Raw genomic sequence first — 117,873 nt, forward strand, 5'->3', positions numbered from 1 at the left:
GGTCATGGTAAAGAGCCACAAGTTTTATTTAACTTTCATGCAATTAAGGTCTTGCATTCCAGAAAGGGACAGCATTGTGCCTGCTTTTAATGCTGACACTGAAGCATTTCTAAATGATAAAAGACTGAGGTTAAGACTGAAATTAAGATGTTTTTATGCACAGCACACTGTATCAACATACACGGGCTGGGTGTTTTTAAACAAAACCTTTTTAAAACAGTTCTTATTTTCACTTAAATGTTTATACATCATGAAATCTGTCGTCTTCAAACACATGTTGGGGGAGTATTTGGGCACAAGCTCTCAAAATTTATAATCTTACAACAGCATTATGATGACTGCTTGAATAACATTTAAAATAAGAGCATTTCCATGTATTTTAACATATTATCTAATCTTATTTACCAGAAGCAAATGAAGAGTTACAAATATGTGAATAGGCGGTCTTGGTACATTTTGATGTTTGCACAATACAGTCACTGAAGGTCATTTTCTTTACCACACATGACTATTTACAGAAATCTTGACAAATAAAATAGTTGTCCCAGAAATCACTCAAATTTCTGAGCCTTCATAGTCATATAAATAGCCTTATCTAAGACTTAACTTATTTCTGGTTCTCTGACTTGGGAGGTTACCCTTGTATTTAAGTAAATTGAATAAATTGATATTGCAATAGAGAGATCACACATTGTTCCTGAACCATCTGTGGTGAATTTTGTTTTGTAGGAAGAAGCAATTTAATACATTTTGAACAAATAGATCTGGAGCCATTCTCAGTTGAAATCAGCCAATTTCTGGTTTGTTTGGTTTTGTTTTGTTTTTTTTTTTTTTTAAAAGTGTATAAACTCATGGAATTTATTTGCTTTAAGGCATTTGTTTCTAAATTTGGATCACTAGAAATTACCACTAAATTACTTTGCACATTGCTTTGCTAATGGCTTTGGACAAGTAAAATATATTGTATAGCGCTCATTTTATCCCCTTGGGAAATTAGGTCTTTTCCACTCACACACGCAATTTTACATTGAATTTTTGAATTCCAAGTAACAGCTATAATTGGTCCAAAAAATGTTGCACACTATAATGCTTTGTAACAGATGTAAAAAGCTAGTGATATATCCAAAATACAATGTCCCTTGCTTTTGGCTGGTTTTATTTTTCCAGAACAAAGACATGCCTTTCTGAAAAAAAAACAAGCTATAGGATGGAGAATACCTAGTCCTGTTACATGTGTTAGGCTTTTCCTTCAGCATTCTGCTCCTGAGCTGTTCCTGCTGTTCCTGCTCTGTATTTATCACATAATGAGGAAAACAACTGAAGTGGAGCAAATAATAAACAATGCATCTTCCTCTCATGCTCTAAGAAAGTTGATATTCAAAGGCCTTCAAGTAATACCTGCCATCCTGCTGCCTTTTTGTGTCTCTAATTGCTGAGTGTTGCTGAATAAAGTGATGCTGACAGCCAGCAGCTTGGAGCAAAGTGCTGCTTTCAGCTGTGCTATGCAGAGGGGGCTGTGATCTGTCTGTGTGCTGGGCTGAGGCAGAGCTTGGCTCATGGGCCCAGCCTTGAGCGGTGCTGGATCCATTTTAAAGGAAGCTGGAAGCAGCTGGGCCTGATATGGAGACAGCTCCTGGTGTCTTGTCACAGAGATAACCCCTGCAGCCCCCCAGCCACAGCCAACACATCACCATGTAAACAGTACAGGTTTGTACCATTATTTGGGACCTCGATGTCAGCACAGAAGGAAACAAAGTGGGAAATCAGATCCCTGTGTTAAGCCGTAAATATATTGTTCTCTCCATAGGCAAGAGTTTGCCTATTTCCTAAAAGCAACAGAGAGAACTGTTCTCAAAGACCACCACTGATAGTATCAACAAGCCTGAGACCCTCTATCTCTTTATTTGAGGCTAACATCTATATTTAAAAACTAGAAAGATTAATTAGATACGTCACTAACTTTTCTTCTGTTTGGTGCCAAGGTAAATAATGAAGAGCTGGCTCCCAGGACAGCTCTTCTTCATATCCTTTCCCTTTTTTTTTCTTCCCAGCTTTAATTTTGGAGATGCTGGAAGCTTATATGAACACGAAAATTCTGAGAACATCCTTAAGGAAAAGTAACAACTTCTCCTGAGGTAGTTCATTGCACTAATTAGTCACTGCCATGCACAGCAGCAATCAGTTCTTTAGACAATTTCTTTCTATGTCTTGTTAGTGCCTTGTCCTACCTTCATCAAACACTTTTTGTTCTTCATTGCAGTATTTGCTGGCAGGTGGCTCTAACTCCAATGTGTGCATGCAGTGTGAAAGAGTGCAAGTTGTTTTTATCATGGCTTGTTTAGTCCTGTCATGAAAGCCACAACAAACATCGTGCCTTCAGTGAGCAGGTGAGCAGTTCCCACGAACATCATTTCATTCAAATTTCTGCTGAAACTCTAAGCTCTGAGATGTCAGCATTTCCCATGAAGTAGAAATTTAAAATGTTAATCAGTTTTTTTCCCAAGAATTTGTACATATTTTACATCCCTGTATGTTTGTACAGTTTCCTGGACACAAAGGCAAGACACTGCTCTGTCCATTTCTTGCTAAAGCGAGTTTCAAAGCTTAGGAAGGGAAGGAGGCAGTGCTCTGCTCCCCCTCCAGCTCAGTGGTTTCTGTTTGAGTAGTCATGTTATGGAGCAATAATGCTTCTGACTTGCTGTGTTAGAACACAGAATTTTTAAAAATAATTGTTTAGTGGCCATTCAGCTCTTCAAAGCACTTCTAGCAAGTCACTGCAGTAATATTAAAACAACTCTCAGAAAAAAAACCCCAAATCTCAAAAAAGCAAATAATTAAAACTTCTGCTGGGGTCAAGCATCCCTGATCTGGCCAGCAAAAGAGGTGCCATGGTGATTATCCCAAGAGTCCATCTGATCCCGGTTCAATCCCCGTGGTACTGAGCAGTGAGTGTGTGGGAAGAGAGCAAGAGCAAGAGCAGCACACTGTGATCCTTCCTCCAGCACCCAGCCACGTGTAGCTTAGGAACTAAGTCAGAAAAATTAAACAGAATTCTACTGATTCTGTATTCCACAGTTTAACGTGGATGTGGAGGTTTAAAATGTTTACACCAATGTAAAGGATAAATCAAGACAGGAGGTAGACTATTTTAGCTGCTTTAGTATTCACAGTTTTTCCTGGCTGTGCTCAGGCAGCGTAGGATCTGCACAGCCTGCCACCTCTCCAGAGCACCAAATCCTCTTCAAATATTTGCTTTTTAATCAACAAGTAATTTCAACCTCACTGTTTGTTCTCTTTCTTGTTAAAAGCTCCTGTTCTGCATTTGAAAGATGAAAGCCTTCAGTTCTTTCACATTTAGGGTTGTATTTCTGAGCCACCACTTTCAGCACTTTCCACATCTCCTATCACAATTCTCAGAACTGATTATACTGCCAACCCATTTACGTTTTCCAGTTTGCAATTTGCAGTAGTGTAATAAAGAATTAAGCAACGTTTATCAGGTAACTCCTCCTGAAAAGAAGTGTGCTGACTCCTTATTACAATTTAGTATTGCACTTGTGAAATCAGTCATAGAATTAGTCATCCTCAGAAAAAAAAAGGAAAATAATGGAGATTTATGTTATTGATATTAGATAAAAATAGTGACTTTATAAGGAAAGAAAGGAAAGTAACCACTCAATAGTTGTGAAAGTTGAATAAATCTGTCTAAAATTAGCTCAAGAATTATTTAATACTTCCTCCTCTCTAAAGGTTACCTAGATGCTTGGCAGATGTTAACAACGTGTTATTGATCCAGTGTTATTGATCCAGAGAAGGTGATTTCAAAAGCAGGTCTGCTTCAGTGCTTATTCTTATCCTTTGATTTTTTTCTTAATATTTTACATAAATCTCCTTGAATTCTAATTAAAGGCATTATTTCTGGTCCTACCTTTCATCATGCATTGGCTCATTAATTACATTTTCCAGTAAATCACTATGCAGTCAGAGACATCTATAAAGAAGTCTGGACAAGGGTGATAAAATAAATGCAGTTCCCCCACAAATCACATTTTCTAAGCTTCCTTTTGGTGCTGCCTTCAGGAAGAATTACTCTTCTCTCTGTCCCACCATCACATTGGGCTGAGAGTTACATTCAATTCCTGATCAACACCAAGCAGAACAAAATGACTGCTTTCTGTGCCTTTCAGGGTACCCTTCAATTTAATTAGTTATTTATAACGTCATACTTGGGTTCCTATTTGTTGTAATTACATATTTTTCTCTGCAGCACTGCTGCCTAGACAATTAGACCCCATTTTGTACTTGTGCATTTGACGTCGTGGTTTTACAGACAGTACTTTATAATTTTTATGGGATCTCTTGTTGTTGTTTTCTCCAAGCTATTCAGTATTTTTAGTTTTGATCCTGTCATTCAGGGTGCTTGCAACTTCTTTCAACATGCTGTCAATAACAAGCTTTTATAGGCACTCTTTTTATTCCATTATTCAACTTATTGTGACTAATACTAATTAGTCCTTAGAGCAAAAACCCACTCATCTGCTTGCATTTATTCCTTCTACTTTCATAAACCTTTATTAGGAATGATTGTTTAGTTTTTCCCTAGATTATACATTCTTATGTAGGAGGGCATAAAAAGACAAATTTACTACAAAATAACACACCTATTCTGCATTTCCTCTTCATCCTTTAAACTAGCTGTCCTACCAAAGAATAAAATCAGGTTATTTGACATATACTCTTGACACATCTGTGTTGGATGCTCATGGGTATGCTGAGTGTTTATTTGTAAAGACTTCCTGGGTTAATTTAGTTTTGTCATTTTGTTATTTTTCTAGTGGCTCTCTGGATGCTGAGCTGAGCCTCATGGACTCAGCATTTCCTTGGACCTCCTGCTATCCTCTTATCTACAAAGGGTAGCTGGAGTGGAAGGATAAGCAATTTTTTTGCATTAGAACCAACACACATTCATCAGTCATTCAGGAAACCTCTTTCTTTTCCATGTAATTCAGTGATGTAATTATTGCCAATATTTCAAAAATTTATTTTTCTTTGAATATTTCTGAACAGAACAGAAAAACAGCCTAGGAACTATTTTCATTTGATACTGTACTGCATCTAAAGATACAAATGTAAAGATGTGAGATCTCTGAAAGATACAAAGGACAAAAAAAGCCACAGGATGCAAGGATAAGTTATTTAAGCACTGTTAGCTTTGTCTACAGGATGCCAATGCACATACAACAAATGTTTCCACTAGCTTTTATTTCTTTAAAAACCAGCATGCTGTTTCATCCCTAGCTTAGCTCACGAGAATACTGCAGAGATCACAGAAAAAAACCCCAAACCCTTTATACTGCAGGAGACTTTCTTTCATGTGTTTTCCTATGACCACATCCATCTGCACTTGTTCATAAAGATATGCTTTTGAAGAGGTTTAGTCTTCAGTTTTCTCCTTCCATGGCCATTAGCAAATACTGGACATGAAAGCTATGTTGAGAACAGGACAATAAAAAATGCTTAGTTTTACTTCCCCCTGTACTTTCATGTTTTTCAAACACATTCTTTCCAAAGAATGTATAATTAAGACTGAACAAGAGACTCTTTTCTAAAGTAGGTGTCTGTATGTCCGAACATATTCCACTGATACTGAAACTAGAAGCCTTGGTCTTCTCTGTCATGTTTAATCTGGTTTGGAAGTAAAGGAGAAATCAGGAGAAAATGCAGGACAGATCACAGGAGAGAAACCTACACAATATTTCAAGACACCCCCCCCCCCCCCCCGCATAAAAATAATAGCAATAATTTAGAGAACCCACACAGAAACAACAACCCCGCCCTTTGAAAATTCTGCAGTTTTGTACAAGGTGCCTTTCCTGTTTCCCAGGCAACTTCAGAGAGACAGCAAAGATCTGATGTATTTATATTTATATATATATATGTGTGTGTGTATGTGTGTATTGAGTGAAATAAAACTCAAGATCAATTCTTTATAATGAAGAAGAATTTAAAGAACCTGAAATTAGACGTTGCCATTTTTGTAACTTTGGTGGCAACATTACTGGTAAATAATGGTAACCTTGTGTCGGAAAACTGACACAAATTCACTCCAAGCAGAGGGAGAGGAAGGGGAACAGACGAACGCAGAGGGGTGTGAGGGCTCCTCTGGAGAAGGCGCTCCTCGGCGAGCTCTGTAAGTCCAGCGAAGGGCTTCCCCACAGCAGTAAGACAACAGAGAAAAGTTCTGCGCTCTTTTCAGGGACTGTTCCCACCCGCAGCGCCTGTGCCAGGCTGCCCGGCAATGCCGAGAGCCGCAGCAGCGGCAGCCCCGCTATCCCTTGCCCCCGGCGGAGGGGCCAGGGGAGGAGCACTCGCTCAGAGAGTCACAGGATCAGAAAATGGTTTGGCTTGGAAGGGACATTAAACACCATCTTGTTCTAACTACCCCGCCAGGGGCAGGGACACCTTCCACTGTCCCCGGTTGCTTCAAGCCCCGTCCAACCTGGCCTTGAACACTGCCAGGGATGGGACAGCCACAACTTCTCCGGGCAACCTGTGCCAGTGCCTCACCAACCTCACAGTTAAGAATTTCTTCCTAATACCTAACCTAAACCTACTCCCTTTCAGTTTGAAGCCATTCCCCCTTGGCCTGTCACTACGCGCTCTTGTAAATAGCCTTGCCCCATCTGTCCTGCAGGCTCCCTTCAGCTCCGGGAAGGCCGCAATTAGGTCACCCCAAAGCCTTCTCTTCTCCAGGCTGAACAGCCCCAATTCTCCCAGCCTTTCCTCCATCCCTCTGACCAACTTGGTGGCCGACTCCGGCCTCTCTCCAGCATGTCCCTGTCCTTGCTTTCCATCCCTTCTTTTCCCTTTCCCTCCCTTCCCTTCCTTTCCCTTTCCCTCCCTTCCCTTCCTTTCCCTTTCCCTCCCTTCCCTTCCCTCCCCTTCCTTTTCCTTTTCCTTTTCCTTTTCCTTTTCCTTTTCCTTTTCCTTTTCCTTTTCCTTTTCCTTTCCCTTCCCTTCCCGGCTCGGCAGGGCCTGTCCCGCTCCCGGTCCCCGCGGCGCGGGCGGGTCCGGCCTCCGGCGGGAGCCCCGCCCGGCCCGGCCCGGCCCTGCCCGCCCGGCGGAGGCGGAGCCGCGCAGGACTCGCCGCCGCCGCCGCTACCGGAACCGCCGCCGCCCGCGCCGGGGCCATGGAGGATTTTCACCCCCACAACGACGAGGTAGGGCCGCCGCCTCGCCCTGCGCGGTGCCCGGGACCCTCCGCCCGCCCGGAGGGGCTGGGCCCGCGGCTCGCCGGCCTGCCCGCGGTGCGGGGTGGATGTTCCCTCCGGGAAGGAGCCGCGGTGCGGGACGCTGCCGCGGGGCTGTCAGACCGCGGCCATTTTTCCTGGGGAAAAACCCCATTTCCTTGGGAGAACCCCAAGAAGTGCCGGGCCCGGTCAGAGCCGCGGGCTGGTCCTGCCAGTTCGAGCGGAGGAGCCGATCCCTCCCCGGCCGCCGCTTCAGGGCTCTGGCCACCAGTTTTCATATAAAAAGAAACCAAAACCCCAAACAAACATTAATGCCCTTGAGGTTTCTGCCCCTGCCCAAGTGTTTGGAATTCGTGGCTGTGAAGTGGCGGGTGGCACAAGGGAACGTGCTGTGATTCCTTTGGGAGCCAAGCCAAGTGCCCATGAGCAGGATAGAATAGAAAATAGGAGGCATTAAAACCTGCAAGCTTTTTCTGTGCTTGAGAAAGGTGTTTGGGTAAGGTAATGACTGTGCGTACCAGTCCTTTTGATATTAGGTTTGCAAAACCGTGTGTTACCCTCGGGAAGCAAGATGTAACCTGTGGGTTAGCAAGTTTGTGACTCCAGTAAAAACAAAGGTTAAGACCCAGAGGAGAAGATTTGTTATTTAATTTTTCCTGGAGAATATTCCCAAGACAAGCATAGACATGGTGGAATTTGATCTTTATGGAAAATGTAAAGTGAACCTGTTTCAAAGTTCACTGATGTCTGAGCTTTTTGGTCCCACTCAAACATACTAGAAAAGCAATACTAAATAACATATGTATGGAACTGGGGGAAAAAAGTAAGATTTAAAAATTATACTAACAGACTACTATGCAAATAACCAGGCACAAGCCTAATCATTAAGTGTTCCTCAGAGTAAAACTATTTACTTTTCTGACAAAAAATGACAATAATTAACTTCTGTTGCAGATGATCTTCAATGCTGATGAGGCCCACAACATAGTTAAAGAGGTATGTTTTAACTAACAGCTGTATTTTAAAGAAATTCTTTACCATACCTTGCCCTGTAGTGAAAGCAGTTATTTTCCTTGAGCATCCCAGATAAATATAAAATGATATAGAATTAGTATTTATATAAAGACAGTGATTAACTTGGAGCTGCTTTAAGGTTCATCTGATTGCTGTCTTCAACTGCCTAAAGAGAAGAAGGTAGATGAGAGGAGAGCCAGATTTGCATTACAGTGGAAAGAGTTGGGTGACAGTCACAAGCTGCAAGGGAAATTCACTCTAATTTGTCTTTTCCCCTATATCCAGCTAGACAGAGTCTAATCTCTGGAGAGGTTGCAGGGAGGGCTTGTGGAGTCTCCATCCTTAGAGATCTTTAAAACTTGACTGGACAAGGCTTTGAACAGTGTTATCGGACTTGGGAGTTAGCCTTGGCATGTGTGGGAGGTTGCACTCTATTAACTCCTTGTTCTAGCTTTTAGAAAACATTTTTGCAGAGAAAGAACAGGCTGGAATGAGCAGCCTGATAGTCGAAATTAAATACCTACTTGCTAGAGAGTGACTAATGAGGAGCCTGGGGCTTACAGATGCTCTCAGGTTTTGTGGAGAAGTGGTGTTTAGAGACAGGAGTTTCTAGAGGAGCTCTGCAGGTCCTCTCCCACCTGCACTTTTGAAGCTGCTCCAGTACACAACAGCAAGCTCTTGGATGTCACATAAACAACAATTCAGCCCTTTATGTAACTGTTCCTGCCTTGTAAAGCCAAATATGGTGTGACACAGTCTTCAGACACTGGGAGTAAAGCCAAGTGTTTCTGCCTCTTATTGGAAGCTTAACCAGGGCCAAGGAGCTCCAGCACTGGCTACATTTCTGGAAGGACCAAAATCCCTGAGAGGTCTTGTCCCTCTTCTGTCTTCTGTTGTGTTTTGTGAATGTTTGTTTCCACTCCTTTGGCCAGCTTTGTACAATGTGGTCAGAATTAACTGAGCTTTTCAAAATCTGGGACACAGCTCTGTTACACAGCCTGTTAGTGGGGGATTAGTGCATGGGATACATCTCACTGAATCAGAGGAGAGCACACTTTTATTTCCCTCACCTTTTCCAGGTATGTGTTTCTTAAGCGAATTCCTCAACTTTAAGAAGTATCCATCAGCACACAATTCTGAATTTCTTAGGAGCAGAGAATGCAATTTAAGAGTTACAGTTTGAGAGAAGGATTTTTGTTCAATCGTTTTAAGTTTAAGCAAGGATTGGCCAATCTGTAGCTGTGAGAGAACATCCAATTTTCAGGCAGTCCAGATGTTTCTTGTGCTGCAAGATATGATCCTTGAGTATCTCTCATATCTTTCCCATCTTTTAAGCAGGGATGTGCATTTCACTGTTGTCACTGTTGCTCTAAAGGTTTTGGAATCTTGCTGAAAGGTTGGCCAGCCCAAGCTGATTAGTGATTTGAGTAGTGCCATCCCCATTACAGCAGCTTCTGAAAGCCAAGCTGGAGCAGGCAGTCATTAGGAACAGCGTTAGGATTTTCACTGGTAAATAGATCCATTCACTTGTATCCAAATCATATGGCTGAGGCCTTTCCTGCAAGAAATGTTTAGTCAGAGCCTCATTTTTATTCCTGTGATATTGTGATAAATATGTACTAAAAATAAATTTTCAAGAAGGGCCATTTGACTTCCCATTCAGCAACTGATACTTGATGAGCTTGAGTGATTTAAAGTAACCTAATTGTCAGAAAAAAATTCCTCAGATTATGCAAAACATTTTAAGACTCTACATTTTGAAGTATGTTTACTGTAATATCTTTTCCCCTCTGTTTTAGTGCATAGAAAGTGTTTTAGGCAAGGCAGATTATAATCACAACAAAGTCAACCAATGGACTGCTGCTATAGTAGAACAGTCGCTGACACATCTGGTGAAACTTGGGAAAACCTATAAGTACATTGGTAAGTACAAGCAGCTGTACTTGTACCACAGGCAGTCACAACAAATAGTTGCCAAAAGGTTCAGGGGAACCCTATGAACAAAGCAGAGCAGGTACCTGAACTCTTCTGTTACACGGATTTTTAGTAATACCTGTGGTAAAGCTGTGGCAGTTTTACCTGGGCTGAGCATCCTGGCAACACTTAACACAGATTACATGCTACATGGTCTTTCCTGATTGTTAAGCAACCCCAAGACAATTGTATCAACCTTTTAGTATCAGTTCAGGAAAAAATTGCTACCTTAAATAAAATTTTCAGTCTGATTAAACCTCCTATAAATACAAACATCTGGAAGACTTTAGTCCTGTATGCAAGGTCATGTCCCGTTATATTTATGTGTATACCTGTGGAAGGAAAAAGGTAAATAAAAAAGTTTAAGCCACTTTGGTCCTTTTGTGGGGTGTAATAGCAAGTGTTTACACTCTGTTCTGTTTTGAAAGTCTTGGACTCAGGTTGTCAGTACTTTTGTGACCATTGCAGGTCCACCTAGAAAAGCTGCACATTACTGGGGTGTGATTTCAGAGAGGGGTCAACAAGTATTTTTGGGAAACAACTCTCATCAAGTGTGACTTCTGCTGTACCTGTGAGGACAGCACCTGCAATCCCATTCTGATGGGCACAAGCGATATCTAAGAAGTTTAAAAGATTAAAAACCATAATCCTATTAGCAAGTGTTTTGTTGAAGCTGTTGTCTTCATGTGAGTGAAAATAATGATGAAATAAGTAACAAATTCTTAAGGAAAATAGTGGGGACAAAGGGATTGTCAAAAAAGGTTTTGTCTTACCTGAATGCCACGTGCCAGCCCTTTGAAAATGTAATACTGGCTTGAGTTTGTAAATTCTGAGTGATTCACATCTTCTGCTTTAATAATTAATTCCCTGGTTTTATGACTGGATCTTGCAGTTACCTGTGCAGTGATGCAGAGGAGTGGAGCTGGTCTCCACACAGCAAGTTCATGCTTCTGGGATACCACAACTGATGGTAAGTTTCCATGTCTGAACAGAAAATCTGTGGTAAGAGAAACATTACTTCTTGCTCAGTTGTAGTAGTTGGGTTGAACATTTTCAGGAGTGGCTGTGGAAACAGTATCTTCCAGGATGAGATGCTTGTTTACAATCCCAATAGAAATGTTACCAGTCAGTGCCTGCATTAAGAGCAGTTGCTTTGTAAATTATGAGAAGTGGGGATAGGAAAGCCTTTCATTCTGGAACAAGAGTCAAAACATTTAATTCTCTCAGCTGAAGCAGCAGAAAACGTTGCTCATAGTAAATACACGTGGGTAGCCCTAAACATATCTGCCTACTGTGAGGGGACAGCTACTTTGGAGGAAAAAAGAACTTAGTGAAAAGTAGAAATAGTTTGACTTAGAGTATGTGTTTCAGCTGCTTAACTGTCAGCCAGGCTTTGGATGCATTGTATTGCTTCACAATTAGTTGTAAATAGACTTTTTCACAGGTTGAGAATATTACAGGGAAACAATATTACAATAATTTGTTGTCTGTCACAGATTCAGAATGATCTTTTTAGAAGAGGGTGCAAGGTTTAAAACAGAGAGCTTCAAAAAGTCAACCAAGCTTAAAAAAAATCATAATATGAAGTTAAGTAAACAAACACAGTTTAATCTTCATGTTTCCTTTTCTGATTTCTTGTCTGACTGTCATACCAATTTCAGTATGGGAATTTCAAGGATTTTTGCAAGTCCAGCTTTTAAAGAAAGATACTGGAATGGTGTTTTCCTGTTAACTGTCTTAAGCATTCAAGGCTCATGTTGGGTAGCAAACAATGTATAAGTTAATGAAAATGTTTGGAGGAGTTTAGTCTCTTTATAGTCAAGATGACATATTACTATTTCCCTTAAATTACAATTTAAATATTTATACTAATCTGGCATAATTTACACTGCAGTAATGTGACTGTAGTAAAGACAATGGAATTCTATTTTAACTTTGTAATAATCTCTTCCAGGAACCTGCACAGTGAGATGGGAAAACAGAACCATGAACTGCATTGTCAATGTATTTGCTGTTGCTATTATCCTGTAGCTGACTGGAAGAGAAATAGAAGCAACACCGAAGCCTTTAAAAAAAAATCATCGTAACATATGGCTAAATATTTCAAACTCTTATTTGTTTCTGTATGAAGAGCATACAGAAGTTCTCTACAGAGAGCATACAGTCTAAGCCAGTTCTCATAGATTAGTTATGTGAAAGCTAGCAAAAGAAATTTAATATATATATATGTATCTATCTAAAGAGAAAGTTTTAGTAATTTAAATATTTAGAAGTATGTTAGTGAGAAGGTGCCACAAAGATCAGTAGAATTTATGTCAAAGCTAATATCAAAGATATTTTATTCCAGAGGAACAAAACACATCAAATCAAAGGAAATATCAAAAGGCAAGCAAGACCTCTCAGGATTATGGTGCCTTTGGGAACAAATTATGAACACAATTCAGAGTGGATATACTGTAAACAATACTGGTTCTCCATGCTTGATTAAACAAAGCAGACTCTCCCTTTGAATGCTGGTGCTTGTGAAATTGCATGAGCATCACTTTTTGGTGAAGCATGAATGTTTACATGGACACTAAATCCAGGTAAGCTCTTTCCCTGGAGGCAGAGGAGAACTTTGCTGGGACAGAGGTGAAATATACCCAGTCCTAGCAGAATTCTAATTTGTCTTCAAATGAAGAGCATAATATTTGTTAGCAATTCAGGGAAACATGCTGGGGATCTGACACCAGCTCTTAATTCATCATTTATAGACCTGAAAACATTCTGAAGGTACTTAAATTTGATTTGATATTATATTGTCACAGAATTTGTGACAAGCACTTTATTGATTCCTTATGCAGTAGCCAGGAGCTAAGGCAATATGACTGCACCCACACTCCAAGTAGGATTAAAGTGATCAGTGAGAAGGCACACACATTCCTAGAGGCTCTTGTTAGCTTTGAAAGCATTTATCAAAGTAACATATCTGTTCTTTCTAAGAGTTTTTCCTACCTTCTCTAGGTCTAGAATTGGATTTTAGTCCTGTGAAATAAAACAGTTAAGTTTTGAGCACTAAGAATTCCCCTCCTTTAAAGATTTATGCAAGTTCTTAACTTTGCTCATCTGATGAGTCTTAACTTGAAGTATTCCACGTGGAAGAAAAGCATTTGCACACCTGCAAGTATTTGCTGGATTGGGGCCTACATTTTTGTTGATAAATGCACAAATTATATGATGAAGAGATGTATCAATACCAAAAATGCCTAAATGATTGCTGCCACTAAGTGGCAGCTGCATTAAGTTGTTTTCTCAGATGCTGCTTAAGGATAGAATTTTTTGTTTATACTGTATGTCTTTGAAAGAGACTGGTAACTACCTAACAGCTACTGTAGGGCTGTTTTGAATTTTAAGAAATGAATATTAAAGCACTATTACGCAGTTTTGTTTGGTTTGGGTTGTTTTTCAGATAACTGACTATTAGGGTATGAAACAAGTGTCCTGTGCAAAGAGCAAGCTAAAGAATATTTTGCTGCTTAAATTGTGTATATGTATAGCTAGTGTGACACTACAGAAGGACCCCTGTGTATGTGTAGTTTACAATACTGTTCAAAATACCTTGCTCTGCAGACAAATAAAATTCTGCTTTTACCGAAGTGCAAGTAAAATGAATACTGTAATACTGCATTTGCCCAAGGCAAGTGTTGTGTGAAGATGTATGTGTATGTTGTACTGACCTTCAAATGTAGATTAATAATTAAGCATTGTTTGGGTTAGAACAGAAATTTCTGAATTAGTTACCAGCATCCAAGAACCAAACTGTGGAACTGACAAAAATACATTAGTTTTACTGATATTTGGGATTGTGCAATGTGAAAAAAAAAATGTGGGGTAGCAACTGGAAAAGGTTTGGTCTGATCAGTATGGTTAAAGAAGTGGGTGAGTAAAAACAGTGGTGGCTGTTGTGCTCCTTTTACAGGTACTGAGGTGCAGTGATCAGAAGAAATATTCCACATAGCCACTTGTAATCTCATTTGGTATTTTTGCTTTACTTGAAAACCAGATGCACTGAGTGAGACTATCAGTTTAATGAGGCTTGGTGAAGGTCCTCCTGCAGAAGAACCCTAGAAAATACTGCTTAATTATATGACTGTTTCATTTTTCTTTCTACCAAAAAAATAAAGTTTTGCCTTAGTTGTATTTTTGCTTTGTGTTCTTGATCAATATAAAAAGTAACTGAGAAAAATATTCCTCTTATTTCCCCTCACTTGTATATAACAGTGAGAACTTGGGAAATACACTGAAGCTGCATTTTAGAGACAAGATCTTGTCAAAGCCTTGTTCCCAGGCTTGCCCTAATTTCTTACACCTCTGGTCTACTTATTTCTCAGACCTCTTCCCCCTACTGTGAGTCTTGATTATGCAAGTTAAAGCTTTTTTACTACAGAAAAATTATTATGAAACTCTGGGAAAAGTATTTTCATTCTGCATCACATCCTAGTAAACTTAATTAGTTTTCCATCTTTCCCCCACTCTCTGCAGGTACAAAGAGCTACTTTTAACTCTCCTAACAAATGCTGAACATTATTATCTGCTTTTCCAAATAGTTAATCTCAAGGATAAAAGTTATGAATTGCAGACTATGAAAGCCCACATTTCACTGGTATTTTCTATAAATACATGTTTTCTTTGTTGTGGCAATCAGGGGTATGAGTTATGGTTAACAATGGGGGTCTTTTTAATGGGACAGAAGGGTTTGCATTAAGGTACAGCCCATGTGTATGGAGCTGTGTGTTCCCACGTATGATTTCATGATGAAAGACACCTGCTGTTCTTCCTACCCAGGTTTTGGTAATGTAAACAGAGGAAGTGTGAAAGTAAGGGAGCAGATTTGTTACTTTCCTTCCCATTGCCTGCCGGGTGTCTGCCAGTGACTCATTACCTTTCTGATGGCTGTGATGCCATTACACTCGATCTGTGCCACCAGTATGAAGTCTGATGTGTTCAACTCAGATTCATGCAATCTAAAGCACTTCACAGAAGCCACGGAAATCCCAGCCCACAGCAAGGCAATGTGGGGTTGGATGTGAATGTCAGCACACTGATATTTTAAATACAGTATAAAAGAGAACATTAGCTCCTGGTAGCCTGTATGCATCAGTACAGTGGCTGCCATATAGAGGCAGACAGGGTCTGTTCTAATTCAAGAGCAGTTCCTGTAATGAGCAATTCTTACCTGATTATTGGGCTGTGCCTTGCTGCCTCCTGTGCAGTCTGACCAGGTCATTTTGTTCCCATTTAATTTGGAGAGGTGTTTTTTAGCACAGTCATGCTGGGATACAAGTACAGAGCCAGTCTACACCCCCATCAGAATATTCTGACTCAGGAAGCTCTGCCTGTGTGCTGCAGGACATTCCCAGCTCAAAGCCAGCACCAGTTTGTCTCAGGGAGTATCTGAGCTCAGATGCAATATCCTGTAAATGTAGCAATAAACCCAGTTGTACAGTGGCTCCAAAGCTATGCAGTCACATTTATACCTGATATTGTTGCCTGTGAGCTGCTCTGCCTGCCAGGTCTATGCCAGGTGAGTGTCTGTGGACAGTGATAGTGTATGGAAAGGTTTCTTCCTCACAGAAGGTTGCAGCCAAACAAAAGGAGATTTTTTATACTTCAATGAATCTAAATCACCATTGAGTAACTGGAGGTTTTAGCTCACATGTTCCACCAAGCATCTGTTTTCAGACACGGGATACATATGCAGCAGCAGCTTTATTTGTACACTAAAGTTTTCTAAAAAGAAACAGGGTCATGAGCAGCCACGACGAACACGCAAGCACGTGATAGGAGAAGTTCTAGCAACGAAAATCACAGGAACTGTGAAATGGTACAATGTGAAAAACAACTATGGATTTAAAACATGAGATGATACAGGGGAAGATTTATTCGTTCATAGAACTGCCATTAAAAAGAATAACCCTGAAAAATATATCCCAAGCTTAGGAGATGGAAAAGTAGTAGAGTTTAAGATAGTGTGAGGAAAGAAAGGGTTACAAGCAGCAGAGGTCACTGGGCCTGGTGGTGCTTCTGTGGAAGGCAGTATATATGCTAAAAATCCTAGTCATGTTAGATAATATCCCCATTATAAGCACCCCATACAGGCTCCCTTTCCTAATCCCACCTTTCCCTTATACCCTATACCCAATATGAACCCTTTCCTAAGTTTACCCCATGCCCAATTTATCCCTAATCAGTTTTTCACCCCATGGCTTCCCTATACAATTCCCTTTCCCTACAACTCCTCTCTGATGCTGAGGGGGGAATGAAGAGAGGGAGGGAAAAATTTAATTATTGTTGTTTAGAGTTCCAACAGGTACAAATTGAAGAAACCCTCTCCTGCCTCAGTTTCCCCACAAAGCATGCTCAGAAAAAGCCATTTGGACATTTAAAGACTCAGGAGGGCGGCTTGTTTTGTTTTGAAACTGTTCTTGTTATCCCATGTTTATCCAGTTGTTTTCAATGTTAAGTTTTAAATCTCTTTTTGTTAAAAATAAACGGGTGAAATGTCGGGGTCCCTCCTCCCCCTGCCATGGGGTCCTGGGAGAGGGGCCCTGGGGGGAAAGCACGGGCTTTCCCTGCCCCTGGTCAGCCTCGTTCCCCATTGGTTGTTTTGTGTTCCCCTGCGCGGGCAAGGACCCTCGGGTCCTGTGATTGAGCAGCTCCTTGGCAGAGCCCGGCCATGTGGCTGGAGAAATAAACATCTCTGAAACATCTACCAAGAATCAGTCCATATAGATTTCCTTTCCACGGGCCTCGTTGTCTGATACACGTGTTGCAGTATCCCCATTGCATGCCAGAGGACATGCAAACACCCCGAAACTCCCATCCCACATCTAACCTAGAATGACTTGAAAAGGGGACTCAGTCACGGAAACACCTCACTGGTTATTATGGTTTGTGTCAGGCACTTACCCTCATGTAAAGGAGCAGCCAGGGTCACAGAGCACAAGTACTTGAAGCAAAAGGGAAAGGGAAATTTTGTAGTGACACCAGCATTTTAAAATTTTAAATTTTTATTATATTTTTAAATTAGTGACAGAGTTTGTAATCTATGCTTTTGAGGCTTCACAGCATTGAGACCATAGAGTTCAGAATCAAAGCCATTAAAATCCCCCATCCAGGGGGGAGGTGGTGAGATGGACTTAACTGACTCAGACACATGTTCAAACATCTTTCTAGTCAGCAGGTTCCCATAGGCCTATATTGCATATAGTTAAAATAATTTCTGAACAGCACCTCCTAGAGTATGAAACATTATCACACTATCTGCAAAACATCCATATATGCTTAACCACCTTAGGAAGAAATTAAACATGCCCTGCTCTGTGATTTTGTAGTTTACTGCAATTTTTGAGGCATCCGTTACTCAGTGTTTATTCATGACCAGCTGGGTAAAATTAGGGGTTGGGGGAAGGGTGATGAATGAAATTAAATCCTTATTTGACAAAAAGTAGTATGATCTTTCTGTAGAATTTCCATACACATACACACACACACACACACATATCTAAATATGTTCATCTCTTTTTATTTATCCATTTCCCTAAAAATTTTGAATCATAGAGACAATTTTGTTCATTTACAATTTAATCTCTTTTTGCTTATTTCCACTTCACCCATGTCTACATATCAAGACAAGGACTCCAACAGTGTTCATACAAACAAATATTCTGACCAGAGATAATAAAATTCAGCATTTAGGTATTAGCCATCAGAAGTGAGAGGGTGAGGCAACAGCAAGGCTGTGGCTGCCTCTACTGGTGCTCACAGCACTCTGCTTGAAGCAGTCATGGCTTTATCCAACCTCTGTCAATAACTTTGGGGGCTTTTTTCTTGCTGTGTGAGCTTCTACAGCAGCTGTTGAAAGTGGTCTGGCCAAATCTCACAAGAATCTGCTGCAGAGTTTCAAGTGAGGTCATTTGTTAATCTGAAATATCTTCAAGACTATGTAAGAACCTCACAGATCAATGCTGTAATAGCTGTATAGTGTTCATGCTTGAGTTAAATATTTTAGGAAATGAATCTTAAACAGTAGGCACAGTTGTAGCTGGGTGGACTGGTGATGTTGTGAGCAAATTATAGTAGCCTATTTCATAGTACTCATTGCAGGTCCTCTGAATGATAGTTGAAATGATTTTTTGTAGGGAAAAGCTTTGCAAAAGCTGGTTTTGGAAAGGAAGGAATTGAGTAGCTTTAATTTAAGGTTTATATCTGGATCAGCTGAGGCTTAGGGATCAGAGATGAGACCTTCCAAGCTCATCTCTTTGTAGCATTGCTTTGACATCATAAGCAACTTATGCAGTTGCCTTAGGGCCGCGTGTGTCTGTGCAAAGTTTTGTTTTCATTTGCGTAACAACTGGAAAACGTGTGCTTTCCAGTTTGCTCTCCATGGGTTGCTCCACATGAAGCAAACCCAGACCTCTCTGGCAGTTCTGCTGCTGCTGGTTCCAGGCACAGCTACAGCAGGAGAGCAGTGGGCTGGGGTGGCTGGTGTGGGGCTAGCCAAGGAGGAAATGCCCCAGCCAGCTGCAGGCTTAGGAGTCGTAGCTATAGCATGTAACAGAAATTTGTTGCACAACAGCCAGGGGCAGTTATGGTTGTGCCATTCCTCTTGAAACCCATATTTTCTGTGAAATTCTCACAGCCTCCAGGAAACAGGAGGCTGCCAACTGCCTGTCTTTGCTGGCTCGCAGATACCCCACAGATGCTCTTCTTTCTTCCCCGCTGGGAATTTCGGACTCAGGGCCACAGCTGCAGTTGTGAGCTGGGTGTGGCAGTCACCTGCCCATCTTCTGACTTGGACTGTTTTGGTATTACCTGTTGGGCCCAGTAAAAGTAAGCTTTTATACACATGCTTAACTACAGATATTACATACATTTAATAGCAGTGTTGCTGCTATTAAAAATGCCTTCCCTTTAGAAGAGACACAGGACTGACATTCATGTATTAGACCACAGTAATGATATCTATTGATACTGAAGAGAGGTTGGTGAATTAAATATAAAGTTGGTGTTACATATTGCCAACCTCCTTCATCCACCTGCTGCAGCTGGTCAAGGGGCTGTACAATCTCATAAAAACTTGTACAATGTTTTCCTCTTTATAAGCCAAACTTGAAAGTGAGAAAAGCAAAGAAGAGAAGCAGTGTGAAGGGGCATGGAAAACACCAAAAACTGAAAAAGAAACTGAAGAAAGAACTGAACTTCCAATTTACTTTCTGTTTTCCAGATTCCAGCTCAAAGAGCCAACCCTGAAATGCAGTTGAATTTACAAAATCTGGTCTCCATCTCTCACTTTTTCAGTAATCTGTTCATTCCCACAACTCCTGTCTCATTTCTTTAGGAAAATAGATTAAACAAGTAAGTCTAGCTTGGAAACTGATCTTAAGCATTGCTCAGACAGTAGCCACTGGAATGTGTGTTCCTGGTTGTCCACAATAGCAGTACCAGTAGTATTGTTCTTCTCATAGTATTATTACTGTATCATCCAGAAGCACTAAGTTTGGAACTATGTCCAGCTACACTGAATGTTGTTCAAACATAAAAGAAAATCCCAACTACAGTCTCAAAACCATTCAGTTTGACTGTGGAGAGAAAACTGAAATGGATGGGCACAGCCAGTCCTAGGAACCACAAAGAAGTAATATCAGGCACTCCAAACTCAGCAGTCCTAGAAAGGAATTTGAGCCCAGCAGTTGTCTCAAGATGAGGACAGAGATGAAGGTCTCTGAGGAAGGTCATTGCTGAGCATGTTGGTGCTGAGTGTTGGGAGCAACAACAACTGAGGGGTAGGGACTTTCCTGCTTAGAAAATTTCCTCACAGCATTGAGAGTCACACTGAAGTAGAAGTCAGAGAGAAGTAAGTTTAAGATGAAAATGGAAGAATCAACAATAGTGTAAAATACTTTTTCAGGTATGGATGGAAGAAAAGAAAATTTGGTAGTTCTATTCGCAAGAAATTTTTTCTATTAGCTTTTTAAAATATGAATGCATTCTTGAGTTGGGTGGAGAACAGGACAATGAGGTGAGAGGTTCCCTTTGTAGCTTGTGTGACATTTACAAGGTACGCAAAGTCCTGGCCAACCTTTCCCATAGACACTTTCCTTGGCAGGAGTAAATACCTATTTGGCATGTAAGGCAGCTGTTTGCCAGCTCGCCCTGCCAGTATTTTCTCTGCTGTACCATTCCTTATGTAGTTACAAAAGCAAAAGCTGTCCCTGTTAGATGGCAACGGAGAGTGTTTTCATCATTTGGTAGGGGAAGACTCAACAGCTTGAAAAAAGTAAAGGGCTGTGGACATTACCTAAATAAGGAGGGAACATCTGTTACTTCTAAAGGGGAAGTGACATCTTAGTAGCTTACAGCTTAGTCTTTGCAAATGACTTGAAAGTAACATGATGGCTTTCATAATTTTCTTGGGTTTGGGGCTGGTTTCTGCTGCTTACATAAATGCAAGTGTGCCTGGTACATTTTCCTAGTAGTCAGTTGCCTAAATCTATCACCCTCTGACTAAGTCTGAGAAATGCAGATTTTTTTATGCAGCGTGAACAGTTGGGGGATGGTGGTTTTTTTTTACCCAGTCTCACAAGCTAAGACTCATATAGTGTTTGTCATCATGTCAGCCATACCCTGGGCTGCATCTACAGCAGTGTGGGCAGCAGGTGAGGGAGGGGATTCAGCCCCTCTGCTCTGCTCAGGTGAGACCCCACCTGCAGTGCTGCATCCAGCTCTGGGGTCCCAGCACAGGAAGGACCTTGGAGAGGGTCTAGAGGAGGCCACCAAGATGATCAGGGGGATGGAGCACCTCTGCTATGAGGAAAGGCTGAGAGAATTTGGATTGTTCAGGCTGGAGAGGAGAAGGCTTTGGGGTAACCTAATTGTGGCCTTCCCATACCTGAAGGGAGCTGATAAGAAAGATGCAGCAAGACCCTTTACAAGAGCCTGGAGTGACAGAACAAGGGGGAATGGGTTCAAACTGACAGAGAGTAGGTTTAGATTGGATATTAAGAAGAAACTCTTTACTGTGAGGGTGGTAAGACACCGGGACAAGTTGTCAGAGAAGTTGTGGCTGCCCCATCCCAGGAAGCGTTCAATGCCAGGTTGGATGGGGCTCTGAGCAAACTGGGCTAGAGCAGGGTGTCCCTGTCCATGGCAGGTGGTTGGAACGAGATGATCTTCAAGGCCCCCCTCCAACCCAACCCACTCTATGATTCTGTGATAATCTCCCTCCAAGATCTGACCCCAAATCTCTAATCTGTCACTGCTACCTGTACCCTGCTTGCTCACAGTTAACCACCCCACCCCATGGAGGTTTTAGAGCATAAAGCACTTACAGAGGGCAGCAGTGCATAAAGGGCTTTAATAGGATGTTGTCTTTTTGCAGGCTGTAAACAAGGAGCAGTGGGAAATGCTGTAAATACACTGGTGTACTGGCCCTGTACTGCAGTGCTCAGGCCAACACTCACATCACTGTGGTTACCCAGGAGGACAGATTGGGGGTTCTGAGTGTTTGCTTAGGGAAAAGCTGCTGGGATGCCCCAGGCAGTGATGTGAGGCTACACAACAGACAAACCCACAGAGTCAGTTCATTTAATATGATGGCTTTTACAGTGGTACCTGCTGATCATCTGACAGATTAATGCAAATACAGGCATTGGGACATTCATTAAATTACCAACAACAATGACTAATTTGAAGCAAGATTCCCTGGCTATGTTTGCAACACAGACTCAGCTCCCTGCCTCAGAAGATGTGAAATGGGGGGGAAATGGCTCACTTCCAGGTGCAGCAACAACTATGGCAGAGACCATAATCTTTAGAGGTTTCCTACAAAATGAGTACAAGCTAGTACTGGGAAACTGAGCATCAGTTAGTCATCTGCAAGCAGAATGTCACTGCAACTCATGTTGCTGGGCTTTCCACACAATTTTATCATTATTTCCTTTGGCTTGTAGCAATAGGTCTTTGCTATCAATTCCTTAATTTATGCATGTGAGTCATGTTGCTGCCCTTTACACACAGTTTTTATCATTATTTCCTTTGGCTTGTAGTGATAGGGCTTTGCTATCAAGCCCTTAATTTATGCATGTGAGATGAACAACAGTGATGGACAATGATCCACATATTTACTTAACCATTTGCAGCCTTATTACAGTGAGAGTATTGCATGAATTTCTAACAGTTGTTGAGAAGAACTTTCATAATTTTGAGTCAGAAAATGGCTGCTCACAACCTGCAGGGTTCTTTTGCTGCTTCCTCAGGAGAACTTGTTTTAGAAAGTGTTTCTCACAGTTGGTTTGCTGGTTATTTCTTTTCTGCTGTCTGAGCAAGGGTAAGGTTTCAGAGGGCTTGAGTGAATTCACCACCTGAAAACAGGCTTGAGCTAGCACTGGTTGCCTCTGATGAAAGGGAAGTATAACAAAAAAGCAGGGAGAGTGATAAAACCTCAGCAGCAGTTGCCTTCACTGACTGTTCATGGGAAGTATCCCAGCCTTGGGTTGTCCTGCAGGGATATTTGCTTATGCCCTGGCTCCATGGCATTGCAGGATAGAAAACTCTTTGGTCTATAGAGGCGAAGAGTCTGTGACCTGAAACTGGACAATTTCTGTGCCAAAATGCCCTGCTATTTACACTGGTACTGACAGCTACATTTTGGCCTGTTAACTGCAAGGAGGTTATGGCAATGGCCTTGTTCCAGTTCTTCCCTATGTCATTTCTGCACCCAGGAAAATTCCACCTGAATTTTCTCAGTGCCCTCCATCATTCACAGAGAATCTTGCAAAGCCACAGTGCAGATCCCCAGCCTTTGCAGGGCCCAGTCTAACTCACAGGAATGTGAAAAGACAAAACTAACACAGGAAGCATCTACACTTTACTTGAAAGATGACTTGGCTGAATATGTCTCTGCAATTTTGTTTGTTGCAAAGGTCATAAAACTTACAGTGAATGGTATTTGCATATTTTTTGGTCTTAAACCCAGTTGACCTACAAGTTCCTTGCAGGACACTTTGCTTTGTAGATCACTTCCAGAATAAGCAAACATCCCTTCCAAGGAGTAGAGATTCCCCCTTCACTGGCCTTTCCTTCCTACATCACTTCCTCCCTCTATGATAATGATTTGCAAGGTGGCTCAGTATTTTGGGGGGCAGTGAGGTGATTTTTTTGGCCATGTCCCTCATTTCTGAACAGTGAAAATGAAATAAAAGTCAAATGGAAGGCTTTTTTTACAGGATAAATGTACAAAACTTGACTCACACACGCTGAAAATCTAGAATACAGCAGTTCACAAATTTCTTTCATTTTAGAATTTAACATTAAAATCATTAAGAAGAAGGAGAGCATATTATTGGAGAGGTCCAAAACAGTCTGGTTTGGCAATCCAGAGGTGGCTACTGCCCTGGTCTGTTTGTAGTGACAGGGGAGGCTGCAGCAGAACCATGTTTTGTGAGATGTGCACTGCAGTGGTTGGAGTTCGGGCTGAAGCCCTCGTGTCTCTCCCTGAACTTGCATTGAGCACAAGCACTTATAACATTGGCAAAAACATCATGAGAGCTGGAGATGTAGAGGAAATCTGCAGAGACTGGGAGAAGTAAGGAATGGGCAAGTGAAGCTGGGGCAGCAGCAACTGGTAGAAGAAATGAACAGAGAGAAATCAGCGGTAGCTCTTGGGGCGGAAAGGCACCAGTTTGCCAGGCAGAAGAGTACCAGTGGTAAGGGAGGAAAAGGGGCCAGCAGAGATGCAGAATGGGACTGGAAAACATTTGTAATCTTTCAGCAAGTCTTTCAACAATTTTCCACTCCACTGTGATTAATTTTGCTGTTAGTCTGGGCTGGTTTGTGTGTGTGGTGAATGTAAATGAGATCAGTAGGTTGTTAACATCTGTATCGAATGCAAAAGTGAATGTCTGGTTTGTGACAAGTAAATACTGTTGCTTGTCTGTGCAACTGATGCTGTTTTACAGAGTCAGGCATGAGGATCTTGATCCTGCCAATGCTTACAACTGTAGCATCTTAATGTATGCTCCTAAATTCCTTTGAGCATATATAACTTTGTGTTCGGACACTTGGCTCTGAATTCTACAAAGAACTCATTGAAAGATGAAAAAATATAAGCAGTCAACATTAACTTGCTAAGAGTACTCCAAAGAAGAGCACGATCCTCAGAAAAAGTGCCATAATGAGACCCTAATATTATTTCATTTTGTTCAAAAACACGTTGTGTTTCATAGGCAGCTTTTTGTTGGGCTTTTTTTTCCTGTTTTTAATTTGGTTTAACCCACCATGTGAGAACTGAAAGGCAGAAAATCCCCACCTAGCAGGGAAGGTCTTACAAGACTTCAAAGAGGAAGGTCTCTTTTTCAAATGGGGTGGTGTCCCACCAAGCACAGTAGCACTTTTATTGTAGGTTAAAACTTAGGAAAACTTGGATTTCATTTGCCCATATTAACACTTTGCAAGTAGGGAGCAGAGAGAAGTGGGGCTAGGTGAGACCCAGACATATCAAGTTCTTGCTTGAATACATTATCAGAGTATGGCCCAGTTCCATGTCCTCTCCAAAACCCCCTTCCAGTTTCCATTGCCATTGGGAGCCAGAGCTGCCCAGCACCCTAGAGGGTCACAGTCTTTAAATGTAAGACTAACTACAGTGGATTGGAGAGAGGATATCGATGAATTAATTAACTGCTTATTTCATATGACTACATATGGGAAGACAGAGAAAAATTTTATAAGGGAAGGAAAACATCCCAGGCTGAGGCCGTAAGTGACACCAACTTTTCTATCCCGTTACTTTGAATTGAACCCCTAATTGCTTCCATTAGCTGAAACAGTTATTTTAATAATCCAACAACTGGCTTTTCTTTCCCTCAGCAGAAAAAAGAAAAATTTGTCATTTGAGTAGCCAATTTTTTGGAACTGAAGCAGAGATCAGACTTCAATCCACTTTGTAAACTCAGGTAGAGTGTAAGTTCAGCAGTGTGTGAAAGCTTGCTGCCAGAGCAAGCACATTATCTCATTTACTTTGGCTCCCAGCAAATAGGGAGCTTAGTAAAGAGGGAAGGAAGAATTTTGTGGTGGCAATTGACCCTCTTCAATGAAATATGGAGCTCCCTCAAGACCTGCTCTCAACCATCCAGTGCCACCCCTCTTGTGCTGCTTCTCTCAGTGGTTCACACAGCAAGTCTGAGACAGCCCTGACTTTCAGAAAACCTTGCTGGTGTTACTGCAGCAGGGTTCTGGTGCCTGATAGCCTTGACAAAACTGCTGAGTACCATGTGTAATGCCTCAAACAAAGGTGAGAGGCCACTCCTTATTTCCAGGGCAGCCCTTTGGAATCAGCAACTTGACAGCAAAAGCACCAGTTTATTGTGAAAGTGACCCTTTCCCCATCTCTGAGAGAAAACCCCCAAATACACAGAAGCAGGAATTTTTCAGCCAGAAGCCCAGCTGATAGCAATGGTCAGATTGCAAGCAGTGGCATTTGGCCACAAAAAAGGACTGTCCTTGCAGCTCACCTGTAGCCCACTACCCTTAGGACTCAAACTAGTTTGTTTCTTATATTTGTATTTCAGTGCTGTCTGTTGTGCTCTTGTACCCTAGATTTAAGAAAATATTCATATTCAGATCATGACTGATTGTGCATGGCTTGCTATTTTAGCAGGATTTAATATAACAAACTTGAAAAAAACTGAGAAACTTTCACTTATTCTTTCATATGTTTTAGGAAGACAATGATTTATGAATAAACACAGAATTACATTCTCTGAGTTCAAGGTGATAAGCCCTGGTACAAGTTTGCAGCTGGTCAGAGAATGTCACTACAACTGACTAATGCAAGATCCCTGTTGTTTTAAGAATAAACATGGCAGTATTTAGAAAATTAATGGTGAATTAAAATACACTCCTCCAACACTCTTCTTATGATAAACATGCCGTCTCCATGTGACCTCTTGCAATTCCTCTTTGCCCACTTTCTACGATTATAAAAGCCTGATCTCATTTCCATTAAAATCAAGGGCAAATATTTCAGTGCTCTTTGCACGGGATGAGACCCTTATTATATTTCAGTAGCGATATTTTTCACTCCACAGAAGTTTTTTTGACTATACACATGTTCCATTCTGATTTAATAGGTGTGTTTCAGACAGAATTACTTGGATTTGAATATGGCCATTCTGAGGGAAAGAACTGTAAAATTCCCACCAAGAGTTGATCTTTGCCAATATTCGTCGATAACTGATATTAATAAATAGGAACTGGTAGGCTTTCTGAAGTAGCATTCAGAGCCTGGATAACATTTTAAAATGCTCTAAAGGGAGAACACATCCTGTCTGGCAAGCTGAGGTGTAAAATATGCTGCATGCAACCAGATGGCTGCACAAGCTTGCCTGAAATTGCAGAAGGAAAATCAACCTTTCTTCTGTGGCTGCAAAAACCTGCCAAGAATGTCTTGTGCTGTGCAGGAGCTAATGCAGGGCTTGGCTGTGGAGTTTAAAAGTCACTAAGCAGGCAGCTGGGACAAACAGGAGACGTGGTATGCTAAACTGTGGCTTTTTCAAGGCTTTTTGCACTTGCATTTTCAATTTTTTCCCTATGCTGCTGGTTTTAATACTTTTTTCCCCCCTCTTGCCAGTATTAAAAGTTTCTGTTCCCTTTTTCTGTTTGTTTTTGAGAACCTGCTACCTGTAGTGTACACACAGAAGCACTGTGCTGTGTATGGGAGTCTGATGCACATGAGAAACTTTACTCACAGCTGTTCCGTAACTGTGAATAAATTGACGATTGCTTTCTCAGAGCCTGTTTCAGCTTCAAAGAGGAGCAGCTGAGCAATAGGGCCAAAGGCACTGCTTGCATTTACAAGTGCTTCAGAAAATACCCGTTAAATCATTCAGCAACAGCTTGTTTCAGCCTTGAAAGTAAGAAATGGCAATCTTGAAAACACAAAACCTCTTCTTGTATGGATCCCTGCTCCACCGTGAGCCTGAAGATGTGAAACCGAGGGTGTTCGAAGCAGCCGAGCAATGACTCACACGCCAGGTGCGGGTCTTGGATTGAATCCGTCCTTGTCATCCCTGTGCAGCTGAGGTGGCTCTCAGACGTGGTGGTTCCTTTTCAGTTCTGCACTTTCCCGAGGAGAAGCAACTTCTTCTCAGCTGCATGTTGCAGCTCTCTCTTGGAGAGGACGTTTGAGGCTTATGTTGGAAGCCTGGAAGGTGCTGGTGCGCAAAGGAGTTTTCCTCTTGTAAGGAACTAACTTTCCCAGTCACCCTTTTCCAACTTCCCTTGTTCCAGGGGCTGGCTGCAGCCAGGATAAGCTGTCTCCTAATAGCAAGCTTTATGCTAGAATGCTTTATTGTTTAATAGCACTAAGCTTCATGAGTGTGAATTGGCTCCCAAAAGCACACGGCAGCCTCCACTCTTCAGCAGCCATGGTGAATAATAGGAGGATAAAGGCAGATAATTGAGGGGAAATCCCCTCACACAGACAAACAAAACAGAATTCTACTAAATAGCCAGCACACAAAGGGCAGTGAAAACTTCCCTAAGGTAAAACTTGACTCTTTTACTCTACCACAGAGCTAAAATAATTCCCAAGAAGCAAAGGGACTTGCGTTAAGTGTAGCTGGGCTGTCCTTCCCAGGCTCCAAACAGACAAACAGAGTCAGTCCTTAGACCTTGCATTTAACGACTCCCATGTGCTTGGGAGCTAGAAATTTTCTTTGTTAAAAATGAAGTGTACTCCTCGTGGGTCAGCTTCTGAGTTGCTGATGCTCTGCTTGTTGAGTGTGTCAGCCAGGCCCTCAGGGCCACAGAGAAAAACACCTATTCTGGAGCTGTTAAGAAAATGAAAATAGGGTCAGAAACTAGGCATGGAGCAGCTGGATATTCTCCATGTAAATAATTTTTATGTTCTATAGATGAAACCTTTTTTCACAATTACGGGAACTGAAGTAGAACTGGATGTCTATCCCTTAAAACTTATAACCCCTTAAAACTTATTGCTGCTTCTAAAATAAATGCTGGGCTAAATCTCAGCCTAAGTCAGTGAAGACAAGTTTATTGACCCCCACTGAATCAAAGAAATAGAGCTTCAAACAGCTTATGGCACAAATTCTTGAGAGGAGCTGTTCTGGCTTTTTCCTACAAATTTTGGGTGGTTAGCTAAAGGTCATCCATATTCAGATTTGGTTTTTAGAGGTAAAAAGTGGTTTTTGGTATTCCTATCTACTTCAGCTGGAAGGTTAGGGTTAGTTTTTTCTAAATCTTCTGCTAGTAATTAGACACTCCAAGAAGTAGATTGTGAAAAAGGAACGATTTTTTAAAAAATTGTAGGTCAAAACAATTTGGTCAAGATCATAGATCACGTCCATGGCCAAAAAAAGAATAGAAGATACCTGGAGGTAGGTAGAAAAAAAAATGCTCCTCAAATTTTATCAGCTAAAGGAACAAGATTATGCTGTACAGCCATTAAATACAGGAAGTCCACAGACACTATAAATTTGCACAGCTTTACCCAGGATGCTTCCCTGCAATCGTTTTGAACTCGTTCTCCCAGTTAGGTCTTCCATACAAGGTTTTCTGTTTCAGTCCTGTAATCACATCCTTCTCTTCTTCATGATGCACTACGAAGTGAGTGGCCTGTGGGAAAAGAAGCACAAAGGACAGTTAAATACAGCAGCATTGTGTTCTTGTTAAAAAATAATAATGAGGTCAATACTCATTAAATTGTTTCCCTGATGAGATTGTGGAATTTACGGTGTTTTGCAAGGAAAGCTAAGATTGATAAAATCCTGACTATCAGTGTCTACCCCTTCCTTCTCCCCACACTGGGTGGCCTCAAGAGTTAAAGCTACGAAACATTGAACACAGCAATTAATTGTGGGAGTTTTTTGCAATGAACTGGTTTAGTCTAAGAACTCTAAAATAGGGCTGCAAATTAAGAAAACCTTTCCCTTCAGATACAATAACGCTACTTCCTTGACCATAATTAAGTCCTGCCAGTTTGCTCTCTGGGAGGTTTGATCCACATCAGGAGGTCTTGCCTGTTTAACTTCCAGGTAGATCAGCTAAGTTAAGTAAAGCCAGAAAGAGAAGATGTGGTTAAAGGCAAAAATTCAGGCCTTGCAGAGTTCTGCAGCCCTTTTACATGAGACAAAAAAACGTTACAGGTAACTTTACCCCTAAGGAAAAATTGTGGGACTTTTCTTCTTTGCTTTCTGCTTTTTTGATATTGCATATGTGATAACTTCCTTGCTGCTCCCCCTCCCTGTCCCTAGCTGTGCTACAGCACTTTGGGCACATGGTGAATTTTGCAATGGTGAGAGAAAAGTGGTATAAAACATCACTAGAAGTAACAGAGTGAGAGCCTTTCCTGACTCAATCACACATTTTCAAGTGTCTGCTCCTCTGCACCCCCACAGCAACCTGCCAGCACAGGACCAGACAGAGAACTCATGAGTCCTGAAACAAATATGCTGCTATTGTTCAAACTTTGTGCATTGGCTTCCCTGCTCCCTAAAGCTCTTAATTACATGCTTTAGACAGCACCAACTGCTTTAGAGACGTGCATGGGCAGCTGAGACTGCTCCTGTGAACAGAGCCTGCTTCCCACAGAGCACAGCCAGAGTAAAGCAGAAAGGAAGTCAGTGCACATGAACAGCTGATCCCATGTAACTTCTGATGGATAACACCTGTCTGCATTCAAGACCTCTGAGACCCACATGGATGCCCAGGACAAAAGATCATTTGAATAGTTATGAAAACAGATTTGCTAACGTTAACTCCAGTTTTATGGCAGTGATATCCTGCACCGTGTGGTTACCTGAGTTTCATCCCAGCCTGTAAGGTAGATGTTATAGCTCAGAAAGTCTGCATTATTCCTCTCCTGCATTTGAGCCTCCAGAGATTGCAAGAGATCAGCAAACCATTCAAAGGCATGAGTGTCCCTGCAAAGCCAGTAAAAATAAATCTGGAAGAGACAAGAATAAACTGTCAGGGGACACAGGCACTTATGTTTCCTGGGTTTATGTATGCTGACAGAGTGAGGATTATAGAGTTCTTGTAGAAAATGTCCTGAACACTTCAGTAGATGGATAGGATGGTATTGAAGCTATTCAGGAATTTTGATGCTGGGAGGGCTATAAAGCTGAATGACTGACTGCAAGAACAAGGAACTATCTTTCTATTTCTCTTCCACATTTTTAGTTCGCAACATTTCCCCACTTATCTCCTTGTAAAACAGTTTGTTAGGACATAAATAAATGATCTAGAGGTGAACTCTCTTTCTGTCTGCTGGCAGGCAAGATAAAGTAGGTAACAAAACCAGTTCTGTTCCCTGAATATGACCATAACTGCAAAGTGTGACCCAATGTCTCTGCACAGGGAGTTTCCAGGGGCAGGAGGGGAGAGGAGGATGCTTCCATTGCTCTGAGAAGCCTTTCTCTCTGTGCTGGCAGAAGGAATGCAATATTTGCCCAGGCTGTACTAGCTCCTTGAACTTTGTGTTTCTCAAGTAGATGAACACTATTTCCAGTGCAACTGGAAATCCCCAGGGCCACAGTCAGGATTAGCATGTGTAATTTGGCTTGTAGGCTATTTCTCCTTTCGTTATGTTTTTGCTTTAGATCCTCCTGCTTTCCTCCTGCTAACCTTGAGAGGCAACTGGACTCTTCTTTCTTTTAGGACTCATGCATGCCTGGAGCCAGATCACCTTTGCAATACCTGCTTTGATTTAGGCCCTTGGCCCTTGAACAGCTGCAGGGGTTCTGGGAAAGAGGACACAATACCTTCTTGAGCTTTAGGTTGGTGGCATCATGGCAGTATTTGTACCAGACAGACTTGAGAACAGATGCAAAGGGGGTGACCCCTATTCCAGCTCCAACCAGCATCACAGTTTCATAACTGAACACGTCCTCACTTGCTGTTCCAAAGGGGCCATCCACAGCTATCCTGGAATTGAAAGTATGCTTATTAAATCAATAGTGAATATTTGTTAACCCCATGTAAAATACCAGTAAAAAAGGGATTTGTCTGCTGCAATGCATATTTGGACTGAATACTAGTCAGCAAAAGGAGAGGTGGAGTTGATAGAAAAAGCTGTAAAGAGGCATCTAAGACCCAAATCTGTGTCACCATTTAAGGTTTGTATCACTGGTGCCATCAAATTGGTCGAGCAAAATTTAAACTGTCATAGGTGTTTGTTGACTTTACTATGGAGACTCTTTGTACCTACTTGGGCAACTTCCATGCCTCCTGGAATTCTTGTTTATCACACCCACAGGCATTGAACAATCCCTCTGTCCAGTCTCCTACGATACGGACATGAATGCTGAAGTAATCCTCTTCTGGAGCAGAAGTCAATGTAAATGGATGCCATTCCAGTTTAGACACTGCTGGACATTTGACAAAAATGTATTGTCCAACCTCCATCTTGAAGCCCTTTTTCATCATCTGGAGCTCAATTGTCTTGAAGGGATGAATGACCACCTACAGTGAGAAAGGCAAGGGGGAAAAAAGGGAAAAGAAAATGTCTGTTTTCACTAATCACTGGTGTATCTCACTGATGTATCTATATCCACCATCACTAACATCATCCTCTGCTATGAGAGCAAGGAAAGCTGGTGAAACTTTCTTCCCAGCAGAACTGAGAGGGAGGAACAGCACCTGACAGGCAGATGAAAGCCTGAAGAGAATGCTGATGTTTTGGCTGAAGTATTTTTTCACACCACACTTGCAGTCACTCCAAAGGGAACAGGCCAGGCTGGCACATCTTGTAACACATCACCAGATCCATGTGTGCACACTGTTAATTCCAGCTGGACCTTACACATGGCACAGAGCACAGTGTTAATGGACCTGACTGTAAACATAGGGGCAAAAACGTAGGGCTATCCCACAGGTAGGCACAGAGATAGGTAGTACCACTGAAGAGATGTTTTCTGGTTATAGTTGGGTGGGACCTTGGCTATTCTTTAGCCAAGAATAAATAGAAACAATATTATAGAAGCAAGACCAGTAATTCTGTCACTGTAATTTTTAATCCTAAAGTTTTCTGCCAAAATTATTTTCATTTTTCAAAAGAGATTTGCAAGAGGGAGAATCAAGTCTCTCTGTCTGATAATTTAGGTATTAATAGTGGTGTTTAGGATTTTGAAGGAAATTTTCTGCCAACAGGGCACTAAATAGACACCATAGAAATATAGTGTAGAATATCACAGGATATTTTGGTAAAATTACCAAAAGCACACTAATATTTAGGAGCCTTCCAATGTGTCAGCACCATTACAGAGCATGGTAGAGACATCTGATATCCTCCAAACACTGCCATGGTTTGTCCAAGGATGGGGCACAGTGCCATGTGAGGAAATTATACTGGGAAAGGCCAGGATAGTTTTCGTATGTCTGAACTTAGTGCTGTGCTAATTCGGCTGTCAGAATTTCAGAACACACCATGGAGAATGGAAGCTCCATGTTACATTTGGATGAGTAAAATAAACATCCTCTAACTCATTTTCAGGGGTCATTGGTTCTGTGCCTTAAACTAGTCTCAGGTCTGTGAAATTTCTGCATTGTGGAATTTTTCACCCAATACAAAGAAAATTCATTTCTTTCCTAAGATTCAGTCCTGTGCCTTAGCTAACTTCCTCCTCTTGCTCATTTTGAGAGGCTACTTTTGGATGTCAGAACATTCCTTTCACTGATAACTTTGTTGTGTAGGAACCTCTGGCTTGGCTGCACCCTTTGGAAAAGAAGGTGATGCTTTGCCTGGTATTAAGCGTAGCATCAGCACTTACCTTTGTGATAACAACCTTCTGCTGTGACCTCCAAAACCGCACCAGCCGCTCACACAGGTACAGAAACATGGGACCTACCACCCACTTCCATGTCTGTAAGCAGAAGGGAATAAGTCAGATGATGAAGATCATAGAATCATGGAAAGGTTTGGGTTGGAAGGTATCTCAAAGATCATCTAGTTCCAACCCCCCCTGCTGTGGCCAGGGACACCTTCTGCTAGACGACATGGCAACTTAGATCAAATCAAACCCTGGAAAATCTATAAGCAGAGGTGAAGCTCAAGTAATCCATGTTCTTTATTAATCAGATTAGGGAATCCTTAAGATACATGACACCTTCAAAATTCTGGTCAGAGAGGGAATTTCTTTCTCCATTGAGAGTTGCAGCTGGATTTTTAGTTTCTACTAGAGTTACAGCAAGGTATTGTCCTGTAAACAATTTTGTCTCTGTCTAAAAAAGAATGTAAATAAGTGAAATGTGGAGTAAAATTCTTAATGTATTATTGACTCAGGTCTGTATTACTGCAGGAAAAGATGTGGTTTTTGTTAACAGATCAGTCTGAAATGTGAAAGAAAAACCAGCCTAGTTAGTCAATAAAAGCTGAAGCTTCAATTTCACATTTCCGGGGCGTTATTTTCTGTTAATGATCATTAGTCCATTAATAATGTTAAACTACTTATTATGAGAATTATAGAACTTTTAGATATCCCCAGAAGCAGTTTACTTTTTGGATAAACATTTCTCAGATACCAATTGCTCTTTTGCTTTATCGGTTAATTGTGTTTATTTTACAGCACACTGAAAGTGTGTTGTCCGTCTGGAGTCCATTTCTGGTTATAATCCATTGTGTCAAAATCTATTGCTACATGTAAAGAAAGCTGCCATTGAAGAGTGCTGAGGGTTACATGGCTGTTTTTCTCTGCAATTGCATGTATTATTTAAGAAAAAGAAGAGCAAACTGTAAACATTTTCAATTGGATTTACACTCAAGACAACTGTTTTCTTACCATAGGAGGATTCCCTGAAAACTGGGGGATTGGGCAAGCCCCATTCTTCCCCCAGTGACTGAAGTTCTTGTAGCAAATCTCTGGGTTATGTTCAGCCAGACTTTCAGCTGTCTGTCCCCGTACAATACGACTGGAAAAAAAGTAAAGATCATGAAGGCAATGAAATTAAAATGAAAGTATCTGATCCTTATTGTTATTCTATTTATGTACTACTCTGTTTATATGGAGTTGTCAGCTTCTGCAGTGCTACAGCTTTCATGCAGCTTTACTGCTTTAATCCACCCACAAAGTTACCCTGAAAGAAATAAAAATGGGGAGGGAAGTTTGTGGGATAAAATCCTCATTTCAAGATTAGGCGAGGAACTGAGAGTTACATCCATTACCACTTTCAGGATGTGGTCACAATTAGAAAGCTTCAATCTTTTCTGAATTATCCTGCTTTTTTCTTCAAATAAAAAACAAAATAAAAAAAAAAAGACCAAAAGAAAAAAAACAAATAAAACCACCAAAAACCAAAATCTGGAATGGACAAGTAATCAATTTCCTATTGACCACTGAAAAGATTTTTTCTGCTGTTTATTTCAGAAATTTGGAGATCCCTTTCCAACATACATTCTTCCTTTGGCCCTTCCTCTAATGCTGTGGAGCAGCTTTTCAGGTAGTATGAATGAACACAGATGCTTTTGACACAAAGCAGCTATTGCAGCTATACCAGCTTGCATCAGCTGATTACCTGGCCTCTATATTCTTACTTGGTTGGGGTTTTTTGGTTGGATTTTTTTTTTTGGTTGTTGTTGTTTGTTTTCTTATAAAGAATCCTGACTGATCCAATACAGATTTATTTCCAGTGGTAGAACTGGTGTCGAGAGGTAGTTTCAGTTTCAAGGGTCTTGTTCACTATTTCCTGCCTCTATCTGGAGTTCTGCCAACCTCAGGATCTTAGTAGAAGAATTCAGGTTATGATCTGCTGAATTTTCCCTAGAAACAGTCTGCTTCTTATCAGGCTGTTCAGTTTCATGCCAATATGGTTCTGTGATATCTTCACCCCACGACTTCTCTTTCTGCTTTTCTAGCTCAGTTTCTGTGGACTAGAGTACATTTCTGATATTTCAAAAAACCCCCGATGGTATCTAAGCCATATGCATACCTAGCTCCATGAGATGGATTTTTCAGATGATTATTAGAAAACCTCTGCATAGTGTTGAGAGATAAGATATTGCTCATAAATATTACTAATGAACCTCTTCTTCATTAAATGTTTGATTAATATCCTGTCTGAAAAATAAAGGGAAGCAGTGAGACTGTCCCAGGAGCATCACGAGTTGCAATTTGCAGGAACGTCAGCAGTTACAGTTCACTTCCCCACTAATGACAAGGGGTTCAGCTGGGCTGCCTCTGGGATGAGTTATGGGAACAGAAGGAGTCCATTTCCTCCACTGCCCACCCCATTGCTTAAGGGAAAGGGGCCCTGGGGTTTTTTTGCCTTGCCCTATGCTCTGTTCAAAGTTTGACAATGTCAGTACCCTGTACAAGAGAAAGGAAAAGCTTATTTCCCCTTATTAGTCAGTGTAGATGCTCTTTCTAGTACTGTAATTAAGCTCTCAGCAGTGTAACCTTATAATTACTTCTTTTTTGGCTGAAAGTTTTTCTTTAACTTAAAAACAGAGTGAACTGCACCTCGGTACTCTCTCCTCTTTACATTTACTACGATGGGAAATTTGGGACATTTGTCTGTGACACACAGCTCATGCACAAAAAACATCAGTATTACGAAAGTGCTGTAACAGCTTGTAACAGACAAGAATTATTGTACAGGCAAAATATCAAATCAAATCAAAGATTGGCTTTGGTTGGAAGGGACCTTAAAGATCATCCAGTTCCAGCCCCCCCTGCCGTGGGCAGGTACACCTTCCACTGGACTGGGATGCTCAGAGCCCCATGAACCTGGCCTAGAGCACTTCCAGGGATCCACAACTTCACTGGGCAACCTGTGCCAGTGCCTCATCACCCTCACAGTAAAGAATTTCTTCCGAATATCTGATCTAAACCTACTCTCAGTTTGAAGCCATTCCCCCTTGCCCCCTTGTAAATAGTCCCTCTCTATCTTTCTTGAATCTGCCCCTTTGATGCTATCAATAACCTTTGGCTCAGCTTTCTGTGTATACACAGATGTGTGTTTGTATAGATACGTATGTGTGAGAGCCTTCTCTCCCCTGAGACAAACCTGCATTTATGCCTCTTCCTAACATGTTACTTTGAGACTGTCAGGTCATACTCATTCCATGACACCCATCTTTGCACACTTGAGATGCCTTCCATGAGTGTAACAAGTTCATCTCATATTTCTCAGTGTATTTTCTCTGAACACAAAATGTCATTATTGCCTTTAAGGCCAAATAAGTGAGGTCACTGAGTTCACAGCCAGAAAGCATCCTTCCCTCTACAGATGAGAATATTCCTATGTTTATCTGCTTCCAAAGGATAGCTGAACTTCACTGACAACCACTGCTGCTCAAACTCTTGCCTTTTCATTCCAGTATAATTAAAATGGTGGGAGTACAGTGAACATCTAAGTAAATAAAGTCAACTTTTATGAAATACATGCTCTTCACTGACCTCTAGGAAGAGCAATACTTGCTTTCTGATAGCATTGTGCAGTAACTACTGGCAAGTTTGGACATTGTGTCAGTGACTATACAATATTTGCTGCAGAAAACATGAACCTCTTGTTCTTCTCCTTCCACAGGTTTTGCTCAAACCCTCTCGTTGTTACGAAAATTGGAATGGACAAATATGCTGGGGGTGATTCCGATCTGCCTTCTATTTTTGTTCTTCCTGTTTTATTCTCATTTCTGTCTTTTTTATGGCACTAATGGACTGAAAGGAAGTGGTTTTGAATAGCCATTTTTGCTAGGCATTTTTAAAGTACACTTTCTATTGCATGAAGAATTTCCTTTAAAATGGACCATGTAGTGTAATTATGAACTATTCCAATGTAGCTTGGATACTTGAGTCTTTTTCCTTTATTCATCTGTTCTTCGGTTTTATGAAGTGGATCTAAAGTTCACTTTTCTAAGTGATAAAATTGTGTTTGTAGAGCTAAAACTGTTTCATTAGCCTTTTCAGCTCTTTCAGAAGAAGATACAGAATGAGGCAACAGCAGAAAAATTTGTTTGGCACTTGAAAGTTAGAAAACCTTACAAATGCCTATATCTAAGTGGAAACAGCTAAAAATCTATTCTTAAATGCTGCTGATACCAGAATTTCATCCAAACCTGAAACATAAATCTGTATTACTATAGTTTTCTAGACTCCATGTAGTTTTTATACTGAGATTCCCTTACACGCATGTGTGTGATGTAATTCCTTTTAGGAGAGAAAGGTAAAGAAACAATTAGAAACAGAAACCTTGGTAAAGAGCAATTAAGATATCAGAAGAAGTTGAGTGCCAGAGAGCTTAAGTATGTCAAAGTCACATAAAACCTCCTGTATGTGGACAGCCTGTTGCACATATCAGTGAAAGCCTCTTGACTCTCAGAGCCTGTATTGGCCCATCACTCCCAGCAAAAACAACCACTGCTCAGTGACAGAAGTCCCTACACTCATATGTGCAGGGGGGCTTTAAATAAAGATTCAGTAGTTATCAGATATTTCGTGATACATGCAAATACTTACCCAGCACCGTGGATGACGAGGCCAATGAAGAAGATGACAAAGAGATGGTGGGTGTACCAAAAGACTTCAAAATATGACCTCCGGATGGTTTTGGTGGATGAGGTGATGATGAGGATGAGAGCCAGTGTGATGACAACCCCAGTGATGCCAGCCAAGTATGTGAAAGCCACATATAGGCCCCCAATGGGGTTCTGTGAAATAATTGCACACGTTGGTCTAAGGAAGTAGTTGCACCAAAGCAGAGCCAGTTGAACCACCACTCACCAAACCCTTTACCTTGTTATAAGTCTTTAAGTCATCTGATGCCAAAATCCCACTTCATTTTTGTTGCACTGCTGATTTACCTTTACTAAGGTAATTGGAAGTATAGAGAAAGGGCTTCTCATGAATTAACACACCAAACATGGTTTCTTACTCTGCCATGGCTCAGCAGGACAGGTTTGGGGAAGGTGAATACATTTGCACAGCTCTGGTGTTAAAAACTGGAGTCCTACATTCATACTTTGGGAGCAAAATGAAAACTCTCCATTTTTTCTGGTGTTGCACAGCAGTGGGACTCATGCAGAGTTTGGATGCCCAGTGCTCTTTGGAGGAGTAAGGAAGTCCCTTGTTTTCTTTTTCCCCACTGACCAGAGCTTAAGCTGCCCAGCTTCAAAACTTTAGTCTTGATTTCTGTGCACCTTTCTGAGTGCCATGTCTGTCTAAGTCAGAACACTGTTTTACAGGGTATGTTTTTATATAATGTTTTAAAACTACTTTGCAATCCTCAGGTGAAAAAGTTTAAAGTACTACTTTCAGCAACTATGTGACTGGCAAATATAGAAGAATGGATTCTACAAGGTTTTTCTGCAAGATGCCCCAAACCCACCTGTTAGACACCAGAAAGGGGCACTCTGCTCAAATGGTCTAATATGACTCTTCAGAGTCTGATGTCACTTACCCCAATAGTTTGTCTAAAAAAGTTGACATAGCTTTCATTTGGTTTGTCTCCAAGGCCAGAAAGCACAGCTGCCAGAGTGCCTTTCTCTTCCACACGGGCTTGCACACTCCACTCGACATTGAATAAGTGTGCAATGGTGTGAATTGCTAGGAGGGACAGGAAAGGAATAATCAGCATTGACCACAAGTACTTGGTGGTTTTGGGTAACATTTGAAACTTTGTCACATTTGTCAACTGCAGCTTAAGAGCATTGCTGCTCTTGCCCTCTTCATCACAATTTCAAATCACTGATGTGTTTTACTATTAAAGTTTTGACACCTGACTTTTACAGTGTTTGGATGGTGGAGGGAAAGAAGTAAAGGGAAATTTCCAGCATATTTTTGTTCAACAAAGGCTTTCAACAACTCCAGTAGTAGTACCCCAACAAATGGGAAATTGAAGCATGGAACGGCTTGAATTACTTGTCATGATCATTCTCATCCAGGACTGCTGTAGAAGAGCCGAGAAATGAATCTGGATTTCTTTGGGGTCACATTTGTTAGTGCTGCTTTGTTTTGCAGGTTTGCTAACAATCATTAGTAATATTCTTGCTGGGCTGCATGCATCCAAAAATCTAAACCAGCTGATGGGTTCACACTAATTCCACTACAAGTTTTTGCAGGGTAAAGCTGTACAGTGCTTTTCAAAATTTGAACCACCTTCTGTAAGCAGATACTTATTCACCTTCAAAACAGGTCCAAGTTTTTTATATCCTTTTTTAAAAATAACTTCTATTATTTGTTTCAGACATGCCAGATAAGAAATAAGTCTAAACAAGAATTAAATCCAGGGTATCTGGTTCTCAGGGCACTGCTAAACACCCTTTATTAAACTGTCATAAATGGTACTGATGGTTCAAAATAAAAGTATTTTTTCTTGTTTATCTTTTGCTCTCTGCCAGTTGGCACATGTTTGGGAGCTGATTTAAGCCTTGGCACATGCTGACTCCTTTAATGAAATCAGGCTTCTTCCCATATCCTTAATAACTTGAATCCTACCTGGATTCCATGTAAATACCAAAGAAAGCAATAAACAAAGAAACATTAGAGTACCAACCAGTGTGAAGGGCAATCATCCAGGCCACCATTTTGTGAAAGGTGAGGTTTCTGTCCAGCTGTCGTCTGATACGAGTGGAGCAGCACTTTGGGTTTGAAGAAAAAAGATATCTGAAGACTATTTGTGTTGTCTATACACACTTTTTAAATGCAGGGACAAAAACAAAGGCACTGAGCACAAACTAGCTGGCATTGCTAGGAAAGATCTAGAATTCCTAAATATAGACATATAGGTATGGCTGTCTCCTATCTTTCAGAAAACAGGAATTACATATGATGTTTTAATGTGTCCCACTTAAACAAAGTATTTGATAATGAGAAAAAATTTAACATCCAGTAGACAAAGGAATGCATTTTATCTGTTTTAAATTGCACATTACATACAGAAGGAGGGATCACAGTCTGACATGTCAGAGTGACTGCTTTGGTAGCATCAGGGTCCTATTGTGATTCACAATCTAGAAACAGGCTGAAAAGTTTGGGTGTAACTGCCTCAGGGAGCTCTCACCCCAAATGTGTTAGTCACCTATGGCAGTGATATGAAGGCATTCCTTCCCCAAATTACAGGGTATATTTCCCAGGCATTCACTTACAACTTGGTTTTGGTGTTACCCAAAAAGAAACAGAAAAAATCTCTGCAGATACAAAGCAAAGAAATTGGTTCTCAAGAAAAACAGAATGAGATTTTCATTACTAATGATGACCAGTTCCTAACAGGCCCCATCTGAATTGTGCTGCCATCACTGGGAGTTTTCCTAGGACTTTAAGTTCCTGTAAAGCTGCCGTTTGCTGTCTCCACACAGTAGAAGGCATGATTGTCATGTGTTGTATGTTTGCATTGCGTTTCCTGAGTGGATAAGGGAAGAAAACACAGTGCAAACTACCACAAATATTTCCTCAGAAGAGGCAAACACTCTGGGGCTGTCACAATGACTTCAGACCACAACAACAACCAGGAGAAATTTGGCCTTTTTGTATCACATCTATTGAGAGACAATAAAAAAAGATTGTAGAATAAAATGTAGCACAGTGAGGCAGTGCTTGGCTCCCTGGCAAAAGCCACCTTGATCTGTCTAAGAAGCAGAGGCGAAGCAATGGCAGAGGGCTCCTGCTGCCTTCAGTCGTGAGGCTCATTAACAACAGTGATAAATACAGCAATGATGGGCACACAAAGACAACACAGCTATTCTTTCAATTAAAACCAAATAACTTTGTAACATATGATTTCTGGGTGGCAGGATGGAGAGGGCAAGAGTTTTCAGTACATTCCTGTTGAACACTGTGTTTGAACAATTCTTTCCTCTTCTTGACCCCAATGACATTGCTGTTGGGAAGGTCACCACTCTTCCAATAAGTTATTTGACATTTAAATGATTTTTCTTATAGACCCTCACAGCTGTTACCTTCAGAACACAGCTAGTTAGAGACAACAGCACAACAAGCATAAGCACCTGTGCCCCTGTGCTAAGGCCACCACCATGCTACCACTGCCAGTGGCTCACTGGACTGTGTGTGTTTTGCTTAAGACCTAAAATTACATCCTTCCTGAGGTGTAGCTTTACTGCAGAAAAGCAACTGAAGCTAAACAAACACCAGAGTCCTGTTCCAAGCTACTCCCTGCCCTCCTTGTTCACCCTCAGAGCCCTTTGCTTCCTCATTCCCAGCTCTCAGCAGGAGAGTGTGCTGCCAGCAGGCAGCAGGAGTGGAACTGTATCTCCCTGTCTGGGACTCGCTCTGATGCTGGGTGTAGCCTGAGTGACTCTACCACTGTGCCCAAAGCAGAAGACTGACTCTGTAGCTTGAATACCAAGAGGGACAGCTTCCCCAAGGTCTGGGTTAGAAAAGTTAAACTATAGATGTTAGGAGAGAAGCAATCTACAAGTAGCATAAAGTCCCAGCTAGAGTACAATTCTCAACACCTCAAAACCAGGTTTTAGCCTTCCAGTAATGTCTCCATATGTATCTTGAGCTCTTTCACCGCTTTGACTTCAGAAGACCCTGTGAAATCTCAAAAATGCCTTGTATGATCAAGAACTCATAATTATTTTCCGGTTGCATTCATCCATAGCAACATTGATTCTTTCTAAATTTATGTTCGTTATTGACTTCTGCAGCCAGAGGAGTCAGCTCTGAATTTTGGCTGATACTAGCTGCAGTATTCCTTAGGGCAGGGGAATAACAACTTTAACCCTACAGCTTTATTTACTATCCTTTTTCCTTTTATGTACATGGAGGGTTTGGTTGTCTGCTTTTGTAGCATCCCAGGATCTGAAGGAGTATAGGAAAAGACTGAAAGCCTGACATGTAGTTCCAGCTTTATATTTCTAAGTGTCATTCCTTAGAAAGCCTAGAGCACTGGCTTTGCTCCAAAAATGTAATTTAAGAGTTTAATATGGCAGGCACATCTCATTTATTCAGCCACACTCATTGTGAGGATGTATGTACTAGATGGAAGTGCAGCCTCTTTTGTCTCTGGTTATTTTCTTATTGCTTCATATCCCACTTTCTTCCCTTATGAAGGACACTTGAAACACTGCATCTATTTTATCACTTCCTCTTCTGCTCTGCTTTTTCAGCCCCCACAGGCTGTCTCATTTGCATTAAAGAGTTTATACTGGGTTTAGAGATGAAAAGCAACTTCTGGGAACTGGTTTTGTTGATCGTGTTTATGTTAAAGTGTCCCAAAAGAAAGGAGGAATCATTATACATTTGGAAAGGCAATTCATGAACTTGAGGAGAATATTGCTTTTTCACTGGACCATGGCCTGCATTGTCTGCATTATATCTGCTGTAATAGCCAGAAATTTAGATTTTGGCAGTGTGATACAATCAGTACTATCATAGGAAGCCTCTCCAGCTGTCACTTAGAAACAGTTGTCCTTTTCTTAATGTCAGTTCCTCGGTGCTGTGTATACACATCTGCATTTGGGAGCTAGAAAAAGTCAAAAGGCCTGTGAACTATTTCATCCTAGATAGAAGTGCAATTCAGACAAGAAAGAATGTAATTTATGAGCCAACTGAAAAAATGTCCCATTTTGAAAGTCTATAAAAGGCTACATTTACCTTAAGACCTGAGCATTCACAGACAGCAGACAGGTGTGGTGGCCAGTGAACAGACATTACAAGGGACAGAGAGTTCTCAGTTAGACAAGTCCCCAGTACCACAAGAACCACTTCATGTTAGGGTGACCAAAAAGGCTTCTCCCAGGATGCATTGTTCTGTTATGTTAATCTATCCCAGTTTGGATTCCCCGGTTGCCTGTCAGCCTCTACCCCCTTGTCACTCCCCCAGAGTTCCCCATTGGTCCCTGTTCCCTGGTCCAGCCTTTTCCTCACCCCCAGATAAAACTCTGAATTTTGGGATCATGTTTGTATTTGCCTCTGCAACCTTGGACAGTGTAGCAACAATAAATGCTCCTGGCAGAATGCACCCAAATGCCCTTCTGGACTCTTTGCTACCGACTGTAGCACTGAACCCACCCGTGCGTCTGTGGGACACGTGGGACACCACGGAGCCAGGCAGGGACACTATTTGACAGGGGCTAATATTTCCCTAAGTGGGTGTAGCATCAGTGACAAACAGGGTGGATGTGGGTGAGCACCAACAGCTGCTGCCAGCCAAAAGACAGACTTTGCATCCAGGGCAGGACCATGCCCAGGAGGCAGCAGAAAAGGGAGGACTCAAAGGAGACTAATTCAAAGCTGAACACTCAACAAAGCTCTAGATACCCCATGGGCATTAGACTCCCATCTTGCTCACAGCTCCAGGCTTATCTGCTCCTTATAAGAGGACATCCTCAAAATATGGTATATTTGGGGAAGTTGGACAAAGTTTCTCGGTATACTTGCAAGGCTGTTTAGGTTATTATCTTTCTAAATTTTGAAATTCTTTCTTCATCTTACCGCACTTGATCCTCTGAGGAAGGAGAGCAGGTTTCGACATACTGGCAGCAGAATCAGCATGCAATTGAAATTCAGGCAGGCTGCAGGGGCCCTTGCAAGAGCCAGAGCACGCTGTAATTAGAGAGATGCTGTTATTAAATGCATCACCTAAGACATTATCCAGGGTGTGGATGGGCACAGACTTCATTTATGTATTATATTGCAACTTGTAAAGAGTGTGAGATCTAGAGTTCACATTAACACCGTGAGCGTTCAATGGAACCATGCTCTGATCTAGTCAGAAACACACGTGCAGGCAGAACACATTCCTGCAGACAGACAGACACCTTCTGTTTTCGGTTTTGAAGTAATATGGTTGTATAAAAAGCTCCCACTCACGTCTGGCAATCAACAGTCAAACACAGGTGCAAATCTAAGCCATTAGTAGAGTTTTGTGTCCCAAGGCTGTAAAGAAAGTCTGTGGTTTCAGTTTGGTGGGGTTATGGTAGATGGACAGCTTATAAGGGAAGTGGGTTAAGTTCTCTGTCGGTAAAGGAGTCTACAAAAATTCGTTGCTTCAGCTTTCAGGAATCTGTTTCCTTAATATTGGTCTGTACACCCTGAATTATTTAAGATTTTTGAACTGTTTGAAATGAAGGAATAATGACCATATTAATCCAAAAGCAATGAAGAGAAAGAAAAATAATGTTTGCTCTCCTTGCATGGAGACCCTTTTAGGTTTTAGACCACAACTGTTTGGGGTCTACTTATCCAAGCACAAGTCTCTGTGACTTCAAAGGCAACTGCACCATGATTGCAAAGGACAGGATTTGATCCACAGACCAGAAGCCATATGTAGAATGGGATTTCATGCTTTGTAGGATAAAACCACAGCTTTGCAAATCTTTGGCAAAATGCTGTGCTCTGTAATCTGAAGCTTAGGCTGATTTTTATGTCTGTGATCAGGATTTTAAAATATGTGAACAAGTTAATTTTCCCTGTCATTTGGTCATGACCCGTGGTAGCTTTGGAAGCAAGTTTGTAGTGGGACACATAATGCTGCATTAACCAGTTGGATTATATGGAGTAGCCCAGGATCCAGGATCACTTCACTACTTGACTACCACTCACATGCTTGATGAATATATGAATGATGATTACTTTTCAGAGCCAATATCTTTATAAATTATTCATGCTCTGAAAAATAATTGTAAGGGAAAATGATTGCACGACAGTTCAATGGCAATATTTTATTCATATTTTGCTTAATAAAGCAGCCACAATTAATGCTTACTTTAATTACCAGGAGCATAATAGTTAAGTGAAAACATCTTTAGAATGAGATCTCTCTATTTTGTGCACCAGCTTTATGTTCAGAAACACTGGACATCTGTCTGCATTCAGTTTGCATGTGGCTTCTAACTCCTACATGAGTCTGCTGCTCCAGCCACTAGATCCAGTTTTGAGCAACTAAAACTATTCAAAACTGCTGTGTGTTCTGTCTATGACAAAATAATAATGTACTTACACCAAGGAGCACTCTGGTGTAGAAGAATTTTGGTGGGACATCATACACAAGATAGTACCACCAAAAGAGGAAGACATTCAAGCCCAGCCACACAAGCTGAAAGAGAATTAAACAGGAAGCTTACAGTTTGTTGTTAGAAATAATCCATCTGAATTTACACAGTTCAGGTAAGAGTCAGTAGTTCCCTGTGCTGCTGTTTGCACAGAGAGCTGTACTGCAGGATATAAAGTTTTCAGCAGGGGTGATAGAAATCTTTTGGGTGTAAATGGGCTCTGATGTGTGAGCACAGGGTACAGGAGTGGCAATAGAGCAAAATACAGCAATGTGCAGCTGAAACATTTTCATAGGTCAAGGAGTTTAGACATGGTGGTGTCAGGACTGTCATATTACAAATGTTTAATTCTGTGAGTCCAATTAAACCTCCAAATACCACTGAATGTTAGGGACTCTTCCAAATGGCAGCTTCACAGGCACATTAACCTATGTGAGAGGAAGACTTGGAAGCTGTGACAAAGGACAAAGAAGCTTGAGATCTAAATTTAGATGGGCTAAATTACACATAGGGCTGAATTCAAGAAGATAATTTTCTCACATTTAACACATCCTGTGGTGCAGGTTTTTTTAGGCAAAGACAGTTTATTAACTCTTAGGCAGCTACAAGTCCATCTGGCCAAAAAGATCATAGTGAATCTGGATATTTGCCCTCCTGGAGCTGGTTGGCTGATTTCACATCCCATTTTGAAACAACTCTGTGTCACTGCACACTCAGTCTAAGTATACTAAGTGGTGCATGAAAACAGAGATAAAGTCTGAGAACAGGGAGATACCCCAGGAAATGTGACATTACAGTCACTTGACCCTCCTAACCCATACATTTTGCTAGTTCTTTAGCACAAATGACACTGGAAAAAAAACTTGGGATTATTTCAGAACTTTAAAATGTAACTAAATACTGGGAAATGAAGGGATTTCCATCAGGGTAAGGCAGTATTCAGGAAATCCCCCAGTCCTCATTAAAACACCAAGCTCATCTCAGGATTAAGTGCTTAGGATATTTATTAAAAGTGACAGCGGCACACTCTGGCAGCATGTTTCTGTTTTGTTGAGGTACATCAGTAGAAATGGTGTCTTCCTGTTTCTGCCAAGCACTGGACAGCTCTGTGCCTGCTCAGTGTGCAGTAAAGATGTAGAGGCCAAAGCAGAACCCTTGGGTAAGGTTTCCAGTGATCTCTCCTTTTATCTGGTTTCTTTACTGGTATCTCAGTTAGTTTCCTTCCCTATTGCCTGACCTTGTTATAGCTTTGAGGTTCAAAACCCAAATTCCTTATTTGAACAAAATAAAGGCCTCTTACTTAATTCTTTTAATATTTCAGTTCTGGTGGGAAAAGAAAAAAAAAAAAAAAAAAAAAGAAAAAGCCAGAATTCACCTCTTGGTTGTTTCAACTTCCTCAAGTCACTGAAGGTGACAGCAAACACTGTCACTCCCTTTCAAAGCACTGAAGTGCCACAGCTATGGGGTTATGTTCCTAAATTACAAGTTAATACACAAGTACACAGCAGCAGGAATAGTTATTGGAATAAAGATGCTCACATTTCAGTCACCACAAGCATGCAAATTCTATGCCTTCTTTTTCTTCCTCTTAATATTTACATCTACTAACAACACACAGCCACAATACATGAACTGCTCTTACATTTTGGTGTTGTGTATGTTTTCAATACATATATGTATGTGCATATATGTATATAGGTATACCTATAGCCCTTGTATCACACTGTGAAGTGATAAAAAGAAAATACTAGAACATAAACTTAGTTTTCTCCAAGGAGGACTGCCCTGCTTACTCTGTAGCACTTGTAAATGCACCTGGGATTTTCCACACTTTTAAATCTTGCTCAGAATTAATCTAACCTATTTTCACAGCCCCTCTATGCAAGCTGTAAACAAATTCCATTCAAATACTAGTTGTCTTAATGAAGGATTCATGAATCTCTGCTCTAAATTCTTGAACCTGACATTAATAAATATTTTATACCGTCAAGACACTTTGCTTTCAGTTACACACACTTTTGTCCATAAAAGTGCAAGAAGGGGTTTTAACTGCTTTCTCTGTTGAAGTGCACATAGTTAAGTGAGTTTTAAAGTTATTTCTTTCCTTTAACTAAAATATTTCTAACAAAGCAAAGTTAACATATGATCATTTCTCAGTTAACAATGAAGCCTACAGCAACTGAAATACCAGAGAGCTCCTTAAAAATTATTCCCTTGAAGCATTTCCCTGCACTTGCTGCCCTAGTTTCAGCATAATCAGGTGCATCTCTCAGTGGCACAGTGAGAACTGCTTAGCACAGCTTTCTGCAGAACTTTTTACTATACACAAATCACAATAAAAATTGTACTTACAATGACAAAGATGGACAGTCCTTCGTTCTCCACCCAGTTCCCCATGGCTGCCTGAGATGTGTGTGCACAACAGCCCCACTCTCTCTGGGACAGCCTCTACGTCTTCTCTCATGAGGAAGTGAGAGCAAAAGGCTGCAGCACCGTTTCCTTTCTCATTCATTTAGGAAATAAGTTAACCATTTAATCATGACCCCAGTTCTGTTTCAAATATGTTTCTACCATCTTCACATATAACATTTCATAACTCAAATACATATAAATTGTTGAAATCGATTTCTTCTTTGTGATACAAAGTATAGAAAAAATTATACAACCAGTCAGGTTTTCTGCTAAAAAATGTATTGCCACTTTATATAACTTTTAATGCTGAAGTGTAATGTAGAAAGCACAGAAGAGTTACCTCTGCCCAGACCTGTCTTTTTTTTAATCATCTCAGGACTGAGATGCAGTTCATGCTGATCTTTGTTGATAAATAATCACTAGTATTATTTGTCTTCCAGTAATTCAATGTCCATGGAAACTTCAAAGAGAAATCTAACATTCCTCTTTGTCTGGTACATTCAAACCTTGTTAATTCCTTTCTGCTCTGGCCAAAACTGAGAACGTGTCACTGGATAACCTATTTTTTCATGGTTTTGACTCTTGCAGAATCCCCTTTGGTTTCCATCCCAAACAGATCACAGAATTATAGAATGATAGAATGTTTTGGGTTGGAAAGGACTTTAAAAATCATCTAATTCCAACCCCTGCCATGGGCAGGAAGGCCACCTGCTAGCTCAGGTTGCTCAGGGCCCCATCCAACCTGACCTTGGATGCTTTCAGGGATGGGGTAACATTTCCAGGGATGCTGGATATCACCAGAGGGTCTGGCCCCCAAATTTTTTGTTTGTGGAGGTAGCCTCTGGAAGTTAAATAGTTGGAATGGCTGGGGAAGGAAAGGAGGGGGGCAGTTCTGATTCGTGGATGTCCATTCTTGCAGTGAAGACCAATCCACTCTCCCTGCCAAGGACTGGCAGGGTTCTCACTGCCTTTTTCTTCTCCCTAGCTCAGGATAAGCAACTTGTGCCTTCTCTGGGGTGAGCCAGTGCAGCTCTGCCTTGTCTGGAAGCTCCTCAGGCACCATAGCCCCTGAAACATGAATTTGTTGGATCAGGAGGTTTCTGGCAGACCACAAATCCAGCAGGGGCTGATCTTGGATCGACAATTGCAAAGTCTGATGTCCTTTTAAGAGCCTAAACACAGACCATGAAACAGAGTATATTTCAGCTGCCCTCAGCCTAGCAATTACCAAATGCAGTAGCTGATCTCCCTGCCTGAACTGAAAAGAAAGGGCAGAGGTGCTGGGCCCTTCCACAGCTGTTGAATTCTGGTGCTCCCTGATGCTTGTGAGTTTTCTGTTAACTCCGAAAGTGACGTGACAAGCAGAGGAAACTTTGCCTGTTGCTGCAAGTGACAAATTTGAGTAGAAATGGTACCAAAACCACCCATGCATCACCCCTGATTTAATTCTGGTGGTTCCACCTTCTAAATGAATGAAACATCTTTGCTGTTACAAAAACCCGAATATTCTATACTTTGTACTAATTTGGAAAATGCATCCTGTACAAGCAAAAACAATGTTGGCAGCTGAGTGTTAATTATGTAGGAGTGTAAAACTGAAGTATGCAAAAACTTAAATACTATCTCACTCTGTTTATAAAATTTACTTCTAGCTAGTTGATTACATACAGCATTTTTCATCCTTCTTTGTGCTGAAAGGTTCAGGAACACTGATCCTTCTGCAGCATGACAATATTCCAAAAGTATTCATGTCTCAGGGTTCTTCCTTTCCTCGCAGTAATTTTACCCCATTGCTTAGGAATTAATTTAGTTCCTGTCCTGCTCTGTGCAATAATGGTCTGTGTATTGCTGCACAATTTAATGCCAGGTGCTTTCAATAGGCCTAGGGGTTTCACACAGGTCCCTAAAAGGGACAATGAAAAATTCTGCAAGTAAAAACCCCAAAAAAGAGAGTGATGTGAAGAACAGAGTGAGAGATCCAGCTCCTCCTTCCTATTAGCAGGAGGAAAGCCAAGTAGAGACCTTGATTAACTTCTTTTTATTTTGTAGCCTGAAGTCTTTATTTTGAATGCTGTGCAATCACTGTTTACCAACCTTCCCTTCATTCTACACCAAAGAGGAAGAAGCAAACAAGGGACTTGTCAATCTGTCTTCGCTGAAAGGACTCTTCACAAGCAGCCTGAGTCTGTCCCTGTGTGCACTTGTCTTCACTCCAGGGAATGACATAGTCTGAAACTTCTGCCCTTTCTGTTTTGTTTACAAAATAAATGATTCCATGCTGAGATGAGGGCAGAAAAGGGGATAGATAGGAGCCGGGAAAAACATATCAATGAGACTCCAATAAGGACTGGCAGCTGCTTCTAGGTCTTTGCTGTACATGCAACTCTCAATGCAGTTCCCTGCTCCAGTGCTTCCTCACTCTTTTGCAATGATCATGAGAGACCCACATGCTGTATTAAAAAAAATCCGTGTGTGATCCAGACTCTGTTTGCCACAACAGTCTTGGCTTGAAGTCAAGCAGCACCACCACAAAACAGGCTAGAATGGCTGCACACTGCTGAGTTAGTGGAAGGAAGAGCCACCACCAGCAACGTGCCCTAAGTACAGACAGAAATTCCATTTCATTAAGCAGGCAACGGTTTCCAGGAAGAGCTGGAGTAAAGCTGGGACAGCATAACCTCCCATGCATAAAGGCAGAGGTAAAAATAACCTGGCTTTGCAGGGGACTGAGGGACAGGGAGCCCAGATGGCAGCCCATGGGCAGGCTACCAGCTTTATGGTCTGCTAATGCAGCTCTGGAACACAGCTCTCATCTATTTGCGAGGCTTCTCTTCCCAGGGCTGCAGACCCACTTCGTTTACTCGTGCTGGTGACAGCCCGGGGTAACTCTTCTCTGCCAGGAGAGACGGACTCCACCGGCGATTCCCAAACACCTGGGAAGATGTGAGAAGAGAGAGGGCAGTCTCTCCTGTGCCCGTCTCGCCCGGGTCGGCGGCTCAGCAGCCCCGCGGTGCCACCCGCCGGCAGCGCCGGCCCCGCACCGCTCAGGGGGAAGGAGCTGGAATCCTGCTCAGTCCGGCCCGGACCTTCCCTCCGTCTGCACCTGCCCTCGTGTCTCCTTTCCTGTTGCACGCCTGTTCAAAACCACTTTCCTGCTTTTCCCTCTCTCTTTCAGCGCTGGGCTGTCAAATCCCATTTCTAATCAGCAGCTCACGATCACTGTCTGGGAAAGGACCTCCAGAGATCATTAGCCCATTTCCATTCTTCCAGATAGCATCTGCTGAAGCTGCATTACTCCTGACACACGTTTGCATCCCTACTTCCACAACCAGAAATAAAGGAGGTGCCTCCCAGCCTGCTAGAGCTGTGCTGTGGTAGCTCATGATCGTGGTATCTGTATAACTACACATCTATAGAAGTATTCCAGCGTCCCCCTTCACACCCAGGAACAGCCCCCAGGTGTGAACACCCCAGTGCCCGAACCCTGCAACACAGGGTAACATTACAGGTCTTTACAATGCTGCAGTTTGTCCTGTAAAATACAAAGGAGTGCTGTGATACCTTTTTTGTTGATTTTTCTCTCTCCCAGTCCTCAGTGTGGAGGTGTGGGGGTGACCCTGCTCAGTTAGATGACTGTCCACAACCAGACACCTGACAGACACAGTCCTCAGCCCTGGTTTTATGTTCATTTTCAGTTATATATTAGGGAAAACACTGAGGAATGATGTCATGTTTAATGGACACGTCTAAGCAAGATAACATGATACAATAAATTATGGCACCAAGGAAGAAGCTTTTGCTTTAAAATTATCCTTCAGCTAGATTACTAAAAGAGGGTTCATCCCTGTGCCAAGATTCAGCATGAAGCCTATATGCTGCTAAATCATATCTAAACTGCCTCTTATTATAGAATTACACAGCTCCAGCCACACAATCACTGGATTTATATGTTTCCATTCACTCATCTGTCTTGATAACACTTTTTTACTTCTGGATTTTCCCTGATAACTTGGACACTTGCCTGAGAATATCTCACAAAGCCCTATCTGGCTTAATTTACACTCAAGAGAAGTTTGGAAGCAACCATCCATCTCTTTGGGAAACTCAGTGAAGACACAAGTGTCACATAACTTGAGCTTTGAACTGAGATGAATTTCTTCCAGGTTAAATTACCACTGGATTAGTAGTTATTGAATCCTCCTATTGCAAGACAGTTTACAGCAGTTTATTCATACACAAAACCCCCCTCCCTCCTGTCACCCATTTTTAGCACTTCCAGAGAAATCACTTTGAAAAACAAAATTTCAATGGGTGGGTTAGATTAGGGACTACAGTTTCCCACAATATTATTTATTCATTTGCTTTCTTGTATTTATGACATCTTAGTTTAACTTTTGATGGTTTAATCATATTCTGCTATTTTCACTGCTCAGGCTTTCATGGGAGCAGCAATAGCTGGAGATACCTCATTTCTCTCTCAGCTGGATTTAGAGATCCTTCTCTCACATAGTTTTCGACCAAAGCTCAAGGAGCTGTGTCCACCTTGATCAAAATCAGAGCTGTTGACTGCTAATTACAGTGACCTATGACACTTGCATTAAGGGACACAATGCCATCTCACTGAGACTTTTGCTACCTGGCAGGGACTGTCTGCCAAATCATACTCCAATCCTTTGTCAGTATTTTTCCCCCATATAAATACACTCCTACACATGCTAAAATTGCATTTAGTTTTCTATTATACTGCAATTTCTTTTGAATGAGTGATACATTTAAGACCATAAACAGTTTGTTGTTAATTTTAGACCTCCCACTAGTAAAACTTCCCTTTCCCTAGTGATTTTTTTTTCTTTTCTTGCTTGAAGAGACAACTGCTCACTTGCTGTTGTGCCCTGGAAAGAACAGTGATGTATAGATTATTAAGATAGCACCTTAAACACATAAGCCCTTGTCTGCTAAAGGACACTGTAGGGCAAGTGATTGATAGTTGATGGCTAATAGATTCCTGCTTGGTGTCCTTGGGGGTTTCCACTGCATTTTGTGCCAATCTCTCACTGGCATTTGAGTTGTCTGATGAGTTAATGCTACAGCATTCTGCAGCCTTCCCTGAATTTGCCTTACCATCAATCCTCATGGCACAACACCAGCATCCTTACTGAGGCCTGTATTTCATGGCAAGGCAGAAGTAATTTTTCACTTATTACATTCCTTGCCTGCTCCCACCTGATAACCTGTCTTCCCTGCAAAGTTTCTCCTTTCCCTTTCTTCTGAATCTGAGGAATCTTGGTTCATTTCTGATCCACACAGCCAAATCACCGTGAACAAGGCTTAGCACGTGCAGCATCCCAGGTTTCTTCAACCTATAATCCTTTATCTTCCTGTAAAGGGCAGTTTTTTTCAGCACATCACATCTTGTCAGCTGATGAAGAAAACAAGACCAAAGCAGGAACCATCCAGCTACCATGTTGTTTAAAAATCTACCTGATATATTACATGGCCCATTGTTTTCCTTTCTTCCCATGCATAATGGAATTGTGTAAGCAAACTGCACATAAGATGACAGTGGTAACATTTCTGTTCTGACCATTAGCATGGAAGTTGCCTGTCTGTGCTCAGATGCAGAATCAGCACTAATGTGTGTACTACAATACATATAATACATAAAATATACATATAATTACATATTTCTATATTTATATGTATTACATATATACAAAGACATATACATATAATTAAGACTGCTGGTATTAAAGTAGTCAAACAACAAAGATAGATAATGATTTTTTTTAACATGATGCTATGTCCTAGATCAGGATGACCTTCACAGTTTCTGCCTCACTGTACCTGGATTCCTTTCTGGGATCTGCACTATGCCCCTCCAAGAGCATCAGTGGAGAAATCTAGGCTTACTCTCAATGCAACGTGCTTGTGAGTTGCCACAAACATTTCCATAGGTTTGCGGTGACTTTTTTTTTTCGTATAATATTTCTCTTTCTTCTGTTTGGTATTTTTTCTTCTTGTTTCTTAAAAAAATAAGAAGAAGGGCAGGGAAGACCACAATAAACACAATGAAAAAAAAGTTTAAGAAACACCTAATTACTGTGCTTTTGTAGGGCTCTCTTACTTTCCTTGTAGCTCCAAAGTGGAATTTACTTCTTTTAGAAAATTCACTTTCCCCTTTAATTTTTTTTTTTTAAATGACACCTGGATGCTTTTGAGGTACTGCACTGCCCACCATTATTAAAATATTTAAAATCGCAATGAAGAATTCATGCATTCCATGAGTTCAGCCCTTTTCATTGCCAGGCATCTTTGGCTCTAGAAGAGCAGCCCTACTGAAAAATCCAGCTGAGCATTTCACTGTGCCTTGTTTCTCCATTTCTATTTAAAATGTCCTCCATGAAGTAGCAGAGAGGGAGGAGGATAGCCAGGACACACATTCTGAAGAATATAACTGGTGCTATGAGGGCCAGCAGCTGCAGAACTGAAGCAATCACAAACATCTCTCTTCTGTTTGCTGCTGAGTCCAGCACGCAACTTACCCAGTTACAAAAAGTGCAAATCCATGCATGAGCACAAGAGAATGCAATGCTGGCACCTCGTCTGTAAGGTGCTGTGCTATTGGTTTTGACATTTACTTCCCCCTCTAGAAGGCAGATGTGAATTAATCTTTCACCTTGACTTACCCCTGGCATTGCTCTTCATCTAAATCTGTTCCCGATCATTTTCCAGAAAGTGTCTGTGGCTGATTAAAGCTCTGTACTGACAGGGCACATTAATCCAATGAAACAAGTAGCTGATGAGAGACATTTCAGAAGTTAAAAAATGTAACATTTATCTGCTGTCATTTTGTTTGCTCTGTCAAAATAGGAACTTAAGCAATTATGAACATGAAGGCACATACCCAATTTAAGGCATTAGTTCATTTAGTTCATTAAATCAATCAGGTCTCACCTTCAGGGCCAAAAAGTTACAACTGTAATGTTACTCCAGAAGGATCTCAGTAAGCAACATCCAACATTCAGCATCCACTCTCTGCTTAGGTGTGTTTCCCCATTAATGGTAGAATTCTGTGATTAGAAACCTTTACACACAGATGCATTCACATCTGAATTTCACATCTGAAAGGCAAAATTTTCATACCTGAATACAGACATTTATCATTTCCATAAACTTTATTTCAGTGGCAAGAGATTTTCCTTGTAACTGCATGTAATTTTAAAAAAGAGGAGACAACTGTTTTTTCGTCCAGGATGTGAAGTTGTTCATTAAGGGCAGAGATTCAGTAAGCTTTCATATTGTCATTTTGAAGCACTTACCTTTCATTTTTAGTCTAATTTTAGGGTGGCCCGAAGACCTAACAGTTTTATTATACATTGTGTTCTCGGTCAGTAGGAAATTACATAATCCTTAATACATCTTACTTTTCAAGTCTTCTGTCTCTGATAAATCAAACTTACCAGCTCTGCCATATTACTTTATATTCATGTTTCTGTGATGATTCCTGAGTGACTTGAGGCACTCACCACAACTTCATTTTAAAATACAAGATTATAAGTACTATGATGTCTGGCTTGCAAATATCTGAGTTCAAACCCCCATTTTCTTTGGTATAAGCCCTTCAAATAGGTAGAAGGAGATAGAAAATGGTTCATTGTTGTAGGCTACATATTATCAGCTACTATGGGGAAAAAATAAAGGAACTACTTGTAAATTAAAAAAAAAAAAATTAAATTAAAAATTACAGTTTACCAGTCCCAAGTATCCACCAATTCTGTGTTATAGGCAGTGCAGCTCTTACTAGCAGACAGTAGTGTCAATCACCACCAGGACTTCTAGAATCTTTTCTCAATGTTCATGTAAGTGATGTACACACATTACAACTTGTTGCAATGTATCTATTTACACCCATATTTTAAAAATACGTGTCTATTTTATCTATTTAAATTTAGAAACACTTACATGTTGCAAAGTTTTGTGCATTCCTATCCCTCCACAAGAATCCTCAGCATTGATTTTGCTGGATATTCCCAGGCTCAGATATAAGTACATGGTAAATCCAGATGAGTGTGAAACAAGTGTGCAGAAAATAAGTTAAAATATTCTTTATAAGGCAACAATTTCCTCCCAATTCCCGATGTAAACCAGTAAATATTCTCATACTGACAATGAATAACCTATACTAATTTTGTTCCATACAACACTCATCTCTTAAGCTGCCCCCCTCTTACAAAATTTTCTGCTAAACAGCAATGGAAGCTTGGAGACAAAGAGCTCCTAAATCAATCACAGATTAATTCTTCTGTCAGGTCTTCTTGAAAACATTTCTGCTGCTGCATGGTGGCGGATGACAGCATGCTTTGTAACCTTTACTTTGGATTTCTTGCAAGCAGCACACTAAGAACTGATACCAACACAACTTGTGGCATAGTTTCAACATAATTTAATTTGTGTTGTTTTACAAGTATAAAAGAAAGCCCACGTGTCAGACCTTGCATACTCTTATACACACAAATAACCCTTGCTGAGACATCTTTTGTGTGATTCAAGACTACTCAAGAATACAGTTTTCAGCAGTAGCCCTAAACCCTTCCATGGAAAACACAGGCCCCTCTAACATTCATAGAGGAGAGTAAAACCACAGTGAACTTGCAGCAAGAGATCACTCATTCATACACAGACAGACTTTGTAGCTCATACTGTCCTCTCTGTGCAGCCACTGGGTGCACTGATAGCAACACCCTCCAGACTGTCATTATCTTGAGAAAAACTGCCTCTCCCAGCTTTACAGCACACTTCCGAAAAATCAGCTGGTCCCTTAAAACCTTGATCTAATACAGTATTGGCGTCTCTATGCCTCCCTCCCTGACCTTTCTAGCAGCAGTGGCAGCAGAGCTGGATAAACCCCTCAGAGCGGCTGGCTGGGCTCCACCACGGGCCATGGTGACACGAGGCACTGCACAGGCAACAGCCCCTCGTGCTGGTGGAGGGTTTGAACTGTGTTTGGTTATTCTGCACAACTAAGGCAAAACCATAGGACAGTAATAGAACCCATATAAATATATTTTTTTTCCTCTCATAGCAGTGATTTAAATATTCAGCTCCCTATGCATGCACTTCAGGAGACTGGTATAAAAATAAGAAGTAATATGGCACACACTCTAAATATGCATATACAGTACTCTGTGAGGTTTAATGGTACTCACTGTGTATTCATTCTGGGCTCCTGGCTGTGTAACTCCCCTACATTTGACTTCACTGCAGCACCAACATTTCACTGTAGCACCAACCTACCTGAGGTTTGTGAAGCTTTCACTGTTTCCAAATGGCACAATCACAACTGCACCTCCACTTACAGTGACCAAAGTCTGCTTTAAGCTCTCTTGTTAGATATGAACTACTTCTACATATGAAGTCACTTTTAAAATTTTCCCCCAAAGACTAACATTTCAAACCCGGCTACACCTGTAGACAGGCAACCACTGTAATTCCCTGATTATTGATATTGATGACTGTCCAGCTATGAAGACAGATACTCAGTTTTGGCTAAGAACACAAGAAAATTTGAGCCCGTGGGCTGAACTCCACAGGTTTGGAATAAAGAGTTACATTTTCCCTTGCTCCCTAAACTCACTACTGAAAAAAAAAAGAAAGTCTTTTACATCTAGAAAAGCACACAGAAATACTATACTGTACTTTTACACACAAAGGTACAGAGAAACACAGTCGTGTCTTCAAGGAGTCACTTCACTATTCTATTCTCCTCAGAGAAATTAGAATGGAGGTGTTTGGTGTCTTCCCCAGATATGAGGTACATTCCCATGGCAAAATCAGGCCAAAAATCCCATTACCACCCACCAATAATTTAATGACATCTACATACACATAGCATACACAGACACATATTAAGCAAAATGAAAACATTACTCCATAATAAAACTGAAATATGAAGACATTAATTTACAGTGTAGTAAAGAAAAAAATAAAAGCAGGTTTGGTCTTTGCAGCACTGCAGGTGACATATTTCATTATAAATGACCCCAGACCTGAGTTTTGAGATGCTTTTAAAACAATTATGCTGATGTCATCCTTATTAAGAGCTTCACATCCTGCATGATGACAGAATGGAAACCAAGCTTTGTACACTGGGATATGCTTTGGGTCATCAATTATTTGTTTCTATGAGCAGCTATAATGTTTAACACTCAAAAGAAATGTTAGGAAGGTGCTAAGCAAGCAAAGTGCAAAAAGCTTTCACCTAATTTGTGAAAATATATACTTTTTTTGTATTTTCACTAAATTCTTGGGTAAAGCTAAAGCTAAAACCTTTCTCAGCAACTTGCAAAATACAGAAACACCTTTATTTGTACGGATGTATTGCTGAGAACAAAAAGTCAATGACTTCCATTTTCTCTTTCAGACTTCAAGGCTGTGATACTCCTGAGGTAAAGAAGTCAGAGGGTTTTGAATTAATGATATTAAATTAATCATAACAAATCACAGCTCAAAAAGAAGGAATTGGTGACTTCTATCCCTGTATAAAAAGTCAGTGAGCTGCCTACTTGGTGCACTGCCAAACCCCTGGCAATCAGGGTAGTGCTTATCCCTCTAACTTCAGCCATCTGAAAAGGAGATGGATAGTCAGAACTAATTGTGAAGGCATCTGGTTAACACTGAGTAACAGGTCCCCAGAGAGTGATTCATATCACCCACATTTTAAGATGGGGTGAATCACTCCCTGGAGATGTGCACTGGAGAGCACCTACATGACCGGTACACACTGTCTTCCCAGCCTCTAGATATTTACATAAAGTGAACACCACCCTGACACCAGAAGGTCACAAAATATTAAATAAATGATAATGAAAAAAAAAATGAGCTATTCCAGAACATCACAATGAATGTGTTAAATTTAATTCCCTTACTAACAAGCAGTAAACATGAAGGGTGAAACAGTGCAAAGCCAAGAAGCTCTCTGTGCATCCTCAGTAACAGTCACGTTTCCGTATCAGTGCTGGCTAATTGGCTGTTTCATGGCAACCCAGACTACAGTGCATTGTGCAAGTCCAATTCTTCTACCACTGAGAGAAGTATTATCTTATTACACTGATTAGAGTGTAAAATAGTCTGCATTTTGATCAAAGCAGACCACAGCTACGGTCCATATGTAGTCCAGGTCTAAGCTCTGTTTCCATGCTAGGGTGACATGCCATGGGACATCCTATCTGAAATAAAATTCATTGCCTTCTATCCTCAGACTTCCTGAGTAAGATGAGCATCAGGCCAGTTTCTGAAGGATGTCTCCAATAATGACTTAAAATAAGCACGTGACAATAAACCTATGTGCAAAAAGGCTCTGAAATAGAAATCTACAAAAAACGATTGCTCTCCATACACAAACACACAGACACAAATACTCATACACTGTTCTCCACAAAAACAGGCTTGTCAGCCATCGTGCAGTGCTACACCTGCAAGAAAGAAATCCTACCCACAAGACACAATGTCTAAGATACACAATGTTCCCAGCAGCTGATCTGCCACCTTCCGAAGGCACCTACTTGCTTCCAGTAGTACTAGGCATTGGAAGAAACACTTTGATGAATACTCCTGTTTTGAGAATCTATTGTCTTGCTACTGCCCCGTGCTTCATCAGTATTTTCAGGAGATTTCACTGCCACCTTGCCTGTCAGTAGAGTGGATTTTTGATGCTGGCAAATAAAGTAGAGGAGCTTGAAACAGGACAGCAAAGCTTCGGTAATGCTGGAGGAGAAAAGCTTTTTGCATGGGTGGCAGAACTGGTAGAACACCAACATGAAGAAGATGCCCATGCAGTAACCTATCAGGAGCTGCAGGACCAGCATTGGGGCACAGACATACAGGTAGAAGTCTGTTCTATAAATGTACCACATCAGCAGGAGGAAGGCGTTCTCCATCAGCCGCACGATGTAGTACACAGTCATGCGGTACCAGTTCTGGGATTTGCTAATCAAGTCAGGGTCACTGAGCTCCACCTGCACTGCCGACCAGCAGAACATGTTAATGCCAGCGTACAGGAATGTGAGAAGGCACAAGACGATGGTAGTGCCCACCCTGCTCAGTTCCTTCTCTATGTTCTCAGGAAATGGGGACTTGCTAAGCCAGAAGAGAACCCATGGGTAGAAGCAGAAACCTAAGAAATTCAGCAGCACGACGAGGAAAACCCAGATCTGAAGGACTGAACCGAAGAGCACCAACACTGTGACCCGCGTGGCGATCTCAAAGCTTCTCCACAGGAATATGCAGAGGTAGGCAGCAGGTTTCACACGGACATCGTAATCGTCGTACTTTATCCTGATAGCCAGGATGTTGCAGCGTAAGGCCCCATAAACAATCGACAGGAGAGAAAGGACCATAAAAATACCTACAAAGACAAAAGACAAATTAGGCCCTTCAGCTTAGCAGCAGACATTGCATCAGAGGAGTGCAGGTGCAGTCATCTTCACTGCGCTCCTGGGGATTCCCAGGAGGGTGTAATGCCACAGGAGCCATTCCTAGCCTACATTCGTGAGAAGAAAATTAACTCTACCCCAGTCAAACCCAGCACATTATTCTAATCCTACCTCCTGTTTTGGTCCCTGTTTGATACTTATCTAAGTAGCCAGTAAGAAAAAGAAGGCACTTAGCAGTAATAAGTGTCTCTCCCTCCTCGCCCTGCTGAGGGCTGTTCATACATATTCTGTCCTTGGTAATTTCACAGCTCAGTCATAAGAGTATCCAACTTGCTCCCAAACTCCTACAAGGCACAGGGGTGCTACTCCCTTTCCATACAGATGAAAAACTGGAAAACAGAAGCTGAAACTTTGGAGTAACTTGGGCATACAGATAACTCACTGCTTGTGAAGTTCTATGTTAAAGCAAATCACAAAAAAGGTATGTGATACAGCTCAAAATTGAAAGCCAAAGGAATTTAAACCAGCACTGTCCACATTGTCTCTGACTGTGTAGAGAGATATTTACTCACCTGCCTGCACTGTGTTTTCCTGTACAACAATTTTCTTTATACACCCATCTGTATCATGCATTTAAAAAAACACTCCTATTAAAAATGTCTTTAAATTCAGATCAACTGTCAGTATCTCCCAACTTTCTAAAATCCCTGAAAGGAAGGTTTCACATTCTGCAGAAAGTGAAGGCAGAGACCAGATGTTACCTGGCATGGCACGAGGCCATCCCATCTTGCCATATTAAGTGGGTACAAACATACATGAACACTGGACACAGAGAATAAACAAAGTGCTAACTGCCCACAGGTATTTTAGTATTTGCACACACAATTATATAAATATTTATTCACAAGTTTTACCAACATGCTGAATAGCTGATATTGCATCAGATAAAATAATCAGAGTTGGGAATTCTTAATGATGTCAATTACATTTGCAATGCTTAGCAACCAGTGTTTTCTGCGGCCTTCAATTACTTTGTGTGCCAATATCCTACAAATAAACTGGATTCCCTGTTTTACTATAGCTATATGGCCAAAATTATCAGGGTTTGGGTTTTTTTCCTAATTAAAATCATTAATTTCTAAGCAATCCTTTGGGAGAAACAAGTGTATTTTAAGATCTCTAACACCCAAGAGAATTTTCTGTATCACTTCAGCTAACGACTCTTCCATTCTGATCCACAAACACCTCTGAATTACTTTGGAAAATAATCAAGTCTTTATATCTAATTTTCCAAGGCACTCAGTAAGGTGAAAAGCATTTACCATTTTACATGGTAATTTTGTACATGCCAGTTTGGTGGTGCATATATTCTCTGAAAATGTTTATGTTCAAATTGTTAGTAGATGTTTTTAAACATCTTTCTTACAGCACTGTATTTAAGCTGAGAATTTTTAAATGTTATATCTTGGAAAAACATTGGCTGAAAGCAGAAGAGCAGGTGAATTAGTAAAGAATATTGCTTGATGTCCTCTGGTTTTTTACAAAATCTTTCCTGTAGTTTTGAGCTGTGAAAGAACATCACTTCCAGCAGATAATGAAGCAAAAGAATATTCTCAGAGTTAAAGGAACATTAAGACCTACGTACCAGGGACTGAGTACTGCTGTCCTGGAACTCTGCTTGCTTTCTGCTTTGACAAGCTGAAACATTGATCTTATTCCCCAATTTCACTTTAGGGAATCTATATTAATCTCAAACCTATCATACAAACTCAGGTCTTCAAAAGAGACATTTCTCCATTGATAGAAAATAGGTCATGCTGACTCCATTAGTCTAACAGACTAATCCAGTCCTGCTCCTTTCCTAAAAGCTCATTACTGTCACCAAACCTTCAGTTCAAACATCACTTTTAACTCTGTGAAAAAGAGTTTGAAGCAACCACAAAGGGAAATGTGGGAGGGTGACACTGTTGCTTTTACTCATCCTGAGCAGGCAAAGAAATGTAAATTTAAAAGGCAAAGTGTCTTCCACTGGAACAGGTCCAAATCCTCCTACAGTCCTTATAAAGGTGGCATTTCTCTTCCTTCCTCCTCCAAAAAGGCTGTATTTTTCTTACAAATTGGAGGTGGACACTCACAGAATCATCCAGGGAAGCACTGTTTTGCTTTGTTTTTTTTATTACATCTGAAGTCCTTTCAAGACCTGGTCCTTCCCACTTCAGAAATTGCTAAGACAGTGAATTCTGCTCTAGATGAGCTACCTCACAAATACCACTGAAATCTATTATAGATACTATAGTTATATGTATACAAAATAGAACTAGGAATCAGATTAGGCTAATACATGTGGGTTTCCAATGTTGTATTACATCCAACATTTTTACACTTTTCATGATAAACAGTCACCAAAGCTTTATGTCACTCATCGCTAACCTTGAGAGTTGGTCCTGCTTTTGCAGCTCTCTGGTTATCTTGGTCTTACATTCTTGGCAAATTGTGAAATGATAGTTTTGAGGAATGCCAGACACTGGCAAGACCCCAATAATCCAGAAGAAAACATCCAGAGAAATTAATGAATGCCATGAAATACACAAGAAATACACAGCATGGCTCTGGCTGACAAAAGGCTAGGCAAGGATGCATGCTCTTTTCAGAAGTGTTCAAGCCAATACTGGAAGCAATAAGAAGTTTCAAACAGATTTGAAAAGGACAAGCCATACCCCCAGCATGGTGGTAAACAGCTTTTGATTCTCAGGTGATACAGACCTCATTACTTCTGATCAAACCTCATAACCCCTGAACAAGCAGAATTTACACAGAATGATGGGCTATGTAGGAATCCAGAAAAATAACAGATTGATGAGGAGACAAGACAAAATATGTGGGAGTCAAAATACAAAGTGATAATTTATAACAGATGCAAACGGAAGAGAGCCTGAAGTTTGGAGGGCCAGTGTCAAAGAACAGGGAAGCTGAAGACATCTGAAGTTTGGAATAAGAACTGGACTGGCTGGATAAAGAAATTGTAGAAAGTTTCAGTATTTCAATAGCTGAGATACACACAACAAGAATATGATTAGGACTCTTGTTTTTCTGATGAATGAGCTCTAACAGACATTGACACTGTTCCTACCACTTTTTTTTCTTTACATTTCTGTCTTTTAGAATTACATCTGCATGGAGATGCTCCTGGGAAGCATGAGATTGCTGCATTTGCAAGTGGGTTCATCAGACTCTCTGGTGAGCCACTTTATCTCTGTTCATTTCACCCAAGGAAGGTCACTTACAGTTTGTGATTACAACTTATCTCAGCAGTGACTGAAAAAGCTAGAAGCAATAGAGCATTACAAATGATTATTAAATATGTAATTCTCTGACCATCTGGAACACAGGACTTCTCCTTGGCAATCATAACCAGTAAAGTCAAAACCAGTAATAAAGGAAATACAGTACAAAAGGAACCTTTCTCAAGTAAATGCCATCTACAGCAAAGTGACTGGAGATTTTGCTAATTGCACCGTTCAGCAAAGGATTCAATTGCTTTGTGCTCATCCCACATTACAAATGCCACTGTTATTTGAAGAATCTACCTTAGTTATGAAGAACTCAGGAACTTAGGAGAAATGTCTTCCGAGAAGCTACTGCTATGATGTTCTGATTTTGGCTGGGGTAGAGTTAATTTTCTTTCTCATAGCTGATACAGTGCTGAGTTTGGATTCAGTGTGAGAATAATGTTGCTCAGCAGTGCTTACTCTAAATCAAGGACTTTTCAGTTTCCCATGCTCTGCCAGTGAAGAAGTATACAAGAAGCTGTGAGAAGCACAGCCAAAATAGCTGATCCAAACTATCCAGAGGGATACTCCCTACCACAGAACATCATGCTCAGTGTATGAACTGCAGGGAGTTGTGTGGGAGGGGCCAATTGGTGCTGGGGGATGGCTTGTGCATCACTTGTCTTTCTTGGGCTTTATTCTTCTCCCTCTCCCTCCTTCTGCCCCTCTCACCCCTCTCCATCCCCTTCATTACTATTATTATTATTATTATTATTATTATTATTATTATATTTTACTTTATTTCAATTATTAACTTGTCACCTTAGCCTCAGCTTCCCTACCTGTGAAGCTGGTAAAGATCCCTAGCCTCTCAGGACCTTAGAGATACAACAAGAGCTGTTTTGTATTTCAGTGGAAATGCACCTTCAAGTTCACCCAGGTGCCAGTCCTTTCTTACACTGAAAAGCTGTTTGTCCTGTGACCAGCTGGAGGCAGTTCTTCATTTAGCAGCAAGCTAGCAAATCAAGAGCACATCATGGAGCAAGATGCAGAGTCCCACAGTAAGAGACATGAGTCCTGGTAAGTCCATGTGGTGCAGCACTGCTTGGTGAAGGCTTAACAGCCTGGCTCCAGAGATGAGATGGTTACAGTTCCATAGCAGCTTATTGAGTCCTGCCTTTTGATTCCAAAATCAGAGTCTGGCACAAGTGAAGATAGTTCATGTCCTCAGTCCATATTTAAAACTGCATTCCTGAACGTACACCTTCCCTAAGGCAGCATGACAAAACATGCTCTGCAGTGTACCCCAAGGAATTTTCCAGAAAGTTTTGCTCAAAAACCAAAATGGAACAGAGGTAATTTTTTACTTCTTCAGGAAGACAGCTTCGTCCCTCCAGCTGCCTCCCTCTCATGCCATAATGGTCACTTGATCAAATCCGTGTTTTTATAGCAATGCAAGTATCCTACAGAAGGTGTCATAGTCTAAAACATAATATAAACTTGGAAACAACATCACCATCTGTCATGGAGATGAAACCCATTGCAAAATGCTTGGTTGTTCTCCAGGGCAGATAGACTTGACTGCCCTCCCACCCAAATACCTCAAAGGTCATAACAACAGCTCTACCTACTTCTGGCAACCGTGACCTCCTGCTGAAGGACACAGATGTAGAGTTGGAGCGTGAGCTGGGGTGCTGAGCCGAGGAACGCCTGGATCACGGAGGCCCTGCTGAACGCAGACCTGTGTGTGCACAGCTTGCCTTCAGCCTGTCCCACTTCCTTCTCAATTTCTTCTGAGTACCCATCCTTGGGTATCTGCCTCTTCTTTGTGATGCTGACATAGGGCTCTTCAACTCTGCCAGCATGGAAGTAAATATAAAAGGCCTCCACACACCTACAAGCAAACAAGTAAATAGAATGACATGGCGAAATGAAAGAATGAAAGGTCTCCCCACTTCCTGGTATTTTAAGCAAACACATACTAAGTCCTAAGCCATTTGTTCATAGAGCAAAGCCTGTAGGTTTTCTCCTCCTGGTAAACTTGGAATATGACAGATTGCACTCTTTAAAACATGAACTACATGTTACTACAGGGCAAGAATCTGACAGTGCCCTTTGGGCTGCTTGTGGTACTCAGACTTGGGCAGAAGTTTAGTTGCTTCCTGTGAGCTGCTCTTGCTCTCTGGTGTCCCATTAAAGCCCTTAAACTGTTCATCTACTACTAGGCTGCCAAATCCAGGACCCAAGCTGGAAGTGTGTTTCTTCAGAGTCTCATGTCTTTTTCTTCTTGTTATCCATACATCTGTGACATGTTAATGGGACATGGCAATAAACCCACTTTTCATACCTTTGCCTTAAAATATCTGAAGAGAGAAGCTCAGGGTGCAAGCACATGCACACCCCTCAAAACTTTACCAAGCAATGGTTCAAAACACCAGTAACATGCCAGAGCAGTGAAAAGGAGCAGTTTTGAGCCTCGCAAACCTTGAAATAAACATTTTTTTAAACAAGACACAAGAATAGGGGCTTTAGTTCTTAAGTTGCTTATGTTTATTGCACTGTCAAAGAAATATTACATATAATCTTGCAAAAAGATTCTAAGTAAGAAGATGCAGTGTTTCCAGTTGCTGCAGCTCTTCTTACTTTGAACACAGTGGGAGCCAAACCCTCTTGTTTATGCAGGTCTAACTTATGGCTGACTGACTTCCAAGGAACAAACTGGTACCAGCACATACACTTCTGTTAATAAATTACATATTGTTGTACAATTTGCTGCCTTTATCCATGCACAGAGACTAATCCTTACATTTGGGAGGGAGTAGAAAAGGCTGTCTGCAGAAAATGCTGTAGCAACAAGGACAACCTGGCTCCTGGAGTATTAAAGAACATAACAGCCCCAGACACATATCTGCAAGGAAAGAACAGCTTCTGCAACTTCCTTACAATGACTGTTTTTCAATTGTCAAAAACTTTAGAAACCTAAGCACTACTTGAGTATGAAGGTGTCAAGGGCAGGCTTGGGCATCAATCAGGACCCAAAACACACAGGGAAATAATCACCCTTGCCTGGGAAGTAATAACAAGCAAGGAACAACAGAGGTACAGGTGAAATCACAAGATGAGGGGGAAGGGAGATGAAAGAAAAAAATGACTTCTGTTTATTTTCATAAACTTTACTTAATTTTTTCCTCTAACTGGACCACTAGCAAGTTTCAACTGCTCTAGATGAAGAGTAATTTTGGGATTGTGTAGTACTATTCTTGATTCATTAGGCTTCAGACATCGTTATCACTAAAGCTATTCAACATTCCTGCTGCTCTGGAGGCTCCATTCACAGAGGTGACTTTCTGTCTTCCCCTCATTAATCTTTTCACTCCCTGTCAATCTTGTTCCACATGAAAGAATCCATACAGCCAAAAATAAAGTGTGAAAAATTAATAAAGCACTGTGGCTTTATGAAGTCAGCATAGATTCTGAAACCAACACATTGATTTTATTCCAAAAGAAAGATCCCAGATTATTTTTGTCTCTCTTAGTATTCACAGCCATGTATTCACCCTGAGCTGAGGGCAAGCCTGAGTATATTATGGAAAATTGGATCTCAGCATCAGGCTCTGAACTCTTGCCATGTGTGATTAGAAGCAGATATAGTCTAGGGACCCATCTAAAAAATATGCAGTGATCCTATAAAAGAGATCAGATTTATGAGACTACTGACAATAGCAAACATCATAATTAACCAAACTCTGAGTTTTGGAGTAAGCATTTGATTTTTATTTATTAGTGGGGTATTAAGTAACAGAATATTGTTTGTGATGGGGATTTTTTTGTCCATATAGAAAAACAAACATAATGTGAAATGGTCTGATGAGCAAAGCTTAGAGCCAAATGGGGCTTTTACCAGTAAAATAGAGTACTAAATGTGCAAGCACTCAGATTACATTGATAATGATGCCCATTTTTCTCCCAGGCCCTGCCAGCCCCATGCAAGAGTGTTTCTAGAGGTGAAGCCTTCTGGGACAAATACACACTCAAGATTCTAGCTGGTGCCACTGCCCAAGCAACTGCTTCAAATAGGAGCAGACTGGCAGCTGACACACGAGAAAGAACAAGTACCAATCTAAAAGTTTAAGGAATAGAGTGTAGGAGGGGCACAGGCACTCAAAGGACTATCCAGGTGAGAAGGGTCTAGAACTGTGATGAAGAATCAATTCAGATCATGTACCTGTGCCAGATTATGACTTTGCCTATGAAGTACATGCTGAGAGGTTGAGCATCTTGTCTTTAAATGAACTACCTGGCTTGTTCTTTTTTTAGCATGAAACACAACAAAGAGACAACGCAAGAAGGGGATTGCTTCATGCAGCTTTCCCCCACAGTTACAAGCTCCTGCAGCATGGTGAATTCCACAGAAGCCCTTGTTGCTCGTTGCTGTTCTGCTCCAGAGGGACAGGAGTGAGAGATCCCAACTTCTGCACAATCCATCTCCTGCAATGCAGTGATGTTTAGGGCCCTTTCAAGAGCCATTACATGGTGCCAAGAGCAGAAGGCAAGCAGCTGGCTGTCTCCTTGGCATATAAGGCACTAACAACCACAGTAGAGCCGCTGAAGGAACTAAAATTGTTCTGAGGAAAAAAGTCAGATCTACTGTCTACAGTGAAATTGAAGAGGTAAGAAAAGGATGGTGCTACTTTCTCTCCTGCTGCCATATCTTGGCAGAAAGAAGAGCCATACTTTTCAGGGATCCTGATGGTGCCCACAAAGTGATTCAGCCGCAACACATTTGTCTTCTACACAGTAAGTAGGAGGAATAATCCTACCCTTATATGCTTGCTGAGAGTGAGCACCTCATTCCCTCTTTTAATCACAGATGTGTGGGATTTGAACATAGGCAAAATAATGGTGGTGTGAAGAGGGAGAAGGCAATGAAAACAGGGAACTTTCCACAGCCAACCAGCACTCCAAGAACAAATGGCTATTTGAGGCCTATCCACACATGCCATCTGCAAATGTACAAGCAGATTTCTCTAATTACTTAATTTTTACTAATTCCTTCTCTTTAAAGAAGTTTACAAAAGTCTTGTCAGTCCTGCAGATTTACTCTTAATTTTTACTTAATTTTTACTAATTACTTAATTTTTACTAATTCCTTCTCTTTAAAGAAGTCTACAAAAGTCTTGTCAGTCCTGCAGATTTACTCACCTGCACCAGGCAAAGATCTGTTCCTCACTCATTGCTCTACATTTTACCTGCACTGACTTTCTGTTCATCTCACCATGGACACCTAACATACCTGCTCAAGAATAAAGGAAAGAAAATAGCCTGAAGAGAGTCTAGACATATTCTTCCCATCTGGAAAAGAGGGAGGTGCATAAACAGTTGTAAAGTGTAGAGCTATCAGGATCTCCTACTGTGACGTCTGCTGATGAAATCCTACAAGGAAGGGAAGTTTTCAGACCTGTTCTGTTTTGAACTATTAAGCAGGTCACTAGGAAAGACAGACTCCCCCTGAGAGACAAGGCTTCTGCACAGTGTCACTGAAGCAGTATCTGCACCATTAGAGCTTATTAGATTTCAAACTGCAGAATTAGATGCCCAAAACATGAATGACTGTAAAAAAAATTGGGGTTTCTGTTACTTCCTGCAGCTCACAGAATCAAACTTTGGCCATAACAGCAGCTCCTCTGGCAATTTGATGCAAGCTTTCTCCTGCATCTGCTGTGCTGCTGTCTACATGGTACATAGAGACATGTAATTGTTTCTTCTTATGCCTTGAGAAACAAAGCCTGATTCCATAAAAAAAAAAGCACCTAATGTTTATATCCTTGTCCTATTATAACCTGAGGAAAACAGTCATTAGTGTTCTATATAGGGGGCCTGTTGTATTTGCTTGAGATGTTTTTTGCAAGTGTTTGTCCTACTGCTGACCCAGCCCTCCCCTGATTGCATCTCCTCACACAGAACAGGGCTCACACTGCACTAACAGAGCACCAGGGAACACAGTTCCAAAGACACGTGCAGTCACTCAAGCTTCGCTCTCCATGAAGGTGATACCAGAAGGAAGCACTGCCAGGTTCACACCAGTCCCTTTTGATGATGCCACTTCTGTACAGCCTTCAGTAAATCAGGTGGGAGGGAACTCCTGCATCCAGCAGACTCACGGTTCAGCACCACCAACATCTCCAGTGTGTGACTGTAAGCCCCAACTGGCCAAGTCAAATGTGTTGGAAATCTGCACTTCAGCTCCTGATCTATTCATTACTTGCAGAACTAAAAATGGCAAGCAAGTTAACAGGAGGTCCTCTAGTGCCTTTCATGAAGGGTAAGGAGAAAAGGAGGCTCAGGGGGAACTGAATCTCTCTACAATTCCCAAGGAGGTTGTAGTGAGGTGGGTCAGTCTCTTCTCCCAAGATAACAAGAGACAGAACAAGAAGAAATGGCCTCAAGTTGGTCCAGGGGAAGTTCAGGTGGATATTAGTAAACATTTTTTCACTGAAAGGGCAGTCAGGCATCAAAATAAGCTGCCCAGGGAAGTGGTGTAATCACCATGCCTAGAAATGTTCAAAAGGCATGTGGATGTGGCATTCGTGGACATGGTTTAGTGGTGAACACGGTGGTGCTGGGTTATCAGCTGAACTCAATTATCTTAGAGGCCTTTTCCAACATAAACAATTCCCTGATTCTCTGAGGGGTTATTTACACTTAGAAGAATCCTTATGTATAGAGCAGTACACCAGCAAAACTACATCCAGTAGTAGTTATTATGTGTCAGAATTGTAGCAGCACCTAAAATCTCAGGATGACCTTGGTGCTACAAGTGCCATCCAAATGAAGGGAACAAAGAGAAAGACCCTAGCAGAGGAGCAGCCTGAGCCAGAAAGCTCATCATGACCTTCCTTAGAAAAAAGACAAATGTAATAAAACTGTCATTGACACTGGCTACTGTTTTAAGTATTTTTTTCTGTTATAATTTACTTAATTTGGTAAAATAATCTCCTTTTATAAAAAAAAAACAAAAACAAACCAAACCAACACCAAACCTATCCAAATACATCTTCTAAGCATTCAGACAAATTAGTGCACTTGTAAGGAGTGGCACTGACCTGAAATGCTGCAGGAATCCCCCATGATGCCTAAAAACCTGCAGTCACTTTGTTCCAGCCAAGTCTCTGCAGAGCCTCTGGCATGCCTGTATCCTGAGGATCACAGCCAGGCCACTAAGGGAGATAGGAATTTTGCTCTACAAATTGCCTCAAATTTATAGAGAAACGCCTAGGGAGTGGGAGAAGAAGTTAAAAAAGGGTACATTAACAGTACACCAAAAGTCCTCTCTAGGAAGAGGGATGCTACCTAATTTTAGTCCTTCCAGTGGCGGCAGCAGGACAGCGAGTGCCTCCCGAACAGGTGGAGTGTGGGTGTTTGGGAAGGTGGTGGCATGCAAGAAGTTCTGTGAGAGAAAGTACTTTTTACCCATCACTCAGATGATTCAAAATAGGCTGAATCATTTGGCTTGCAAGGCTAAATACCCTCCTTCCCTGCCAAGATATTTCCAAACCATTCCCCAAAATTTAAAGGGTTTGTTTGTTTGTTTGTTTGTTTTTTGGTTTTTTTTTGTGTTTTTTTTTTTTTGTTTGTTTGTTTGTTTTTGGTTTTTTTTAAGGCAAGAAGGAAAAGGAAAAAAAAATCTAGATTTAAGATAATGAGGAAAATCTCACACAACATACTGTTGGTATGGTGTTGGTATGCTGTTGGTAAAGCAGTGCACTGATCTCTGAGTATTTGAGTCTGAACAGAAAAATCCTGACTATCCTACATCTTACCAAACCAGAGATAGTTAAAAAGTTGGTGTTAAGTTTATTTTAAAGCCAGCCAAAGCTGCCAGCTCTGTTGCAGAATGTCATCACACACAGCCTGAAGGTTCTTAAACGTTTCATTCCCATGCCACAAGCAGAGAGAGCCTGGGGAGGCTCTACTGCCTGTGTCCTATTTGACCTAATTTGACCCAGCCCTCCCTAAACAGCCCTGGGCTGTGCCAGTGAGACACAAGAGTCCCAGCAGGGAGGATGGAGTCAGGCTTCACACGACGGAGGCAGATGACTAAAAGCAGCAAGATTCTCTGGAACAAAAGTTTGCCTACAAGGATGGAGTAAAATGCCTCGAAGGACAATGGTCCTTTTCAGCTTACAAAAGTTAAAACCACAGTGCAGTGATGATACAACCAAAAAATACTTTGCCTTCTAGCTATCACCTCAGCCTTGTGTGTATGCCAATCCACACAGGGTAGAAAGCCTCCTTGCAAAGCAGGGAAAGGGAAGGTATTTTGTGTGCTGAGAACAGGACAATATTTACAGTGCAGAGCTATATCTGACAGGAAGCAATCAGTTTCCTCTTCTGACAGATACAGCAATCTTTAGTTGCAGGAAGACAAGGAAGGAAAAATCCCCCAAACCCCAAAATCCTGTCTCAGACCCCAAAAGTCTGTCTCAGATCACTTTGCCTTCCCACACTTCTGTGCTGTATCCTACAAAGTGGCACATTTCCCTAAAAGTAAAGAGAGGTTGTTTTCTATTAAACTTTTAATTTATAGAGTCCTTCCAGCCTTTAGCAGAAAATAAGTTTTTCAGGTAGCATGAATGTACTACCTTTTTTAAATTAGTAATTATAATTCCAGTTATCCTGGGTTTAGGGAGAGGTCAACATACATCACTTTGTCATGCCTAAATGATGCCATGGGGACTTTGGCACAAGTATGCTGCAGCACATCCAGAACATCCTCAAACCTTCTGGAAACGCTAAGTTTGTAAATCTTTGAGAAAGGAAGAAGTGCAGACTTGGCAAGACACTGGAGGAAAGGAGAGGGCTTCCATATGCTCACTAGTTTTACAGCAGTGATTGCAGCTGGGAGTTCACCAAGAGAGCAGGAACTGCATTCTGCACAAGATAAGATTTGTGTTGCAAACAGAAAACTTAATGTTGAGAAAGAAACAGAAAGTCAAGTCATGCATGGTGCTCAAGGTCAAAATATAAATATATGTTTCTTTCATATGATTAAAAAGAAAATCCTTCAATTTCTTCTTGTTGCTCAAATCCTTTTTCTGTTTCTTAACATATTCTAGCTTGACATTATTCTTTCCTTGTCTGACCTCAAGAAATTGATTTCAAATGACAAAAGTCATGTATTAATTTTTGATCATTTCTTTCTCTTTGGTTTCTCTCTTATTTTCCAAGAATGTGGAAGCATTTTGTTCTTAACTTGTAGAAAACCAGAGGTCTTTAAGAACTGTTAAGTCATAACTTAAACATCTTTAAAATATTAACAAAGCAAACAAAAAATCCATTCATAGTTATAGAAGAAGTCAATGATTTTGAAGTTTAAGATATTTTGTAACATCCAAACTGTTCACCTTTCTTAGTGTGAACAAATCTTTCTTTTACACACTATCCAGGAATTTCAAAAAGTTGGTGACACTTCTCCTAGCCTCTGCTACAGACACACTGCATTTAATTCCCTTTCTTTTTAAAGAGAAGATTTGAATAGAAATTTAAAATTAATGCCCTCCCCAGGAAACATTTTGTCTTGGAGTTGAACACTGCTGTTACTTTTCATCGAAACATTTTGAATTTTTTTTTTTCCTGGCGGTATTTTCAGTGAGACACTGAACTGGAGTAGAAAAAAATCTCCAAAGCAATTTTGGGCAGGAAGCTCACGTATGGAGAGGAGACAGACTAGAGCATCACTGATGTTCCAAGATGCACGGATGGGATGGGTACTATCGTTGCTCTAAACTCGCAACCGAGTGAAGAATCTCCCGTTCTCTCTCGGAAGTGATCTGAGAGCAAAGCGCTGTAGATGAGGCAGCAGCGAACAGACACAACCATCTGCAAGAAGCCACAGGGATGGAAACCCAGAGCAGAGAGGGAGGCGGAGGGGGCTCTCCCGACTCCCCGCGGCCCGGCAGGGCTGAGCCCCCTTTCCCCGGGGGTCAGCCCGCAGGTTTCTGCCCGCGGCATTCCCAAAGGATGCTGTTCCTCCCGCAGCTGCGGCAGGACGAGCTCGCGGCTCCCGGCGGCGCAGAGCGGGAGCGGCCCCGCCCGCATCGCACAAAGGCCGGGGGGCTCCGGGGGGCTCCGGGCCCGGCCCCGGGCCCGGCCCGCTGAGGGCGGCACGGACTCACCGACCTGACGAGCGGCCCGAGCTGCAGCAGGTGCAGCAGCAGCACCAGCGGGCGGTCGCGGCTCACGTCGCGGTGGATGAAGACCAGGCTGAGCTGCACCAGCGCGCAGGGCAGGAGGGCGAAGAGCAGCGTGAGCCCCTGCCACATGCGGTCCCCCGCCGCGCGGTACCCCGCGCTCAGGCACAGCGCGGCCGCCGTCTCGGACACGAAGAGGACGAGGGAGACGAGGACGGAGCCCGGGAATTTCATCGCAGCGGCCGCCCCAGCCGGGCCCGCCCAGTCTCCGCTGAGGCGCGATAGGGCCCAGTGCCCGCCAGAGGGAGCGCCGCAATCGCCGCCGGCCGCGGCCTCTGCAGGCTGGGGCTGGATCCTGGCCGGGGCTGGATCCTGGCCGGGGCTCGATCCTGGCCGGGGCTCGATCCTGGCCGGGCTTGGATCCTGGCTGGGGCTGGATCCTGGCCGGGGCTCGATCCTGGCCGGGGCTCGATCCTGGCCGGGGCTCGACCCTAGCTGGGGCTCGATCCTGGCCGGGCTTGGATCCTGGCTGGGGCTGGATCCTGGCCGGGGCTCGACCCTGGCTGGGCTGTAAGCGGAGGAAGGTTTCCCGGCGGTGCGCGGGGGGCTCCCCCCTCACCGTGTCTCCTTCGGCCTAAGATACAGAACTGCACTGAGGGGGGTTGGTGGGAAGGGGCGAGCGGGTGCCCCTCAGGACACTTCGTCAGGCTGGGGAGATCACACAGTCACAGGATCGCTTAGGCTGGAAAAAACGACCACACCGCGCCACTGAGTGTCACGTCCAGGCTTTCCTTAAACACCTCCAGGGACAGTGACTCCACCACCTCACTAGGCAGCCCCGTTCCAATGTCTAATCATCCCTTCCGTGAAGAAATTCTTCCTAATGCCCAACATAAACATCCCCTGGTGCAGCTTAAGACCCTGTCCTCTAGTCCTATCACTGGTTTCCTGGGAGAAGAGATCAACCCCCACCTGGCTACACCCTCCTGTCAGGGACTTGTGGAGAGTGATAAAATACAGATCCTGAAAGGAAGAGGCAAGGGCAAAGTCCTGAACCAGGAAGAAAATAACCCTGTGCAACAATAAAGGCTGAGAGACAGATGCTTTAATAAAGAAATAAGAAAAATAAATAAATCCCACAACTAAACCAACCAAATAAAAGGCAGAAAAAGAGTTGTGAGAGCTGTGGAGCCTCTCCTGATGCACCCAGCTCAGACCCCCTGAGCAGGGCAGTGAGCAGTGTCAGAGGTACCCTTTTAGCACTTTGCTTGCCGGACCTTTTCCTTCAATGGTTCCTCGGGCCACAGACCCGTAAGCCCTGCTGTGACACTGGCTGTTGACCTGCAGCATTTGCCCACTGTCCCTGAGCCTTTCCCCTTCACCAGCAGGATTCTTTGTCTCTTGTGCCACCAGAGCTCTGGGGTCCTTCTGGAGATGCATACTGTCACCCCGGCAGTACCACTGATGCCCGCATGGATGAGCTGCACAAGGTGACAACCTGAGGAAAAGATAAACCTTTTTAGTCTCTCCGTGAGATCCTGAACCTGAGCACCTGGCAAGAAACAAAACTGAGGTACCAAGCCAGGTTGGCAGATGGTGACTCTGTCCTGCACAGGAGTCTCCAGTCGCTTCTCTCCTCCTCTTGATGCAGGTCCTTGGTTCATGCTCAGCTGGCTCTGGTGATAGATCTTGTTTCTCCTTGCCTGTTCCCAGGTAATTGCTGATCTGCATGTGGGGGTTAGCTACAGACCTGGGACCTACAGGAGCACAAGAGGAAAGCAAGATAAGGAGTCTGAGATATTATTAATGGGGTAACACTACTGTCTACTTCTGCTTATCTGCTACTGTTTAATGCAAGTTAGGGGGTCACCAGATTTACACAAAAAATGCCAGTAAACATTTGGCCATTTCTTTAACTGCTGCACTGGCAAGTCTGAAGTGTCACTGCTCAGCTCAAGTTGAGCTCTGCTCATGATGACAAAGATGGAAACCTCATTGTGGGCAGGCCTAGGTGAATTTAATGCTTGTGTCCTGGACTGGGAATGGAGAGGTCTTTCTGCAAAGGGAAGAGGCCATGAAAACTGAGATTTAAGCAGACTGACAATAAATACCTAGAGTGGGAAACTTTAATCTACAGGTCAAAAACAACCTGTCTTGTCTTGTGGGAAACTACCATGAGGTGTTTTACCTAAGCACTGTGTGCAGCTTGGATGATTTATCTCATTCTAAAATGATTTATTTTACTTTTGATAACCACTGAAAAGCTTTTAGAGCACTGAGTCATGACTATTCTGGAAGGAAGACTTCCCAGAACTATGAAAGGTAAGTACAGAAATAAACAATCCAATGCAAAATCATACTGTTCAAGGTTGGACTTTTATTTAAGGCAAAATATAATCACAGCTTTAATATTCATAATATGGATATACACAGTTTGTTCTGCCACTATGAAGCTTAGTATTATCACTGCTTTTAAAAAGCTATAAAATCTAGTTTCTATCATATTCTACAATACAAAACTAATACAATAAACACATTCTGAAAGATCACAGTGTTTAAAATATTAGAAAAGCAGGGGTCCTGCTTTCAACCAATAAGGTGCATCTCTAAAGAATCAAATCAACCTTGATTCTACAGGCCTGTACCACATCATGGCTGTGAATGGCTGTAACACTGAGAAACCAATCTAGGGTGTGGCACATACTCAAGGAATGAACATCACAGACTGGAATATACTGAATAATCAAGTGTCACCAACACAAACTAGACAAGAAATAATGCCATTTAAGTTCCCTGTACTTTTTATTTGTATTGGTATTCATGTATATTGCAGAGATATTGAGATAAAATGTGTATAAATTGCTATCAAATAGGGCCCTGCATATGCAAACATCTGTGCTTTCCTCATACTGTACAAACAAGTCTTACTAATTCCATGGGACTCATGTGTAAAGGAAAGTTTGTAGGCTTGGGGTCTGGAATGACATAGTTTTTACCCCTGCTTCACACGTGTGGAAAGAGCTGCCTTACATGCCTGGAATCAAGTGGAGGTTCATCACTGACATCAGCAGGTGGCTTATCAGGCCCTTAAAATGAGGGCAGGAGGCCAATTCAGTGGCAAAATCAGACCACTGTTAAAGGAAATCCTTCTTCTCTCATGTGTGGTCATGGTAATGAAGACAGAAGCAGAGTTAAATTTCCAGTCAGACAGCCTTTCTCTTCTACATGAAGTAAAAATACGTTTGACTAGAATCTGTTTTCTATTCCCTATGGGATATAATTGACTTAAGGACTTCTACATAGTCCTACAATGCTGTTGCTGAATATCAGTACACTATAAAATCTCTTTTATTCAAATATCATTAAGCCACTGGGCAAAATGAGATTTTAATTGATTTTCTGCCATTCTGGTTGGTATTGCCATACTTGACCTAAATGCCTCCATCTTCTCTTTGACTCATGCAATGAACAAAATCAAGGGACACCCTTTTAAGAATTAAAAATAAATATGGTCTGTATTTTCAAGCAGATTGCTCTTTATAAATTAATTTTTTTTGAGAGCATGATGTAGAATTTCAAATATCCGGGGTATAGGACCAACGGTGACAGTAAAAATTAGTCAGAAGGTTTAATAATTCAAAGACAGATTGAAAAGTTGGTGCTTGTTGGCTTCTTGAATGTATTTCTTTAAACTGCCTCATCATGGACAGTGCACATCACTTCTGTTCCATTAACAGACAGGAGTAGGCAGTGGGTTCAGCTACAGGCAACTCCTTCACAGGCAAATGTTTTTCAACATTTGATGACTTTGCTATAATGGCAATGAAGTGCTGTTCAAGGCAGCTGAAACCTGAACAGTGCTTGTTGTACCACTACCTGTGCAATGAAACACTGCTATTCCCTTGGAAAATGCCTATTCACATCCCTAAATTGCTGTATTGTTTTGTGGGCCCTGAGCATTTTTGGCTTATGGCTTTGAAGTATGTTGTTTCCCTCATAGTGGGGTTTTTGGTCATTTTCTTATTTCTTTTCAATTTAGCTTTCTGCTGCTACTGCTTAGTTTAAGACATATTTATATAAACTGAAATGTCTTCTCAGAGCAGTCCAGGCTATGCTGCTAGCCAGCAAGTGCTATCAGTGTAGTTCCTCAGAGAAAGGTTACTCTTTGAAAATCTATAGGGCAATTTTAGTCCTGATATACTAATCTTCCTACAGATTAGAATATGCACTCATGCCAGTGAATATTCAATGTATGTAGGAGATTACTGCACCTGAGATTTACCTGGCAGACCTCAGAGATCCAAAGAACAAGGATATATTCTCAACACGCATGCATACATTAAAATAGGTCACTGTTGGCATAAAACATGCAGTATGTTGGCAGATGCTTTAACTGTATATGCAGAAAACTATGTGAGTACAAAAACTTGATTGCTTATCAAAGTTTCCATTTGCACATATTGCCCCTCTACATTTCTGAATACAGCAGAGACCTATGGTTCACTTTTTCCACAGTATTAAAAAAACCAATCAATATTCTTGTCATATTTTTTCCATATCCATATATAATCAGTCTTAGAACATCAAAGTGGCATTACTTAATTTGACAGAGTAGCAATAAAGGTGATCCCTTTACTTGCATTCACGATTGTCCTAACAGAACTGAAATACTGGAGAAGTGACCATGCTCCCTACAAAGTCTCTGTTTTATTTAATGATGTAAAACTCCAGGGACAGTTGTAACACATGATAATGATTTTTCCTTAGCAGGTGGGAAATGGCACAGTCAGTGAGAAGAGACCATCTGGGAGCATTAAACAACATAATGCAAGTTAGTCCAACACCCTGCTTAAGCAAAATGAATCAATCTTATTTTCAAGAACAAAAGACCTGGGCTGCTTCTTCAGCCTCCTCAAGTTATTCATAGGTTGGGAAACAAAGGCAGGGAAACTGAAGGCAACAATGATGCAAACAAAGCAGATATTGAAAGCAGTGGCACAAAATAAACACGTTATTATGATAAGAAGTTGTGAGTAGCAGGTAGAAATAAAGATGTATTTGTTAGAACTGTACTGTTGATAAAACTTACTGCATCTGGTTCTGTGAATCCTGAAATCAATAAATCTGAATACTACAGATCTAGTTTCCCTCAAAATTATTCCCTCACAGTAATCTATGGATGGCAGGCTAGAAGTCATGAACAGTGTGTAGCTCCTTAAACTGATGTGTAATCTACAGCTTTACTCACAAACAGCACCACGCAAACACAGGTACATCACAAATAAGCACCAATACCCACATAATGCATCCTCTTTAACAGCATAATCAGAAATTCTATTATATCACTTAAATTCCTATTGCTTACACTTTAGAAACTAAACACAACCAAGAAACTAATGTGCAAACATGACATAGTTACTGTGTTTTACACTTTGAAAGAGGCTTTTCGAGTTTCCCATAACACACTCTTTGTCACAGCACCATGGCAGAATCTGTACAGGAATACATTTTTCAGTCCATAAGGGTCCAGTTCGGGAGCAGGAGGAGACAGCATCCCACGGAGAACGTCCAGCAAAGGTTGCATGATCGATTTCTCAAAGCAGGAAGAAGGGTACACAGAGGACCTTCCTTTCTGTTACACTGAAAAGTGCTGACAGCCCTACTCAGGTTGCTTTCCTGTCAATGTCTTAAAAACAAACAAAGGTTGCAACAGCACATTTGTAACAGCATATATAGTACAGAGAAAAAAATGAGATATACAATAAAGAGGGAAAAGATGAAAAAACCTTGCTCATTTAATGAGTGGCATTTTCTGCAGAGCTCTGGGGTGTATTTGCACTGTGTTTAGGAGCTGTGACTGCAGCACATCTAGTAGCCACCTTACCCATCCAGGTCAGGTAAGAAAAGCCACAAATCTCTAAGAGTGAGCTCAAACTGCCATGTCTGATAAAAGATGAACAATTATGTTCCGAGATTTTTACCAGATGTATCCCATGAGACTGGATGTTTGTGTGCTGCCCTTGCCAGAGTCGAACTCACATAACCTGCAGAGATGTTTGGGATCTAGATTTCAAAAACTGGGTGGTTCCATGGGTTTTCTCATTGTTGAATGGACTAACTCTTATTCAAATAACTGTTTTCTTTCTCTCAGGAAGCCAAAACATGTGGCTTCATACACAGAGAATGGGGACAGAAGATCTGTTTCGCATGTACTGTTGATCACAACACAGAGCAGATCAGAGTCTCCTCTAAATGTGAATTGGAAGAAATTCTACAGAGACACACAGGAAAAACCACTAGAAAACTGACACTGAGCTCTTAATGTTTATTTCCTGGCACTTATGAAGAATCACATTTAAAAATAAATGCAAACTTGGCCACTGGAAGTTAAGTATAATAAAACAGAGTGATTTTATCTACTGCTATTATGGTAAGTTTTAATATACATGTGGTATATGTTATAGTATCAGCACTCATCATAACTTGGTCTGAATCTAAGTTACTGATTTATAATGCTTTAGATTTATTAAGATTTTGGCAATGGTTTTCATTTTCAAGACACTCCCAAGAAATAACTAAGTGGAAACATTAAATGTTGTGGCCCACTGATAATTAATGAATAGGCACTGGGGACAAAATCAAAACATCTTGATTACTACTGTGATGTGTAGATTCTGCTAAGGCTTAAGTTTGGAGTTGTTTGGGCTTCCTTTTAGGGTGTAGCTTTCAAAACATAAGACAGCTTTTGTTTATGTTTGCATCTCTAAATATAAGGGTTAGCAATAAATGAAGGGTTGCTAAAGTGTGAGTCTGTATCACAGCAGAATCTATTTCTTTGTCTTCCAGTAAGACAGAACACAATTACAGGAGCTATTTAAATGCAGTGGCACAAATATTACTACTTACATGTTTGAGCTGAGTGACATCACCCTACAATAAAAAGTGAGACTGAAAAGTGATTGACCACTGGGAAGAAATGTATAGGCCAAGTTTTACCTTCCTTAAACTTTTGTTTAAGGAGGTTCCAGTTATGAAATATATGAGCCAAATGCATTATAGGAACCAACTAGATAAAAAATCCTAATGGGTTTGGGATCTTCACTACTGACAATTGACTTTGCTCTGATCTAACAGGAGCATTTCCACAGGGCTGGGCAGAGCACACTCACATCTCCATCAATTTTTTGATTCAGCCTCATGTGTACACCCTCCCTATGGAATTCACCCTTCTGTGTGTACACATCTCACTGCTCAGAGTAACCAAGTTAGTGACATTAGTGGCTTTCTTAAAAGACCATCTAACCTTTTAACTTACGTTTTAATAAACACATAACAAATGTATATTGAATTTTAACATTTCCATTCATTAAAAGATACCTAAATTCTTGACAAACTGATACAGAATTGCACTGCTTTATTCACCAATGAAATATGGTTATTTCTATGATTAAGTAATTAATTAAAGCTGCACAGTGCAAGACAAAGTAACAGAAATCCTTATCTGCAGCTCATAATAATGCAAGCTATCTCATTAAAATAACAGTGGCAAAAACAGGAATGGGATTATTATATTAAAATGTGGAAGGATTGCAAGACCCGGCTCCAGCTTATAGCCTGATCAAAGCCCACTGAAATGAAATGGGAACTTTAATCCATTAGGCATTAAAAATAGAGAAATTGTAATCTCCTCCAGCTGAGAATGCAGGAAGAGACACTGCTTTGTTTGGCAGTACATGTACAGCAGCTTTTTCTCTCTAACTTCAATTTGTGACATATTGGTCTTCCTGATTTGTCTTTACAGATATTATTCCCATATAAATAAAGAAATAAATAGTAAATATATTTTAAATACAGATATTAATTTTCTACTTTTTAGTACAAATCTATGTTAGTGTTTTCTTTAGCTTTCAAGTACCACGTCATCATATCTATAATACATAGAAAACAGAATATAATTGCAACTTTAAGTGCTAGTGCAACTACTGTTGAGCAACCCATTTCTATCTAAATGATTTTCTAGCTAAAAATCATTTGGGCATATACATGGTTTTGTTAACTAGGAAAAGAAGCAATTTTGAGTTTTGTTATCAGTTTTTTTTCTGAGGATCAGTATGCCATCCCAGGATTGTATTCACTTTGCAGGGTTTTTAGTGAAGAATTCCTCAAGGAAAATAGGTTTTCCATCGTCTGAAATACTTAGGGTACTGTTCAGAAATGCTGCTGTAAGTAATTAAGTTTTAAAGGAAGCTTTTGTATCACTGAACAGTACTTATCTAGCAATGCTGTACCATGAAGAAAGCATCTGCCTGCTGTATCTTTGCTACAGAACTTTTCAATCCAAGTCTTCTCCATGGCTCCACCCATCTTCCCTGTGACTGGGAAAATACTAACAAGACATGACACAGTTACAGTAGATCAGAAAGGAGACCAGCTCCTTGCCACAGATTGAGCTGTAAAAGAAAGGGTCCAATTCAGTGCTCATTTACACATGTGAGACCCCACTTGCTGAGATGAACTGTGAAACTGCAGCCTGAACACATAGCTATCTACAGAACTGCCATTACATGTATCATATAAAGACCAAAGAGCTCCAAGATACAGGTATTCCTAATACATGTACTAAAACTAGCAGATGTGGTTTAGGTAAAAAAAAATCCCAGATTTTGCCTTTGTGGAGTGCAGTGACATGTCTACAACACCCTCCCCAATAAGTGCATTGCTCCACAAATGCTTTTTGCAGGACTCTTTTTAAACCTACTGGGTGCATCACTGTTTCTTTGCATGATCCTGCAATTCTAGCTTGCGTTTTTTCACCAAATTAAAGTTTGATAATGCCCCCTTCTCTCTCACTTGAATAATTAGATAAATATCTGTGATTCAGTTAGTTCCCCATGGTTTTTTTTCCCACTGACCCATTTATTTTGACCACACACTTTCCCACCCCCCAAGCCCCAGTGTATTTTCTTTTTGATCTGACTCCCAGCTACATTAAGGCTAGCATTAGTGGTACCCCGGCTCGTTTTGTAAATAGCCTGTCTGGACAAGTAAGTGAAACTGCAGGTGCCCTCTCCCATCACCACCAGGATGTGGCTCTGAAGAACATCAGTCTTTAGACAAAGACACTGAAGAGAGGAAACTCGGCTTGGTTGGGTTGCAGCAAGTCAGTCAGGAAACACACAGTTCCTGAGAAACCTTCATAGAGACTATATACACTTTCTAGTGCCCGGGAACCAGACTTAAATTCTTCTGTAAATAAGAACTCTGCAAACCTAAGAGAGAGAAAAAAGAGTTTGTTATTACTTGATGTCCCTCTCGGTCTACTTGTTGTTTGGAAGCATCATTTTAATAACATTCAGTAGTTAAAAAAACCAGAATGATCAGTATTTAACCTTTTCTGCAAATTTTACACTACCCAATTTCCACAAGAAACTGAGGTCGATTAGATCCAGAAGAGACAAACCTTTGCAATCTGTGCATGCATTATGCTTGTTTAAGAGCTATAAACTTTTTCTGATTTCTGTAAAACATATCATTAAACAAATACTTTTTGATAAGTTTTAGGATGCAAGCAATGTTTCACATCAAGACAACAAATTCTGTAGTGCTGAAATAGCTACACAAATTAAAAAATAAGCAAATGGCTGAAAATCAGTCATCCTAATTGCTATACCACTTCCCCTTGTTATTCTGTGCTGTAAGGAAAACAATAACATTGAATACTATGTTTTTAAACAGGCACAGTAAACTAGAGATACATAGTTAAAGATAATTGCAGCACCATGACAGAATTTTCACTGGACCACGTGTGCTTGCATCCAGACAAAATAGAATTAACCCCACTAGCTAAGCTAAAGGTAGGAATGATAAATTAAAAAAAAAAATAAAATAACTGCACAGCACATCCTATACTTACTTTCCACTTCTAGTAATATGGAATACTGTTAAAAAATGCTCTGAAAAAAACCTAACAAATCATGTTTTACTCTGCTCCTGGACCTAGGTACACAACTTGTCTGAGTTCTGCCATCACATCATGATGAGACCTGGATGAGCATCATTTCTCCACATCCAGCCCAGTTCCCTCTGAAGGAACGCAGGCTCTCGGGCAGGGGGGAGCCTGGGAGAACCCAATGTTCTCCCACCACAGGCAGCCTGCAGCCAGACTGCAGAGCTCCCACAGAGTGCACCCACCCCAGAACCTGGCTAGAATTGACCCTGAAGCTTAAACACTTGGGTTACATCCAAGGCTGGTGATCAGACTCTACTTCATAGATGTTCCTGAAACTTTCTGGTATTACCCTAAATCCAGAAGACAGGAATGCTAACCTTTGTGCCCTGTATATGTATTTTGAGTTCCCAGTGAGCCTATACAGCAACAGGAACACATAAGCACTACCAGCCACCCCGTGGCATATTCCAGGGCCCTTCTTCAGCAGGCCCTTCTGCCAGGTAAGCTCTCCACAGCGGATACAAGTGTCCAGATATTGAGGCTTCTTGGAAACCAGGTAAGCTTTGGCAAAAAGATACGCAATGCCTAGGAAAAGAGCAGTGAGATTGTCTTTTGTAATAGGTACACACCAAGGGTTTCACAGAACATGTAAGAAAATAAAGATTAACGCACTAAAAATCTGCAGTCTTGTGCTCTACACATGTCAACATTGCCTCTAAATGCTCCATGTGGAGGGGGGAGTATCTGCTATGCTAAAGACACGCAGCAAGATGTACTTATCCACCCCTGCAACAACACCACTCTGAATCTTTTCAAGGCATTATTGAATTTCAGGGTTTACTCTTAACATTCCCAGACTTTCATCATTTTAAAACACAGTCATGTTTTTGACTTTAAACAGTAAATTCTTAGTAGTGTCTCCTATTGGTTTCAAATCCCCATTCATCACACCTGCCATTTTTTACTACATGAGAAAAAGAAACTCCCTTTTTTTCCCCCAATGAGGTCCACACAGTTTTATTCTAGTTATATGCAGTTATGCATACTAACTTCTGTTTACAAAAAAAAAAAAAAAAAAAGTTATTTGGCTTATGTTTAGATGTGATTTAAATAAATTAATCATAATCTTCACCAGAGCACCGCACAGCTCAGTTCATGGTAACCTTATGAGAATGCACATGACAAATAACCAACTCAAGTGCCTAAGGAAATGTTTAGCTCACTTGTGGTCTGAATTTAACAAACACTGAAGTAGCTGAAGTGTTCTTGTAAGCTACATCTGTCTTATTACCCAAGAATAGTGATGGGATGAAGGTTTTACTGGGGAAGAACAACAGCAATTACTGAATTTGCACATCACTATGTTCAACTTCTTTATGTCCCTTGGGACTTTGTCACTTTGGCTGAATTTAACCTGAGATTATCTTCTACATGGAATCACCTAATGTGGAAAAGCAATGTGATCAACATCTGGCTATTCATAGTATCAGTGGGAAAAGAACCTGGAGCTCCATGGCACCAGTGTACCAGCTCGTTCTCCCGCTCGATTGTCTCCCCCAGCTCAGGGGGCCAGTTGCTGTTCTGTTCTTGGTCCATCAGGAAATCCACGCTCTGCCACACGAGCTCCTGGTCTGCTGGCTGCAGGTACTCATAATAGGAGAGCAACATCTGCAGGATTGAGGACAGCCCATGTGCTGCACCTGTAAAGAGTAGAAACAATTGAATTAGAGAGTGGGCTTAAGTCCTGTCTCCACCTCATTGCAACTTTCCCTTGGGAGAGATTTCCTTGTCAAAGGCATAGTTCCTTCATCTTCTTTATGCATATTAGAATAGTGCTTGGAATAAAATATTTCTAGGTGGATAACACCATATTTTACTACTTCTGTCATTTCTAGTTCCTCTAACTTTGCAAAAATATGTATGAATTCTTTCTGCTCTCACTCTGATATGACTGAATCTCACTGTGTGAAGTTAAACCAAACCTGAACTGCATTCTGTCTCAAGGTGTTACTCTTCTTGACTGACTGCTGAATCTGGGCCATTATCTTGAAGTCTTTGTTGAATGCAAATTGAAACTGGGCCATAAATGGGTATTTCCCAGTTACTGACTGACAGTATCAGTGACCTAACACCTCAATTTCCGTGCAAGAACTGTCTGTACCTGCCAGGGTCTGTGGAACGCACTGCTCAGTGACTGCTCTCTCTGCTCCCCTGCCGAAGAATTGTGAACCAAGCTCACACTTGCTGCAGTGATATTGTGCTTTGAGAAACCCATAAGGGAGCTGCTCTGTGGCCTTTCACCACTGCTTCAGATGAGCTCCAGCTAAGCTGCCCATGAGGGGAGCAGATGACCTCGTGCCTGAGTCGCACTGCTACGGCCAAAACCGCTCTGCCAGTCCTGGCATGGCAACAGCAGTTACAGAGAAAATCCCTGACAGTGCCTGAGTAACCTGCTCCATGCAGGCACGGACACCACACCCCTCACAGCCTCTGCTGGCAGGGCAGATTTACCAGGGAAGAAAGAAGAGGGAATGAGCTCAAGCAGCGCCAGCCCTTCCCTCCAGCTCCTCAGTCTCACTCCACAGTTTTAGGAGGTTGGATGGTCCCAACTGGCTCAGGAGAAATCCCACACTGTAGATCCACCACTCTCAGAGGTGTTGGTTGGTGTGTTTTACTCACCAAGATACTCCGTTCCATAGTAGGAATACATGAGTGGGACTGGTTTTCTCTTCTTCACTGCATACTGTTTTCCTGATTCTAGTATGGCCAGGCAAATGGATTTAATTTGTGCTGCGGTCAGCACCTAAACAGAAACATCAAACAAACATTAAGTCTGTTACAATGATTTCATTCTTTAAGACATTTTTCAGGACTCTGCTTTTTTGCCAGTGCACAGGATGAAGTACTGCCTTTAATCTTATAAATATGCTATAATGTACATCATTATTAAGAGTTCCTTACATAACACAGTTGATTTACATAATGTTTCTCAAAACCAGAGTTTCATCCTGTCTCAGGAAGTCAATGTCAAATCTTTAGCTGCACAGATGAGGTGAAAAGAGGCCCTCTAAGAGTCTTTTCTTTCCAGAGATCCTTCAGTCTGATGGAAGCTGACAACAAGCAGCAGGCAAGAGGCAGAACAGCAGCCTCCAGACTGGGGGAAGAAGCATTAGGAGAAGACAAAGGGAAAGATTAAAGAAGTAAATATTACAGGCTTTACTGGGACACACCAACCCAGACAGAGTTTTCTACAGATAAGATAAAAAAAAAAAAAAAAAAGAAGCAAGGAAGAGGGTGCTAAATTTTACTGAAAATCACTACTATATATGAGGGTTCAGAAACCTCTTAGTAAAAGAATCAGCCTTTCTTAGCACAGAAAATGCTTAGAAAAATGAAGTGCAAGACAGGCTTCTATGAAGATAGGCTAGCTATTCTTGTGGGACTTTAGCATCACAAACAGGCCAATGCTGCCTTTAATGCACTCCAAAAAAATGACTTATGCCTTACTCTTAGAGGTGTCAAAGTAAGACTGACAAATCATGTATTTCATGAGACATGAACTTTTCCATTTTAATGACCTAAAGGATTCAGTGAGAAATCAGTTTTAGATGTTTTAACTACAACTCTAATTACATGCAATTCACTGCAATCATCAGCAATCTCCTGTGTCAGCCACACCTGGACATTACTGACCAGTACCTAGGCCAATTATGTAATTTAACTGAAGTAGTGTTTTGGCTTTAGGGGAAAGCTCATATGGCAGCAGTACTTTGAAGAAATATATTTCAACTTGTGAAAACAGAACTGAGAAAGAAAAAAAGTAAAATGACACTAAAAAAAAGGAAAAGGCTGTACAAATACCCTTGACAAGATAAATGGCAATCCTAACATTAACTGGAATATCAGAATGTCTTTGAAATGCTTCTGAACACATTTGGGTTTGCTATAATTTTAATTATATAGGATTTACAATTAGTTCTTCAAGTTTAAAAAATACTGATAGCTTTAATATGGAGACAACATCTGTTATGAACTATATTCTCTCATTTGGACTGTACAAGATCCTGCAGATAATTAATTTCACTTAAAACTTGACTGAAAATTAATGGCTGAAAAATCTTGTTTGTGTGTCTCACCTCGCTCCCTGATAACAAGGGATTTTATTACAACCTTGCTCCAAATGACTCTGATATTTGTACAACCTGGAGAACAACCTACTTCTGATTTTGATTAGTGTTCTTTAATGTTACTGCAGTAGAATTAAATAAGCCATTAACATCTGGAGACCTCACTCATTTCTAGTAATTTTTAAAGTAATTGTTTTACCTTCACAGAATTTAAAGAGATGGTCTGAATCCTAAGGAAATTAGGAGAGCAAAGACACAGTGAGAAACACTGAATTCTCTCCAGAACTCTCACTTGACTGTCTTGAAATTTGGGACCTACTCTTCCAAATTCCATTACCTTGTAAAAGCATTAATAAGGTCACCTTTTAAAAATAAATGTGAAAGATAAGGTCTACTAATTGTAATTCTGAAAGGCAAAGGCATGTGGATTAGAAAAATCTTAATCAGTTCACTTTCTGTATGTAATAATTCCTTCACTTAATATTATCAACTAGCTTTCAATACAAAGCCTGTTTTGCTAAGCTTATTTTTATGTTCAGCACATTTAATTTTTAAATTGAACTAATGACTATTTTAGAATGCTGAATGTGTATTTTAAATGGATATAAACTTCTATCCAAATCCAGCCTTTCAGAGTGCTGCATAAAGAAGTATTAGCTAGAGAGGAATGCACTGTTCACTGTTTTTTAATATAAATTAAGTGTAAAAAGTCAAAACACTTAAGTATTGTGAATACTTACGTCTATACATAGTATATACCCTTTTGGCTGGCATAATGAAATATGCTAATGAATATCACCTCTTTTTCAAAATGCAAAAGCAGCCCATGTGCAAAGACAGATGAAAAATGGTATTTAAAATCATGAATGGATGGCAGAAATCAACCCACCTGATCCACTTCCACATGACCAAAGAAAATGGGAAAGAAAATGACCTGTGTATCTTGAAAACAACCTTATTTCTGGCTGCTCAGACTCACCTGTGGGCTTACATCAGGTCAGTCTGGTGCAACTAATGTGTCCTAACTAACATCTAAATAAAAAAAAACTTTATGTTGACTACAAATACCTCTTACCAAGTCCCTCAATCCACATTAATTCTAGGGCTGCTGCCTGTTTCCCAGAACACTTAAATATGAAGGATTTGCATTTGCTCCTTATTCTGGGAAATGGGTGGCTGGAACAGAAACTCTCACTTACCATCACTATTAGTGGCCTGTCAAAGGCTGAATAATCAGCAATCCCATTTAAGATCTCCATTGGTCTGACACATTTTATTTCAACCAATTTTGTGTTAAAATCTCCTTAGATTTCTGTCACCTTACAAAAAAAAAAAAAATCTGTGGCTTGTCTCTGTATGCCCCCTCACAGCACACTTTAATAAAACAGCTAAATCTTATGACCAAAACAAAAATCATAAAATACACTAATCATAACCACAGACAGCACAACTGTGGTCTTACAAACTTCATTTTCATTTCAGTGTAGTCACAATGACTCCTTGCCCCAGGGAATTACTGAAGCAATGTTTAATCAGGGACAGAAAAGAAACAGACTGATCATACTCAAGGCTTTGAAAGGATACATTGTATATTGATATAACATCCTCTGGAGCTGTCAGATGCTTTGCTGCAAATAAAGCCAATATGAGAATATGCTACCTAGACAAGAATTTCATGCCTGAGATAAGATACATATTTTGAGAAAATTCTTGAATGTCACTTAATAGGAGCATATGTAAAATTACTCTCTAGCATGTCAGTACTTGAATGGAAGACTAATGACACCAACAGATACATTGCTAGTGCTTAAAAGTTCAGCTAATTCCTTTTTGTATTTTTAAAGACATCACAACCTGTTCTACCAAAGAATTACAGAATGGCTTGTGTTGGAAGGCACCTTAAAGACCATTTAGTTCAAGTGCCCCAGCATGGGTAGGGACACATTCTTCCTACCAGACCAGGTTTCTCCAAGCCCTATCCAACCTTTGAACAACTTCCCCACAACCCATTCCAATGTCTCACCACACTCACAGCAAGGAATTTCTTCCTAATATCGAGACCAAGCTGGCCTGCTTTCAGTTTAAAGCCATTCCCCCTTGTCCTATCACTACATGCCCATGTAAAAAGCCCCTCCTAAGCTTTCAGCTATTTATCAAACACATTTATACATACATGTTCCTTTTCCACGTTAAGCCTAGGTGGCCTGCCCACTTTAGGTGAGTTTGCCTCAGTTGATGTAAGAAATGTTCATTTTGGTCTCCTCACTAGATTGAAGTTTGGAATACATGCATTCCACATACCCCCTGCAATTTCTGTATCAATTGGTCACTGGAGTTCTTTAGTTTCTGTTTTACATCATTATTCAGTGATGCTGAGTGCTGCCAAATAACTGCTCCACTCACACTGGTGACAGCTACATTCCCACATACCTGTTACTTTAAGCACAACACATCAGTAGCACTACAATACCTTCTATTTCTACCACTGTCTGTGTCTAGGAGCCTGACTTGCAGTAAAAATGCCACTGTGATTGTTCATAAAGTCTCTCAATTTTTCTCTGGTGCCACTGCAGACAACATGCCTTTTCCCATAAAGGCACTGCGCAATTTTGTGAATTATTTAAGGCAGGTCCTTTATTCACTAAATCCCTGTTAAAAGCCAGCCAGGAAGTGCTATGTCTACAGCAATCATTCTGGTTTTTGTTAGCAATCTCTCACCCTGAGATTGTTTAGTTGGAAGTCAATAATTTCACAACTCCTTTTAACCTATTAAAAGAGATTTCACAATTACCGGTTATGACAGTGCTAAGCCCCACACTTGTGTTTTGAAAACTGTAGACAGAAATCTTGACCTTGAGGATTAGGCAGAAAGCAGCAGGACAAGCTCTTCTGATTAGGGTAACATTTTCAGCACTTTTTCATTCCTCTGAATGCTCGTACAAACCCCTTGGCTCATTTTGAAAACCACTGCTACATCAAACTGCATACTGTATGGAGTGTATTAGATGACTGTAAGCTTTTAATTCTTTTAACAGATCTGTATTTATTTCCTTAGAGCTCTTTCCTGTAACAGAAGGCATTACTGAAGCCAAGTACATTATCTTTTGATAGATGCATGAGCACTTTCAGGAGGTAACAGCTACATTTACATTATTGTGGAAAAAACCTTCTATGCACATAAAACCATTTTATTATGCACCTAACACATCAAACCTTTCTCTGACACACTTCTCAAAAGCCATTTACATGAATTTGATTGTACACTTTTTCTGATGCTGTACAAACTGTCAAAATAAGCTGAAGAAAATGGGTCAGCCTGCAAACAACATAACAGGAGCTTTGCCATTGCTCTCCTATGCTGGTAGCCCAGCAGAGGGAGCTTGTGAATTAATTATAATAACCCAAAATGCTACAAAAAAGGGCGTGCATATTTGTGTTCAGCAGGACAGCAGACACTGGAGTCAACTTGGTAATTTCATGATACTTACTACAGCACATGACATTTAAGCTCATTCCTTAAGCTTGATCTTTTTCTGCCAAAGACAGGGATGGGCATTGTTTAGGAACCTTTCCATGCAATGTCACAACCAGGTTTTTGCCTTTCAGACAATGGTAACACCTGAAGCCATGGAAGAGTAGTAAGTACAAAACAGGGGTCTGCCTCCCCTTAGTGTTATTCCACTTTGATTGATGTACCTCTCCTGTGGCACAGTGGGAAACCCAGCTCCAAGTAGACAAACACAGAAGCTCACGGGTTTGCTTCCCTCATGAGCATTGTCAAGGACATCCTTCTTTTAAAGATAAAAAACATATGGTTTTAAATCTCCTGAAAACTTTGGTCAATATATTAGATTAGTTCCAGAAGTACTGTTCCTAATGCAGTCTGTTTGATGCTGTAACAGCACCATGTATTGTCTGGAGAGTGTACTTCCCTGAATTTCTCATACTAACACAACTACATGACAGTGTGTTCAGACTCAGAAAGGCTATTAATATGATTGTCAGTTCACTGGAAAATGGTACTTGACTGCAATCTCGAGTAAGTCAGACTTCCCTATAGATCCCAATGGCATTGCTTGTTTTTAACATGTAAATTTGGGGGGGTTTGGGGCTTGCTCTTTGCCTCAGCACCACGGAAACAGCGAAGCCAATCCTGTCCTGTTTTGTGGGTCACTAATCATGACTCCAGTCAGAAACTGAAAGCTGCCTTTATTCCTGATGAATCAGATTTCTGGTAGATAAGACAATACTGATATTTTGTTACATTAACAGAGTACAAAACTTCCTCAGGTGCTACTCGCCAGGACAGCATAGCACTAAACCCATCAAATTCTGCTGTTAAACCTGTCCTTCAGAAGGAGAACATGAAGTATTTGCAGAAAAGGATGGAGCACAACTCTCACTGTAGACATGTGGCTGGCTGAGAGCAGCTGGTGCTGCTACACAGTTGGTCAAGTGCAATGAGCATCTCAGTTCCTTATGTCTCCACTTAAAATGGAGAGTTTCAAAGAAAAAAACAACAACTGACCTTTTGTAATGGGTGACAACATTTGAGTCTTCATATGCATCCTCCACACACACTTCTCTCCCTTGTGATTGTCACTGATGGGCATTTTGATTTGTCCCAAGATAAGAACACCAGGTAGGAATTGGAGGAGTGCCCAGTTGGCCCAATCTCCAGCAGCATTTTACAGCCTTTTGCAGGCTGATGTGTACCAAAGTCAGTGGCAACAATCACAGCTCCACCATCCCTGGAATGCATTCAGCTCCCTGCAGGGAGGTTGTAGCAAGGTGGGGATTGGCCTATTCTTCCAGGCAACCAGCCACAGGACAAGAGGACAGTGTCTGACACAGCACGAGGGGAGATTTAGGTTGGACATTAGGAAGAATTTCTTCACAGAAAGGATGATCAGACATTGGAATGGACTGCCCAGGGAGTCACTGTCCCTGGAAATGCTTAAGGAAAGACTCATGTAGTGCCATGGTCTGGTTGACATGGTGGTGTTCAGTCACAGCTCAGACTCGATGATCCCAGAGGTCTTTTCCAGCCTCCTTTTTTATGGGATTCTGTACTTATGCAAGCAACCACATAGCTCCTCCTGAAATTTGTGCATGGTATTCTTTTTTTAGGACATTTCTCCCTAGGTGTTCTTATCTTAGGACAAATCACAATGCCCAGCAGAGACAATGGGAAGGGAGAGGGTGTGTATGGAAGGGGAGGAAGCACAAGAAGACCTGACGACCTTTTGTTGCTTGCCATACCTTTCTTCAAGCTCCCTCTATCCTGGGTCAATGAAGGGATAGGGAAACATGAGTTTCTCCTACTTACACTCAGGCTCCCAACACCTCTTACTCTGTTGCACCAGGGTGTGGCTGGATACAGGTATCCAGGTGTAATATAGTGGCTCACCTAGGTCCTGGGAAGGAAAAAACATGTCTCCATCACAATAATTACTTGAAAAAAGTATGGAAGCACAACCACCGCGCTCTCTGCTGCTAGAGAAATGAAGCAGGGAGGATGTCAAGGAACAGATCCCAGATCAGAGCAGTTCAGATAATCACCATGATTGAGGAGGTATCGGTCTGCCCTGATAGCTGAGGTCCTGATCAGCCAAAGTGTTGGAGTGAAAGCTCCTCTGGACTCAGGCCCAGAGGGAAGCCAAAGCACAGGGGTTGAATTAAAACCTTTGGATAAGCTGAGATACATGAAGCCACACCAAAGTGAAACAGAAATGTAGATTTTTTAACTTTTAGTAGAAATATATGCTAAGTACCTGAAATGTTAAAAAGCTGTAGCAGAGACCTTAAATACAGTTCTTGCTGCAGCAAGAACAATTTTCACAGAATTCTTTACTTTAGACAAAATATAGATAGAATTATAGTGTTCACATTTTTTAGACAGTGTTCACATAAACAGTAAGAACTGATAGGAACTGTACACACAAATCTGTGTAATACCTATGTAACACTGGTGCAAGACTTAGGATTGTTAGAATTAGACCAGGATAGGTTAAGAAAAGGAAAACTAGAATCATGTGTTAATCTTATTGGTCAATTAGCAAATATAATCCACACTTCTGTAAGAAAAAATATAGAGTCTAGAGTATAGAGCATATATAGAGTCTGGAGTATAGAGCATATATAGAGTATATAGAATATATGGAGCATATAGAGCATATAGGAGAAGCTGGTTTTGCCTGCTGTTGCTGTTGCTGCTTGCCTTTATCATGTAACCCCTTTTGAACTCTGCCTTCAAGAAAGCTGTGAGACTATGAAATAAAGAACTTAGCAGAGCAGCAGCCTCCTCTGCTCTGTTACCCTGCTACCAGAAGGACAGGAACCCCGTCAAAAGCCCAACACCAAAGGTGGCTGACCAGCAGCAAAGCCAGCAGGGCATTTCTCAGGAGGATAAGTCCAATCACAGGACAAATGAGGTATCCTGGGATGCACTCCTGTGTTGACGCTTTTGAACAGCAGCTGTCTGCACCCCAGCTGCATGTTCTCTGCTGCCTAGTCGAGGGTTAGAGTTACCACAGAGCACAGAGAGCCAACAATTTAATTTCAAGCATCTCTCCCTAGAATTGCACCCAAATTCAAGAGTGTGAATTGAAAAGCGTGTTTAAAAACATTTAAAAGATTTGCAAATTAAGTGAGAAACAAACCCAGCACTGCTTGGAGAGGCTTTTTCTTACATTACAGAATTTTACCCCAACGTTTTTCAAGAGGCATGTAAAATCCCTTTTTTTTCCCTTTTTCATTGTTATTATTGACTAGCCACATAATGCATGGCTGAGCAATTATGAGGACACAGACCCTGGGAACTGGCTAAAATGGATGTTTCAGAGATCACCTTTCTGCAATCCAAACCCTTGTTTGGAGCTCCTGTGTATCAACCACTCCTTCATCAGACACTGGAGCAGTTTATGAGAGCTGCAAATAAGCAGGAGATTACTGCTGCATGGATACTGCTTTCCTTCCCATTCTCCCCTCACAGGTAGGAAGAAGATTATTCATGTATAAACTTCCATCACAGTGGGAAATCCTTTGACTCTCTAGTCTCAGTCAGAAAGTAAATGAGTGAATGAGTTCTGTAATTAGCTCACGCCAAAAACACAGCACAGAGTTATCAATTCCTGATGGGAGATTTATCCTTCTGCACTCCAGATACGTGTCCCTGACAGTGCTGGCTGCTTTATGATGACAAACACCTTCCAAGCTGGGCACTTTGCACTCTTGTTGGGGTAACAGGCAGCCCAGCATGCTGTAGCTGTGCTGCCCTAGGATCCCATCCCATTTATAACACTACTAAGCAAGGAACATCTGCTCTGCCTGTGTATATTGGATCAGCTTACTTCCCCCTAACAGCAGGTCTGCTGGTTCTTTGGAAGTGATTCCATGCCTTCATCTGTTCCACAGACATTTCTTGTGGTAGCAACGCTGTGCCGGTACTTGGACTAGTTCATGAACACAATCTATGCAGAGGCATAAGAAGTACTATCCATTCTTCCAGCTCCAGAGCAGCAGGAAACAGGATTCATGAAACTGGCAAGAGACAAAATCTTTGTAACCACAAATGAGAGACCCTCCCCAAACACTGCATAAACCTGTGCCTTTAGTCTGCATTAAAAAGTGATGCAAGTCCAGTTCAACTAGGCATGACCATCTCCTACTAGGAACTTAGGCAGGCTGCTCTTGGGAAAAGGAATTTATTAGTGTTTGTTCACATCTGCAGGTCAGCATGAGATGGGCAGAACTCGATCTCGAGTCAGTCAGTAAAGGCTAACATTGGTCAAAGGGAAGCTGACCTAGGCTCAGAGTTCTACAAATGAAAATGACAACTGTATCTAGAGACCAATGAAAGCTGATGAGCCAAATGTGAGGATGACTTGAAGGTCTCCAGAAACAACTGGACACTCAGTTTCCTCATTCTTTTACTTCATCTGTAAAGGAGAACACTCAGTGATCTAATAAAAAGTAATGTATTTACTTCTGAGGAGTACAAATTTGCAAAGAGAAATGTTCATGGCTAGGACTTCTTAAGATTATGAATTGTACAGCTGCCAAGTTTATGAAGACGTAGTTAACTTTAAAGATGTCACTAAAGAGAGAAGTCAAATCAGCTACTCAAAAGCACTGTTGGCAAGGGGTAAGAGGAAATGAGGACATCTCTGGTGCACCTCCAAAATTTTAGCTCTGAGAAACTTTGTCTAGCTTTCTCTGGGAAACTGGTAATACCTGTGAAGTTCCTTTAAAATGATGTTTGGTTAAGGAAGACAAAGGGACAACAGCACTGTGTATTGCTTCGCAGTTAACAAAACTCCACTCCTGGTAGCAGTTATGTCCTTGCTGGCTGGCTGGTATTCCTTGTTTGGGTTGGGAAGGAACAGCTGGGTGACACAGGGCAAAAGGTGGCACAAAACAGAGATGTTGGCCTAATTGGCCTTGGGAAAGAGGATAGAGAGAGGGAGAGAGGTGAAAGAGCTCCTGGGCTCCATAGGCTATGTTAGCTGGCTGTGTCTGAAGAGAACAGTCTATATCCAAATTTAGTGGGTACTGGGCTGGAGAGAACAGTCAGTGGTTTGTATACAGCCTATTTGGATGAATAAATGTTCTTCTCCTGTACCCTTTGCTGAGGGATTTCTCTGACCAAACTACTGCACAGAACTTCTATGATCACACCACCTTCCTCTATTTCCAGCTTATTGTGCCATTCTCATGCTCCAATTGTAAATAACATTAAAGCTTCATTTGTTTCAACAACAGATTAGATGTTGTTCATGTGAGATCTCAAAAAAACCCAAATAAAAATAAGAGATTACACTTAAAAGCAACTATGTAATACAATAAATTAAAAGTACAGGATGAGGACAGAGGAAGATTGATTGCTAGTTCCTTGAGAATATCTGTAAGGATGCTCATCCTTCAATTCATCTTAAGTAACACCCTATCTTAATCACTCACAGTAATGGAAAAGAGCCTTTTCAGCCTCATGCAGCACTTTATTTTTCAATTTCTCAAAGTCACTTCACCTATTAGATCATTTGTATGGCTTTTAATATCAAAGTCCTCATTGACCTGAATGGGAGACTGTTACTCCTGGCAAGTATCATGTAAGAAATGCTGAAAGTTTTACAAGTTATTAGGGTTTCTATGTCTTGCAAGGAACACCATAGGGCTGCCTCATAGTTTGTTGGGACTGATAATAATTCTGTCCAAGTTAGCCCTCAAAGACTGAGATTTCAGGAACATGAATTACTTGACAGAGTGAAACGTTGACCTTGCTTGCAGAAGCTGAGTAGAGAAACCTAACAGATACAGCTGAGCAAATATCCAGCTCTTCAAGAATTGATCCTACTCTCATTTCAGTCAGTTTGGAAGGAAATGACTAGCACATGCATTCTCATTCATTGCTCTAAACCAATGTGGAGTGCATGACTTACAGACAATAAAAATACTTGGGTTTTTTTAATCACTTTTTTCCAAGGCTGTGCATACTTTATGCCTCTATTGAATAAAGCTGCATTTATAAGCAGCAGTTCTCCCTCAGATTCTCAAAGAGCTGTCAACAAATATTCTCAAGAAGACTTTCCCCTGTGATGAGCCAGGCAACACAGTCTTCTGCATCGAAATGAAACAGATTAAAAATTTCAGTTGAGGTATGAGGCACCACTCCCCTGAAGCCAGAATTCCAAATAATGGTCTATATTTTCTATCGAGGCAGAGCTTTTCACTCTTGCTGTGAATCTTCTTTGCTACTGCAAATATATTGTTTGAAGAATTAAGAAGTTTAAAAAACTAAAATAAAAGATTGCAGTTTATACACACACCAGCAAATTGTATTGGATCAAACTATATCTCATCTTGCTTGATAGTCAGTTTAACAGGAATTCACTTGCCTTTCACACTGTTATCCTAGGCATCCTAGGTTCACAGATGCAACTGAGACTGTCAGACATTTACATGTCTGTTTTCCATGGGGAATTTTTTTTTTCTCTCAGGACTACAGGATTTGGCCTGGACTACACCTGTCAAAAACATTTTACCACTTTTCAACTAATCAAATATCACAATGTAAGCAATTGTACAACCATTTACTTTTACATATAAAGTGTGTTGCTGCATGTCATAACTTATTCCTTTCTTCTCTTTTTGGCTTCCTCAGTGTTTTGCTGAGCATTGTTGACATGGTTGCAACTCACAAAATATGCCAGGGACATTTGGAACTCAGAAAACAGACACTTCATTCTATACATTATTAGGCAGCCTTACATTTTTTCCCTCTTTACATTAAATATACTGCATTCCTTATCTGTCATCATCATCTAGTCCTTTTATCTTTCTCATACAAGAATTCCCAGTCTTCTTCCAGTGCCTTTAGGCTTGTTTTGTAAGTGTTCAGACCTCCTCCCTCTGTACAAGTGAATGTGCGTCATTCACAGGCTTACCAAACTAAATAAGAAAACAGAAACGTCTCCTCAAAGCCTCGTGGCAGAAGTGTTGGAACCAAAAAAAATTGATGGAGGAGGAGGAGGAGAGGCTGCAGAAAGTAGCATTTGGAAAACTATCCATAAAAGCATTTATAGCTTGTTACTGTTAAAACTTGCAGAAATTAACAACTACTCGTTTCTTCATTCGTTTCAAAGTAAGGTTCAGAAAGAGAACGCAGTTGCTGCCAGCATCAGCAGCTCCCAACCACAATGCCTTCAATGCTGTGGGGTTTTTTTCCACATTTAAAATGAATAAAAGCAAGGACTTCCATCCTAACATGCTACCTAGGGATGCACAGAATGCCCTGATAGTGGCTGTATACCATGGGTACAGTTGTAACAGCTCAGTACATCAGAAGAGTCCCTGACCTCCACCAAACCCAACACTCACGGAGGAGAAAGGACCTAAACTATGTGTGACAGTTTGCCTAGAGCTGTGGACAGGTCAGTGAAATCCCTGCTCAGTGTATTGCAGCACTGCAGAGAGCAAACAGAAAGTGTTAGGATGCATGAGAGTAATACTGAAATGATTATTTAACAGCTACTTGAGCTGAGATTGCTTTGTTCTTTCTTCAAATAACTCTCTGGGTCTGTTCTCCCATTATCAAAATAAACAAAACAAGCAAAACAAGAAGTCAAGCAGAAACAAGTACTTAAGAGGTAATTAAGAAATTCTTCTAAGTGAAGTTAACACCTCTTTTCTGGACAGGAGATAATGTGTTAAAGGAGATAACATGGTAAAGAACAAAAAAATATTTTATCTTGCAATGGACGAACAAAATGATACCTTATGAAAAGGTCAAGTTTAAAGGCAAAATATCTCTCTGCTCCCCCAAGACTCAAGTAAGCTAGGGAAATTATTTCTGCAAAATTTAGCTGGGTCCACTTACACTGTGCAATTTTAACAAACCAAATGAACCTTCCTATAATTGAGAATTTTTAGAAAGATTTTTGTCTTAACTGCTGGAAGTGCTCCACCACTCCAACTGAATTAAATTCAAATTTTTCAGAATCCATGTTGTGTAAATAAATAATTTATCACCTTTCAATTAATCCAATATTACAATATAAGAACATTTATTCCTGACTTCGAGAGACTGGAATGTTAATGGTTAATGACTCAAACAATTGCCCATCTGTGCTTTGCTAAGGCCAGGCTTGCACCCCTTGAGGGGCAGGGAGTCGAGTTTCTGGGGATGTGGTGACCCTTCCCTGCTTGCATAAGACAGAGGAGGTGAGCACCCACCGAGGGCTACAAGCCAGGCCTTGAGCCAGATCCTGCAAGGCAGAATGGTGCTTTTTATTGGGCCACTTGTCCTCCCTCAGCTGTAAAACTCCCCCTGCTCCCCCAGGGAAAGGTCCTGAGGGTGTTCAGCCCTTCTGATGGGGCACAGGCTGACTCAACTACATTGACGTGAGAGGCAGCTCTCCAGTCTTAGAGGGTGCCATAAACCATCAAAGACCCCTGAACTACCCCCAGACGCATTTCTGAGGCTTTCCACCAAGGACTGAAAGCTCCCCCCTGCCAGGGGAAGTACCTGGGTGTTCCCACCCAGCCTGAGTGTATATTAACCCATTGGGAGGCTTCACCCACTGCTGATGGATCAAGACTGCAACCACCACTTTGCCATCACTTTGCAACAATCAAGTCTCGTCATGGGATCCATTGGTGGTGATGTCTTTCTACTCTTTCTTTTCCCTCATACATTTTCTTAAGTGTTATTTTTATGCTTTTATATTTTTATATTACTACAGATAATATTAACCAAAATGGCCACATACCTGGTCTCCTTTGCAACCAAACTCTTCCAAAAGAAACCCTAATAATTAATGTATATTCATTTAAAAACACCAATCATTCAGTGTTGTTTCACTCTAATCTGTCCAAGGGATCTATTAACAAGAACCTGGGTTACTCTCACCTTCAGGGGTGGGTCGTAACACTGACAGATGTTGCAAGGCCAAGTCATAGAATCAACTCCCAAGAACTTAGCCCATCCATTCTGAAAAAAAATAAACCCTCGTGTTTCAGAGCATAAAGCCAGTCCTTAAAAAAGCAAGTTAGGCATGTTACAGACAAAACATTTCACTTTCCACAGACATTTGTGTAGCTGAGTCACCTAGCACTGGTACAAGACATTAAACCAGATGGAGCACTGGAAACAAATCTTGAAGGAGAAACATTTGTTTATACACTAGTGCTCCTCACTGCAATCACGAGGAAGCATCCAACTGTCCATGCTGTGCTGTGTGTGAAACAGTTTGAAAACTGTTACTTAAACCTGTTGTGCAGTTACCGTGCCTCTGCCATACAGCAACAGCTTCTTCCCATGCTGTCACTTCAGGTGACAATGACACAGTTTGGGGCACTTCCCTCCAGGCCCTGCTCTGAAGAATGTTTGAGTATTAGATGGGAGTAATTTCAATCAGCACACTTGCTCTAGCCATCAGCACGCTCTGCTTAGAGGCATCAGCTTAAACTACTGCATTGTATCAGAAAAAGAAGGGAGGTGAATTTGAATTACCAGGTCTGTGATGAAATCTCAAGGTTATTGCATATAAAAAGGAAGACCCCCACTTGTACTGTAATTTGCTCAGATCCCATTTGGTCTTAAAACCTGTAAGGGTGACAACAGGTGAACACATTCTGCCCTTGCTACTGGGAAAAGACGCCAAATTTGCTTTTACTCCGCAGCAGGTCAGACCCTTGGGGCTCTGTGAGAAGAGCACTTCCAGCAAAATGGGAGGGATGAGCTAGGTGGGATGTGCTCCCCAGCTGCAGCTTTACAACCTCATTTGGAGGATGCAGAGATGAGTTATGGCAGGTGAGATGGAGTGCAAACTGCCACTACCTGTGGGAAGACTGGAAGGAGTTGCATAAACATCATGGAGAAAAGAGAGCACTATAAATCTGTACCAGAGCTCCACAGATGGTGAGTAATGTAGCTGCTGGCTTATGAATTTTGGCATGGCTTATGTGACCCACAACACAGCACTCTCAGCATCTGCACACCTATCAAAAGATGCCCAAAAGATTTCCAGGGCATAAATCAGGTGCCTTGGACATTCAAGCAAATCCAACCTTAGTCACCAGCCTGGGAAAGTTTTGACTGCAAAACTTTCTGTATCTTAGCATCCTGGGTGAGTTTCAGGCAATGGAAAGGTCTGAGGAATCCCAGAGAGTGAATACATAATATCTCTGTTGGATGGTACAGCTGTGTAGGGAGCCCAAATTTCACTGATGTTGTTGCCATGTTGATAATGAGAACTGGTTATGGCTTTTCACTGATATTAGCTGTTCATTCCCTTGGAGAACAAAAGCAAAGGAACATAAGAATTTACATTAGTGTTGAACTCTGATGTACTCAGGCCCTGTCATGTCCAGCTTACTTGAACCTCAGTTTCTTCCCAGCATACAGGATAAGTATTACAGATAAGAATAAACCTTATTTTAACTCATTTTTTACTCTCTTGAGCTGTTTTCATACTTTCCCTCTGCCTGTGCATAGTGTCTGGCACTTGCTTCAGCTTAAATGCCAAAGCAATTCTTATCCAGATATCTGCCTCCTCTGGATCATTAATGAAGATAATAAATAAGGCTGGTTGCTACATCAGTCCCTTATTAGTACTTATGATTAGCTTTGCTTGCAGTCTTTCAGCCAATTCCAAATCCACAATATCCCCATCCAAGCCAGAATGAATTAAGTTTTCAAAGAAATTATCTTTGACACTGCATCAAAAGACCTATTCAAATGTAAACAAGGTATTGGCTACTGCTCTTTCATCAGGCACTAATTTTATGATTCTGTTGTTTACAACACGTGATCTTGGTTGTCTCAGAAGAATTCTTTATTCTATGTCATGCTGCTTTATATGCACAGTTCTACTATGCAGATCTTTATGAGGCATGTGACACCTGGAAATATGTCTAAATATTTGCTGCTGAGGAACAATGTGGCTACCTGTGAAATTAGTTAAATGAGGTAAGCGACACAAAAGCATCATTCACAGGCTAACTAAGGCATAAATTAGTCACTTTAAAGAAGCACCAGCACTGCCTGAAAGCAGGGGGAGTTCTAGAGAACTCCATGCTGGCATCATGTCACTTTTACTCTGTGTGATGATCTGCAATTTGTGCCATGCCAATAAGCCACTGAATAGAAATATCAACTTAAGCTACAGGAAGAATGCTGACAGCATAATGCAGGAAAACCAGATGAAGGTGATCAAGTCCTCTGAGTCATCTGAATTTTACTCTATCCTTAGACTGTGGTAGCAGACTGATGTAGTAAAAATCCTGATGTTCTGTATGTAGCTCCCAGATACTCCAGGGCACCTCGACAAGATGGTTCTGAAGCAAAAGACAGTAACAAAAGAGTTTCCAGTGGCATACAGTGCCATTAGCATTGCCTGGAAATATGCCCACAACTCCAAATACAATCCAAGTCATATTTCAAATACAGACAGTCACTTATAATTCAATACTGCCACATTTCAAGGGCACAGTAAGAGTCATGGGATTTATTTGAAGAAGTGTGGAATACTGCCCTTTAAAACATAGCCTACTTGGTAAGTAATGGGATTACTATCTGTACTTTTCTCCGAGTTAAAAGACTGCCATTTGGTACTGTAATAAAATTAGGAAAACTTTATCAATCTTCCCTTTAGGCTGCTTATTCTCAGTTGTGACTGTGTGTAAACCAAGCTGACTTTGGGAAAGAGAGTGTCAGAACACACAGTTCAGATTACTGTGTGAGTTCTAACCTCAGACAGCAAGGAGGAAGAAAAACAGCCATGAGAAAAATCACACCACTGCTAACAGTAATAAAGAAATATTCACAGCATTTGGCCATTAGCTGCATGTAATTAACTAACAGGAATTACTATTACCTCATGTTACAGATGACACATGGTGCCCTGGGAGCACTCAATGCCATCCTTTCTTTTGCTGGATTTGTCATTTTACATGACTGTTCTCTGCAGCCCCACAGGAGGAACTGAGCAAAGTGAGACAGGAGGGCCCCACACAGCTATTTCTGGACTTACAGATCACAAACTGTGTTTTCCAAGGCAAGCTTGTTAAGTCAAAATACATGATTTAAAGCTCTTTACCATATGCCTTTCATACCCTATTTTGTGTGCTTAATATTCTGATGCCCTTGGAGTAAAGCAGCTTCACTTCAAGGGCCCAGAAGGACACTGAAGTCCTCTGATGTCTGTCATGTAGAATCTGAAAGAGATTCCATGAAAATAATGACAGGAAAGAACTTCCCTCATAGCCCTCATGCTTGAGGGGTGTCCTGGCCATCTGCAGACACTGGAAATAATGTTTTATCATTCCTTGGCATGTAACTCAGCTTTCAGAAAAAGGTTTTGTCTTTTTCTCCTGATGCATCCTTGGCTGCTCATACATCACATAGGAAAGGGAGTTCTCCTCCTCCACTGGCAAACAGCAGCCTGAGGTGCTTGATTAATACAGTCAGAAGACAATGTTCCTGCAGTGTAGGGGCATAGGCACTTTCAGGGTATTTCTTGTCTTCTTTCAATGGTGGGGACATGTTCTACCTCCTCCAACCATCCAGGCATCTTCACTAACAGACACTCAGTGCTGCAGGGCTGGAGGCCCTTGAGAAGCGTTTGAGCTGCAGCATCCACTAAACCAGCTTTGTTTTTGTAGAAAAAAGAAATCTTTACACTAAAACTTTTCAGATCCACAACCTTCCCAATTGCCTGCCAGAACCAGAACAATTTTATCAAACCTTAATGTTTAGCTGCTAAGAGAAGATTCTGCCCTTCCTTTATACAGCAAAGACTGACAAGGAGACCATGGTGCTGAGTGGGTCCTTTTGACCCTTCTAGACTTTCGGCCCTTCCATGCTTGCAACTGCAAGGAAAAAAACTTGCAATCCTTCACCCATTCAAGGTACTAGAGGAAGTCAGAGGAAGTGGAATGGCATTGTGAGCCTGCTTTTGGGGAAAGCAAACGGAGCAGGAATGACTGTGTGCTTTCTATGTACTGCATCAGGGATTGCTCAGCCCGGAGAAGAGAAGGCTCTCTGGAGATTTCATGGATGTGTATAAACACCCGATAGGGGAGAGCAGAGGAGACAGAGCCAGGATCTTCCTAGCAGTGCCCACTGACAGAAAATTCTACTTAACTGTAAAAAGAAGCTTTTTTACTGTGAGACTGCCCAAGTACAGGAACAGGTTGCCTAGGAAAGGCATGGAGTAGAGATATTCAAAACCAAGGGGACACAACCCTGGGCAACCTGTTCTGGCAGACCCTGCTCTGAACAGGGGGCTGGACCAGAACATCTCCAGAAGTCCCTTCCAACCATGGCTATGCTTTGACTCTACAACTGAGCCAAATCCAAATCTGAGCATGCTAATCCACTGTTCAGACAGATGGTGTGGATTTTACTAATTTAGAGACATTTAGATTCAAGTCCAAGTTTGACTCACATTACCTGTGTGTTATTTTTTTTTTAATTTACCTCAAAATATTTGTTTTACCAAGAGAAGCTGGCAGTCCCACAGTGCTTAGAGAATAAAATTAAAATAGGACAAGTGCATTCATATTACAACTCTGTCTACATTTTGTCTCCTGGATGTGTAGCAGTTAAATGGGCATTATTCCCAGGCATTTTTGATGCCATAATAAAAAACATATATGGATGAAAATGGCAGCCTGGCATAAGAAAGCTCATGATGGATTTAGCTCTGCAAGACCAAAACCAAACAAACCAATATTTATTTAAAGAGCCTGAACAAGTTTCTTTTTCTGTTCTACTGCTAAGACTTTTCCCCAAGTTCATATTTGACCAACTTAACTCAGATCAAATTTAAACAGCTCCATGTGGAATGTGTATCTTGTAGTCCATTGTTATTGTAACTGGAATTTTGACTACTTAATCACTGGCTGAGTCCTAGAATACTAAAACAAGTATAGCATTAGCCATTCCACAGATGGCAAGAAGAAGAGACAACCCTGAGCTTTATCTTTACATTAGCAACTAAAGTATATCACAAGAACAGACTAAATTTAACCTCCACACACTTCAGATTTCACTTACTCCTTGATTTCTAACGTGGACAAAATAATTGACTTAATACAGCCCTCTCAAATATATTGTTCCAAGGCTACTTCCACAAAAGAACTCTATCACTTCACACATGTCCCCTGGATATGTAATGGCACACCTTGTGTTACAATGCAGAATGACACATTCCCAGCTTTATTCAGGGAACAAAGGAAAAGAGATTCTCTAGTTGGCATTAATGACACAAAGCTCCTTCAGTTGAAGAAGCTTCTCATCTTGCATATCACAGCACAGTGTTCAATGATTCCCTGTCTCTACATGACCCCTACCTACTTCACTTTTTCAGAGACTTTTCCTAAAGAATACCTGTCCATGAGCTGCAGCCCATTAAAAGGGTGCTGGATAATAGCAGGTCATGAGCTGGAGGTGAGTCAGTGTCACGCTGGTGTGAGATGCAAACACCTTACTGAGCTGTATATATGGAAAAAAGGCCTGAAGGAACAGAGTTGTCACTTTGTTAAACTAGAAAGGTCTTTGCCAGAACCATGTGTCCAACTTCTGGCACTCTTCAGGAAAGGCTGGAGGGAGACTGGCAGAGTGCAGTGGGAATGACCAGAGACGTAGAAAACATGACACACATGGGAAGACTGGAAGGATTAGGATTGTTTAGAGAAGAAAAAATAAGGGTAAAAAATTGTCACAGTCTTGAAATATATAAAGAGCTTCTGCAAAGAGAAAAAAATTTTTTTGCTATTTTTCAATGGAGAGGACAAAGAAAATCAGGCTTAAAAGCAAGATTCAGATTAGTCAGTAGGCTGGACTTTCTAAAAAAGCAGTGTGTCAGAAAGCCAGGGCAGGCTGCATATCCCTCATCACTGACTGGGGGTATGAAGAGCAGGTTAGAGAGCGGCTGCTAGGAATGACAGGCACAGGTACACCTTCCTGTGTGGGCTAAATGGCAGCCTGAATTACCCCTCAAGGTCCTTGTCAGCTCTTTGTGGTAGGGATATTATCTGGTTGTCAGGACTGAGCAGACAAACTACAGAACGACACCAGTATGGAATAAGCAATCATTACCATTCTCCAATTCTGCACTCACCCCCCACCACAGGGCTGCTTTGTCCTGTGCTGCTTCTAGCCCCAGGCCCACACATTTTTAAGAGCAGCCTTCATTTCCTTGATGCTGAAATCTAAATAGGACCAGCACATCCCCAATTTATAATCCTCAATCATGCTAACATTATACCAATGAGGGATTGGAAGCATCCTGTGAAGAAAAAGATTAGCCACACAAAATAACTAAATGCCTTGGACAGATAGAAGGTGTATTTATCTGCCACATTTTTTCTTCTCCCAGATAATTCAGTGCTATCAGACATCCATTCCATCTCACTCATGATCCACTGTTTTTCAACAAGAGATACTAAACCAATAAAATGAAGAATTCAGGAATGCTGATGTACCGCAAAAATAGATTTATGGTTCTTCTCTCAGACATCAAAATATATTGAGCTGAGAAACACCAAATGACTCAGCCACAGCTTGGACTGCTATTAAGATACTTTTTGATCATGTTTGCCTAAAATGAAAGAGTTATTTCAATTATTTTGCCTTGGTACTCCAGCTCACTGTCAATTGAGAATAATCTTACAACACAGATAAGAAATAATGTTTTGACAGGGTATTGTCCCTGAGCTCTGCTGTAATGGACTGGACAGAAGGTTACACAACATCACTCGGTGCTTAATCTCATGCTTGTCAATGGTCAAAGAACTCCCTGCCATGACAGACACAGACAAAGACATATTTTGACAGATCATCTGATCAAAAATAGTGACCTGATTGCATATATTGAATTCTCATTTTTTTTAAAAAGGGGTGGAATAGAGAAGTTGGGTGACAGCAGGACCATGGGACTTGCCCATTTTGATTGGCTCCCTGATCCTCCCAACAGAGCTTCAACACTGCTCGGAGGCAAGGCTGAGGACCTGCTCTGCAATCTTTACACAGCCTGCCAATGGGGCTGTAGGCTGATTTTAAGACTGTCCAGCTGAATAAACAGAATAAAGTGGGACCTATTGATTTAACGAAGGCGAGACAAAAGAAGAGGATCTTTTCTACATTTGCACCCTGCCAGCTGTGATGCATAGCTGTCCTACTTCTTTATGTAAAAATCTTAATGGTCTAACAATGTATATTAAATGGCTACAGAGGAACTTAGAGTTTACTTTTACCCCTCCATTTCAGTGCTGTAAAGTGCTGAGGATGTTATGCTTTTACAGTGTAATTGTTGTTAGCCTGCTGCTCTTTTCTTCCTCATTCTTTCATATTCCTGCTTCTTTAGCCTGGTACCAAAGTAAAGTTTACTAACAGCATTACTGTTTAGGTTACACACTAATTTATAGTACTACATGCACGTAACAGGAAAATGCCAGTGTCAGAAGTACAGCAATTTTCATTAAAAAGCCTCTATTTGCTCCCAGACATCAGCAGTCTCAGTTATTCCTTAAAGAAAATATGGAATATAACACATAAGGCTGTGCTCTGATTTGTAAGCACTGAATGTGATGACAGCTATTTCTGTAAATGTATGAGCATATGCAAAGAGAATACAGGGACAGAAGAGTGACAAACAAAAAATAAGCAGACAAAAATAGTAATTTTCCTCAGCGAAACGTAGCTTACTCCTCTGCCTGTCCTCTTCTCCCTGTGTTTACTGTTCTGTTGAACTTTTACCTTCCTCTAAATTGCGTACATTGGCCATCAGATCTCTGCTGGTCTGCCAAAGAATCTAATTTTAGTTTTAAATCTCCCCTGCTCTGGGGTCTACGTTATTTCTTGCCTTTTCCCCTTCATCCTTGAATTCTGCTACCCTTCTGCAACTTTCCATTTTTCTATTTTTGCCAGCAACTAATTCTCTTGCTTTTAAAATAATTTTTAATTGTCTTTTTCTTTGCCTCTCTGTTCAGCCTCTGTCAAATGTCTTTTTTCCCCATGCCTGCCTGTCTCTGCCTCCACACACTCCATCACATATGCATGTTTGACATGCACACTCCTCCTTTCTGCTGTGTCATCCAGTGCTACCTGTGAGTTAGCACAGTTAACTGTGGCTTTTGGTCCTGTGTAAGCACCAGGCCAAAAATTCATGAGGGAAAACATCAATGTCAAATATTGCTGCCTGTGGAAACACAGTATTGTAATAAAGTTCTTCGGTGTACGCATAAAACACAACATACAAAAATCTGAAAACCCAAGGCAATAGATTTAAGAAACCTGTGCCACCAAAGCGACCCCACGTAATGAATGCTGTGAAAAACAGCAGCTCCCAGCCCAGCCCTGCACCTCTCTGCAGGAGAAATCCCCCACGTCTCTGCTTCACACACTGGTGGCTCCAGATGCTTCCAGAGATTCGGTCACCAGACACACTCCACAGGTCCAAACAACTGCCCAGCACCTTTCCACAAACACACCCTCATCCCAGTTCCTGTGTTTTGTTCTGCAGGTCTCACCTTCAAGCCAGAGGCAGCAGAGCAGTGGGCAGGCACACTGCCTTGAACATCTCTGCTTCTGAGCAGCACCGACAAACTCCAAAGGGTGACCTCAAAGTTCTCCATGGGGATGATGAGCAAGGTGACTGAACTGACAAAGTTTAAGAGTTAAATGCTGGCATATGAAATTTAAAGGAGTTAGGAGAAGGATGGGAAAGTAGAGACCTATTCTGGATACAAGAGATGCCTCTGCATAAATACATGCCTTTTTTCTGTTAAAATCTCTTATTATATCATCAGTATTACTGCTTGGGCTGCTTTTTCAGCAGAAAGAAGCTGCTGCATAGACAAACGTTCTTCCGACAGCACAAAGAGGTACAGAGATACAGCACTGCTTTTGTACAGAACTGTCTTTTTAATACCACTCTTCAGCCATAAGCGGTTGAAATCCGTATTTCTGCAGCAGAATACATCACTTACGTCGCTAAACTTGTGTCAATCAAACCTCCAATTCCAGCAGGATCCAGTCTGTATTACAGTGCTTTTTTGCTGGCCGGTAAACAGTGCACTGGAAAGTCAACATTTTCAACCTCCAGTTTTCTACTTTGACTCTACAATTGAATATTCGATGTCCACTGTGTTGAACTGAATCCAGGCAGCCATTATCAAGATGTCCCAATCTCCCAGTCTAAAGGCTGTTAAAATAAAAAGGATACGCATTGCCTTGCTGAACAGAAACAGGGAAATTCTGAAATGTAGTCCCAAATTATCCAGACTCCTTTTAAAAAAAAAAAATCCAGATGCAAATAATTCTCCTTTTTCACTGTTTACTTTAGAAAAACTCAGTTTTCAACTCCTGGTTTAAATTCATCAATTAATGCAAAATTTATCCCCCGTGTGTAGTTTCGGAAATCATGACTAGGAGACTGTACATTTAAAAGAGGCCGGGTAGGATCAAAAGATTTTATCTTTACTGTTAACTCATTTTAATCCCCTGGCAAAAAAAAAGACTTCCTGGCTGTGTAGTGGCGTGTGTGAAATGAAATAATGAAATCAGCACAGTCCCAGCTAGCACCACGATATCTGACATTTAAAACACCACAACGTTTCAGACAAACTGGCAAATTCTTCAACAGAGAGAAAGGACTTTAATGGCCACAGGGGAGGAATGAAATCTCACCTCAAAGGCCAACTCTCCCCTTTCAGGCACAGGTGGGATTAAAAGCCTGACACAGAGATTCTGCACTACAGCATTTGGAGGTGCCTCAGTTTTGTGGGTATTTTGCAGATATCCCTTGCTAAGATCTATAATCTGTGTGTCTTTCAGAAACACTACGTTTAGCATTAATACAGCTACATTCCACTTTAAAGAGCTGCAAATGAACATGTTCCACGCAGGGCTCAGGAAGATTCTTCCCCTCATACTTTTGAATTTTTTCCTAAGAGATTGAAAAAAAAGAAAAAAGTGGAGCAAAGTAACCTACAATAGTCTTTAAAAACTAGCTTACTATCTGGAGGGAAGACTCTAAGGAACAAACAGCATCATCTAGAATTGTCTGAGGAGCTGAAAGAAAATAACTTTCGTTCATTTGTATCTTCTCTCCCAGAATATTACAAAATACACACAGGTTGGACCCATCAGGTTCCACACACTGCACATCCATCCGTTCCCCTGCCTTTTAAAATAACGCCTGACGCTTCCCTTGCTCTGGCATCCAGATCCCAGACATCCCACAGCAGTGCTGTTCCTGCTTTCCACATACCAGGTGAAGTTCGTTCAGCTTGATTTGCAATCTTGAGATCCAGGGCAAAAGAGGCTTCAGTGACAGAGGGCAGGCAGGGTAAGAATGGTTTTTAGTAGGGCTTTACACTGAATGAGGTCCTGCTAGAAAGACCATTGCCCTTTCTGGGTAGGCCCCGACAGAATATCAGAATTGTGTACACTCTGACAGGACAACACCACTGGAAACACACACCAAATCATGACCTAGCACTGGCTGGAAAAGGAAATTGAGATGCCCCTCTGCCACAAAGACAACAGAAACCTTAACCATTGTGGCATGAAGAGCCTCTACAGGCTCTCAAGACTCCCCAGTGCCTCAATCCCTGAGGGAACAGGTTTGGCCACACTGCTGGCACAGTGTGCTAGTTAAGCCTGTCACCCCTGCAGCTGCAGGCAAGGGTCTCTCACAGGGTCCCCAGTGTCTTTTGAAACCACGGTCTCCAATGAAATCACAGCACCAGGTTGTGCAAAATGCTGCCCTGTCTCCGACAGGGCACCCCTGCTGTCTGTGCTGCTGCAACCCTGAGCCAGTGGAAGTCAGTCGAGCCCATCCATACAGTCAGTTATTAAAAGATAACCCAAGCTGTGCTAAAAGGCAGCAGCATCTTTAGCAGATGGTGATACAAAGAGCCACTTGAACTTCTGTACCTTTTCCTCCGTCATCTGACAGTTACATTGCCAGAAGGGAGTGCAACGACCGAGGCACACCATGCTCCATCAACCACAAAATGGGACAGAAGCATCACGGAAAAAAATTGAGGAGAGGGTAAAATATCACCCGAATGCAGGGATGGGACCATCATTTTAACAGTGCCTTACTGCTGTTTGCCCAAGCAGAGACGGAGTGAAGGTAATTAAAAGCAGGACTGACAGATTTCCCCAAGGACACACAATGAACCAACACTACTTTTGTACTGGAAAAGATGTACTTAAGAGAGAATAAAACAATTTTTTTCCTTGAATGGTGAAAACACAGCAGTTAAGGACAGCTAAAGTACATGCACCCTATACAAATGACACACTGTTTCTGCCAAAACAGTATTTTACCTATCGCTGTCTGGGAAGCGCTGACTGCAATGTAACGGAAATTAAAGAAGGGATGAAAATAAACATCTTTCCTAATGCACAGTGCATCATGAAAGTCAAATCCTGTTAAGCCTTGACTGTTGAAGTAATCCTTACTCATGCAAAAAATCCCAATTAATTCATCAGGGAAAAATGCTGTATTAGCCTAAAAATCTGAAAACCAGACGAATGTAAATGCTTTCTTCACATGAGGTCAGTGTCATCCAATAGACTGGATCCTTCAGGACAGTCCCTTAACTTCATGAAGAACATGTGAAGCTTAAAGATGCCAGGACTCTTTAGCAAGACACTGAAGTATTGGGGCACAGCAGCTGAGCTAAATTTGTGTTTGCTGAAATAAAGCTGTGTCCTTCTGTCCCTGCTTGGATTAAACAAAAAACAAACCCAAGATATAAATTATAAAATTCCCTCAAAAGGCTCTTCTCAAGGACAAGCGATTTCTTGTATATAGGTCACCATTTGACTCCTTCAGAGGAAAAAACCATGCGGGCAGCAGTGGCTGTGTTTCAATGGAAGGAATGGATTTCACTATGTGCTGGAAATGTTTGCAGAGTGTCCTCAGAAAAAACAAAAGAAAAACCAAAACGTGGGAAACAAGAAAACATGATGCAATGAGCCATATGAGGCTGTGCACAATCAAATTACAGGAGGTAGCATTTTCCAGCGGTTCGAATCACAAGATATTGCTTCTATTCTGGGATGTACCTGGCTTACAGTTTGACCTTGGGTAATAAATGACATGCACTCTCTCTGGGCATCCCTTTCTTCATCTGTAAAATGATGCAGGGTTTGGTCTGGCAATGTACTAATTAAAATAATTCTGTACTAGGCTGGGAATATTTATCAAAGGACACAAATTTTGCTCAAGCTTGAGTACATATAGACTAGAAATCATAATTTTCCTCACAAAGGAACAAAATATTTCAATTGCATGCTTTTAAAATCCTTTTTAAAATTAAAAAAAATAAATTTGAATTCTAAAATAATTAGCAGTGTGCTTTATTTCTTGCATTATGCATTTAAAATTATGACATATTTGACAGAAGACATAATACTACAGAAGGACATCATCTTATCAATGAAAACATCAGCAAGGGGTTACAGGATGTGTTTTACTGGCAAAACAGCAATTAACCCACCTGCTAAATAGATTCCTCTGTAAGTGCATACCTGTGCTTATCTGTGGGGATGTTTAACTCTTTACAGCTGCCTTTAATATGATTTTTCAGCAAGGAAGCAAACAGAGGAGAGCTCTCCCCTTCCTCACGCTGCCTGTGAGAGGTGATTGCACTCACTCTCCCAACTGTTCAGCAGTTGCTCTCAGGGATGTAAGGCAAATGGAAAAAGGCATTAAATAAAGCAGTAGAGTGCAGGGTGCCACCTCCTTCTGCTGGTATGTCACGACACCATCATAAGCACTGACATGGGTGCTGGACACACTCCCCCAGCGCAAACTGAACCAACAGGGATGGCTTATTTCTCCATGAGAAACCACCTTCAGGCAGGCATTGCGGCACATAGGATTGTGATGTCTCTACAAAACTTTCCTGTCATGGGAAATGCCACCAGAATGAAAAGTTTGGCTATGGTTACACATAACAGAACCGTGGTTATGGTTGTCAGACAATCCTATACAAAGAAACGGCATGCTTGCTATGCTACTTGAAATGCTTAGCATGGTAAGAATTCTAGTTGAAGGCAATCACAGTATTTAACTGAGTTAACATTCTTCCTGGCTTCTCTGAATACCCTCGAGCCTCCTGAGACCTCCATTAAGCGAATTTCCTCAGACTCCAATTGCAGTGACTAGTATTGGATGGGGCAGAGCCACTGGTTTTTACATCATTTATTTACTTATAAATAAATGCTGCTTCCTCTCCTGGGAGGGAAGAAAGCCAGAAGCATATGAACTTGCAAATCAGTGATTAACAGAGGAAACACAGATTGGACCTGACAAGAGGACAGGGAAAAAAAAAAAAAAAATCTACCGACTGTCTGGTCAAATACCACACTGACCACTTAGTAACAATCACCACAGCAAACACAATCAGTTGCAATAATTGTTATGCCATAATCAGTGGAAGCTCTGAATTGTCAGCTAAATTGTACTGACAATGACAATGTCTTGGGGTAAAGTCCCAATCACTGAAACCGATATTATGTTGAACCATACCCAGATCTCAGGTTTCCAGGAAAAAATCCCCTGCTCTCTTTCATGAAAAGCACAAAAATACACGGCCAGATTTCTGAAAGTCTGAGTGCTGGCGTTAGCAAGACCAAATGCCCCTCAAAACCTGGTTCCTCGCTGACAAATTACAGCACAGCACCGCTTAGTACTACAGGGTTCCTCACTCTGTTTTACTCAACGCTATTTCTTTTCTTACCCACTTCATTTTACGGAAATACTCTTGAAAAGCCCGGGGTGGCTTCTGCCAAGTAATTAACCACCTGGCAACCAACAGCTGCTGCTCTCGGCGTGCCCCGGGATGCAGCGCTCCGCTCCACAGTCGGGACCCCATCCCGCTCCCGCTGGCCAAAGCTGCATCTTTTGCATTTCGGGGAGGAGCGCTGCGGAGGAGCAGCTACCAGGGAAAGCCCCCGCTTCCCGGGGGCTCTTCCTGCAGCTGGTCCCCAAAAGTGCAGGCTGCAGACGGCCGCGGCACCGCTACCTCCCCCTCTAGCACCGAGGGCACCGTCCCGGCCCGGCAGCAGCGCGGGAAGCCGCCGCGGGGGACCGGCCCAGCTTCCCGGGGACCCGCCGACGGCAGGGCCGGTGCCCCCGGGGCTGCTCCGCTGCCCCCGGCCCGCCCTTACCTCCATGCCCAGCCGCTGCTTCAGCACCAGCGCGGCGCACAGGTACCCGGCGCGGCCCACGAACAGCTCGTCGGAGCCGCACTCGAGGAAGGAGAGCGGAGCGCAGACCTCGCTCAGCTCCCTGAACTTGCCCAGCGGACGGGCGTAGTCGGGCAGCCCCAGGGCGCGGTAGACCAGCGCGGCCACCGCGTACACCCCGGCGCCGCCGAGCAGGAAGGCGGCGCGGGTGTCGGCGTCGGCCTCGCCGCATCCCTCCTGGTAGCGCAGGCAGGCGTCCACGACGCGGCGGGCGGCCCGCAGGTACGAGTCCCGCGACGGCGCGAACAGCGGGCACTGCGCGACGTGGTACAGCATGTAGGCCACGCCGGCCACGCCGCCGTACAGCCCGCCCGGGCAGCCGCGGGGGCCGCCCAGGGGCGGCAGCTCCCGCAGGATGCGCTCGATGGTGGCCGTCACCAGCGGCACCGCCGCCTCCCTGTCCGGCGCCGCCGCGGGGCTGCCCGGGTAGTCATCGAAGCGGTTGGCGAAGCAGCGCTGGCTCTCCATCCCCCGCCGGCACGGCCGCTCTGCGCAGCGGGGAGCGGCGGGCGGGAGCTGCCGGCCGAGGGGGCGGAGGGAGCGGGGGAGGCGGGCGGGGAGGCAGCGAGAGGCGGGAAAGGGGCGCTCCCGCCGCCCGCGGCTGCCGGACGGGGCGGGCGAGGCGCTGCTGCCGAGGCGGAGGCGATGGGTGATGCCGGCCGGGAGGCCCCGCGGAGCCGGTCCGGGCCCGGCACAGCGCGTTCAGTGCCCGCCCGGCGCCCCTCGCCCGCTGCCGCCGCCCCACCTGCGCTCGGTGAGCGCTTCTCGGCGGCCGTCCGGGGTGGCTGTGGCTGACCCGGATCTCCGGACCTCCGGGCTAAGCCACGCGAGTGGCCGACCCGGTTCTGGTGTCCGGCTCTTCCTGCTGTGGGGTTCTTCCACCACACAGGGAAGCCAGTGCATCACCTTTGCCCGACCCGTCTGTGTATCCCCTGCGTTTCCTCGGGGGAAAAGGGTTAATTGGGTTTTCCATCCTCCCCCACCCCGCTGCTCTCAGGGATGCTGCCGTTTGGCTCAGGGATGAGTGCTGGGTCTGCTGGAGGGATCCAGGGGCTGGAAGGGTGGCCGGAGAGCTGCTGAGTTATTCCTGGCCGTGGAACGGCCCCTGAGGGCTGCTGCAGCCAAAGCTGAAGGATGGAGCCAAATCCAAACGAGGGCAGCCCGAGGCCAATTTACATGGGAAGCTAAGCAAGTCCCCAGCAGACCAGCGGTGGCACAAGGCCATCTTTGGCCCCTTTCCTTCATGCATGAGCCAAGCAGAGCTTATGCGGAACAGAAAATTTAGGTCACTGAATAGATTCCAGTTAAAAGAAAGAAAAAAAAAAGAAGGAGAATCTTGAAGTAGATATTAAGAGCAATTCTTTCATGATACAAATACGCAGTTGTTGCTTCTTCCCCTGATGATGTGAACTTCTGCAGCATAAGTGAATCAAAGACCTGTGACATATGGGCACCTGGTAATCTCTGGTACTTTCTCAGGAGATACAGCCTCAGTAATTGAGGACCTTCCCAAAGAAAGGTGGAAGGAGCAGCTTGCTGGAGGCTCCAGGCAGTAACCAGCAGCTGGCACAGCAGTAGCAAGTGCCAGAGCACTGTCCTTTGGATATCGAAATACCTTTATGAAGTTGTGGCTGTCTTCTCTCAGCTTTGTGCTGGCCACTTGTTTCAGCCAAGTACTTTCAACCCTGTGCAGCTCCTCGCTTGCACTTTCACACCTTCTTTTTGATTCAACTCATCTGTCCTTTCTCTTTCGTTCTTTTCAATGGGGTTTATGATCTACTTAGAGATATTTGCTTTCACCCTCTGATTTTTGGTTTCTTCACTTCTCTTCAGTACCAATTTGCCATGTTTACATTCCAGATACCCACCCATTAGTCAGTGTTTGTGCTGTGTTCCCTAAAGCCCCATTTTTCTGGCTTATTCACAATTGTACCATGTGGTTTGTACCACACAGACCTTGGCAGTCTAGAACATTAAAAATGAGAAAATGCCCTGCAAATGGTTGTCTCATTCATATGTTATTTTCTGTCATAAATTGGCTTCTGTTTGTCCATTGATAGAGTTGAGGGTGTAGCCAAAGATTTTCCAGCATAATTTCTGTTGGTTCTAGAAAAGTGTATTCCCTAAAGGCTTTTTTAAGTTAAAATTTGGGAGTTTTATATTTCATTCTGAGATAATTTATTTTACATTTTGGGGATGCTTGCTTCATCTATTCAATCTTATTTGCAAATTGAAAAGGCTCTCTCATTTTGAGAACCTCAGCAAGAGGAACTGGATCTCTGCCAGTTTCAGCAGCAAAGGATTTAAGAAAAATATAGACTTCATAAGAAAATCAGTTGGGTAAGCAACATTTTTCTACAAGAGAGTCAAAAGGGAGTCAGTAATGACATACCAAAAAGGAACACCTTCTGTGCTCTGGGGAGTTCTCTGTTGAAATAAAGAGAGCTTAGCAAATGCCACACAGCAATCGAGCAAGAAATGAGGATGACAGTTCCTGCTGTACTTCTTTTGTATGAGTATTAAACCACCAAAGCCAAAGAGAGAGACACACTGAAGAAACATGCTTCTTATAGCTGCAAACCCTCCAAATCTTAAACTGCTCATGTTCATGTACAAAAGTTTCATGCTTTCAGACTGTGCTCTGTACCTTTTTCTCTCAAACAAGCACAAATGCAGTCCTAATAGAAATGGGAGAGAAGTAGGGCTGATTTTCAGGTGTATTCAGGTTTCAATATGGGGCTTCAGCTTGAGAAAAAATGTGAACTCCCCTCTCACTCCTCTGCACTGCTGCAGCTCCTTGGTTTGTGTGCTTTGGTCATGCTGTACCTCCTCTTTGCTCTATAGATCTGATGTCACAAGCCAAGGAACAGGTAAAAAAAAGGATTATACAAGGAAGGGATATGATCCTGGTGTGGTGGGTGGAGGAGGGAGCTGGAGACTCGAAGCTGCTTGTTTTGTTTTAGTAAACCCACCATTCTAGAACACATATTCTGGAGATTTGCTTGTTGTATATATTGATAAAATGTCTAATCATAGAATGAATAGGCCTGGGAGGAACCTTAAGATCTAGTCCCACCCATTCTCACAATGGGGTCTATTGGTGTACTTGTTCATGTGTGCTTGTTCATTTCTACTTGTTTATTTACAGATCCCTTCAGAGAATCCAGGCGCCTGCTATTTCCAACAGGGCACAGTAGTCTGTCTTCAGCTGTTGTGTAGGGACTGGGGGCATCTCCAAACAAATGTCTTATGGATTAGTCTGTCATTTGTCTCGTATACTTTTTACTGATGTAACAGTTTTGTATGCCTTCAGGATTTTGGGATACCCACGTGGCTGAAGTTTTGTTCTCACCCAGTATTCCACATCTCCCCTGAGCTGAAGGTGAACACTGGGCTCCGTACAGAGGCTGAGCTTCAGCAACAAAATTGTATTAAGTGGTGTGAACACATCAACAGGGTTGTGCTAGAGGGTTTTC

General features: G+C 41.7%; 4 protein-coding genes across 4 annotated transcripts; 1 reads left to right on the forward strand and 3 right to left on the reverse strand.

Moving 5' to 3' along the window:
* Window positions 1–7,125: 7,125 nt before the first annotated feature.
* On the forward strand, window positions 7,126–14,417 carry DYNLT3 (dynein light chain Tctex-type 3). Its single transcript, XM_069030382.1, has 5 exons — window positions 7,126–7,220; window positions 8,205–8,246; window positions 10,064–10,187; window positions 11,131–11,208; window positions 12,193–14,417. The coding sequence occupies exons 1-5, from the start codon at window positions 7,191–7,193 to the stop codon at window positions 12,267–12,269; spliced, it is 351 nt and encodes a 116-aa protein (XP_068886483.1). The 5' UTR covers window positions 7,126–7,190; the 3' UTR covers window positions 12,270–14,417.
* Window positions 14,418–21,807: 7,390 nt separating this feature from the next.
* On the reverse strand, window positions 21,808–47,652 carry CYBB (cytochrome b-245 beta chain). Its single transcript, XM_069030500.1, has 13 exons — window positions 47,596–47,652; window positions 45,192–45,287; window positions 43,685–43,795; window positions 39,783–39,867; window positions 38,688–38,833; window positions 37,748–37,938; window positions 34,073–34,202; window positions 33,065–33,157; window positions 31,504–31,757; window positions 31,058–31,220; window positions 30,094–30,240; window positions 28,786–28,910; window positions 21,808–28,105 (listed from the first exon to the last, which is right to left on the reverse strand). The coding sequence occupies exons 1-13, from the start codon at window positions 47,638–47,640 to the stop codon at window positions 27,979–27,981; spliced, it is 1,713 nt and encodes a 570-aa protein (XP_068886601.1). The 5' UTR covers window positions 47,641–47,652; the 3' UTR covers window positions 21,808–27,978.
* Window positions 47,653–56,127: 8,475 nt separating this feature from the next.
* Window positions 56,128–73,794, reverse strand: XK (X-linked Kx blood group antigen, Kell and VPS13A binding protein). Its single transcript, XM_069028405.1, has 3 exons — window positions 73,535–73,794; window positions 64,987–65,249; window positions 56,128–60,058 (listed from the first exon to the last, which is right to left on the reverse strand). The coding sequence occupies exons 1-3, from the start codon at window positions 73,777–73,779 to the stop codon at window positions 59,232–59,234; spliced, it is 1,335 nt and encodes a 444-aa protein (XP_068884506.1). The 5' UTR covers window positions 73,780–73,794; the 3' UTR covers window positions 56,128–59,231.
* A 2,108-nt stretch (window positions 73,795–75,902) lies between these two features.
* Window positions 75,903–114,870, reverse strand: LANCL3 (LanC like family member 3). Its single transcript, XM_069030629.1, has 5 exons — window positions 114,320–114,870; window positions 86,174–86,297; window positions 84,997–85,194; window positions 83,872–84,079; window positions 75,903–82,814 (listed from the first exon to the last, which is right to left on the reverse strand). The coding sequence occupies exons 1-5, from the start codon at window positions 114,863–114,865 to the stop codon at window positions 82,655–82,657; spliced, it is 1,236 nt and encodes a 411-aa protein (XP_068886730.1). The 5' UTR covers window positions 114,866–114,870; the 3' UTR covers window positions 75,903–82,654.
* Between the last annotated feature and the right edge of the window lie 3,003 nt (window positions 114,871–117,873).

This window comes from Aphelocoma coerulescens, chromosome 1, assembly GCF_041296385.1.
Source record: "Aphelocoma coerulescens isolate FSJ_1873_10779 chromosome 1, UR_Acoe_1.0, whole genome shotgun sequence".
In the NCBI taxonomy this organism is placed as follows: Eukaryota; Metazoa; Chordata; class Aves; order Passeriformes; family Corvidae; genus Aphelocoma; species Aphelocoma coerulescens.

Bases quoted from the DNA above. Each gene is read 5' to 3' on its own strand.
- DYNLT3 (XM_069030382.1), top strand. From the start codon at position 7,191: ATGGAGGATTTTCACCCCCACAACGACGAG. The intron at 10,188-11,130 runs GTAAGTACAAGC...TGGATCTTGCAG, and splicing joins GAAAACCTATAAGTACATTG to TTACCTGTGCAGTGATGCAG. The intron at 11,209-12,192 runs GTAAGTTTCCAT...AATCTCTTCCAG, and splicing joins CTGGGATACCACAACTGATG to GAACCTGCACAGTGAGATGG.
- CYBB (XM_069030500.1), bottom strand. From the start codon at position 47,640: ATGGGGAACTGGGTGGAGAACGAAGGACTGTCCATCTTTGTCATT. The intron at 43,796-45,191 runs GTAAGTACATTA...CTCTAATTACAG, and splicing joins ACACCAGAGTGCTCCTTGGT to CGTGCTCTGGCTCTTGCAAG. The intron at 38,834-39,782 runs GTTGGTACTCTA...TGTCCCTCCTAG, and splicing joins GATGATTGCCCTTCACACTG to CAATTCACACCATTGCACAC.
- XK (XM_069028405.1), bottom strand. From the start codon at position 73,779: ATGAAATTCCCGGGCTCCGTCCTCGTCTCCCTCGTCCTCTTCGTGTCC. The intron at 65,250-73,534 runs GTCGGTGAGTCC...GTTTGCTTGTAG, and splicing joins CAGCTCGGGCCGCTCGTCAG to GTGTGTGGAGGCCTTTTATA. The intron at 60,059-64,986 runs GTAGGTAGAGCT...TTGTCTTTGTAG, and splicing joins GGAGGTCACGGTTGCCAGAA to GTATTTTTATGGTCCTTTCT.
- LANCL3 (XM_069030629.1), bottom strand. From the start codon at position 114,865: ATGGAGAGCCAGCGCTGCTTCGCCAACCGCTTCGATGACTACCCGGGC. The intron at 86,298-114,319 runs GTAAGGGCGGGC...GTTTCTGTTTAG, and splicing joins AGCAGCGGCTGGGCATGGAG to GTGCTGACCGCAGCACAAAT. The intron at 82,815-83,871 runs GTTAGCATTCCT...TCTCTCTCTTAG, and splicing joins TACATATACAGGGCACAAAG to GTTTGCAGAGTTCTTATTTA.